The 144,179-nt window shown below is 36.2% G+C and overlaps 2 protein-coding genes across 8 annotated transcripts; both read left to right on the plus strand.

Moving 5' to 3' along the window:
- Positions 1–21,482: 21,482 nt before the first annotated feature.
- LOC149573203 (uncharacterized) lies at positions 21,483–22,298 on the plus strand. The gene has a single exon (XM_089815926.1). It carries the CDS (start codon positions 21,483–21,485, stop codon positions 22,296–22,298), a length of 816 nt encoding a protein of 271 aa, XP_089672052.1.
- Positions 22,299–24,579: 2,281 nt separating this feature from the next.
- On the plus strand, positions 24,580–102,341 carry LOC149573204 (uncharacterized). Of its 7 annotated transcripts, none has more exons than XM_089814382.1 (5): positions 24,580–27,661; positions 27,804–27,860; positions 101,093–101,256; positions 101,414–101,649; positions 101,755–102,341. In XM_089814382.1, exon 1 carries the CDS (start codon positions 24,946–24,948, stop codon positions 27,595–27,597), a length of 2,652 nt encoding a protein of 883 aa, XP_089670508.1. In that variant the 5' UTR covers positions 24,580–24,945; the 3' UTR covers positions 27,598–27,661; positions 27,804–27,860; positions 101,093–101,256; positions 101,414–101,649; positions 101,755–102,341. The 7 variants fall into 7 exon arrangements, with proteins under 7 accessions (XP_089670508.1, XP_089670506.1, XP_089670505.1 ...); XM_089814380.1 differs by having other exon boundaries at positions 101,460–101,649; positions 101,752–102,341; XM_089814379.1 differs by having other exon boundaries at positions 101,460–101,649.
- Positions 102,342–144,179: the final 41,838 nt, after the last annotated feature.

Consider the following 144,179-nt stretch of genomic DNA (forward strand, 5'->3'; position numbering starts at 1 on the left):
GGGTTGTGGTATGACAAGTCAAACGACCTTACTGTATGTGCATTTACTAATGTGAACTAGATAGGCAGTATGGATGACAAAAAGAGTACAAGTGGTGGATCATTTTTCCTTGGAGGAAGATTGGTTTCTTGGCTAAGCAAGAAACAAGATTGTATTTCACAGAGTACAGTAGAAGCAAAGTATGTAGCAACAACAAACAATTACAATCAAATCATGTGGATGAAACAAAAGTTGAAGGATACTAGGATAGAGTTTTTACAACCTATTAGCATACATCATGATAACAAAAGTATAGTAAGTATGTCTAAGAATCCTATGTTACATTCTAAGACAAAACACATATCTATTAAATATCATGTTTTGAGAATGAAAGTGACAGAGAAAGAGATCATATTGGAGTATGTTAATACAAAGGAGTAGATTGCATATATATTTATGAAGCCTTTTCCTAAGGATACATTTGAGTATTTGCAAGGTATGCTTGGGGTTATACCCCTGCCTACTTCTGATTAGATGATGCAGAAATTGCATTAGTCTAGTTGTACAAAACATTATTGTTTACTTGGACTGAATGTTGATGCTTCCTTTATGGGAGAGTATTTGTGATTGATCAAAGTCATGAAGGAATCTTGGTAGCTAGTATTGAACAATGTCTTTGGATACTTGAGCTAGTTTAAGACATTTGAGTGGCATATTGACATAATGATGCCTTTGTCATTGATGTCAATGGGGGAGAAGTAGCACATGAAAAACATCTCCTATGAATGGAGGAGATGTGAGTACATATGATAAAATATCTTGTGAATGGGGGATAGTTATGAATAAAACATAAATTAATGTCAATGCAAGAGAGATATGTCAATAAGAGAAGTATATCAATGGAGGAGCAACAGATATTTCTAAGAGTTCAAATTTGATTGATGAGGATAATCTGAAAAGATGAGAGTAGCAATAGAAGAGTTGTATGTTTGGTATTATTGGAACTTAGATTTTTTTCATCTGTGTTGCCATAAATTCCAAAGGGGGAGATGGTTAGCATGAATATTGATGATATTCCTATGGGGGAGTATTCTAGCATTTTTGGAGCATCGGAGAGACAATTAGCATGACTGTGTGTTGCATTCATGACTATGTTTGTCATTGACATCAACATACTGAGAAGATTGGCAAAGTAATAGATAGAGATTGAGGTCGTATGAATTTATTATCAAAGATGAGAACAAGTGTAGTTGGGGACATGCTCTATAGTATGTCATGATTTAGTGGTCAAGTGTGCGTACAAAAAGTCAAAGACATGTAAGACTTAGTTGTGATTTACAGAAGACAGTTTGTAGATAGAGGTGATTTTTGGTGATCGATCATATCTCCCTAACAAGGATAGAACCAAGATGAAAAAAGTTAGACATAGATAGAAGACAATCTATTGATGATGTTAGTGATGTGCAAAGTCCAAGCTTGCACATGTAAGAAGTTGTAATTACTGTGAGCGAACAATGTTATGTAATTATGAAAAGATGTAATGTAGTGTGTTATCTTCATGAGATCCTATTGTAATTAATTGGGAAAGCCTCAAGGATAACTCAATGAATTATTTTGAGGACATGGCATAAAAGAAATTTATTTTCCTTATGATGATGTTATGGTTGATGAATTGATCAAGTGTGTGTGATAAGTAAAGAAGATTGGTAAATGCAAGTAATCAATCAAAGGGATCATTGTGATGCAAGTTTGCAGATGTGGTATTGAGATTTGAGAAGTGTTTTTATGCAGTAGAGGCGTGGCAAAAGAATGGGAAAAAGAGTTTGAGTTACTAAAATGAGTTGCATTTCTATTATTCTTAAAGGAATAATATAGAGATTAGTTGCATAATGAGTTTGGTGGTCTCGCCACTGAAGTTGTTTAGATAGTGGGTCCATCTGCTTTCTACAACATCTAATAGGGTTTGAATCCCCTCATAGGGATTCAAAGTCTCCTAACATGAACTAATATGTATTGAATGTATTTCATTGGCTCTTAACAAAGTTCATTCTCTTACAAGGAACATATATATTAGTAGATCATTTTGTGGGTACTATCCTCACTGAGGTTTTTGTTAGAAATAGGGAATAGTAAGAGGGGGGGTTGAATCAGTATTCTACAAACTTCTGTCACCAAATGGATATTATTAAATACTTTGAACCATGCATAAGAAAATAAACAAGTAATACTGAACAATAATAGTAACCATGCATAAAGAGAACTCATAACACCATATTTTGTTAACTAGAGAAACCCTAACCAAGGGAAAACCCCGGTGGAGATGATACCCACTAGATAATAGACTGATATATATGCTTCTTGTTAGAGGATGGACCTTGTTAGGAGTCAATGAGAAAATTTTGTATAGAGAGTTCTTGTTAGGAGACTTTAAATCCCTATTAGGAGATTCCAACCCTATTAGGAGTTGTAGTACAATAGGTGCAAGAAGAGCTCACTGCCCAAACATGCACTTCTAATTACAAGAAGAGCTCATTGCCCAAACAAGTAATTAGTCTTTAGGTATATAGCTGTTGTATCTTCTTTCTTGACTAATCTCTGTCCTCAGCTCGATCTCAGATCACGAAATCAGGTTCTTAAAACTTCACATATATTGCTTCACAAAAAGATTGCATATCACTTATTACAATACAATTGCACACTACTTCTCCTAATGAATTTGCAAGTTGCCTTTGCATAAATACCATGCATTTTCACAAATTGTTGCTAGGTCAGCTAAGACAATAATATACTTTTCCAAGTTAGAGTAAACATCTAGGATGTCAACCCTAATTGGTCAAGTAATTATTTTGTAAACAAAATTATTCCTCTTCCTTAATTTTGTTGTTCTACTTCACTGGAAAATCATGAATATCTCTTTTTTGTATTGTTCGTACTAATGTTCGAGGTTATATATGTCATCATCAACATGTACACTATCTCCATTTAACTTTGCTAGTCATAATATGATATCAGAAATATTTTACATATAAAACAATGTGTTGTTGTAAACCAATTTCATGCTTAGACAATTTTATGAGTACCAAAAGCTAAGTATCTTTATTACCAAGGTTTTTTGCAATTAAGTATATCATGTGTTTCCATTAATGACAATAATTACATCACTATGTAAAGCCAATTGTCAACAGTTTTCCCTCTGATCAAGAGTTTCCCTAGTTAAAATATCTGGTGTTATTGTGTATGTTTATCTTCTTATGGTTGTTGTTTATATTTATCACATGTTTGAATTTTAATAAGGTTGATAAAAGTTATATTGATTAGATATCTGATTCAACCCCCCCCCCCCCACTTTCAACTATCTTGGTGGACTTTACTTTCTAACAAAAACATTATAAGCTTAAATGATTAACTTACTAAAAATCGTAAGCTTCAGAACTAAAAACTCTACATTAAGATAACTCTTATTCAAAAATATAGACCGTAAATATTTTTGGGTGATGCAAGATTTCCCTTACACCCAAGATGCTCCTCCATCACCTTCACCATCCTTATCCCAAGTGAGCTCCTTTTTATCCCTATTAACCATCTTCTCATTATAGATGAGCATCCATATTCTACATCATAAATGTTTGATCTTCAAAAGTATTTGCTTCTAAACCCTTCCCTTTTTGGTTAGCAATGCATTCCTCTTGGCTATGACCCCATTACCTACATTTTGTGCAATGTTCTATCACTTCTTCAATCTCAATCTCTCTCTACCACGCAATTTTTGATAGAAAAAGTGATTGATCAATGCAAAAGATATAGAGAATATCTATGAATATCTTCATTTTTATTATTTTGCGATACCACCCATGCCCTATCTCACGATCGCAGTCCTTGCATGGAAAACAATCCTCCTTGAAGCCATTACAACTTGTGATATTGTTATTAGGATTTAACTGTGTAGTTTTTGAGTCAAACTCATTGACCCATATTTCATGAGTAGTGACTCAATAGAAATCCATCTCTCATGAGAATAAATGGAACACTTAGAACTCATTGGATATAGGTGATTCTCATTGAGGTGAAGCATCGAGACTTCTCGGGAAGGTCATCCATCCCAATACTACTCCAGCTTGAGCGCACTTAACTATGAAGTTTCCTCCAAGGTTAAACCCACTTTGATTGCAACCCAATTTGCAAAACCTTCACCAAGTGTTGTGCCTTATGAACCATTCATTAGAAAGCCCCTTAAGCTCATCAATTGATAAGTAGGAGATAATTTCCATAGCAAGTCAAATTGTGATATTGCTATCAGGATTTAACTATTTAGTTTTTGAGTTGAACTCATTGACCCATATTTCATGAGTAATGATTCAACACAAATCCATATCTCATGAGAAAAATTGGAATACTTAGCACTCATTGGATCTAGGTGATCCTCACAAAGGTGAAGCACTAGGACTTCCCAAGAGGTCACCCATCTTAGTACTATTCCAACTTGAGCACACTTAACTACGAAGTTTCCTTCATGGTTAATCTCACCCTAATTGCAACCCCATTTGAAAAACCTTCACCAAGTGTTGTACCTTACGAACCACTCATTAGAAATTCCCTTAAGCTCATCAATTAATAAGTAGGAGATAATTTCCACATCAAGTTAATTTGTGATATTGCTATCAGGATTTAACTGTATAGTTTTTCAGTCAAACTCATTGACCTATATTCATGAGTAATGATTCAACATGAATCTATCTCTCATGAGAATAAATGGAACACTTAGCACTCATTGGATCTAGGTGACGCTCACAAAGGTGAAGCACCAAAACTTCCCAAGAGATCGCCCATCTCGGTGCTACTCTAGCTTGGGTGCACTTAACTAAGGAGTTTCCTCCATGGTTAAACCCACTTTTCTTGCAACCCCATTTGCAAAACCTTCACAAAGTGTTGTGCCTTATAAACCATTCATAAGAAAGCCCCGTAAGCTCATCAATTGATAAGTAGGAGATAATTTCCACAGCAAGTCAAACTATGATATTGCTATCAGGGTTTAACTGTGTAGTTTTTGAGTCAAACTCATTAATCCTTATTTTATGAGTAGTTATTTAACATGAATCCATCTCTTATGAAAATAAATGGAATACTTAGCACTCATTAGATCAGGTGATGCTCATAGAGGTGAAGCACCAGGATTTCTTAGGAGGTCACCCATCCTAGTACTACTCTAGCATGTGCACACTTAACTACAAAGTTTCCTCTATGGTTAAACCCACTCTACTTGCAACCCCATTTACAAAACCTTCACCAAATGTTGTGTCTTGTGAACCATTAATTAGAAATCCCCTTAACCTCATCAATTGATAAGTAGGAGATAGTTCCATAGCAAGTCAATTTGTGATATTGTTATTAGGATTTAACTGTGTAGTTTTTGAGTCAAACTCATAGACCCATATTTCATGAGTAGTGATTCAACACAAATAAATCTCTCATGAGAATGAATGGAACACTTAGCACTCATTGGATCTAGGTGTTGCTCATAGAAGTGAAGCATTGAGACTTCCCAAGAGGGCACCCATCCTAGTACTACTCCAACTTGAGCATACTTAACCATAGTGTTTCATCCATGGTTAAACCCACTCTTCTTGATACCCATTTGCAAAACCTTCACCAAGTGTTGTGCCTTATGAACCATTCATTGAAAATCCCGTTAAGCTCATCAATTGATAAGTAGGAGATAATTTCTATAACAAGTCAAATTGTGATATTGCTCTCAGGATTTAATTGTGTAGTTTTTTAGTCAAACTCATTGACCCATATTTCATGAGTAGCGATTCAACATGAATCCATCTCTCATGAGAATGAATGGAACACTTAGTACACATTAAATCTAGGTGAATATCACAAAGGTGAAACATTGAGACTTCTTAGGAGGTCCACCATCCCAGTACTACTCCACCTTGAGAACTACATAGTTTCCTCCATGGTTAAACCCACTCAGCTTGTAACCCCATTTACAAAACCTTCACCAAGTGGTGTGCCTTATGAACCATTTTTTAGAAAGGCCATTAAGCTCATCAATTGATAAGTTAAAGATAATTTCCACAAGAAGTCAAATTGTGATATTGCTATCAGGACTTAATTATGTAGTTTTTGAGTCAAACTCATTGACCCATATTTCATGAGTAGTGATTCAACATGAATCCATCTCTCATGAGAATAAATGGAACACTTAGCACTCATTAGATCTAGGTGATGCTCATAGAGGTGAAGCATCGAGACTTCCTAGGAGATCACCCATCCTAGTACTACTCCAGCTAGAGCATGCTTAACTACAAAGTTTCCTCCATCATTAAACCCACTTTGCTCACAACCCCATTTGCAAAAACTTCACCAAGTGTTGTGCCTTATGAACCATTTATTAGAAATCCCCTTAAGTTCATCAATTGATAAGTAGAGGATAATTTCCACATCAAGTCAAATTGTGATATTGTTATCAGGATTTAACTGTGTAGTTTTTGAGTTAAACTCCTTGACCCATGTTACATGAGTAGTGATTAAACATGAATCCATCTCTCATGAGAATAAATGGAACAATTAGCACTTATTGTATCTAGGTGATTCTCATAGAGGTGAAGCACCGAGACTTCTCTAGAGATCACCCATCCTAATACTACTCCAGCTTAAGTGTGCTTAACTACAAAGTTTCCTCCATGGTTAATGTTACCAATTTAACATGCCTCTTAAATTGTTATGTTTTATGCTAAACTAAATATGTTCTATCTGTTGACTAAGTGTGTTTAGTTGCTGAGAATGTACAGTACAGAACGAAAAGAACGCAGTAAGCAAAAGATAGGAATCATACAAGTACTGGAATAATATTTTTTATTCAAGTATTCAAAAGATATTTTACAAAGTGTTCATGTTTACACAGTAATTGAATACAAAGCATTCAAATATTACTAATGCTCTCAGCTCCTAGCATAAATATTTGAATTAAATGCATTGTACAAACAGAAAAGTACTAAAAAAGGAAGATAAGAGAAAAGGCATCCATTGCCTGAATAGAAGGTTGTTGCGCTGAACGTTGAAGGGTTGATCCTGCATCTCCATTTAAGAGTAAACTTGCAAAAAATGAATGAAGAAATGGGTTAGTTCATATGAACTGAGCAATGGAAAACTTTCCTATCATCTATACTCTGCTATTTATACAACATGCTTATCCAGATAACTATGGTAAAAGGCAAGAAGGCAAGAAAATCTGAAGAAAATAAAACATGTTTTCACTAATGAGTTTGTTCCATGTGTAGATATAGGTATGAATACTTGAGGCTATAGAAGGATCATGTGTAAGTTATATGCATAAAGCCTTTTGGCTGAGTTTGTTTGGGCAAAGACAGAAGATATTGGGGAGACTGTTGAGGGGGCATACATAAGTTCCAGGTATGGGACCTTTCGGTTAAACCAATGTAGTTGATTGAAGACATTGAGGAGATCATTGAAAGGATGTGCATAAGTTACAAGCATGAAACTTTTTGGTCAAATCAAGGAGGGGCGAAGACCAAAGATTTGAGGAGATCATTTAAGGGACACACATACACTACAAGTGTGGAACCTTTTTGGTTGAATCATGTAGCGGCAATGGCAAAGGACAAGAGGAGACTATCGAGGGGGCATACATAAGTTTCAGGTATGGGACCTTCCGATCAAATCATGGAGGACATGTAAAGTTGGAACTCTTAGGCATACATAAGGTTCAATTATTTTTGCAAGGATATTTCAGCGTATATCAAGAAAGTACAAATGCAATCAGTCACAAGGATAGTCAAAACTAAGGATCAAGTGCCAAATCAATAGAGGAAAAGAGAAATCTATTGCAAGAAAATATAATAAGCTAAATAGGGGCATTAACATCAAGGAAAAACATTAATGTATACTGTTTAACAATGTGAAAGACATACAGAAATAACAGGAAAGGTAAAGGGACTGGTACTAAAACATGTGTTAACATCCAAGGTCAAATCAAGGGACTATTATCAAGTTGTAAACAAATAGGAACAGAATGAGCATCATCTTGTTGTTACGAAAACAAAAGGTTTTGTGGAATACATAACCAGTTCAGGATCCCTTAAAGATGAGATGCGAATATCAAATGTTTATGTTTAAAAGATTTTGACATTACTTTAGAGATTTTGCTTATGTAATCAATCATGGTATTTACAATAATAATCAAGCTAACAACAAGTAAGTTGATATTGATATATGCCAAGGAAGCATACATTACATTTGCCCCTTCAAGTACAATGGTAAAAGCAATAAATATTCATGCATAACAGTATATGAAGGGAGAATTATATTCAGAGATACTACAATAACAGGGTTCAAATCTTTAAAGAACAAGCCACATTGAGGTTTGAAAGAATCAATAGTAGGTGCAAGGTTACTAGTTGAAACAACGGTAATGCAACATCTTGAAACTAGAAAAAGAAAGATGCCAAAGAAGATGCGTATGATAGTATAGAAGGAGTATTAAAATCTGCAACAATAAGAGTATTCAAGCCCATATAAAAATTTGAGAATATTATTTCACTTCTCTTCATATTCATAATATACACGAAATAAGGTTCTTATAGATTGCATTCAACAAGCAAACAATCTCAGGGAAAATGTTGTGCAGATTCATTAGGATTGAGAGCCATTATTTAAAACCATTATCAGTCAAAGAGATGCAAAACCCAAGTGCAGATTTTAATGATGTTATCTCTTATTTTTATCAAGTAAATGAAGCAATCTATGAAAATAAAGTATAGCCATTATTTAATGGTTCATATATCAGAGGTGCAAGAAATAAAACCCATAGCTAGAATCTAATAGCAGGTCATTTATTTTCAAGAAGAACAGTTGCTCACATCAGGGTTCAATTTTTCTTCTTAAAGAAAAAGAAGCTAGTAAATGTACCCTTCACAGCATGTTTGAGGTAGCAGTAAAATAAGCTCTTATACAACATCAAGTGTATTTTATGAGAAAAGACTAAAAGAAAATATGCAGACCCATATGTAACAATGGAGATTTTTAAGCTTACAACTGAAAAATCCGTAGTAAAGATCCAAGAAAAAGGCTCATACCAGTGAGAATGGCACCCAGCACTAAATAGCAACATGAGCTCGCAAATGGAGAAAAACCCATGAAATTTCAAATATAATATGCCTAGATTTGCGAGTTACTCACAGTAAAGATGGTATCAAAAATAAACTGGTGAGCATGGCATCTCATACCAGCAAGAGAGCTCAGTATGTTTGAGCTACAGCAGCAAGTAACTCACGGCTGCCCCAAAATAGAACCCATTAAACACTTCCAGTAAAATCAAACGCATGGAGAGAACCCAAAAAAGATGGCATCTCAATTTTGTCTACTATCAAAGTAACCCGCGTGCCAAAGGATCAATAAAAATGGCGTCCATGACTGTAGAAAAATCCACATGGTGAATATACGACAGCAAGAATATGGCTGCGATAAGGTTTGAAGGAAACCCTTCATCATACCTCACGTAAATGAGCATAAACACAACACAAATGATGTTGTTGTTTATCGCTTTTTGTTTTTTATAAGCAAAATATGCCACATTTAAATGCATTTCGGGTCCATGCAAAATCAAGTGCATGAGACTCAATATATTAAGTCCATATGCATAACTTTTAATGCTAAAAATAAAATATGCTATGGACTTAGTATAATAAATAAAGCACAAAGAATGTTAATCTTATATATATTAAATGTTTTATATCCATTATAATCATTTGATATATATAAAAACTTATATTCCCCTTTAAATATATTTAATAATAATGTGCTATAAATGAAATATTATATGAAACACATTAATATTATTAAATATGTATAAAAAGAAGATTTATAATTGTAAAATTAATAAATTAAATGGCTATCATTATAAGGCCTTTAATTTTTATTAATTACATAAAAAGGGGATTAAGTGGAGTTAACATTTTTTATATGCCTAAATGCAAGGAGAGTTATATTAGGAGGGGAAAGAAGACATTCAGTTAACGCTTGGATATAGGGATATTTTTGAGGCCAAGTTCAGTTCCAGTTTCACATGCAGATTTGTGAGTTATTTGATGATATTTTTAGCAGTCCATGGAGCAGATATGATCAGTTATGCATGCAGTTCAGATTATGGGCTTATTTTATGCACATATTGTATAATTAGGAGCAGTTTCATATGCTATTCTTGTGGGTTACTTAGTGCATCCGAGTTTGATCATTTTGTGCATGATTTTGGAAAGCCAGAGTCAATTTTGAGTTATCCATCAGTTGGGCAGGTGGTTGAGTGCAGTTTTCACACGCTCCATTTTTTTTTATCATTTTTTGGTGATTCTTTCTAAGCATGATTTTGGAATCCGAGTTAGGGTTATTTTTCTATATATTGTACTTTCACCTCATTATGAGGGACCTTCTTTCAGATTTAGATTTTTGCACATTGTAGATTTGGAGTTGATTGTAAGGGCATTTGTAGCAAAGATTATTTTTCCAGCATTGATTATAGAGATTCAGCAGTTCCTTCTCATAGATTCTTGTGCAATTTTGTGAATTTATTACTTTAATGTTGTGTTCACCTTCATTTTAGTTACGTTCCTAGTTGCATATTTGAATCATGATACATATGATTGCAGGTCTATGTTTGTGATTATTATTTTCTTGCAAAAAATTGGTGAAACTTAGGTATCCCTTTCAAAGCAGGAGATCCCAGTCCTTGCATAGAAACACTTTTGTGATTACGTGTTTGTCTGAGTGTTGTGAATCAATTGTCTTTTGTAGTTCGTGCTAAAGTGGTCAAAGTTACATTCAAAACCATTAGTGTATCACCTCATTTAGATTAGTTTTTCATTATTCATTCGTTCATTTCTTACCCTTATCTCGAGTACAATTTAGGATTAGGTGATCACAATTTAGGAACCGGCCTAGCTTTCGGAGATTCTTCTCTCATTTTAGGACAACCCACCACCCGAGAGAGTTTCCATTATTTTAGCAGGATAGCTAGATTATACATCTTGCTACAGGTGCAATCCTGATTGACAATAATTAAACCCACTCTTCTTGCAACCCCATTTGCAAAAACTTCACCAAGTGTTGTGCCTTATGAACCATTCATTAGAAAACCCCTTAAGCTCATTCATTGATAAATAGGAGATAATTTCCACAAGTAGTCAAATTATGATATTGCTATCATGATTTAGCTATGTAGTTTTTGTGTCAAACTCATTGACCCATATTTCATGAGTAGTGATTCAACATGAATCCATCTCTCATGGGAATAAATGGAACACTTAGAACTCATTGGATCTAGGTAATGCTCATAGAGGTGAAGCACTAGGACTTCCCGAGTCACCCATCTCAGTACTATTCTAGCTTGAACACACTTAACTACGAAGTTTCCTCCATGGTTAAACCCACTCTTCTTGCAACCCATTTGCAAAGCCTTCACCAAGTGTCATGCATTATGAATCATTCATTAGAAAGTCCCTTAAGCTCATCAATTGATAAGTAGGAGATAATTTCCACAACAAGTCAAATTATGATATTGCTATCAAAATTTAACTATGTAATTTCTGAGTCAAAGTCATTGACCCGTATTTCATGAGTAGCAATTCAACATGAATCCATCTCCCATGAGAATAAATTGATCACCTAGTACTTATTGGATCCAAGTGATACTCATAGAGGTGAAGCACTGAGGCTTCCTGATAAGTCACTCATCCTAGTACTACTCCAACTTGAGCACGCTTAACTACGAAATTTCCTTCATGGTTAAACCCACTCTGCTTGCAACCTCATTTGGAAAACCTTCACCTAGTGTTGTGCCTTATGAACCATTCATTAGGAAGCCCCTTAAGCTCGTCAATTGATAAGTAAGAGATAATTTCCATAGCAAGTCAAATTGTGATATTGCTATTAGGATTTAACTGTGTAGTTTTTTAGTCAAACTCATAACCTCTATAACTTGCTTACCTAGTTTGAAACACTAGTTGTTCTTGTCCACGTTTTGTAACCTAATTATTTTACAAATTAATAATATTTTGAATACTATTAAATTAAACATTTAGATTGTTATGAGATGTTAAGTACTAAAAATATGAGTGGCCACAATTTGTTAGGGTGGGGTTAGTATCATGGTTAGAGATAATGTGTGTCATATTAGTGTTTGGATCTAATTTAGGTTATAATTTTATTTGTAGATCTTATTATGATCATAATATTTTTTTGAAAAATTACAATTTATTTTTTGAGAAAATAGGCTTGGAATAAAGAAAATGTATTATATCAATCTCACATATGATAAAGTTTACAAGTGGCCACATTTTTGAGAGAGATAAAATTCTTGTTGCTTGATTGAGAACCAATTCTCATCAACTATGTTCTAGATATTATATCAGATAACATTACCAAAAGATAAAATATAATGTATACAATGACAACATCAACAAATTGTAGATATTATATCAAATTACTCTATAACTTATTGAAAACACCATGTTTAAGGAGAAAAGATGGCGAGCAGGAGTGCATGTGGGAGTGGGGAGAAGTGTTTGGGCGGGAATCTGAATTTGAATTCCTCTGTATCGAGTGAGCGATCTATGTCAGCTAGAGATTCCTTTGTTGAATCTAGGGATCCTGATGATGGTAGGCTTTTGGAGGACTTGGGAGGGGGGCCCAAGTAGATTAAAAAATGGTTCAACTTATTTGGGGTACGCCCTACTAGCAAGTCTGCTTTCCTACTAGTTAGGGATATATCTGTGAGGGATAAAGGTATGTACTCAATCAAAATCCTTGATCAGATTATTGACAAAAATATTTCCTATATGGACACGACTCTAGTTGAGCGATTCATTAGGGCTATTAGACCCAATATTGAAGATGTGTGGGCCTTTGTTCATTAAAAATGTATTTTAAAAGGTCAAGTTGACATTTCAACGATGGCTAAAGGGTGTCTCTCCTTCTTATTTTTTTTTCTTGTGAGGAGGATAAGCGGGATATCCTCTGTAGCAGTCCTTGGGTTATGGGAAGGCATACCCTGCTGTTACAAAAATGGACCCCCAACCTTTACTCTTTGGATGATATTGCTATTCAAGCCCCTATTTGGGTTAGACTACCTGGTCTCCCTCTTGAGTTCTGGGTGGAATATGTGATCAAGGGCATTGCTAATAATTTTGGGGAGCTCCTCTCTTTAGATCCTGTGACTGTTTCTAGGAGGAGATTGAACTTTGCCAGATTTTGTGTTGGAGTTTCAAGAGGTGTGGATTTGTCTGAATCTATCTCTTTAAAATCTAAACTTGGTATTTGAGACCAATGGATTAAGTTTGAGTCTATTCCTTTTGCCTGCTTTCACTGCAAGAAAGCTGGTCATTGGGCTAAGAAATGTCCTTCTCTAAAAGGAAAGGCTAAGAAGGTCGAGAAAGTGTGGGTGAGAAAAGAACTCTCTAAGGGTGGATTTAGATGAGTTTGTCTCCCCAAATGAATAGTCTAAGTGTTCAAGTGGTGGTGTGGTGGGTAGTGTGACTGGGGGTGTGGAGGTTCCCCCAAAACCTTGCAAGGATGGTGCTCCTCCTCAAGAACAGTTAGATAGCTCAAGCTATGATGTGGGGGCTCCCCATCCTAGTTTGGATTCACCTTTGGAGATGGAGAGTGGTTTGAATGCCTCTGCCCAGGTCCTTTCAGAGATCCCTAATAGTGACAGCTTGAAGAGGAACCAAGAAGATAAGGTGATCATGACCAAGGAGGGGAGGGATATTGTCAAAGAGGGGACCTAAAAGGATACAGTTTTGCCTACAAAACATAGGGTCCAAGAGCCTGTGAAGGCTGGAAACTTTGTTAGAGGTGAAGTTGAGGACCTTCTAACTATCTCTCATGATGAGGAAGTAGTGTGGGTAGAGGATAGTTTTGATGCCAATTGGATTTCGGTTGGTATACAGTCTAAAGGTAGGAAGAAGGTGGTAAAAAAGATGAGGAGACTGCTCCATTGAAAAACAATAAGAAAGGTCCCAAAGCAGAATCTAAAAATGGGGAATCTAAAACTTTTAAGGGTAGACATGGAAGTTCTTCTTCTAAGAATGTTGGTTCAATCCTCAAGAATGGTGATGTTGGGTCTTCTCCATCATCGATTGGAAGACCATCCAATTTGCAGAAAAGAACAACTGAGGCAAATAGAGGCATTGTTGATGGTAGTTAGAGAACCATCCTTGAATTAAAAAAAATTCATAAATTATGAAGATTATCTCTTGGAATATCAGAGGGTTAAATAACCCTCATAAACATGACATTTTGAAAAATATGATTAGGGACAATAGGCCAAACATTTTTGTTATTCAAGAAACCAAGATGTTGAAGGACAAGGTGGAATGCCTTCCTATTTTCAAGGGAGGAAGGATTATTGGTAATGATTCTGAAGGAGCGTCAGGCGGGATGGCAGTTTTTTGGATTAATTGATGGATTCAAGGGGAGCTCATCTCTCAAAACAAAAATATGATGAATGTTAGATTCTTTAATTCAAAAGATGATTTTAGCTGGGTCCTTACTAATGTTTATGCCCCCAACTCCAAATGGGGTTGTGTCATGCCCAAACTATGAGGACAAAAAAAAACACACACAAATTTATTTTTATTTTTTTAATGATAATAATTAAACATGCTCTAAGTTGAAAAGATTGACAATAGTTTTAGCACAGGTACTCTTCATAACGTCTTAAGATTATAAACATGAAGACGATTACATTATTTAAAATTTGAAACTTTTGTCATAAGATTGATATCGATGAACTTATAACAATATTAAACCATTTCGACTAACTTAACATAAAAATTAACTATCTAATCAAATAAAATCTACATTCTAAATTTTATATAGTCAATTAACCTTTATATTTAAAACTAACTAATAAAAAAAAAAAACTTAGAACTAATTTCCAACTAATCTATAATTAAAACTTTCTAAAATTTATTAAATAACTAAATTAATTTAAAACTAAAACTAGTTAATCTAAAACGTACTGACTAAATATAAATCAATAATACATTAAAACTAGTTAAAAGAAAATGTTAGAAGAGAATTATAGCTAAACTAAACTAGAATATACATATATCTACAATTACCAACTAATTAAAATCTAAACTATATTACATTAAACAATATACTAGTAAGCTAACTTAATTTTCTACTAACTTTAAAATAACACAACATCTAACCTAAACTAACACAACTTATTACTTAACAATTTAGATTATATTTTAAACTAACTATTAGAAAATATTAATAAAGAAACTAAAATTAAATAAATAAATAACTAACTAAATCTAAAACTAAACTTAAAGTTTAAAATTGACTAAACTTTAAAAAAATACTAACTAAAACTTAATATAAACTAACAACAAAACAAAAAGAAAACTAAACAACAAAAAGGAAACTTAACTAAATTAACACTTAAACTAATAAAGACCTATCTACCAAATCCTACATACTTCCCCCAAAATCTACGCGCATTCCCACACCCACAAGCCTATGCGCTAAACCAAGCGCTAGCCATGGATAGCACTCTGCCCCAACACATGCTAGCGTAGACCCAAACCAATAACAATGCATTTTTCTTTATGAAACAACAACATTGACAAGATTTGACATTAAGGTCAGTACGAACTTGCGCATCCTTTCCACCTTTCTGACCGCGCAAGTACCACTGGCAAGGGGAACATAGGACCACGTGGGTGAGAGGGCAAGTTGATAAAGGAAACATGAAAATCTTGCTTACGCCTAAACAAGAGGAAAAGGAAATGGAGTTGGCTTAATAATTTAGTTGACTTGGTTTAAAAACAATCACGTCCCTCTCAAAAAGCTGTGAGTACTTCAGGGGGGTACAGGGTGACATCACCCTAAGTCATTTGCTTGATTGGACTTTGTTTTTAAAATAAAAAAACTCTACAAGCCTTTCCTAAAAAAGCTGGCGCAAGGAGTAACAAGGAGTTAATGCAAAAGTTATGTTGGTAGAAGATAGATATTTGCTAGTGCATATGTTAAATATTTGTTTTGATTGATTGTATTTATTTAATATTTATTTATTCATTTGTTAATTTATTAAAATTATTAGAACAAGGATATTTTAAGAGAATTTTTTTGATTCTCTGTTGCTAGAGACATTAAAATGCTACTCCCATACAAAAGGCAGAGAGTTTTTACTCTCTTGGGCCACTTTTTTTTTTTTGATGAAATTTTCTAAGTGTAGATTTAAAGTCATGTATTTTTTTTTTTAAGGTGTATAATTGGAATAGAATTAAAACATAGATTTAGCCATTGACACAATAATGCAAGTTTGATTAATATCCAATAATCATAAAAACTAAATCTACATGAATGGACATAAATTTCCATTTTCAACATATATGAACAACTTGATATATTGCCAAACTGAACATCATCATTATTTCCATCCTATTTTGAGATTCGACCATCTAAATTTAAAATTTACAATTAAATCCCATAACAAGCAATTATTCTCAACACCAATTTTATTGGCAAATCTGATTCAAAGGCTCACCCGGAAAAGAATCGGGAAGAAAACTCGGCTTCGTTGCCATTTACAATAAGGTTTAAAATACAATTTACAATAGGATCTCAATCCCAAATTTCAACAATTAAATCAAATTTTTCCTCATGATCAAAATCAAGGAATTTGTAATGTTTTCTGAATCTCATTTCAAGAACCATGGAGGAAACCAATATCTGATCGGGTGACAACCAAGCAGAACCAAAAGAAAATCAAACATGCATAATCATACATGGTTTACACAATAGGATTCACAATGAATCAAGACTAGGGAAAGGTGGATTCTTCCAACAGGAGAAGTCAAGCACAACACCAATTTAGATGCCCAATCGAGGCTAATAACCAAGAACTCCCGTTCTTTCATTTAAACATGTCATACTCATACCAGGTTTGTGCTGACGGGTAGGGGCCCATAACACCCTACCCTTTATCCCTCTTCTCATCTTGAGAAGAGACTCTACACTGGTTGGAGTCCAACTAAATAGACCTCTCCCAACATTGGTCACTTCTGCCCTCTCCAAGGGTGAGTAATACCAAAACACCCATGCAAGGAAAAACTCAAAATTGCAAACATAAACAAGAAAGAAAAACAACCAAAATGACATGGTTTTCAAATCTTCCCAACATACCCACAACCATACAACAGTGAAACAACAACAAGGTAACATGAACATGAAACAAAACATAAAAAACTGAATAAGGGAGATGAGAATTTCCTACCTTCACAAAGAGGTAATGGCAATGAACAAGTTTGAGTAGAGTATCCCTTTCCTTCCTTCAACCTTCAAGAATTCCTCTCTAAAATGTAGAGATTGGGTAACAACCTCCACAAGTCCAAGAAAGGCCTCTAAATAAGCCTCTAACTCAATCACCCAAAAGGAGCAATAACTATTTCCACCCACTAGCAATTCTAGAAACTCCTAACTCAACCTACACTATGGTTAAACCCTAAGTGGAGATGAGGTGAGGTAACTCAAGATAACCATGGTCAATTTTCGCACAAAGGCAAAAAGGGACTTTTTGAGTGACCTCAAAAGTCAAAAAAAGGGGCTTAGGGGTTGGAAAAGACCCCTAACCCATACCCATACCCTTTGGTTAGAATAATAACATGTTTAAAAGCCTTAAGAAAGAGGTTTAGAGTCAAATAAAATCTAGGAATAAAATAGGTCCATCTAACTACTCTAACTTGCAAATTAAGCACTAATCCGGATTAGGGATGACTAACCTTAATTAAGAACCTAATAGAAAACTGACACTAACTTAAACCAACTTGGTCCAAAGGTTAAACAATTAACCCTAAATAGCACACCGAAGCACATAAACATTTTACGAGTGTCAAGCGACACTGAAAGAACATAATTATGAACATTAACATTCACTGAACAAAGAAGATACATACATATATCTCACAATACAATACGTGAATTACAAACAACAAGACTTCCAAAAATTAGCACAAAGAGATCGATTATGTTCCTCCGTAGGATTTCTTGGCTAAATATCTGCACACTCATTGCACACATCAGTAGTCCCGTAAAATCACATGTACATAAATGTATACGTATTCAGAAATTCACATAAATTAAAACATACATCAATAAGGGTTTCTTTATCCTACTTAATTCTTAATCATTTAAAATCTCTTAAATCAAAGTCTTAATCCTACATTTACTGATTTCATCAACATACATATACGTGAAACATTAAATGACAATCATCAAATATATCTGAAAATAACATCACACAACATGAAATAATAAAATATGTTCTAAGCATCAGATAATGTCTCGACATCTCGAGTCGTGAATATCAAAAAATAATAGTAATGCATCATTATGCTACGATGGGTCGGGGCGAGGCCTCATAGGTTGGAAGGCCTTGTGGGAAGAAATTTATAATCAAAGAAAGCTTTTTGCTGAGGAGAACTGGTTGGTGATGGGGGACTTCAATACCCCTTTAAAAGATTTTGAAAAATAGGGAGGCAATCAGACCAATCTGGATAATAGATCAGATTTAATGAGCTTTATTGATCTTCATCTTCTCCATGATCTTGACTTGCATGGGATTGAGTACACCTAGACTAATAGAAGAGCCAGAAAGGATCTTATTCAGGTCAGGTTGCATCGTGCTCTTATTAGTAATGATTAGTTCCTGAATTATAAATGTGCACTTAATGCTCAAGTTCATGTGGGATCGGATCATTACCCTATTTTCCTAGTTGTTGATAAGCTCAACTTTCATAAGAATTTCCCCTTCAGATTTGAGATAATGTGGACTCTTCATCCGAAGTTGGAGAACCTCATTAAGGAGTGGTGGGGTATCAAAGTGGAAGGTACAACAATGTTTAGAGTGGCAACCAAATTGAAAAATGTAAAGAATAATTTTAAGAAATGGAATAAACATAACGTTGGCAACACTTTTTAGAACAAAAAAATATTTTAGAGGAACTTAAAGATATTCAAGATAGGATTCAGACTGATGTTTATGAGGTGGTCTCAAGGGAGGAGGAAAGCAACAAACTGGTTAAACTTCATGACCTTATTACCAAGGAGGAGATGTTCTAGAGACAATGTTCTAGAAAGGTCTTTTTGGAGGAAGGTGACCAAAATACTAAGTTCTTTCATTTGACTACTTTAAAGCATAGGATGGCTAATATAATTTCCAGAGTTAATACGTATGAAGGTTTGACTGATAATGAAGAGATTATCAAAAGGGAGGCTAGGGAGTTCTTTAGTAAACTGCTTCAAGGTGACCCCAATTTGAATTTGGATAAGCATAATATGTTTCTGGAGTGCATTCCAACTTGTATTTCTGAGGCCCAAAATTTGTCCCTCACTTCCATTCCTTCTACAGATGAGATTTCTAAAAATTGTTTTCTCTTTTTAGGGTGGCAAAGCCCTTGGTCTTGATGGGTTTCCTCTTTTGCTCTTTCATAAATATTGGAATATCATTAGTGTTGATATTTGTAATGGTGTGAAGGAATTTTTTGTTTCTAGAAACATCCTTAGAGTGTTAAATGGCACCTTTATTGCCCTTATTCTGAAGAAGTCGAGTGCTGATAGATTAAATCAATTTAGGCCTATTAGCTTGTGTAATTCTTTTTATAAGATTATTTCTAAATTTCTTACTCTCAAAATTTTATCCCTTCTTCCAACTATCATCTCAAGGCAGCAAAATGGATTTGTTCCTGGTAAACAGATCTTGGATTCCATTATTTCAGTTCATGAAAATATCCATTCTCTTGCGGTATCAAAGAAGGAAGGGTTTCTTCTTAAGTTTGATCTCTCAAAAGCTTATGACAGAGTGGATTGGAATTTCCTCCTCCGTGGTTTGGAAGCGTTTGGCTTTAATAAGAGATTTCAAGACCTTATCTTCATGTTAGTTTCATCGGCCTCCTTCTCCATGCTTGTTAATGGTTCCCCTACCTCTTTCTTTAAGGCTTCTAGGGGTCTTAGACAAGGGGACTCGATCTCTCCTATTCTTTTTGTTATTTTGGCTGAATGTTTGGAGAGATTTGTGAATAATATGGTGGTGAAAGGGGACTTTGTGGGCCTTAACCCCTCATCTTTTGCTCTAGTGTGCTCTCATCAACAATTCATAGATGATTCTATTGTTATGGGGGAGGCTTCAGTGAGAAATGCTAGGAACATTAAGAGGGCTTTGGGTGACTATGGGATGGCCATTGGTCAAATCATTAATTGGAGCAAAAGTGTGATCTACTTTATTAATGTTAGTGAGGCAAAACAAAATAAGATCAAAAAGATTATTGGCTATGAGAGCGGTTCTCTACCTGAAACCTATGTGGGTTTACCTTTGGGTTTAGCCCCTCTTGACAGCTTTTGGAACTCACTGATTGATAAAATCCACTTGAAACTTGCTGGTTGTAAAGACTCTCTCCTCAGTTAGGCTGGTAAGGTTATTGTTTTGAAGTCTATCCTACAAAGTGTTCCGCTTTATGCTTTGAGTGTTTTCAAAATTCCAAGAAAGTTTGCTCTTGCTATTGAGAAAATTTAGAAGACTTTCTTGTGGACTGGAACAAAGACTAAAAAAAGACTCTTTTTGATTGCTTGGGAAAATGTTTGTATACCCCGGGGGAAGGGAAGGATTGGCTTGTGAAGGATTACTACAACGAATGAATTCTTATTGGCTAAATTATTATGAAGATGGCACAAGGAAGAGGGGGAATGGAAGAATATTTGGGTTGATAAATATAATAGGGACCATTTTGATTTTCATCATTTCCTTAATAGTGATTTAGAACAAGGGGGATCCCTGATTTGGAAGAATGCTTAGAAATTCAAATATATTTTAGGGAAAGGGGTTAAATGGAAGGTGGGAAATGGTATAAAAGTTCTTTTTTGGGAAGACATTTGGATCTTGGACCAGCCTCTTTGTGATGATCTAAGGTGGAATAGTATATGGAGCAATGCAAGAATCAATTTGGTTCTTTTGTGGGTGATTATTGGAAGGATGATATGTGGGTGGATCTTCATAGTGTGGACCATAACTTGGTTGAGCTTGGCAAGTGTTTGAATGCATTCTTTTTAAACCATGAAGAGGATGTTTTGATATGGAAAATTGACCCTAGTGGTATCTATTCTATTGCCTCAGCCTATGCTAACTCTTTCGATGATCATTATGAACCCTACTGGGCTAAGGCTTGGGTGAAAGGCATGACACCCAAAGTTAATATCTTCTTTGGATTCTTCTGCAGAATAAAATTCTAACTCTTGATAATCTTGAGAAGAGAGGTTTCATCATTCTTAATTGATGTATTCTTTGCAAGAATGATGAGGAATTGGTGGATCGTATTATGCTGCATTGTCCCTTTACCAAGAAGCTTTGGGATAAAGTTTGTAGCTTACTAAAAGTGGATTGGGTTTTCCATGCTACCATCCAATTGTTCTTTACTAGTTGGATGGCTCCTTCCAAAAATGCTTTGATTGTCAAATCGTGGGACTTCATTCCTCCTTATTTGTGTTGGGGCATTTGGAAGGAGCGCAATGATAGGATCTTTAGAGGAGTGGAATCTAGTCCTAATCAGGTGTTCTATAAAATTAAGGTCCTTATGATTGAAAATATTAAAATTATTGGTTCTGGACAACAACCTTGTAATGAGTGGGAAGAAGGGGTGCTTAATAGTTGGAATATAAGGAGTTTGGGAATGAATATTAAGGATCTTAATCCAAGGGATAATGCTAGATGGGACTGTTCTCTGGTGAATTGGTTTAAGATAAACTTTGACGGGGCCTCAAAAGGGAACCCGGGTAAAGCAGGATGTGGAGTTGTTATTAAAAACTCTAATGGTGACTATGTGGGTTGTATGGCTATTCCAATAGGGGATCAAACTAATCATGTTGCAGAAGCCTCTGTTGCTCTTCATGGTCTTATCTATGCCAAAAGTATGAATTTGAGGAACATATGGGTGGAAGGCGACTCCTTAAACATAATTGATTGTTTAAATAAAATTACTGAACCATCGTGGACTATCAACAATATTATCTTCAAGGCTATTAGCATTATAAATTCTTTTCAAACTTGCATTATAACTCATAATTTTAGAGAAGCCAACCGTACTGTTGATTGGGCTGCGAATGTGGCTTGTTTCAGTGATCATAAAATCATTTGGGATTTTTATGAGTCCTTACCTCCAGATGGCCGCCAACTTATCGAGTATGATAAATGGAGATCTAAGCAAAAATATTTTAATTATGATGGTGTCAGTGATTTGTAATTATGAGCTGAACTTGTTTGGAGTGTGGTGGGTTATGATTTTTAGAAAGTCGAGCATTTCACACGGATTCTAGGTAGTTTTTGCCATTCCTCTTTTCGTCTGTGGTGTGGCATTTACTTATAGAGTGATTTGGGGTTTTTAGAGAACGAAAATTAGTGAATTTGGTGCAAAGAATATGAGGGGAAAAAGGAAAAGGGTGGAGTTGGCTAGCCTGCTCAGAGTGGAGGAACAAGACGAAGGTGTGGGATATTCTGAGTTGAGGCAATTTCATAGGGTATATGGAAAGGCTTAGTAGTAAAAATTCGGCTATTACGCACCAATTTATCAAATCATGGAAGGATGGCTCTGTGATGGTTGGTAACCAACAAATGGATGTTACCGAAGAAGTAATTGTGTAGGCCACGGGGCTGGACATGGACGAGATTAATTTTTATCAGGAGAGGAAGCTCTCAGACAGGGCCATTGATGATGTTGTGGAGACAGAGCAGGAGAAAAGTCACTTGGTTAAAATAGGTAACTCATATTACAACTTGACCTCTGTTTCTCGACCATGGCGATTTGTGTTTTTTGTGATAATGGAATATCTAACTTTAGATGGGAGATTCACTAAGCTGTATGGGTATCATTTCATGTTGGCAAATCACTTTCGACATGATGTTAGGATCAATTTTTCATTTTATTTATTGCAGTCTCTTAGTATTTTCACTCAGGCTATCCAGAAAGACCTGAATGGTGAGCATGTTTGCCATGAGGGTCTTATGGTCCTAATAATGAATGTGTTAAAGTCCAAAAAGATTGTGAAACCTAGGGGTAGTTTGAAAGGGGCAGACCAGGATACGAAAGGGAGTCTCCCAGATAAGGGCTATGATTTTGATACCCAAGATGAAGCTGAAGGGGGTTTGGGTAGTTTGAAAAAGGGCTCGGTGGCAGTTCCAAAAAGAAGAAAAAGATTGTTGAGGAAGGTGATTCTGATCGAGAGAGCAACTTCATGGAGGAATTACTGAGAGACCACTATAATAAGAGGAGTGGAGGTAAAGGAAAGAGTAGTAAGGGCTTTCAAGATGATCGGGTTTCTCCTCCTTCTGATGATGAGCCTTTGGCTCACTAATTGGAAAGGAAAAGAAAATCTTTAAGGCGACAAAAGGATAGGTTACAGACTAGGAAGAAAGGGGACTTAGACAATGAGGATGTTGGAGAACAGGGGCACATTTCAGATTTGGATGATAATATTGAAGGTGGGTTCAGGTCATCCAAGGGTCTTTTTGGTAACCCGGGTTCAATTTTGAAGGAGATTGGCTTCCTTAAGCAACAAATGTAGTTGCTGGGCAAAGAAATGGAGCAAGTCAGCAAAACTGCTAGAGGTGAGCGTACATTGGGCCAACATATAGACAAACTTTCAGAGGTTATTGAGAATGTAGAAGAAGTTAAAAACCTCATGCATAAGATACCATTGCTTGAGGCCAAACAAAGGGTGATGGATAAAGAAATTAGTGGTATTTAGTAGAAGGTGTCAAAAATGGATACTAAACTGGGCAATTTGGAAAAATTGTTCAAATAGATGGTGGACAATGTGGGTAACCTCTTGAAGATGAATGAGAATGACAAAGGGCAGGATTCCCCTTTGGTGGCAGAGACTCAAGGACCAAGCAAACACACCCATGCTCATTCTAAGAAGAATGAGGATGTCAGTAAGAAGGATGAGGTGAAGGCCGATGCTGATAATATGCATACTTTGGTGGATCAATTTGTTGACCTGATAAATACTTCTTAGCTGGTCGGTTGCTGTTCTTTTACTGTCTTTTCCAGCTCTGTCTTGAGTGACCTCATAGTTGTTCTTATTGGAAGTTTGTTTCGTGTTGTCCTGTGCTACTTTTCTCTGATGTTTACATCTCTTGTTTATCTCTAGACTTTTATTTTTTTGTAAAGGTTTCGGATCCTTTAAAACCTGTTTTTACTTAATCAAAACTCTGTAACTTATTGAAGAAGAGCTACTTTGAATTCCTAAATGTACTTAAAAAACCAAGTTTACTTAAATCAGTTTAATTTGACCAGCTAAAGGTTTCGGATCCTTTAAAACTTGTTTTTACTTAATCAAAACTCTGTAACTTATTAAAGAAGACCTACTTTGAATTCCTAAATGTACTTAAAAAACCAAGTTTACTTAAATCAGTTTAATTTGACCAGCTATATTCAACCTCATAAACATTAAAAATCATCCATCTAGTTTTTGTTTTATTAGTACTCTATTTATATTACTTCCTTTGCACCTGATCATGGCATCTTTATTTTATGCAATTGGTAGTATATCTATGGGAGGAGTAAAGGATCGTTACTGAGAGGCGGTCACATGGCGAATAACGCAGTCGAACCATGTCCTCCAAGATATTGACGATTCAGATTAAGCGTACAAATTGCAAAGAATATCACTCTTTACAAAATGTTAGAATGATATATGAACCTGTCCCATTCGGGAAACGAAAACGAGTACATTTCACCCTGAATGCAGATCGCAGAGCATGAAGGGAGAAAAGGTTTAGCCAGCCCCAATCCCATCTAATGACAAGAGGCCATCAAATCCAGAACCCCCAAGAAGAACTGAAATTTTTTAAAAAATGAAGAAAAATGAAAGAAGAGTTGTTCAGATCCCATGGCAGCAAACATCAGATGGGGGAGGCATATACAGGTATCTCACACACACCTCCACACTTATCTCTTTAGAACATTTTTTCACAATAGTCGAACAATTCAATCCGACAATTCCTTTATGAGGGTTTCCAGCGTTTGCGCTCACAACCCACCTCCAACTTGTTCTATTTCGGGGCTAAAAAATTCAGGTCAAAATCTGGAATTGTTGAACAGAGTTTTCGAGACATTAAAGCAAGGGCATTGGGGTGCTATCGAAGAACTAATGCAAGAGCCGACTGCATTTCAGTTAGTACAGATCATGAAATTAGTACGAGACCCAACTATAGCCTTCAGACTTTTCAGACTGAGGTCTTCACAAGAAAAAAATGAGGAATGTTTTATTACATTCTGTTGCAATGTTACTCACATGCTTTTGAAGGAAAACATGTGTGGTATTGCACAAGATGTGCTACGTTATTTGGTGCAGGGAAACTTAGGAGTTTTGGTGATTTTTGAGACCTTGTGGAATAGTTTTAATGGTGGGTATCATTCCCATTGTATAGTTTTTGATTTCCTGTTCAGGGCCCTTGTGAGAGCCAAAATGCTTCGCGATGCAGTGAATGTATTTTATAGAATGAAGAGTCTTGGTATAAGACCTTGTATTTACTCTTTCAATATCTTTTTAAATATTTTGATTCAACAGAACAGGGCACATATAGCCATGGAAGCATTGACAGTTTTAATAGTCAATAAGATTGTGCCTAATGTGAGAACTTTCAATACAATCATTAATGCTTCTTGTAAGATAGGAGATCTTCAGAAGGGGACTAAGTTCATGCAAAGGATGGACAAGTATGGGTGTGAGCCCAGTGTATACACTTACAACACACTTATTAATGCGTATTGCAAAGTGGGCAGGTTTCAAGAAGCGTGGAAGCTGTTGTGCATCATGATGGACAGGGGTTGTGGCCCTGATATCACTACTTACAATACTCTTATTAACGGAGCTTGTAAGTTGGGGAATTTGGATGCGGCATGCAGGCTTTTGAATCAAATGTTAGAAAAGGATATCATTCCGGATGTGATAACGTATAATACCATCATCTCCGGGCATTGCAAGGCTGGCCACACAGAGCAGGTGAACCATCTCTTGAACGAAATGCTCCAGAAGGGTTTAGTTCCCAACCTTTCCACATTCAACACACTCATTGCTTGTTATTTCAAGTTTGGCAGAGAAAAGGAGGGCAATCAAATATTAGATTACATGCTTGAAAGGAACATACCTCCTGATATATGCACTTACAATGTGCTTATTTCAGGACATTGTAGAGCTGGCAGGCTAGAAGAAGCAATCAGGCTCTTAAACCAACTAATTCTAAATGGTCTGGCTCCAAACAACTTTACGTATAATACCATTATTGCTGGGCACTGCAGGGTTGCCTGCACAAGTGTTGCATTCAAACTATTTGATAATATGGTAAAGAGTGGTCTTTTGCCTGATGTGATTACTTATACTACTCTTATAATGGGGTTATGCAAGGAAGGTAATATACAGGAGGCACATTTGCTTTTGAGGGAAATGTTTGGAGAAGGTTTGGTTCCTGACAAAATTGTATACACTGTATTGATTGATGAACATCTCAAGAATGGTAATGTAGAGCAAGCTTTTAAGCTGTGGGTAGAAATGGACAAAAAAGAAATTCCGCCTGATGTTATTGCTTACACTGCTTTTATCAACGGGCTTTGCAAGATAAGCTACACAAAGTGGGCACATAAATTCCTTAGGGAAATGGTAAAACGACACATTTTTCCTAACAATTTCACTTATAACTCATTGATCGATGGACATTGCAAGGAAGGAAATTTATCCTCAGCTTTTGGGATAGAAAAGGAAATGGTTAAAAATGGGCTTGCGCCTAATGTTGTTATTTTTAATACTCTCATGAATGGACTTTGTAAACAAGAAATGATAAGTACAGCAAATCAGCTTTTTACCCTCATGCCAAACAATGGCTTGTCCCCTGATATTTTTACCTACAATATTTTAATTAATGCTTACTGTAAGGCAGCTGATATGAAGCGAGCTTTGGAGATCATGAACATGATATCATGCAGTGGTTGTGCTCCTGATGTTATTACCTACAATACTTTGATAAATGGTCTTTGCATTACAAATATGACTCAACTAGCTTTTAATCTCCTTGAGAGCTTTGTTTCCACAGGATTTTCTCCAGACACATTCACTTTCAATACAATTTTGGATGGGCTCTGCAAGGATTCGCTCGGTCTGGTTGTTACTTTGTTAGATAAACTTTTTAAAATGGGTTTCATCCCTGATACGGTGTCCTATAATACACTGCTTAGTCATTTTTGTAGCCTTGGAATGCTGAATCAGGCTATGATGTGGTTGGGTAAACTTATGAAAACATTTTTTATTCCCAATGCTGTTACATATGAGATATTGGACAATGTTCACTTTGGTGGGAAATGGTCTACCAATAATCCAAAAAATGTCACTAGAGAAGGATATCTTTTGCATTGTGTAATGCAGTCAATGATTAACAGGTCACAGAGGCAAGAAGGCACTCAGATGCCATTTGTAAATTTTAATGAGAATCTGGACAGTGTAATAAGCTTAACTGATATTTATTCTAAGGTTATACAAGACAGATGAAAAGGGTCATCAAGGTGTTTTAAAGAGCGACGACTGAGATGCTTCGACTTGTAACAGGCCGATGGTAAGCTCTAGAAGTGGTCCCTTTTGAAAAGGAAAGTCAGAGGCAGATGAACTCTTCAATAGTTGGTCAGCTGTAAATTAGAAAACATTAGAGCCCCATTGAACAGTTAAAATTAATTATCAAACTTGCTTTTTGCTCACAGATTCAAGACACAAATATAATCTTGAAGAGATGATGAAGCATAGTACCAAAATTATGGGTAAGTCCTCTCAGTCTGTTGTTCAAATGTTAGATTTCAGAGTCCAGACAAAACCTTGTCTTCCTTTAAGAAAAGTTCAAATTTCAGCTCCACAATTTTATGCTTATTTTAGTGCACTGTTTTGTACAAAATTTACCACAAAGATATACCAAATTAAATAATACCAAAAAGCATTAAAGTCAAGAAGAAAGTATCCCTTCTTAAACAATAGGGTGTTGGTAAAATTTTTCCTAAAAACAAGAACGCTGTTGTTTCCTCTGGAACCATAAGTTGAGCAGTGCACAAAGGCGAGTTTTAAAAAATTAATTGTTTATCTCTTCTAAATCCATTAAGTTGGATGCTTGTGAAGTAATATTTGTCTGTTTAAGCATTACATGCATATGGGGCATTAGTGTCTCTCAGGTCATCAGATAACCTGATAATTGAAGTGAGCCAATATTAAACCATATTTAGTTGAACTTGCTTCAGAATTATGTTAATCTATCCTAATACTACTGGAACGGAACAATGAAGATCCAAAAAAGTTGAATCATCACATGTAGGACAGTTCTCAATTTCAATGCATTTACTGAAAGGGTCTTGTTTGAGACTGATAAACTTTCCAAGCAGTCTCTGGTAAGTTGATTGGTTGGACTCCAGATGGCTTCTTGATTATCCCTGCCAACTTGCACTTTGCTTTTGGTAATATATAGTGTTCAGGACCCATCAATCAAAAGGAAGGTGGCTCACCTTGCAAACTTTTTATAAACAGTCCGAGCCTTGGAGGCCTGACAGATTTTAACATATTGAAGCACTTTTTTCTTTATTTTAGTTGATATACCCAACCTACATTCTTAGCTTCAAGTCCTCAGTGTACTAGTTACTAACGTTTATTTGAGTGCATGCTGAAACAATTGCTTGTTCTCATGACTTTCGTAAAAAAGCAAAAAATGACAATCTAGATTTTCTTCTTCATGCCCAATTCTGATCTCTTTTTATTTCTTTATCATTCCCGAATAAGTGAAATGACATGATTGCCTATGTCAAGTGTTTATGGTACTTAGATTCCCTTCTAAATGTGAAAGGAACAAGTTTTGAAATTGAACACATATAATTTTGAATTGATCTATACTTGTTTGGACATGCTCTGTTCCTGAACAAATTGATTAATGCCTTCCATAATTTCAGTATGGACTTTTGAATTTGTTGTCTGTAGCTTCAGAAAGAGTTTAAAATGCAGCATTTGGTTGTCCTTTTCTATGTTTCCATTCTGTTACTTCCTATGATAGTTTGTGGTTGATATTTTATAGAACTCTTTTTGATTGTCAATAATCATGATCCACAGCCATCAAAACTAAATGATGGTATACACTAGGCTGTATTATATGATTAGATAAATGCCTTTTGGTTTGTTGGTCACCCCAGTGATCCTCTATGGATGTGATAGATCAAAGGAACAAGTTTTGAAATTGAACACATATAATTTTGAAGTGATCTATACTTGTTTGGACATTCTCTGTTCCTGAACAAAATGATTAATGCCTTCCATAATTTCAGTATGTACTTTTGAATTTGTTGTCTGTAGCTTCAGAAAGAGTTTAAAATGCAGCATTTGGTTTCCTTTTCTATGTTTCCATTCTGTTACTTCCTATGATAGTTTGTGGTTGATATTTTATAGAACTCTTTTTGATTGTCAATAATCATGATCCACAGCCATCAAAACTAAATGATGGTATACACTAGGCTGTATTATATGATTAGATAAATGCCTTTTGGTTTGTTGGTCACCCCAGTGATCCTCTACGGATGTGATAGATCAGAAATGGAAGCAAGTAGAAAGAATCCAAAAACATCCAATCATCAACAGCCTGAAAATTTAAACTGCTTTTGCTTATGAGATCTTATTGGCAGAAACAAGTATCTTTCCTTTAGAGGCCTCGACAATGGTCCGGTTGTTGAGCTACCTAAAGAAAACTCAATAATGGAAAATTACTGTTGGCCTAAGTTGATTATGGAGAAAATACCAGACAGAAGAAAGAACATGTGGATGAAGCAAACCAACCAATGGGTAAAAAATTGGGATGTTAACATACAAGAATGCCCAGATAACAATGAAGAAATAAAATATTTGTGTGGGAAAAATGCAAGAGTAACACATGGTGGTCCAAGTAAAATGGTCATAAAAAAACCTTTTATATCAAAGAATTTAATCTCATGGGAGACCATTAGGAAATAGCATGTATGAGAGCGAATTTTAAATGGAGAGCAAAATGCTAATAGCGCAGCTTAGGACTAGCTCTCATCATTTAAGGTGCAAACAAGGTAGATGGATGATACCTAAGGAAGAATGGGAAAAAAGGATAGGCCTATTCCGCAACATGAGAGTGGTAGAGACAAAGTGACATTTTATCATGGAATGCCTAGCATACAATGGCATCCATTCTGCATATGTGGATGTTTTGAAAGTAGAGAACTTAAGTCATTTATTTGAAGAAACCTAGCCAGATAGATCAACGAATCTATTGATCAAAATTTGTCGAAGAGCAGATTTGAATAAGAAGTTACAAATTGCTTAAGGTTCTTGTCACCCTATTCTGGGGTGTGATATTTTGGAGGTCCCATAGGCTGCTTTGACCTCGTGGACATTATTAAAATCATTCATTCATTCATTATGATAGTCAAATTTGACAAGGAGGTCAAGCAGGGCTTATGTCGCATGAGCATACCACAAGATGAGTAGACACATCATAAGGAAAATCATCTTGAACCAAGACTTCATAATTTTCCAATTGAAGTCTGCACCAATAATTAACCATGACCTATCACATAACAAATGAATGAAGGATTAACAAGTTTGAGGGAGATTAGCTAAGACAAGAATAAGTTCCAATAGGTGCAATTAGTGAAGGGTCAAAAGACACGAAGACAAGGGAAATCATTGGAAGCAATTGGCAATTGGAAGAGACAGGGCTCTTCAAAGCCGTGAGAAGGTATAAATGACAAGTTCAGCCTCTAAGAAGATGATGATAGAATAGAAGCAGTTATAGCTATCGATCAAGAAGATAACATGCAAATCATGAATAGGTAAGCAACAAACTTCTAATCATTTTAGAGCTATTATTACAAGCATCTAGCAATCTTAATAATTGCTCTTTTGGTATACATATTGCCTATGCATTATTTGTAAACATTTGCCTCTTATATACATCTATCTATGACTGGATCTAAAATGCATATATCTGTTAATAGACTTGTTTTTAAACCCTCATCATGTAGGGAAGGTGTAAGGAAAAGGGGACAATATGAGTGATAGGGAGATCTTTCATCTTGAGCCCTACCCTCTTGAGGACTCCTACAAGGTCCTTATCCTGACCTTTTTAGGGTTCTTTCTATAACCCTACACTAGAGGAATTCTTACTCCAACTCTTCTTCTCCTAAAGATCTCTCTACCAAGTGGATTCTCCAAACTGTTCACTCTCCTTGGACTCAACTCACTAAGTCTACCTCCAACCCACCATGGCCTTGCTTATTACTAACTTGGATGGTAAGGCGTCCAAACTACATGTTCAACTATGCTTGATGGCAATTTGTTCCCATCTTTCATGGATTTGCTATCAATCTCTTGGAACCCTTGAAAATAGGGTTAGTAGCCTTTTAGGTCTAATTAGGCCTCCTAATTGAGTTTTTGAGTAATAACTATCAGACTTGCCAAACAAGGCCCCGAATAAACTACCATGCTTGATACCCTTTTCAAAGGACTCAAAGATTTCTAAGGTTTTAGGGTCCCAACCTGTGCGTACAACCCCTTCCTAGAAATAAGCCTAAAAGGGGTTTCCAACTTGTTTGTGCGGTATGGAATTCAAAAGAGTCAAACACCTCTCAAATGGATTCACCGTGTCTTCCCCTCTTGCACACTGGTTCTTTACACATCCATCTACACCTCTTGATCTTAGATTGTTCATGTTGATCCATTAAGCCTTCCATCCTTGCTCTGCAACTTCCAAAACTCCTAGTCGGGTACACCTTGTCTCACTTAGGGCTTGGCATTAAAAATAGAAAACCTGCAAATTATGACTCCAAACTCTATATGAACAAAGTATATACAGTGCCCTAGTATATTCCAAGAGGTTGCACAGTTCCCACCATTGGAATCTAAGTAGGTCACCCCTAGGGCATGTCCATGTTGCTTGCCAGTGGGAACTTGAGGCCAAAGATCCACTCTTGGGCTTAGATAGGATAATCAAGAAGCTTCCCATTCCGATCTCCTTTTTGACTCCACTATGGTGGATTATTGACCTTAGGGGATGAGGCATGGATACAGAAAGTAGGTACAAGCTCTCTACTAGGTAGTTCACCCCATGTAGATAGTCATGTTGGTTGTCATTGGGGCCAAGAGGGGGAGTGTCAACTCTTTTCCTTAGTGGAGGATGGCTTCAAGTCGACCTATCTTACTTCTTCCTCCAAACCCTAGTGTGTTTAAATAGGAGTGACAAAAATAGTTAAATTCTTGATATAAATATTATTACATGTTATTATCTAACCCTAATAATTGAAAGTATATAAGTATATGTATCCTTGGTTATGGTTGTAGGGTCTAAATCTAGACTTCTATTGTTTAAAGTAGATATTTTACTTGGTAAAGATATAGCCTAACCCTAACTCATTGCAATTGTGATTATAGGGCCAATTTGGAAGGGGACATTACAATTGGTATTAGAGCATTATACTTGCCAGCCTAAGGGGTGGATAATAGTTAATGCCAACTAGCCAAAGGGCTCAGAGCGATTTGGGAAGAGAAAGGAGAAGCTTACATCAACTATGAGAAACAAATGACTATGAATTTAGGGCTTTCATGGAGTAACCTATCAAAATCACATGGAGCAAAATGAAAAAATTGAAAGAATCCAACTTTTCCTTCAAGTGATCCAAAACCTAAATAACAAAAGTTTGAGATCCCACTAGAAAATTGGGAGGGGAACTGACTCCAAGCACTTAAAAATAACTACCCAACAAGGGTGTTAAGCCCTAGATCAACAAGACCTTTCTTACCTAGGGAAGAATACATGGTAGAAGATGAAGTAAATAATCTAATCCTTTATAATGTGGAGCAACTTGTAGAAGTATTCTTAAGATTTGATCTCAAAGTTAAGAGGGATGTCTCCTTTAGAGACTATTGTGATGTCAAAACACAAATTGGACCTAATAGAAGAGGTCATGCCAACATAGATTAAAAGAATAGGGTTAGTAGGATGGCCCTCCCCAATTTTGACAGATTCTAGAAATTTACAACATGTTCATGTGTCCAAAAATTAGACACCTACCTTTCAGTTGGCTCCACGATAGAAGAAATCACCATAAAATTAATCATGCTCCCCATAACAAGAACAATCCATGATTGGTGGCACCATGGCTTTATAACCCAAGGGCACCAACATATAACCACTTATGATGAATTTACCTAGAAAATCATCACAAAATTTGATCATAACATCTTGGTTGGTATTTTAAAGAACTAACTCAACTAAATCGACATGGAACAATTGAGGGTTTTGTTGTCGAATTCTAAATGCTAGCCATCATGGCACCAACATTCCTTGAAGGAGACTGATGAGGAGAAAACAAGAATAAAGTTTGTAATAGCTTCACTATGAGATGGAAAGAAGAAATTGGAGAAAACTACGACAATGTCATGAGATGAATGACAGAAACATCGAACACAAACAACACCTTACAGGTTGCATCCATTCATTTACGACAAGCACACAGAGATGCTGCCCTTTCACCACACATGTGCCACCTCTATTTGCGGCCAATTCCTGCACTCGACCAAAAGCAAATTACGGTACAATCTTCCTACCTATTCTTCAACATGTGCTGTTCTGTTCACATGAAGATTACACAAGCAAGGGACATGATGTCTCAAAATATTCTCTAGGCGGCTGTTCAACAACCTGTGCCCTAGCTGCAAAGATCTCATTACAATATAAAATTTAAAACATTGGGACTCCACACATAGAGATTAAACAAAAATAAATAATAAAAGCAATTGCAGGAAAACCAGAGTTTTTTTTATCTCTTATTCCATTCCACAGAACATGAACAATATCATTCAACTTCTTTCTCAGTCTTCTTCCCACTAGAAAAGAAAAAAATCATACTCTCCCAGAGGTTTTGGAGAGAATATATAAACATAGGTAAACAGTTAAAAATTGTTTTTGGCAACCACTAGACCCGTAAAGGTTTTATTTAATCCTTTACTAGACCCGTAAAGGTTTTATTTAATCCTTTACTAAAGTGATAACAAAACATTAAAAAATATGCCCTAAAATTTAATAATAACAAAACATTAAAATACCCCCCAAAAACAATACGTAAACATTATTCCTGTGCCCAACACCTGTCTTTGCTCCTGTAGCAGAGACATACTCATTTGTGGAAGTATTTAAGGAGCGAATCAAGGGTAGGGAAAGTGTCCTTGATCCAACAAATTCTAAATGTTCACTCCAAAAGGCAATGAAGTTGGAAATTACCTCATCAAAAGACAAGCCCAACCCAAAAAACTTTACAGCAAACACACTCCAAGCATCCCCATAAAGAAGATAATCATAAGAAGAAATTCCAAAAAGAAAGAACATGTTTTCATTGTAATGAGAAGTAGGAGTTTTTTTCATTGTAATGAGAAATGTGATTGCAAACTTTTGTGCCAAGGAGGTAACCTCAAGAAGCAACAAGAGGACACAAGAAAGAGAAAATTGTGTTTTGTGTAAAGAACAATGTGAACTTGGGCAAATATGTGGAAAAGGATGATGAACACATATTATAGAAAGCAACATTTTATGAAGGAACAAAGGAAGGCCCTAACAAGAAGGTAAGATGTGATGATGAGCATGGAACGCTATCTACCATCTCACAAACCTCCAAACACCACTCTTTACAAATCAAATGTGCGCAAAAGGGGCACAAGGTAATCACCCTCATGGATAGTAGGGCATCCCACAACTTTATTGATGGGAAAATAGCTACAAAAAGGAAGCCAAAAGCTTCAAGGGTTTTACAGGATCTTTCGCTAATTAAGTGATGACTCAGTGTACTAAGATAATTTCGATAATTCCTTGGTAGGAAATCAACTTGGGGAAGCACACCTTCAAAGAGGATTTATAAGTGGCAACACTAGATGTCGACGTAATGTCAAGAACTCCTCGGGACGTGTCATTATGGACCTCTCGTAGTTAGAAATTTGCTCCCAACATAATGGACAATAAGTCACTTTGAGAGTCACTTGACGGATCCCGAAGAATGGTCTCATCCAAAAGAGTGGAGAGGATCTTTAGACATGGACAAGGGGAGTTGGCCGCATAATGTATATGCTTCTCAAGAGAACTACCCCCAAAAGAAAAGTAGTCCCCATCAATATCCAACCCATTTTGAATAAATGCAAGAATTTGCTTGGTGATATTCCCCTAGGACTATGCCTAAAGAGAGGGTTTGAACATACAACAAAATTAGAAGGGGCTTAACTTGTAATCTCTACCTCTTATCGACAACGCGGTAAGGTCAAAGAAGAGATTGAGAAAACCATCAGATAACCAGTAGAAATGGCCACATGCAACCTAGTTCTAGTCCCCTTCACATCCTCCATAGTACTAGTCAAGAAAAAATATGGTATCGTGAGAATGTGTAGAAATTATTGGGATTTGAACAAAAAGACAATAAAAAATTGTCACCCTATCCTAAGAATGGACAAGTTAATTGATGAACTTCATGCAAAAAGATGCTTTTCCAAGATTGATCGGTAGTTAGGCTACCATTAATCAAGATTGAGGAAAGAAGTTATCCCAAGACGAATTTAAGGTGTCACTAAGGACACTTCAAATTTTTGATCCTATCCTTTTTCTTGACAAATGACCTCATTGTGTTTCAATCATGCATGGAACATATATGTAGAAAACAACTAAGGAGGTTCCTACTCATCTTCTTGGATGACATCCTTATCTATAACAAGGCATGAGACAAACATCTTAAACATATTATGTCCTAAACATTTTGGACCAAGAATCACTATATGCTAGAGTCTCCAAATGTGAATTTGGCCTAGAAGAGGTCTAATACCTTGGCCACAAAATCTATGCACAATAGGTGAGTGTGGACGAAGAAAAAATTAAATTCACTAAGGAATAGCCACAACCAAGAATTCTAGCATAGTTAGGGGGCTTTGTGGGTTTATGAAGTTAGTACCAACTATTTGTCAAAGATTAGCTCGCGACCCCACTCACCGACTTAACCAAAAAGGCAGTCTTTGCATGCAGTGAAGTGAAAAAGAAAGCTTTCGAGAACTTGAAAGAGTTAATGCGCTCATGCCCTATCTTAGCCATTCTTGACTTCTCATTGCCTTTTGAATTAGAGTGTGATATTTTCGTGGAAGCCTTCAAAGCAATCCTTATGCAAAACAAACATCCAATAGAATTTGTAGTTGTAAGCTCACTAAAGCCAAGAAATCTTACTCGATCCATGATATGGAGATGTTAGCCGTCATGCACGTACTTGGTTTGTGTAAGGTTCAATGCTAAGACCAATCATAATAGCTTGAGAATCTTTAAGAATGAAAAGTATCTAAACGACAAGCAATAGAAATGGGTAAGATACATGGCTACAACTTTGATATTGGGCATATGAAAGGGACAAACAACATTGTAGCAAATGCCCTATCATGATGAGCCCACTTGAATTCCATGACAAGCATCACAATAGATTAGAAGCATGAAATTATTGCCAAACACATCAAGGATCCACAAGATAAAATTAAATTCACTAAGGAATAGCCACAACCAAGAACTCTAGCATATTTAGGGGGCTTTGTGGGTTTGTGTAGTTAGTACCGACAATTTGTCGAAGGTTAGCTTACCACCCCCCCTCACAAACTTAACCAGAAAGGAAGTCTTTGCATGAAGTAAAGTGAAAAATAAAGCTTTCGAGAAATTGAAAGAGATAAGGAGCTCATGTCCTATATTAGGCATTCTTGACTTCTCATTACCTTTTGAATTAGAGTGATATTTTCGGGGAAGCCTTCAAAGCAATCCTTATACAAAACAATCATCTAATAGAATTTGAAAGTTGTAACCTCACTAAAGCCAATAAACCTTGCTTCATTCATGATATGGAGATGTTAGCCATCATGCCGGTTCTAGTCAAGTTCAGATAATATTTGGTTTGTGGAAGGTTCAATGCTAAGACCAATCATAATAGCTTGAGATTCTAAGAATCAAAAGGATCTAAACGGCAAGCAATAGAAAGGGTAAGTAAGATACATGGCTACAACTTTGATATTGGGCATATGAAAGGGACAAATAACTTTGTAGCAAACGCCCTATCATGATGATCCCACTTGAATTCCATGACAAGCATCACAACGGATTGGAAGTATGAAATTATTGCCGAACACATCAAGGATCCACATGAAATTATTGCCGAACACATCAAGGATCCTCATGAAATTATTGCCGAACACATCAAGGATCCACAAGCTAATGATATCCTAGAGGGAAACATACCCAAGGAAGAGTACAAGTTGTTGAAGAGTGTATCATTTATAAGAATAATATATTCCTTGTACCTAACTCAAAAAAGAAAGACAAGATCCTCAATGAGCACCATAACTATCCCAGGGGTACTAATAAACCTATAAACAAACAAGGAAAAGTTACTCTTGGAAGGGACTTAAGAAGGATGTTGTTAGCCATGTACAAGAATGTATAACCTGTTAAAGAAACAAAACTGAGCAAAACCACCTAGTAAGACTCCTATAGCCTTTACCCATTTGAAATAAAAAAATGGGAAAATATTTCTATGGACTTTATAACTCTGTCACCCAAAGTTCAAGGGAAGGATTCCATAGATGCAATTGTGTATTGTCTTACCAAGTATGCTGATTTCATGGCAACGACTTCTCATTACTAAGCTCCACAAGTAGTTGAGGTCTTCTTTAAGGTAATCTTTAGACTCCATGGCCTCTTGAGGAATGTTGTCAGTGATAGAGATAGTTGGTTCCATAGCTTATTTTGGCAAGAACTCTTTCATCTAGCCGAGTCTGAGCTCACGCCAATATGGGTTATCATCTACAAACAAAAAAGCAAACATAAATGTAAACAAGTAGGTAGAATGATACTTGAGAAACTATGTCACATGACAACATAACAAATGGATAAAATGTTGCACCTTGTCGAGTATTGTTTCAATGCCACCCACTACATGTCAATTGGGATGGAGCCCATTCAAGGCCTTATACGACTATGAGGGGACCTCTTTTAAAAGCTTGGTTCTCCAAGAAAGCCAAGTACTAGGGGCCAAGGATTTTGTATAGAAAGGTACGGAAACACACTCAAGGACAATTTACACCATCCCCAAAACTAGCTAAAGATCTATGTTGACCGAATTTGCACATAAATAATGCTTGAAGTTGGAGACTTGGTCTTTTTAAGTCTACTGAACAAACAATTTCTCGATCAAGGTCAACAGAGTGAAAAATCTAAAACCCTAGTTTATGGATGATATAAGATCTTGAGAAGGATAGGTGAAGTAGCTTACAAATTGGTATTGCCTAAAAACAACATAACTCCCAATTTCTTTCTTGTGTCCAAACTCAAAGAAGTGCTAGGGTTACATGTCACTCCTTGTTTGGAATTACCCTCGATGATGAAGGCTAATTATTCTTGGAAACTGAAATCATCCTCAATGTGCAAGAGAAGAGGTTGAGGAAAGACATTTTGAATTCTTGGTTGAGTGAAAAGGTCTACCCATAGAAGATGCTATTTGGGAAGGAGAAATCTTCCCAACATGAAATTGTTTGAGGACAAGCAATCTCGGGAAGGGTGGACTATTATGACCCTACCATAGGAAGAGCAAGTGTAGCATAAGAGAAATCATCTTGATTTAAGGATTCGCGATTTTCAAATTGGATGTCTACCGAGGCAACCAATCACATCCTATCATGTAACAAATGAATGAAGGATCAACAAGTTCGAGGGAGATTAGTTGAGGCAAGAATTAGGTCCAAGAGGTGTGATTGGTGAAGGGTCAAGAGGCATGAAGAAATGGACAATCATTGCAACAATTGCCTATTGGAAGAAACATGCCTCTTTAAAGTTGCGAGAACATATAAATGAGATGTTTAGCTTCCAAGAAGATGACGATTGAATAGAAGTAGTTACAACAATCAATCAAGAAGATAACCTATTGGAAGATACATGCCTCTTTAAAGTTGCGAGAACATATAAATGAGATGTTTAGCTTCCAAGAAGATGATGATCGAATAGAAGTAGTTACAACAATCAATCAAGAAGATAACATTTATAGTGGGCATGGTAAAGCAAAACATCGCTGATCATTTCAGAATTGTTGTAACAAGCATGTCGCAATCTTAATAATTTCATGTGTGGTATACATATTGCCTATGCATTATTTGTCATCATTTATCTCTTATATGCATATACGTATGATTGTTTATAAAATGCACATGTCTATCAATAAACCTGTTAGTAAATCCCCACCACATAGGGAAGGAAGGAGGTGTAAGGAAGAGGGGAAAACATGAGATTGCCAGCTTAGTAGGTCACCTCTTGGGGATGTCCATGTTGGTTGCCATTGGGGCCAAGAGGGAAATTTTTTTCTCTTGGGCTTAGATAGGATGATCAAAGAAGCCCCCCATTACAATCTCCTCCATGACTCTACTGCGATGGACTAATGACCTTAGGGGATAAGGCAACGAGGCATGCATAGGGGAAGTAGGTACAAGCACCGCACTAGGTAGACCACCTTGAGTGGATGTTAATGTTGCTTGCCACTTTGTCCAAGAGGGTGAGTGTCTGCTCTTGGGGTTAGTTTGAGATGCTTTGGGCAAACCTGTTATGCTTATTCCAACAACCCCAATGTGTTTGAATAGTGGGGATATATATATATATATAGTTAGAGTGGGGTTGCTCTTGTGCGAAAGACTGATCTATTAGTGGCCGATACAACCACTCAACTTATAGTACACAGGAGGCGGTTAAGCCCTTGTCATAAATCCCAAGGGGAGCATTGAACATTTTGTCAATAATATATATATATATATATATTAAGATGATTACATGTCAAGTTTTCCAGTGGCATGGCTTGGGGTCATTCTAGTTTGTGTTGGGTATTGGTTTTGACTTGGTCTGCTTGTGGCTCTGGTTAGAGTCCACTCTCTAGCTAGCTGGTTTGTCTGGGATGAACTTGGGTAGACCCATGGCAAACTAGGACACTTGAACGTGAATATATGTATATATATGTGTGTGTGTGTGTGTGTGTGTGTGTGTGTGTGTATAGGAGCATCTTGTGTCTTTGAGAAATCTTGCATTAACCAAAAATATTTCTTGTTTTTTGAACTAGTTTGCTATTCACAAAGTAGTTGTTGCTGCTTTTGTTTTCATGTTGTGCGTAGTTGTCATCATGTGAAGGACCTATCCTACGTCCTTGTCCTAAGTGAGCAAGTTCTAATGTTCCTTATTTCTCGAGTTCTGTGTCATTCTTTGTGGCCCTTGTTTTCTTTTGTTTTCATCTAGCGAAGTGTGTTGTTTCGATTGGCGCGGTTTCTTTTGATTACGTGGTGTCTTGCGTAGTTGGGAGCCAACTCCTAACACACGTGTGGACCTACCTTTTAGTGCGCATGATTTCATATTGTCCTTTGTGTGGATTTTGGTTTACTTTTCCAAGTCTAGACCGATATTGTCATTAAATGCTTGACTAGTCGACTTGTGGCTTAGCTAGCTATAAAAGAAGCTTGGTTAGATGTAGGAAAGCATGATTGGAAGAGGATAGAAGATAGAGGATGCGAGCTAAGGCTCTGAGGTTGTAAAATCTTATTTTGTATAACGCCACAACCCATAAGGCCTCACAACTAAGGATGTTTTGGTTTCTTTTTATGTGAAGTGAAATAATTACACCTACAAATATGCTGCATCTAGCCTTGTGTTCTTTGTGATTTCATTGAGTTATGTGCATCTCTGAGCAGTGGAGTGTTGCAAGGTTAAGTTGAGTTTATTCCACATGTTTTCACATGGTTTCTTGGGTTCTATTATTATCTTGCATCATATATATATATATATATATATATATATATATATATATATATATGTTTATGTATGTATTTATTGATTTAAAGATTATTACATGGTATTATCTAACCCTTATCTAGGCTCTATCAAGTTCTCTCGTCTCAGGGCTTGGTATCATTCTAGTTTGTATTGGGTATTGGTCTTGGTCGAGTCTGCTTGAGTTGGCTAGTTTTTTTGGACAAACTTGGGCAAATCTGGGCAGACCCATGGCGAACTAGGATGCTTGAACATGGATGTGTGTGTATATTGATCTTCAAATTATTACATGGTATTATCCAACCTTATCTAGGTTACCAAGTTTGCCAGTCTTAGGGCTTGGTACCATTCCAATTTGTTTCAGGTACTGGTCTTGGTCTAGTTTGCTATTGAGTGGGTTGGTTCGTGTAGGATGAACCTGGTGAATATGGGCAGGCCCATGACTACTTGGGATGCTTGAATGTGAAAGTTGGTTTTTCCAGGTGATAAGAGGTCAAAACAGTTGAGATGATGAGTCTGAGGAAGAGAATAAGATGGGTCATGAGGAGGTTTGTATTTATTGTGTTTGTAGAATGAAATTGGGATAACAGCTATGGGATGTGGAGATTCCCGTTGAAGATAGAGAGTTGCAATGCTAAGGTGAAGGTTGTGAGAGCAACCCACTCACATAAGGAGAAAAAAGAGGAAATGGTCACAAAAGAATATTTGTTGGTATTTGAATGTCCTTTGGAGGATATGAAGGTAGTAGATGACCACAAGATTGATTTAAGGGAGGATGAATAATAGTGGAGACAATTTTCTGCAAAAGAACACAATTGGATGAAAAAACTAGAAGATATGAAGGCAGAGGAGACAACAATGGAGGCAAAGATCAAGGTTGCAGGTGATAAAGATGAGAACAAAGAGGATTTTTGGGTAGTGAAAGAGAATGAGGTAAAATCTGAATGTTGATTTCAGTTTGCCTTTACATGCAAGGCTGAAAGTAAGAGAAAATGCAATTCTAGATTTGCATATGGATGTTGAGTGTTTGTGTGTACTGTGTAGAGCATGTTGAGTATGCTGCAGGGGATTCGTGGAGGTGCTTGGTTGGTGGTAGCTTGAATCCCACTAAAGAGAAGTGAAGAAGAATAGTTTGGTGGAGGATGGTGTCACATGGTGGATGTACATCCACGAGGAGAGAAGAGTGTTGACCAGAGCTATAAGAAGAGGGTGATGGTTGTTTTGGTGAGATGCTAGGAGAGATTTCACCTCCTCGATCCAATGATGGAGTTCACTGCAGTTTGCCAGCGACCTGGAAGCGTAGTCCGACTACCTAACTTCACTTTGTGAGCCTATGCTTACAAATTTTCTTGCCTGATGTGTTTGGTACAGGAGCACCCAGGCGCATCTGCAGTCTGCATCACCCAAAAGGATTTTCAAATTCTTTTGTTTCAATTTTGATTTTGTTCTTAGTTTTGAAGTAGAAGTCGGTAGAAAGGAATTTGCTTGAATTTATCTTCTTTATAGCACTGTTGGTTGATAGCAATTAATGGGAACTCTATGTACCATGGCTGACCTTCAAATTCTATAGCTGAATTCCACAACCTTTACCAGCATCCTTCAAGCTCATGCCAAATGGGAGCATTGAGACATCTCTCAAGCTCATGCCAAATGGGAGCTTTGTGACAAAGTATGTCAATCCTTCTGAATGTAACAGAGAACAATTTATTCCACATTGCTGGACTGCGAAGATATACATATGGCGAATGCAGAAGCACTTGCATGGCACATGGACTGATTGACAGAATGCCTGAAAGAAGATGTTGGTTTATGGCAGGTGTAACAAAAATTTAAAAAATCTTTGGCAGTATTCAAAAGAATGCATTTTTCTTGATGGTAGCAATTAGATGGAACCAATGTGGTGAAAGAAGACAAACAAGTCAGAAACCACAAAGTCGCAGCTCAATCTCCTTCATTTGCTCTAAGCATTATGTGCAGCAGAACAGTGAAGAGATAGGGAGGGAGTCCGAAAAGTCAGAATCGTGTAAACTAAGAGGAATAGACAGAACAACGAATATGAAGAGGCATCAATTATTTTTAAAGGGGGCTTCAAAGTAGTAAAGAATTATTACTGAAAAATGTAAGATAAGAAGACAATCGGCCTGGTATTAAAAAAGGTCTGGTATCAAAAAGGGGAGGTGAAATTGTGGGGTTTTAAAGATAACCCAAGGGGCAAAGGTGTATTGTTTCAGTTTGAGAAAATGCATATTGTCTGTGAATTTGAGCAGATTTTAAGAACTTGAGCAGATTTTATTTAGCAATATAATGTTATGTGAATAACAAATGCTAAATCCTCTGTTGCTTTTGTTTTTCAATATGACACCGCCAAGTAGAAGGTTCATTATACAATTACTCAGCTTTATGGGGACACACCTACCATTGACAATGGACATATCTACGCTTCCATCTACACAGTCAGCCTTTAGCTTCTATCCCACAGATCAAATCAAACTCAATTATCTTATATAAATTGCAGCATTAGCGTTCAGATGGTTAAGTGCGACAGTATGCATTCAATTAGTCTCGGTAGCTATGGAATCTATGCTGTTATATTTCTCTCTCATCTGTGCCTCTTGAAACTGGTGAAAGAGCTCCATAAAATCCCCAAATATATTTATTCATTTGATTAAATTTATCTCTCTCAAGGGAAATAGGAACTATTCTATTTTTGGGTTAGCCAGAATACTGGTTGAACTTGAACTGGAGGTCTAACCCAAGTTTGGCCAGAGCTATGCCCTGGGTGTCTAGGTTTGCCTTGGGTATATTCAAAGACCAGATTTACTGGGGCTAAGTCGATAGGCGCAGTGCAGAACCCTGGCCAAAACCTGGAAGAAATCACCTAACAAAAATAAAAGCCAAAGGTTAGTTTTTGGTCAAGAAAGCCAAAAAATAAAACCAAACTGTAAAAAGCAATTTATAAGTCAATAGCAACACATAAAATACACAAAACATAAGCAACCAAGGGGAGTGGCAACAACACTGCTTGTGGTTCTGATCATTGTTTTAAAACTCAGTTAGCAGTTGCCAAATTCTTGATTAGTTGTGAGTTTCTACAGTAGATGATCAATTCATCCACATTCTGTGAGAAGAGCTTTCTGTAAAAACTCGCGAATATTTCACAAGTTGTAGTCAGTTTCTGTCATGACTTTCTCGGACTATGTGAATCTTATAGTAGAACTCAAATGCTGCAGAAGCAACCAAAAATTCTGAATAAAATCCTTATTATTTTGCCATTAATGTCTTCAGCAATTTGGATCTCAGTAGCATGAATTGATTATCAGGTGTTTGGAAGAATTTATCAATGGTCAGTTAAAAGCTATAAAACATTGAAAACCAACATATGTTATGAAGGTCCCTGTTGTCTTGAAGGCCTTAATTTGCACTTAGTGGCAAAGGCTATGCCCCTTGACCCAATCCTATGTCACAATGGATCCCATTGGGGGTGCTGCTGCTCCTAAACACTCTCTCTGGTTTGGAAAAACAAAAAACAATTCTATTGGTTTGCATTAGATTAAAGGATGATACTTGCTCTTTTTAAACTTTATTTGACTTGAAATAACAAAAACAATTGTGTTTTTTCTGTTTTTATTAACAATTCAGTATTTTGATTTTCCATTTTTTAAAATTAAATTAAATCATTTGAACTTCATTTATATCTTTGGTTTGTTGAACTTGAGTAAATGTTGATTCCAAATACTATGATCTAAATCAACTTAGTTGCTCTCTGAATTCACTCTTCATGCATCTGATACATTTATTGAGTTTCTTTTGTTTATTTATAGATCAGTTTTATTTGCCCAGTTTTAGTCCAAGTCAATTATTTGGGCTGCTGAGTTTTTGAATTATGGTTCTAATGAACTAGCTTATGGCATTGATGCTCTTCATGAAGAGCAATATGATGATTTCTATTGATATTCCGTGTGCAGTTTCACTTATATAAAGCATTTTGATTTGTCTTTAGCTTATTTGACATTTAATATGAATTATCAAGTATCAGCTGTGTTCTTTATAATTTTGTAGATTTGTGCACTATATGTATGTGTGTATAAATATGTGTATATAAATATATATGTATATATATGTGTGTGTGTATATATATATGCACACACACACATATATATATATATATATGTATGTCATAGTTTCTAGACTCAAACACGATATAGGACTCAGCAAGGCCGACTCGACTTGTGACTTGACAAAGTGGAAAAACCCTTGAAATGTAGAGATTTTTAAGGATTTAAAAGTTGTTTCATGCACCCATTATTGAATAAAGCTTAAAGACACAATAAAATCATCAAATGGAAGCTAATTAGAATAAAAACATAAATATACATCGATCACATAAGTACAAACGCAAATTAATACATTTACGACAATTAATACACTGACAGATAACAATCTTATCAAACACAAAAATAGGCATGTTATGTTGATTGCATCATCCCCCCTAAAAGAAAAAGCCGTCTTCTAGACGATAAGTATAAATCAAGTAATATCTAGAAAGACTAATGACAAGATTGTAGATAATGACTCATATTGTGTAAATTCAATGTTGTAGTATACTTCAAAAGCAAAATTGGGGTTTGGGGGCAACTCTCCTAATGAGGTTAAGGGGTAGCGGGTGTTGCAGTGGCTTGGGGGCAATGTCCCTTGTGGGGTCTAGGGGCAGAGCCCCTTTTAGGGATTTGGGATCAACATCCCTCATGGGGTCCGAGAGTAGCACCCTAGGCGTGCTCCCTGTTGTGGTATAGGGCAGGGTCGAGCGACAAGGCTCTTGTTAGCAAGATTGAATTAGCAACTTGAGAACCACAAAAAACTCCATAGTGTGCATCATTGTCTTGAATTCTTAAGATGTCGAAAACTGTATTAATAAAGCCCAAAAATGCAAATTCCAAATGTCTTCCTGCCAAATCTCGTACTTAATGAACAAAGCACAAGAACGCAAGAAATAACTATTGTCGTAGGGAAGGGTGATGCTCATTTTGCTCCTATTTGATGAAGTTATTGAAACTTAGTGACCCACTTAGATTCTAGATGTGACTTTTGAATCTCAAGTTGAAATTTTTTTGGGTTGCTAAGAAGAAATGAGTAAAAAATTAAATTTTTAATGTATTTTAAATGCCAACTTTATATTGACCTTGTCGAGTCACATGGCTTTGATTCGGTGAGCCAACCATGTGACTTGCGACTCAACGAGTCATGTGCCTAACTCGGTCGAGTCATTTTGACTCATTTGAGTCAACTCGACCCACATCTTGCTAGACTCGCCAGACTCAGCGGGAGTTAGGCGACTCTGACATATATATAGACAAGAAGACAAACATATGGTAGCTAGAGAGACATATACATTGTTAGAAGCATATACATAGACAAATAGATCGATAGAATGATAGATCGAAGCAACAACTTTGGGAGGCTTTAATATCATTAAACTCGATGTTTTCCATGAAGCTTTAGTTATAAAAGCGGCATGGGAATTATACCAAGGAACTATCTTCCTTGGGGGTCACTTATTAACTTTACGCCTCAATTGCATTCTAAGCTGGGTTGGTCATTTAGAAATACACAAAAAACCATAGTTAAAAATATCTTAGGTCATTTAGAAATACACAAAAAACCATAGTTAAAAATATCTCAGATATATTTGAGATAAGTCTACTTATCGTGATAGTTATTGGCTCTCGAGAAGTAATGTCAACTTATCTTAGATTAGTTATTGCAAAGATATTTCAAAATATCATAGAGAATTTGGTAAAATATCGGCGACATTTCTTCGTTTTATCGCAATAAATAAAAAACTTATCTCCCATAGGACTATTATAGGTAGGGATGGCCCCAAAAAACATTTTTTCATTGGAAAAACATATTTGGAAAGGAGAGAAAGGGCAAAGAGGGGAAAGAAGGTTACATCAAGATTAGAAAAGAGATATTTGTGTCTAGAAAAGCAGATTTTAAGTTCTTGATATTTTCCCAAGAAGTTTTTGACATATCTCATTTTTCCCAATTTTTTCTTGTTTATTTTGCCTTCGGCGATAAGCTGCCAATAACAATATTTTGAATTATGCAAAAAATAATCATTTGTCTACTGCAATCTCATCTTAGATGTACCAAAATAGCGAAGCAAACCATATAACCTAAACCCGAACTTGCAACAACTTGGAGACTTTAATTTTATTAAACTTTGTGTATTTCATCAACCTCGTCCTATAAAAGTGGCATGGGAATAAAAAGAGATACATTGTGAAATGGGAGTGGTGTTGTTACCCTAAGGATCTGGGGGTTTTGGGCATGATAGATATTAAGAAACAAGGTATTCCTCTTGCTTCCAAATGGATTCTCAATTCTCTTGTTGGCAATGAGCCTTGGAAAGTCTTGGTTAGAAATAATCTGGTCAGGTTTGTTATTAAGAAAGGTAAACATTAGGGTAATGTTCCTTTGATAGACATTATTCTAGGGGATTTTGAGGTAAGAGCGGGTGGCTCAAAATTTCTCCAATCTATTTGGAAAGCTTGGACCTAGGTGAGACATTTGATTTATCCAAGGTATGCTGTAGGCAAGAATCCATACTACTATTCTATCAAGGACATATCTAGATCTATTTGGTGGGTTGTTTATCTTAATGATAAACCATTAGCTTTAACACAATGTTGTTCAACTAAAATTAGGAACATAAAAGGCATTTCTCTACTTCAAGATGTTATTATTAACAACCGAATGGGTTCTTGGGAGGAGATTAAGAGAAAATTCAATTTTCCTGACTCTCAAAAGAAGACCGATACTTTAGTTAGTAAAGCTCTTGGCTCTCTTTTTCCTGGTAAAAGCTTCAATACTCATCAATTTTTGGAACAAGTTTGTTGGCAAGATGGTAAACTTCTCGGTGAATTTTCTAGTAGGCAGATCTACAAGCTTCTAAATCGTAGTTTCGATATTATTGATAGAATCAATCAGGTTTGGGGTATTGATTGGTCATGTTCTAGGTGACAATTTATTTTTGAACTTTGTGGCACTCACACGTTGAACCAAAAAAAGTATGTTTCAAATGGTTTCTCATTCTTAAAAACTTCTTGTGGCAGATCAAGTGAAGTAATTTGGCTGGTACATTGATTTAGGTGCCTCTCGTCATTTCACTCCCTGCAAAGATTGGTTCACTGACTATCGACCCTTTCCAGATTCAATTATTTTTGGTGGAGGGGAAGAGTACATTGTTGTCAGTGAAGGCAACATTTAGATTTAGTCTACTGAGAGGAATCTCATTTTCCTTTATGTGTACTATGTTCTAGGGATGAAACTCAATTTACTCTTAGTCAGTCAGATGTTGTGACACTCACGGTTGGATATCACCTTCAGTTCACATCAGTTACCATCACTATTAGGGATACTCAGTTTGTTGTTGCAGTTGGCCTTGAGGATCATGGTCTCTTCAGACTTGTTGATTCTGGTGATTCTTAGGACCTAGCTATGGTTGCTCGACGGTTGTCTATCACCTCACTTTGGCATCAAGGATATGGGTACTTAAATGTGCATTATCTCTCTTAGCTTGCTCGGGAGGAGCTTGTCCTTGGTTTGCCAAAGATTCAAACTCAGCTTGGAGTTTGTGATGCACGTTAGGCTAAGAATCAACATCGCACACCTTTTCCTGTTGGAGATTCATGGCGCGCTTCTCAGGTACTTCAGCTTGTTCATGCCGATATCTATGGCCCTATGGCTACTCCTGTTCTTGGGTCCAGGTATTTTCTGTTGGTTGATGATTTTAGAAAGATGTGGGTATAATTTTTTAAAAAGAAATCAGATGTGTTTATAATATTTCATAAGTTAAAACCTCTAGTTGAAAAAGAGTCTGGGAAATCTATTATTGCTCTTAGGACAGAGAATGGTGGGGAATTTTGTTCTACTGAATTCTCTAGCTTCTGTGATATTCATGACATCAAGCGTCAGTTAACCACACCCCACACACCACAACAAAATAGTGTAGTTGAACGTTGGAATAGAACAATCATCGAGATGGCTTGATTTATGCTCGAATACAGACATGTTCCGAAGAAGTTTTGGGAAGAAGCAGCCAATAGTGCAATCTATCTTTTGAACCAGTCATCCATTGTGGCGGTCAAAGGTAAGACTCCGTGAGAGGCCTGGCTAGGTTGCCAACCCAAAATCAGTTCGTGTTCGAGATGGATTGAGCCATCTCGGTGATTGTTTTATTCCGATGCTCAACTACATTGCTCTATTTGGATCCCTAATGAGTCACACACCAAGTTGGATGCCAAGGGTCAGAAAATCACACTTACTGGATACAATAGTCTTCACAAAGCTTACTGCTTGCTTGACACTAAGACATCTTGTCTTCTATACAATCATGATGCAGTCTTTGATGAACAATGGGGACCATTCATGCTTGTTTCTCCTGTTCCTAATTAAGTAAATCAGCCTATGAAGGCTCATAATTTGAGAGTTTGGCTTCCATTAGGTCCACTTGATGGGTGAGCTCCAACAGCTCCAGTTCTACCATTTTTTTTATACAGACACCTTTGACTTTTCTTGTAGGATCATCCTGATTTGTAGATGCTTCACCTGTGTTTAATCTAGGTTCTTTTGATGAGGAACCTGATCATAGAGCATCTCATGATGCTAATGTTGGTCCTTCTATCCGGCCTAAGTGGTGAGCTAAGACCCTTACTGATCTTCGAGATAATGAGCTCATTAATGGGAGAATTGCTCGGAAAAAGTGAAAACATGCAGAGTCAGCTAATTTTTCTCTTATGGCCAACATTCACAGTGTGTTTGAACCTCAACCATACTCAAAGGCTAAAGAAATTCTAGAGTGGGAACATGCCATGCAATATGAACACCAAAGCCTATTGAAGAATCACACTTGGGTCCTTGTTGATCTTCCACTAGGGAAGAAATCCATTGGTTGCAAATGGGTTTACAAAATAAAATACAAGTTTGATGGTACTTTGGATAAGTACAAAGCTTGTTTAGTTGCAAAGGGCTTTTCTTAGTGCCAGAGCATTGATTATGAGGAGACCTTTGCTCCTACATCAAAGATGAGTACTATTAGATTAGTCTTAGCCATGGCAGTTCAATATGGTTGGAAGGTCCATCAGATGGACATCAAGGGTGCTTTCCCATGGTGACCTACAAGAAGACGTCTACATGACAAAGCCTCTTGGTTTCAAGGTTGTTGGCAAAGAAGATCAGGCTCTTAGGTTAGTGAAAGCTCTTTATGGTTTGAAGTAGGCCCCTGGGGCATTGTACATGAAAATTGATAAGTACCTCAATGATCAAGACTTCTAGAGGAGTTCTTTAGACTGAAATTTGTACATCAAGACTAGTGACTGTGACATCATCCTTCTTGTCATTTATGTGGATGATTTGATCATCAGTGGCAGTTTGACATCTTTGATTCAGGGAATCAAATAGAGTTTATGCCAGTCTTTTGATATGACTGATCTCGAGCTCATGCATTATTGCCTAGGTGTTGAGGTTTGGCAATAGTCTTCTGGTATATTCATTCTCAGTCCAAATAAGCCAAAGCTCTGTTAGACAAATTCTATATGTAGGATTGCAAGCTTGCATACACACCCATGGAAAAAGGTTTGAAGTTATCAACGAACTCTGATTCTCCTCCAGTTGATGATACTACATATAGGCAATTAGTAGGCAACCTCATCTACCTCTTTGCTACTAGACCTAATATCAATTTCATAGTCAACTACATCTCACATTTTGTGACAACTCCTAAGGCTGATCATTGGATGGGAGCAAAGCGTGTGCTTCGTTATGTGAAGGGCACTATAGTTTATGGACTTTACTCATGGAGTTCTAATCCTAAACTTAGTGGGTTCACAGATTCAAATTGGGTAGGTTCTGTTGACGATAAAAAGTCAACTTCTGAATGTGTGTTCAATTTGGGATCTGGTGCCATTACATGGACCAGTAAGGAGGAGTAGATAGTTTCCCTCTCCTCCACAGAGGTTGAATACAAAGGGACAACTAAGCTAGGTTGTGAAGTTGTTTGGCTTCCTCAGATGCTTGGGGATATACAGATGTCATTAGCAGGATCAACCACTTTGTTTGTTGATAACTTGATAATGAAGGCTTTATCAAGTTAGCATGGAATCCAATCTTCTTTGAATGAACCAAACATGTGGATCTTCATTGTCACTACATACGACGGTTGTTTGAAGACAGGGAAATAGACTTTCAGTATGTTCCTACAACAGATCAGACTGCAGACATTCTCACCAAGCCTCTTGGTCCAAATAAGTTTGTCAAATTCAAAGGACAACTTGGTGTCGTGGATAGATTAACCATTAAGGGAGGGTATTATAATAATAGTTAGCTTAAATTATTATCTATTATTATTTAATGGTTATCTATTTGTAATCTAGTATAAATGTTAGAATGTTTCTAATATTTAGTTAGCTGTTAGCTAGAATAGAAAGTTTCTATTCTTTATGATCATTTCCTAAGGAAACATTGTTTATTCATTTGTATATATTAATTCATTGATCACTGATAATAACAAGTATTTTACCAATTACTTTGTAATACTCTTTGGTTGAGGCGTATTCATTTCCTAGCATATCGAGTAATGGGTAGTGATCGACTTCTATGAGGTTCATGTGATTTTAAGGCTTTTTGTGGCCTTGCGGAATCTTCTTGGATCACATGTGTAATTATCTTGGTGCCTGTTGGTGTTTTGAAATGTTACAGGTTTCAAATTATCCCAATGAGAACAAGACACATCTAGGGGCAGCTAACTCCCATCCTTAACACATCTTTTCAGACACGGGGCCAACTATAAGGCTAGACCCTTCTTCTACTTCAGGCTCTGAAAAACCTAGGTGGGTGGACCTCAGATTAAATTAATATGGTACAAGTGCAAAAACATATTCCTGAATCTATTAAGTAGATTTAACCTTTATATCTCCTAATAACTCATACAAAGACATAGATCTGTAGTAGTTAAATGCAAGATAATGCAATGCATAAGCTGAGTGAGGGCATTCTATTTTGGCTCTTCAACATAAAATATAAAGATGATTTGAATTTGATTTGATTTTATGTGGGTGGGGAAAGTGGATGAAAACCAAGTATAGACAACAAGCTAATGATCCTATAGCTGATCAGTGCCTGATCCATTGGGCAAATTCATAAATCTCTCTTATGCACTTTGGATATTCTAGACACATATCCTATGCCAAGACTCCAGATCTATCCATTTACCTTGTAAATTGGATATCAATGTTCGATCTAAATCTCATTCTTACGTGATATCCTCCTCAATAAACCTGCAATCCTATTGATTTCTCTGAAGCATTTACATAATTCCTTAAATTACAAGCAACAATGAAACAACATACAACCTTAAGGGACTGCAACTATGATTTAGGCTCTTTGTTCAAAGATCATAAAACATTACACATCATTGAGAAAGGAGACAAGATTTAACATGAAACTCAACACTTGCTGTTCTTTGTATCGATTTCCTTGAAATAATACTTGAAAATGCATAAAATTGACTCACAAGATACCTAATAAACTAGATTGTACAATAATATATGCTGTCATGCAAGAGAGAAAATGATTGAAATGAGAAACTGATGGGATGGGAAGGGGGTATCACAGCCAAAGCTAAGCTTCATGGTTTGGAACCAACACATCCTAGATCTTTCCATTCAGACTTCATCAATTCTAGAGCCAATTCTACTAAATGATTTCATTTTAGAATTTCCAATATTTTCCAACCACCTGCAATGGATGAGAAAGAAGAAGATATAGACAAGGAGTGAATTCTTGGATCTGATATGAAGATGACATGTATCCACTTGAAATTCCATCTCCTAGCAGTGAAAAGAATCTCTCTAGTCTCTCTCTACAACTGCATAGCAAATCTTCAATCATTTTGGCCTCCAAAAGCAAGAAATATTTGAGATATTTGATGGAAATCATAACTGATTGCAAAAGACAAAGAACTCTGAGAAATTCCATCAAAATCAAGCAAATTGTGAAATACTTGCAGCAAAACACATCATTATGCATCAAATTTTGAACAAACTGAGCCAACAAAGCATATCAAATGCATCCCAACTGAGTTCTGTAATTGTATTGATGAAATCATTGCTTGGAACTGAGCATCCCATTGAAAACACAAAACCCCTTGTAGCATGCATCGGTGACCATCTGTGTTAAAGTAGCTTCATAAATGGATAACTTATCTCCTCCCGGTTCCAACGATATGCTATACTGTATATTTCGGACAAAAATCATGCCCTTGAGATGAGTTCAAAATTCTGGCTCCCAAGCCATGAACGGAGCTAAAATAAAAATTTAAATGATTATATAGTCAAAACTATATAGAAACATTAAAATCATTAAAATCTTTAAACCATTTGAAATATTGCGTTGAAATCTCTGAATTGATTTTTACATTCATTTCTCCCAATTAACCACTGCCACCTATCCATCCTCCATTTGCTGATTGTACCCAGGTGGGCCCTGCATCACATTATTATTTAAAACATTATGCATTCATGATATTACGATGATACGATAAATCGTATCATCGTAAGCCTTACCCATCACCTTTTCGATCACTCAACTTGTAGTGTCGGGGCCCTTTCAAATCTAGCTCCCAATCTCTCGACCACATTCTAATTGTGGCATCGTAAAGATCCACCTTTAGCTCCCCGATCATACGATGTCAGCGTAACATCGCTGAACTCATTCGTTTGGCTTGCCGCCTTTACGATCTATTGTGAGATTGTGTCCTTGAACTCTACCTCTTCTGATTCTATGACGGCGTTGTGAGATCGCAAACCTCGTAACATCGCAAGCCTCTGATTTTTGCACCCCGATCTTACGACGAGGGGCCCATCGTAGCATCGGAGCTCTGTGGGGTGATCGTAATATCGCAACCCGTGGAAATTGCCCCCCGATCTCATGACATATTGTAACATCGGAGTCCTTCCGAATCCGGCTTACGGCCACACGATTGTCGTCACATCGTAGAGCTTCAACTTTTAACTTACGATCTCACACCATGTCGTAGGATCGGAGCCCTTCCAAATCCGGCTTTCGACCACACAACGGCTTGCTACGTGTCAACATTTGATTTGCTCTCAGGTCCACGTCTTCTGCCACCTCATTTCTTGATCATTGCCACGTCACCCGCCACATGGGTTGGTGGCTATGTCGCCATGCATATCGATCGAGCAACTTCCCTTAGCGATGTAGCGAACTGCTGCAAGATCATCCACGTGCCGCAATTTCCTTCCTCGGATTCCATGTCGTCACACATCATCGCTTTGTCAAAATTTTTCTCATAGTGTCCTCTAGCTGGCCGACCACGGTGGGCCCCTTCTTCATGCCTGCGGCTTACAAAAGCCTCATGTCTTAAAGACACTTACAATCTGCATGCTTTTGTATTTAAAAGACAACATTACCTACCTCAGCATGAATGTGGGATTAAATGTTTTTCAAAGATATGCCTCTGCTCTGTGCTCGGCCCCTTTTACCCATGTTCTTCTCTACCTACGCCTTCATCTTTCCTTGATGTCATCCTCCACTATGCTCCAAACTGCGGTTCTGATGGCGTCTTCTTGCTCTATGCCATTAGTGCTCTCTCTTTGGTGTAGATGCCTAAATACTTGTGGATGTCACCTGGGCATTTTTTCTTGCGTGGGGTGTTTGATTTTATCAATAGTACTCAAAATCAGGGCTTCGATTTTGAGTCTCAACAGTGGCTCTGTCTGGGGATGCATGTCCCTTGCGGGCATGGCAAGGATTTAGATTTCTGGAAGAAGCAGACCATTTCCAAAACAATAAAACTTTTCTCTTAAACAGCTTTATTGAAAACAGGGAAACAAGTACTCCTACTATGTACACATGATGGCCCCGGGCCACCAAACTTCAACAAAAACTTTTACCTCAGTCAAAAACCTGATTTTCATTGACATTCTCATGAGGTAAGCTGAAAACATCTCTTCTATCAGTTTCACCAATTAGATCAGCATCTTGAAACAAATTACTTGGCAAAACAAAACAATTTCTTTCATTCTCATAATGCATACATGCATCGGCATTAACCTCTATCTTATGCTCACTATGAGAAAACAAATCAGCATGCTCATGTAAATTAGAATCATTCTGAAAACCGTCATCCACATATGACTGATGCATGCTCTCCACCGGAAACACAAATGATTCATATTCTACCTTGTTCAAAAAGTTGCATATGTCAAAACTTTGCAACTCACCTTGTGTAACCGGATGTGAAGAATATGTAGAATCTGATCGTTGCCTACTTGCAACCATGTTACTCATCAAATCAGATTTTCCTTTCGCTGAAATCTTTTCACACTCAAACAACTAATTAGTTACCATGTCTGAAAAACTATCATGAAAGTGCTGACATAAATCATGCTGATTGTAATCTTCATCAAACAATTCATTAGAATGAACTTTGAACTTATCATCAGCATATAGTGCAAACTCAGAATCAGATTTATCACTTCTAGCCTTTGCTTCTTTGTTATATTCGAAACCAATTTCAGTATAATCAGCATGATAAGAATTTGAAACAAAATGAAACTTCTCCCTATTGGTACTCTACTTAATAGAAAAGTCGTCATGTGTATTGATACTTGATCTATTACTACGTACACTTCCAAAACTTGACAGTAGATATTCTGATTTTATATCAAATTCAACATCAAACCTTGGGGAAATGACCTCACCTTGAGAAGAAATACCACAAGGGACAACATGAGCATCCAGAGAAACATTTGCATATCTTTCAAGATCATGAGCTAGCAGTTCTGAAATTTCATCATCACTCAACAAGACTTCATCACAAGTCTCTTCTCCTAGGTTCTGATCATAAACCGGCTGATCTGAAAAACATATAGCAGCAGTACCATTAATATGACAATCTGAAAAACCAAAATCCATACTACAACATATTACCTCTTCTTTGCACAATACCTCTTTACTAGGTGTGTCATTCTCATTTTCACCAAAAGAAGAATTATCTGTACTACTGTTAAAACTTTCCACACTCTCATGCATACTGTTACACGATTCATTTTCAGTCACATAACCATCTTCATCTTGCTGACTAAAATCATCTAATTCAGTAGATCTAGAATCCATCTCTTCAGAATCACAAGAAATGTTGTCATTATCTATGGATTCACTAGACTGACTATTACTTTCAATACATTCACATTGGCTATTTAAATCATTCTCAAATTTCTTGAAAAGATTATCAACATGAAAAATCTTTTGTAGCCTTAAATGTGATGGCCAGTTAACTGAATTAGGCATAAAGACATCTAAGAAAGCAAGAGGCCATGAAGATTCCTTGGGTCTTAGAGACACATGCAACTCCATAAGTGCTGATTTAAACCTTTCATAAACCTCATCATCTTCTAGACCTTGAACACTTCCTAACACATTTCTTAGAACTTTGACAGTCTGATTGCGAAGGTCTTTCTTAATTTCTACCATATCTTTCAACACATCTTCATGTCTTGGTAAACTAATTTCAGATCTGAGATCTGATTCCATTTTAAAATAAACCACCTACTTCTTTGTCCTAGTGCTGAAATCACTAAATAGAGGCTCTGATTTTAAACACTTGACTTCCATGAAAGAGAAACATGAAAACCAAATTACCTCAAGTGCTGATGCTAAATTTTGATTTGCTGATTTGGCACAGGTGCAAGACCGAAAATCTGTCACACCACTGGTCAAAACTTTGTAGAGCCACCACCTGCTTGAGAGAGGATAAATAAATCATTGCTGTGATCTACTTTTTACAATTCACTTTCTTATAACAGCAAATTGCACCACACTTCAAAAAACCTATCAAGAATTTAAAACTTCCTTTTCAAGAGACTATCAAAAGCATCAGATCTGCCTATACAACTGAAAATCCTTCAAAATATTACAATAAGATCAACTAGGAACAAATTGGTACAGAGATTTGAGAGTTGCCACTCACACTTTGTGAGAAATAAAACATAGTTCATCACTTGACAAATCTGAACCAGACCTTCAAATGTAGGAGAAATGCAAACTATCAAACTACTCTTGTAGATTTACAAACTTGGAAAAAGGAATACAAATTTATGTTGATTCTTGACTCTGATTTTACAACAACACTTTTGAGAACAAAATCCGGCTGAATTGACTGAAGATAAACACTCTTAACAACACAATTTACACTCAACCTCAAAGTTATTGCTGCAAATGGATAAAAACTTATTGGGGTGCATGAATATTCAGCAAAGAGATGGAAAGCACTTCATGACCTTGCTGCTGTAGCAAACTTTGCACATGCCTTCCTTTCAATCGTATTGAATTTCTATTTCAGATTCAATACTTCCCCAGTAGAGTTGCCATTTTGTTGGTGTTTTGAAACGTTACAGGTTTCAAATTACCTCGATGAGAACAAGACACATCTAGGGGCAGCTAACTCCCATCCTTAACACATTTTTTCAGACGCCGGGCCAACTATAAGGCTAGACCCTTCTTCTACTTCAGGCTCTGCAAAACCTAGGTGGGTGGACCTCAGATTCAATTAATATGGTACCAATGCAAAAACATATTCCTGAATCTATTAAGCAGATTTAGCCCTTATATCTCCTAATAACTCATACAATGACATAGATCTGCAGTAGCTAAATGCAAGATAATGCAATGCATAAGCTGAGTGAGGGCATTCTATTTTGGCTCATCAACATAAAATATAAAGATGATTTGAATTTGATTTGATTTTATGTGGGTGCGGAAAGTGGATGAAAACCAAGTATAGACAAAAAGCTAATGCTCTTGTAGCTGATCAGTGCCTGATTCATTGGGCAAATTCATAAATCTCTCTTATGCATTTTGGATATCCTAGGCACATATTCTATGTCAAGGCTCCAGATCTATCCATTTACCTTGTAAAATGGATATCAATATTCAATCTAAATCTCATTCTTAACTGATATCCTCCTCAATAAACCTGCAATTCTATTGATTTCTCTGAAGGATTTACATAATTCCTTAAATTACAAGCAACAATGAAACAACATACAGCCTTAAGGGACTGCAACTATGATTTATGCTCTTTGTTCAAAGATCATAAAGCATTACACATCGCTGAGAAAGGAGACAAGATTTAACATGAAACTCAACATTTGCTGTTCTTTGTATTGATTTCCTTGAAATAATACATGAAAATGCATAAAATTGACCCACAAGATACCTAATAAACCAGACTGTACAATAACATATGCTGTCATACAAGAGAGAAAATGGTTGAAATGAGAAACTGATGGGATGGGAAGGGGGTATCACAACCAAAGCAAAGCTTCATGGTTTGGAACCAGCACATCCCAGATCTTTCCATTCAGACTTCATCAATTCCAGAGCCAATTTTGCTAAATGTTTTCATTCCAGAATTTTCAATATTTTCCAACCCCCTACAATGGATGAGAAAGAAGAAGATAGACAAGGAGTGAATTCCTGGATTTGATCTGAAGATGACATGTGTCCACTTGAAATTCCATCTCCTAGCAATGAAAAGAATCTCTCTAATCTCTCTTTGCAACTGCATATCAAATCTTCAATCATTTTGGCCTCCAAAAGCAAGAAATATTTGAGATATTTGATGGAAATCATAACTGATTGCAAAAGACAGAATTCTGAGAAACTCTATCAAAATCAAGCAAATTGTGAAATACTTGCAGCAAAACACATCATTATGCATCAAATTTCGAACAAACTGAGCCAACAAAGCATATCAAATGCATCCCAACTGAATTCTGTAACTGCATTGATGAAATCATTGCCTGGGACTAAGCATCCCACTGAAAACACAAAACCCCCTGTAGCACGCACCGATGACCATCTGTGTTAAAAGTAGCTCCATAAATGGATAGCTTATCTCCTCCCAGTTCCAATGGTATGCTATACTACGTATTTTGGACAAAAATTGTGCCCTTGAGATGAGTTCAAAATTCTGGCTCCCAAGCCATGAACGGAGCTAAAATAAAAATTTAAATGATTATATAGTCAAAACTATATAGAAACATTAAAATCATTAAAATCTTTAAACCATTTGAAATACTGTGTTGAAATCTCTGCATTGATTTTTATATTCATTTCTCCCAATTAACCACTGCCACCTGTCCATCCTCCATTTGCTGATTGTATCCAGGTGGGCCCTGCATCACATTATTATTAAAAACATTATGCATTCATGATATTAGGATGATACGATAAATCATATCATCGTAAGCCTTACCCATCACTTTCCTGATCACTCGACTTGTCGTAGCGTCAAGGCTCTTTCAAATCCAGCTCCCGATCTCCCGACCACATTCTAATTGTGGCATCGTAAAGATCCACCTTTAGCTCCCCGATCATATGATGTTAGCGTAACATCGCTGAACTCATTCGTTTGGCTTGCCGCCTTTATTATCTGTCGTGAGTTTGTGGCCTTGAACTTTGCCTCTTCCGATCCTATGCCGGCGTCGTGAGATTGCAAACCTCGTAACATCGCAAGCCTCTGATTTTTGCACCCCGATCTTACGACGAGGGGCCCATCGTAGCATCGGAACTCTATGGGGTGATCGTAATATCGCAGCCCGTGGAAATTGCCCCCCAATCTCACGACATATCGTAACATCGGAGTCCTTTCGAATCCGGTTTATGACCACACGATTGTTGTCGCATCCTAGAGCTTCAACTTTTAACTTATGATCTCATGCCATGTCGTAAGATTAGAGCCCTTCCAAATCTGGCTTTCGACCACACGACGGCTTGCCACGTGTCAACATTTGATTTGCTCTCAGGTCCACGTCTTCTGCCACCTCATTTCCTGATCATCGCCATGTCACTTGCCACCTGGGTTGGTCGCTATGTCGCCATGCATATTAATCGAGCAACTTCCCTTGGCAATGTAGCGAACCGCCGTAGGATCATCCACGTGTTGCAATGTCCTTCCTCGGAGTCCATGTCATCACACATCATCGCTTGGTCAAAATTTTGCTCATAGTTTCCTCCAGCTGGTCAACAACGGTGGGCCCCTCCTTCATGCCTGCGGCTTACAAAAGCCTCTCGTCTTAAAGACACTTACAATCTGCATTCTTTTGTATTTAAAAAACAACATTACCCACCTTGGCATGAATGTGGGATTAAACGTTTTTCAAAGATATGCCTTTGCTTTGCGCTCGGCCCCTTTTACCCACGTTCTTCTCTGCTTGTGGCTTCATCTTTGCTTGATGCCGTCCTCCACTATGCTCCAAACTGCGGTTCTGATGTCATCTTCTTGCTCTACTCCATTAGTGCTCTCTCTCTTTGGTGTAGATGCCTAGATACCTGTGGATGCCACCTGGGCATTTTTTCTTGCGTGGGGTGTTTGATTTTATCAATAGTACTTAAAATCAGGGCTTCGATTTTGAGTCCCAACAGTGCCCACAGACGTTAGTTTGTTTAATTGTTCAGTCTCTGATTTCCCCTTTGGGCAGGACCTATATTTTGTAATAATTGTAACTATCAGGCCAACTTGTGGTCTTGATGGGCATATATTTGAGATCTAGGACGAGGCTATGTAGAATGAGGATAGTAAGAAGAAAGATAGAAACATTTTGGCTTTATAAGCCCGAGTTTCTAAGCTCATTGATTGTAATTCTATTGAATATGGTTGCAACTAGGTAGGCCTTATGCCTAACACATTGTAAGAAGATTGTCTCATCATATCTGCATTGGAATTAATATAAGTTCTTGTTCTTCCATATTTTTGTTGGCTTCCATGTGTATACTCTAGCAGGGTGGTTGGTGAGTGTTCTCTTGGTTCGCTTTTCCCTTCCCACCTTGTGTCAGGTGGAAGTTCTTTTGATCATCAGGTTATCTCCATTTTCATGCTCATTAGGCGGATCAATAACTTCTTGAATTAAGATATTTCTACTACTGCTTCGAATCTTTTTGCTAGAAAAGCTACATTCAAAGGCTCTATGTCCTTCTCCACACTTAAAACAAGTGCCCTTAAACCAAGATCTATCTTCTCTTTTGCCATTACTATTATTCCTAAAGTAACCAGAATAATTTCCTCTAGTGTAGTTACCTCTTCTTCTGATAGCATTATCTTCTTTCCATTCTGATTTACCCTTGTTGTGAGATTCATTAGCAAATCTGCTACTTTCTTCATAAGATCTACCCCTACTTCGCTGAAATCTTCCACCTCTTGTTCTTTGTCTATGTTCTTGTTACTTTACCAGTATCTCCTCAAGGCATACAAATTACTTCTTCCACACTTTCCATCTTTACAAAATTGATCTCATCTTGAATTGAAGTTCAAAGTTCATTAAGGTATCTAGCAACCTTTTCAACCTCATCATCAATATGTTCAAATCTTATGTCCAACTTATAAAATTCCTCAGTGTAATCCTTCAGTATCATATCTTTTTGTCTCAAATTTTGTATCCTCTAAACAAATTAACTTGGTAATCAGCAGAAAGAAATTTCTTTTTCAACTTACCACTTATGTTTACCCAAGTTTTGATATTTTCCTTTCCTCTTCTTTGTCCATCAGTTTGTTAATGTTCCCAGCAAAGAGAAACATGTCCTCTCAATTTAGTGGCTGCTATCCTCACTTTTCTATCATCAGGGGTACTTCCATAATCAAAGTACTTATCTATCTCAGAGATCCAATCCAACAAAGCATCTGTATCAAGCTTATTATTGCAACTTGACAGTTCAAAAGAAGGTTCGGAATTTTCTCTAGACAAAGCTCTCAAATGTCTTTCTTCATCTTGTTCCACTCTAGGTTGAGGATTAGGTGCAACTGCTTCTTCCTCATCACTAACGTCATCAAGATGTACTCTTATTTGGGCTGTCTCAACAACTTCAACCCTTGCGACATTCTATCTCAACATGTCCATGATAGCATTATTTGTATTTCCTCTACCTTGAACCATCTTGACAATAGTTCATGCAAGAATTGTAACCCTATGCTAGTTATAGGTCAGAAACCAAGTTTGCCACTCTACAACCACCTTCAAGCACGGTTCTCCACGATCCCAAAGCTTCGCCAGGAAAGACACCTTTGCTCAGATACCACTTGATGCAAGGTAGGAAGGGAAAAGTGAATAAATACTTTACCAAAATTGATTTGAATTATGGATATCATTAGATTAAAATCAGAGAAGGGGATGAATGGAAGCTCACTTTTAAGACTAATGAAGGATTGTACGAATGGTTGGTTATGCCTTTTGATTTAACTGATGCACCTAACACTTTCATGAGGTTGATGAATGAGATTTTGAAGAAATTCATGGTAAATTTGTTACGGTGTATCTTGATGACATATTGATATAGAATAAGATAAAAAAAAGAACACTTAATACCTATCAGACAAGTGTTGCAAAGGCTGAAAGAGGAAAAGTTGCTGATAAATCTAAAGAAATGTTCTTTCATGAAGGAGGAGATTGTATACCTTGGTTTTGTGATCTTTGTTGATGGCCTAAAGATGGATCCATTCAAGTAAAAACCATACTTGATTGGCCTACACCTGAGCATGTTGGGGAAATTAGATCATTTCATGGTTTGGCAAGTTTCTATTGGAAGTTTATTAGAAATTTTAGTTTAGTATGTAATGTTATGACAAAGACAATGACAATGAGAGGTGATAAAGGGAAATTCAGATGGACACATGGATCAAATAAATTTTTTGAAACATTGAAGCAAAAGGTAGCAAAATTGCCTGTACTCGCTTTGTCTGATTTTACTAAAGTTTTTCAAGTTGATTTTGATGCTAGTGGTAATGCAATTGGAGCTGTTTTGAGTCAAGAAGGTAAGCTTATAGCTTTCTATAATGAAAAGTTGAATGATGCTAAGAGGAAATATTTTGTCTATGATCAAGAGTTTCATGCAATTATTCAAGCTTTGTCAAAGTGGAGATATTATTTGATGTCTAGAGAGCTTGTGTTGTATACTGATCGTAAAGCTTTATAGTACTTGGATAGTCAAAATAAGTTGAATCAGAGACACATGAAATGGGTTGAGTATATGCAAAACTTTTCTTTTGTGTTGAATCATAGAAGTGAACAATCAAATAAGGTAGCATATGCTTTGAGTAGAAGAACTTGGTTGACAGTTATGAGGGTTGAAGTGCTTGGATTTGATGATTTGAAGAACTTGTATGAAACTGATTTTGATTTTGCAAAACCTTTGAAAGCTTGTAAGAATCACATAACAAATGAGCAGAATAAAAGGGTTGACTATTTCATTTAGGAAGACATGTTGTTTAAGGGAATTCAGTTGTGCATACCAAGAGGATCTATGAGAGATAACATCATGAAGGAGAAACATAGTGGTGGACTTGCAGGACATTTTGGGATTGATAAGACAATAAAATTGATCTCTAAAAGATACTTTGGGCCACGGTTGTATAAGGATGTTCAGAGGATGGTGAAGAGTTGCAGAATTTGTCAAATAGTTAAAGAGACTAGTTAGAATGTGGGTTTGTATACACCTTTACCTGTTCCTAGTAAACCCTGGGAAGACATCAATATGGATATTGTTCTTGGATTACCTAGAACTCAAAGAGGTAATGATTCTATTTTTGTGATAGTTAATAGATTTTTCAAAATGACACATTTCATACGTTATAAGAAAACGTCAAATGCAGTACACATAGCAGATCTATTTTTTCAGAGAAATTGTGAGATTATATGGATTACCAAAGACTATTGTTATAGATAGAGATACCAAATCTACTGGTTACTTTTGGAAGACACTTTGGAAGAAGTTGAATACTGAACTTAAGTTTAGTTCTACATTTCATCCACAGACAGATGGACAAATTGAAGTTGTAAACAAGAGTCTGGGTAACTTGTTAAGATATTTGATTGGAGATAAACCTACTAATTGGGATTCGATTTTGGCACAAGTAGAGTTTGCATACAATAATTCAGTGAACAAAAGTACTAAGAAGACTCCTTTTGAGATAGTAAATGGCATGCATCCTAGAGATACTACAAAGTTAAGGAACTTGGATATTGAAGTGAAGAACAATGCTGAAGTAGAAGAATTTGCATGAAGTAAAAAGTAATTTGGATAGTAGTAATCCGGGATATAAGGAGAGAGCAAATAAGAAAAGAAGATATAAAACTTTTGAAGTTGGAGATGAAGTAATGGTACACCCGAAGAAAAATAGATTTCTAGTTGGTACATATAGCAAGCTGAAGATGAGGAAATTTGGACCTTGTAAGATCTTGAGGAAGCATGACAGTGGAAATACTTTTGAAGTTGAGTTACCCAAAGACATGGATATTTCACTTGTATTCAATATTTCTTTTATCTTTGAGTATTTTGAATCTGATGAAGAGACAACTGATAATCCTAAGAAGAAGACAAAAGGAATTGAACAAATCTTGGATACAAGAGTAAGCAAGAGCACCAGAGGAAAATACTTCAAAGATATCTAGTTCAATGGCAAAATAAACTAGTTGAAGACAATTGTTGAATATCTCAAGATGAGTTTATCTTTATGGTTCTCAGAATATGAGGGCTTCCTGATGTGGACATTAGTCCTTATTTACCCCAAGTGTCTGATGCAGGAGCATCTTGTGTTCTTGGGCAATCTTGCATCAACTAAAACATTTCCTGTTTTATTTACCAGTTTGTTGTTCTGGGAACAGTCCTTGCCGTTCGTGTTCTTTCTTTCCGTGCAATTAGTTATTCATTGTGGACGTATTGCTAAACCATCTCCTATGTTTGCGAAACTTAATTTTATCTCGATGAATATTTATCCTTCTCTTTGCTCGAGGTGTATTAATTTTTTTGGCATATCAAGTAACATGCGATAATCGGCTTTTGCAAGGTTCGTGTGATTTCAAGGCTTTTCGTAGCCTTGGGGACATCTTCTTGGATCACGTGTGGACCTATCTTGGTGCCCGTAGATGTTAATTTGCTTACTTGTTTGGTCTCTGATTTCCTCTTTGGGACAAGACCTATATTTTGTAATAATTGTAACTATTAGGCTGACTTGTGGTCTTGATGGGTATATATTTGAGATCTAGGATGAGGATATGTAGAATGAGGATAGTAAGAAGAAAGATACATACATTTTGTCTCTGTAAACTTGAGCTTCTGAGCTTGTTGATTGTAATTCTGTTGTAAATGGTTGCAACCAGGTAGGCCCTATGCCTGGCACATTGTAAGAAGATTGTCTCATCTGCATTGGAATCAATATAAGCTATTGTTCATCCATATTTGTGTTGGCTTTCGTGTGTATACTCTGTAGGGTGGTTGGTGAGTGTTCTCTTGGTTCACTTTTCCCTTCCTACCTTGCGTGAAAGCTAGTAGCAAATTTCATTATGCTAGGTGGAGCCAACTCCTACCTTGTGTATCACCTCATTAGGCAAGGACCCTTGTGATTGTATATAAATTTACAAATATTATTTGCTGAATCCATACTTGCTTTTATTGATGTTTGGTAGCTTTAGTTGGATAATCTATGAGACTAAATTATACATATTTGTGTGTGTGTTTGTGTTTGTGTGTGTGTGTGTGAGAGAGAGAGAGAGAGAGAGAGAGAGAGAGAGAGAGAGAGAGAGATTAATTAAATATATATTATTATGTGAGATATTATATGGTAAAATAATCATTTGTTATTATATTAATTAGATAATAATGGATAGATAGGTCCCATGAGGGGACATGTCTCACCATGTCTCATCCATATTATAAATTAGAGTGAAATCATTGCCATTGGAATACACATACCAAAAATCAGGTAGTGCTTAGTACATTTGCAACAATCCTCCAAAACCAACATGGCATCAGAGCCAAGTTGCAGCTATAAGATATTAGATTGCTTTTGCATAAAATGGACGCAAAGAAAACTCATACCAAAATTTGAGTCTACTCCACGTGGCATGTACCCCCTGCTAACCCTCGTATTGGACTTTCAGGGCACTCAGACGCCAAACCCAGTCTCTTACTTAGGTTGATTCATCACAATGGATATAGATTGAAGTGGTGATAGGAAAAATTCATCAATCACCATAAATCTTGTTGCATGTCCTAGATGAAAGCAAGCCTTATTGGTGTATGAGGCTGAAGATTTGTTGCATCGGTGAAAGAAGTTGGGTATCAAAGCAACATGTTACTAAAGTCAAAAGCAATCTGATATTGCATATAAAATACAAAGAAGACACCAACACATACTCAAAGCTCTGTTTCATAGAGTCCAGTTCTATCAATAGACTTGTCATAAATATATCTGATTAAAATCTTGCTTGGTAATTAATAAACAATACCTACAAGAGGTTGCATCAGGGGTTGATGTTGTTCTTTGACATGTATCCCACTTCACAAATTGCAGTTGATTGGCAAAAGACTGAATGGGAAAAGTATAATAAAGGGTGACACCTACTTGGTAAGTCGACCTGTTATTGCACAGTTTATTGCACCACTTGAGGGAGATAGGGACCTACACAGCCTTGGAGAGAGGAAGTGGCTCCTGCGTGATCTAATGGTACCAAATCCTAATGCCAAGGTAAGAGACTAAGACACTATATAGAAATTTTATATCAAATTAAGTGGCATCATCTTTGGAATGAAAGGTAAGAATTTAATTAACTAGAAAAGAAGTTTTATTTGTTAAAGATGTTTATTATATTATTTTTATTTCATATATATATATATATATGGGAATTTATTTAAGTTCTGAGCTTAATAATATTGGAAAATATTTTTGAAATTCAAGAATGATAATTAAGATTTGATACTATAAAAGTATTTTATGGTTATAAGATACTAATATAATTCTTTATTGAGAATAATCATTAAAGGTGCTTTTTATTACAATAAGAGTTATTTGCCTTGATCTTTTCTGAGAATGTTATTGAAGGAAAAGGGAGATTAATTTCAGACTCAAAGGGAGTTTGACACTTCTTCAAAGGCAACTTTGGATGAGGAGCTTAGATGATTTATATTCAGAGGGAGTTTGAAAGTCCCAGTGTGTGGCTATATAATTTAATGGGGCTACCCCCTGTGTACATCATGAGGAAGTAATGACTTCCAAATGATTATCACTTGTATCTATAGAAGTTATTGGAAGGTAACGATCTTTCAATAACTCAACCTTCTATTGTGATAAGACATTTATGATGTCTGAAATAGATCATAATAGATTGTGAATTTGCGTGGTGGATTAAGTTCCTTAAATAGACCATGGCCTTCTATTGTGATGGACATCTTATGATGTCTAAGCAGATCACTATAGATGATAACTTGCATGGTTGTCATATCCCCATTTTAAGATAGAATATTAATAATAATTAGATAATACAATGTTTAATAAATAATGATTATAAAGTTATATTTAAACTAATACTAAAATATAAAAATAGGAAATAATAATTATTTAATCTATATTATCAATTAAATAATATTTAGTATGATATTTTAAATAATTGTGTTGATGTTTTATAGCTTTACTTGAATAAATCACATCAAGATATGAATATATATGATATATGTGTGTGTGTACAATATTATATTAGAAGACATTATATATAATTATAAGAGTTAATTATGATAATGAGCAGACATGTCCCTTGAAGGGACATGTCTATCCTCTCACTCTTATAAATATAAGATAAGGCTGCAATTGGAAAGCACATACCACATACATGTCAATGTTTACTACGTTTGCAGCGATCCTAGAAAACCACATGGTATTAGAGCATAGGTTGTAAATGTAAGATAAGAGTATAAAGGAGTATTGGAAAGGGGCTATCAAAATAACTATAACTCTATAGGAATTATTGATTGCTATATGCATAGCTTAAGGAATGGATGGTCTTGGCGTGCACAATGTCTGCGATGCCAAATCAGAATCATGATGGGCTTGTGCATGCACATTGCTTTGTCACAAATCAGAAAAGAATGAAATGCTCATGCTTGTTTGGCACTTTCACTCTAGACGTCAAACGCTTGTGCACACACAAAACTCGCTAGCACAATAGTGAATATATATTCAACATAATCCTATTTAGGATTGGTGAAGTTTGTGTTGGGTTTGAGCGGGACTCTTATGCCTGTGAGGATTTGTCCTTAGGCCTACTGGAATTTAGAGCGTGGAGAGGAATAGTGTTGACTTTTCTCACATATTGCCATCCTTCATTTCACTCAGTGCCTATTCTTATTGTTAACTTGATCATTCATACCCTCTTCGCATTGGCAATATTCCAAGACATTCGTTTGACGTCACTTCTCTGGGGGTGGTATTTTTGGAGGATGAGTACCTTATGTGGTGGTGGAATACGAAGTGTTGAGAGGATAAAATCTTTTCCATCCATTGAGAAATCCACACGTTGGATAAACGTTCACCCTCCACACATATATATTGTTTTTCTACTTCATTTACAGATAAGAGATTATACATTGATTGATTATTCCACCTGCAAGCCATTCTTTATGGATTTGTTCCTTATCATGCTCAATTCGATGATATTATCAAACAATAGCATCAATTCATTGGAAAGATCTCTTGATGATAATCACTTTGGGAACAATATCGACATATTGATTTAAAGATTGTAACCTGCACAGGATTAGAAGACTTGTGATGTTGATCGGCTCTAGTTGTGGAGTGAGCTTTGTTCAGATGGGGAGAAAATCTAGTGTTCAAGGGTCTCACTAAGTTTAGGAAGTGTGATAGTAATGATCTCATTGCAAGTCAAATTAGAATGTTGATCAATTGTCTCCAATGCGAGCTTGGATGACTACAGAGAATCCAAATTGGACTTGACTCAGGGTGGATGTGCTTGATGGATCACGTGCTTGTGGACTGATGGATCATCATTTCCAAGTCAAATGCCAGTTCCAGTGTCACAATGAGGTGCTGACCAGGCTACACTGGAAGATATGGCGTGTTTAGTGACTTGTTGGTGGAGAAGAGGCAGGGTGTATACAATGTGCAAGTTGGACTACTCAAGAGTGTGACTCGTTCTCATGCTCAAATAGAACAAAACTGGTGGGCAAGCAAGAAGGGAGTCATCGTTAATAATGTCCACCGTGTCAAATTAACTCAAAAGAAGGTAACTCATGTAGCATAAAGGTGGGACATAGAGAAACATCGAGACATATTAAATACGAATAAGAAGTGGAGTAGTCTATTGTTATAAGGTATTGGAGGTATAACGCACTACTGTATAAAGAAGGGTAAAGGTGAGTTTAATGCATGTCTTATTGATAATGAATTTTTAATATAATATGAATATTATAATCGGTGGTACATTTGGTAACTATATATATACATATATGAATGCACATATATAGAATATTCTAAATTTCTAAAAATAGATAATTTATATAAATAATGTTTATTTGAGAAATCATTGACATTTTATGAGATTAATATAATATTTTGGAAGAAGGATGACAAAAATTTAGTGAACTTACATGTATAATTATCACATCAGTGATGACGAGGAAAATCAAGGATGTTGATGTACTGATAAGTTTTTAATAATTAATGAGCATTTTATTTATCTAATCAACTATAGTCTCTCTTATTTCTATATGAACTATTTGCCTTGATCTTTTCTCTCCAAAGATGTGATGTAAGCTGGATTGCTTACTAGTCCTTTCCTTCTCTAAGGTCTCACCTAGGCTCTCTTCTTGCCTATTAGGGCTCCCCTTTGTCACCCTAACCTCAAGAGGATATCCATCCTACCCTTCACACTTCACCATCCAGCTACACCAATGATTTTACAAATTGCACTCATCCTAAAGGACATTTCCTCCTATTCCTCAAGATCACAACTATACCAAAAATGAACATTTTGCCTTAAACATGGAGTGAGGAATGCAACTTGGTGGTTTTTAGTCCTCCCCTAACCTCTTGGACTCAAAATCCATAGGTCTTCTTATCAATTCCCTCAAACTTGACAAAACTGTCCTCCAAAGTTGGTTTTTGGGCCACAACTCCAAATTTCTCTTATCAAGGTGTCAAACTAACCTCCATTGTGGATACCCTTTTGGGAAAGCTTCAAGATTTTGTGGGTCTCAGGTCCTCAACCTGTCCATACACCTCATTCGTATATAGGTGCCTAAAAGCAAGGGTTTTGGATCTTTCTTGTCAGCATCAACAAGGGTTTCATGAATACCCTAACAAATCTTGTCATGGGAATGTCTCCTCTCACATGTGGCTTCCTCACACATCCCTCCTCCTTCTCCAACACTCAGATTGAACTGCCAACACATTCAATCCATCCAATTAACTTGTTAGCATTGTTAAGTAACATGGATCAGTTTTGCGAATGTAATTATATTGCCATTGTTATAGATATGTTCCAAATGCAGATTTGGATCTCATATAAATATGAGAGGAGACATGTCTCTTGAAGAGACATGTCTCTAAGGTTTAAACATCATTAATTAGTATATTAATAATATAAATAACCATATGTATAATATATACATTATTATATATATAATATATATTATATATTATACATAATAATAAATGTATATAAAAGAATATTTTTCTAATGATAATTTACCATCAATAATAAAACTCATGATCATATCAATCTTACTGTAACTACAAACTTAACACTCCCTCTTAGTAAGGAAGGATTTATATAGAACATATTATGTTCTTGAGTATATGAAGAGATATCATCTCGGTATGATATTCCTAGAATGACAGATTTAGGGATATCAACAAAATCTATCAACACACACACATATATATAATAACATATATTACATATGGAATTGGCTTCACTTCACAATGAGGCTAAATTTCTCAACACTTTTTCTTTAGCAAAGAGGGAATTGAAGCAAATTCTATAATATAAGTTTAAACACCACTTTATGTGTGGTTTATAATAAATTTATGTTATGGTGTTTGGCAAGATCTGGCCCGAAGAACCATAATAGTTTAATTTCATGGTTTCTTGCAAAATCTGGCCCTAAGAACCATGATAACACTCGCTCCAACACATTTTGGTGTTAGGAGATAGGTCTACTATTGATAAGATCGTCACTTTTCAATAGTTACCTTTTGTTCGTTATCATAATTTTCGGTACTCCGGGACAACAACTTAATGTAGTTTGTTATGATAACAGGTCCAGCTATTGATAAGATCGTCACCTTTCAATAGCTCCCCTCTAAATATATACATCAATGAAAAATTATCACCTTTCATGACATAAGCACAACAACATCATGTAGTAACTCACATGATATCCACCATGAACCAAGTTAGAGGGTGGACCCACCATAGCTACTACTAGAGGGTGGAACAAGGGTTTTCACCTCGAAGAGAAGATATCATCCACAAATGATTGCATCTCAAAACTTTTCCCTCTGAACATCGATCTTGGGAAATCAGGTCCTCTAATTACTTCCTCAGAAACTCTCTTCACCCAAAGATGCCTATCGAACTCACTCTGAATCTGATATCAATTTTCTGGTGATAAGTCATCACTTCTTGATGATATACATAGGAGTAGGCCCATCAACATCATGCAGTCACCCACATGTATTTCTAGACTCCCTCTGAGTATCAATCTTCTAAGCTCCTGCATTGCCTTAGAAAAAGTGTCATACTCCCTCTTAATGTAGAAGTATCTCATAATTTCAATCATCAAAGAGGTTTGCTTCAAGAGCCTCACTTAATCCATCTTGATCATCAGGGTCTTTGGAGCTACTATCATTAGATTGAGTCTACAAAACATTTGGTAAAGTACCAACCTTCTTTTCCTACAAGAACATCCTCAACCATAAAGGAAAAGTTCAAGGCAAATAACTCTTATGGTATGTACAGAATTACAAATAAGAGAGAAACTCCAATGAGTAGATAAATGCAAAAGATGAGAACACTTATCTTCACACGAGAGTCCACAAACATTAAATCAGACATTTCCTTAGATTATATGAGAATAGAACATCTCCCCTCTAAGTATGGTTCAAGTAAGAATGAAACATTGATTATTATTCCCCCCCACAATGTAAAATTCCCATTCTTATATCGTTGACCCATAAGCTTACAATTGATGACCCCTTCATCATAGGAATATGGAGATTCAACCATGATAGATAGCAGCATTAGAATTCCTTCTACAACAATTTGTCAACAACACGGCCCAAGTTCTCTTACCCAAGTTCTCTTACCAACTGATATGAATAAACTGATATGAATAGTGATCATGTGTAGTGTTTCTCGCCGCATGAGTATGGAATTCGCAACAGAAACAATTCACAAAAATAAAACTAAAGATTCTGTGAAAAATGTCCAACAAAAGTATCTCTGAATTTTATTTACTGTGGTACTCCTTACATAGGACACGATAATCTTGTTTCTCCAAAGGTTTCAATACTAATAGTAACTTCTATACACCGAAGACTCCGGAATCCTTCTTCCATGCATGTATGAAACTCCAGCGCTCTAACTCTTTGAGTAGTTGATAAATATATTCAGTACTCTGTATCTCTTAGCCGGCCAACAACACCCATACTCGCAGAGGATCTGCACATTCACATGGGTGAATCAGGTCAACAATACTCCCTTGCTTATGGTGGCTTGTTTCTTTCTAATTTTCAGCGATGATGATACCCAATTCTTGTGCTGGTTGCACTCAGACTGCTCACTGTTCGGTTAAATAAGAATGTTGTTTTCTGATGATTATTAGCAGACCACTCATTGAAGATGAAGGCTGTTGTTAGCCAAAGAGTTACCACTTGATTCAGATATTGCCACCCTCTGTCGCCTTTGTCATTTGAAGCCTATTGGGTATCTCACATATGATTATTTGTATTTTCCTTTAATTCCAATCCATCAATACCTAATGGAACACCACAGTCTGATGTCACAAAGTGAACAAAAGCGCAAATGAAAACATTTATAAGAATACTTTCAATGTTCAAATTGGAATTTTGTTCTTAAGGATTATGTCTGATGATAAGAGGAACATTCCCATAGAAGGTTCAACTTGTTAAATATGGGGTATGAATCATTCTCTTTACTCAAAACATTAAGAATTAAGGAATGTAGAGAACATAGAATATTAATACAAACTTTAGAGACATTAAACAGCAATGGATCTTCTCAGGAGATGTGATTGCTTTGGAATGTGCAGAAACACTTTTCACTATTGTAGATTGGTGAACGCGGTTACTCGTCATAATTCATTGATCACGCTCCTTGTATTTTGATGTAGTGTCAAATATGCTCTAGAGCTAGCATGTGCCCTTGGATGTAGACTTCATTTGATGAGCTGTTGATGACTCTTTAATCCAAAGTAATGTTTGAGCCCAACGAAGCTATTGTAGTGAATCAAGCGTGACAAACTTGTTTACTGGTGACTATATTTGTACCACTCCACCCAGAGTTTCTCTTTGTTCTTTGTATGTATTGTGTTGACCCTACCACTGGCAATTGATCTGATTCTCAGACGATTACAAGAATCTTGACAAAACTAGTTAAACAGTTGATGGAGATCGAATATGGTTCATAATTATAGATTTCTGATTATTCAGTGATATTGTTAAGTATATTTGTATTTCTTCATTGATGATAATTTACCTCTTTTTGCACTTGATTTGCTATAAAACTTACCTCAGATCGATGACATATGTCTGATGCCTTATCTCTTTTCCTACCAATGACCCGTATTGTATTCAGTGAAATGGAAAATTCTGAATATAGTTTGGATCAAGACATACACCCTCATTAAGTGTGCATGCTTACAATATCTTGTCATTGTCTCTATGAACTTATTTTACTCTTACACTGATTCTCTTGTAATTGAATGCTAACATGTGATGGTTATATCATTCCCCTTATCATTGTTTCTGCAGTGTCTTGTCGCTACTCTTCTGTGACCAGCTCTGCTTTTTCTTAAGCCACCAATTTATGTTTGTTTACATTGTCAATTCCTCTGATCTCCTTACATTCATTTCTGCTTGGTTTTTTTGACGACTTTGTTTTCCTTTCCTGCAAATTGGTTATCTTTTCTGTGTTCTTTATATTATTCGAATCCTCTTTATCTTCCTCCGGCTGTATTTTCTTATAGTTGACTCCCTGTTCCTCTGTTCATATTCCTATCTGTGCCCAGTTTTAAGAACCATTGGTTTCTTCTTAGTATATTTCGCATCTCATTCTAAAATTATTGATAGACTTCATAAGCTATATGAATTGGAAATATCTTTCCCGATTAGAGAGATTTCATTCCATAAGTGTAAATTAAGCATCAGTCGCAAAGAAAGGAACAATGGATCTCAAAAATACCAAGGCAATGGTGATGCTCTCAAAAATCTGAGTCTCTTGCTTTATTACATTTGTGACATTTGTTATAGATATGTCCCAAATGCAGATTTGGATTTCATATAAATATGAGAGGAGAAGAGACATGTCTCCAAGGTTTAAACATCATTAGTTAGTAAATTAATAATATAAATAACCATATGTATAATATATACATTATTATGTGTGTGTGTGTGTGTAATATATATAATATATATATTATATATAATATATATATTATATATATAATAATATATGTATATAAAAGAATATTTATTTAATGATGATTTACCATTAATAATGAAACTAATGATCATATCAATTTGACTGTAACTACAAACTTAGCAAGCACTGTGATTACCTAGCCATTAACCGAAGGCTAGCCTAGGGTATCACATCAAAAATAGCAGCCATGCTTTTCCAGATCTCTCCCTTGCTATGTACATTGGACAAGGGCTCATCTCCCATATCCCCAAGAACCATGATGATTCCACAGTGAGGATTTATGGGGGAGCCATTCTTCCAAAAGTTGTCAAAACTGAACCAGCGAATAGTCTGATAACCAAAGATTTAAAAACTATGAACAAATGAACTCTAAACGATTTGCAGTCTAAATCAAAAAGTACTGTAATAACATGGATTCAAAAATTCAAAGCAAAACTGAGACTTTCAATCCATCAATGCATTCTTGCAATCAAGAAAACACAAAACTGTAACTCTGTAACTGTATTTCGTGGCTTTATTATCAAAACTTCACTTCCCACAAAACTGTAAATTTGTAACTGCATTTCGTGGCTTTATTATCAAAACTTCGCTTCCCACAAAACTCCAACCCTTGCTATGGGTTTACTTCATGGTTTTATATGTTTCTCAAGAGGTTTCAGACCGTAGAGTAACCATCAACCTCAGATTCACGACATGTCCAATTCTTGCCTAAATGTTGTCATGCAACTTTTCAAAGTTACTGACAACTTTTGCATTTTTGCAATTTTTGAACATTTATCACTTGGAACTTTCCAAGTAGGTCCAACATGATCCATTAATGATGTCTAGGCATGATTTAGCCTTCAGAGCATCAATTCACATGTTTTTGACCGTTTTGACCTATTTGACAACTTGTGCAACAATTGACATCTTTTTGACATCTTTCTCAACTTTTTGCCAAATGACAATGTATGCTCTCCAACCTATGCAAAAGGATGTAAAAACATCATGGAGAACAAGATAGGTTCAAAACCATACCTTCTTGAGGCTTCGATTGATCCTAGTCAAATCCACCTACGAGTAGACACACATTACCTTCTAAGGTCCAGACACAACCAACTGACTTGGCTAAGGTTACTACAAGCCAAAAACCCAAAATGTTGAGCTAGGACTAGGAGTTAGCCTAGGTGCTATTGCACCAAGATGGTCTTGCATGAAAAGGATGACTAGTATCAGATTCAGAGGGAGTTTGACATTGGATTAGAGGCAACATTGGATGAGGAGCTTTGAAGATTGATATTTAGAGGGAGTTCAAAAGTTCATATGCGACTATGTTTTTAATGGGCCTGCCCCCTGTATACATGATGAGGAATGATGACTTCCAAATGACGTCACTTGTATTTGTAGAAGTTACTGTAAGGTGATGATCTTACAATAACTTGTATCATGAGATCAAATTTGCATCTCAACATTCTGGAAGGCCATTACTTAGAGTATCTAGTGAATATCATTTTATATTGTGGGAGACCAATACTCTTAATATCAGATGTGATATCAAACCCTTTTGAGTACATGGTGAATATCATTGATATTCTGGGAGGCCAATACTCTTGATATCAGGTGTGATATCAAACCCTTTTGAGTACTTGCTGAATATCATTGATAATGAATAGACATGTTCCTTTGAAAGGACATGTCTATTTCTCTCTCTCTCTCTCTCTCATAAATATAAGAGAAGGCTGCAATTGGAAAACACATACCACATACATGACAATGTTTACTACATTTGCAGCGATTCCAAGAAATCAACAAATTAAAAAATAATAAAATTCCAATCAGTAAATAAAGAAATAAAATTAAATACAAGAGACAATATTGTAGAAAGTATGTTAACTTTCTAAATAAAATTTAATAAGAAATAATAATAAATACAAATAAGTATGTAAATAAATAATAGAATATAGAATAATATAAATTAACTAAATCTAATGAAAAGTCAAGAGATGTTTTAACAAATAGACATGATTCCTTAAAATTAAGATATAAAAGGGAGGAGAGTTTATTTTAGAGAGGGAAAAAAGAAGAGGAGAAGATAGGAGTTCAAAAAGGAAAAATGGAAGAGGAAAGTAATAGAAGAAAATAAGAAAGTGAATTTTTGAAAAGGTAAAGGAAGTGAATTTTTGAAAAGGTACCAATGATATTGAAAGGATGTAAACCTTTGAAAGGATCATAATTATGAATAGTTGCGACTCTTAAAAAATATTGTTATTATAAAGTATTGAGACTTTTCCAAAGGATTTTGGTTATGAATTGTTGTAACTTTTCAAAAGGATTATAACTATGAAGTGTTGTGACTTTTCAAAGGATTTGTATTATGAAAGGTTGTGACTCTTGGAAAAAAAGAAGGTAAGAAAGGTACGTTTATGGATATATTTATTTAATTATGTTTATTAATTAATTTATATTAATGAATCATACTTGTAGATAATATTGTGTTAGCTTATGGGGTTAACACCATGGATATAAACGGGACTCGAAGCATGGAGCATGTGAGATATTAAGATCTCCATTGTTCGCCATGGCCGAGAATCAATGTGTCAGAATATTTTGATGATGTCAACATATGCATATGTGATTGGCCTTGGATAGAGGATGCCCGTCTAAGAAGAATCTTAAGGGGTGCGCTCCCGAGAACACGACGAGATAGCTATGAGTTAGGAAGTCCAATCTGGAGACGTCCTTAAGATTGGGGATAAATTAGAGGGTAGAATAATATAGTTAGTTTTGTTAGTGTTTTAATTCTAACCATTATTTTGCAGGTATCACTTGTCCCAAATTAACCCTAATAGTGGGGACATTAAAGTGGTATCAGAGCATGATCTTGCCATCCTATAGGGTTAAAGGGGATCTAGAAAAATAATTTATATGAAAGACTAATGTAGAAAGTTAATGACTATTAGAAAGGATTCAAACATATCCATGATAGCAACCTAAAAATTTGGACTAAAAGAAATATATATTTCAATGTAACATAAGAAATTATTTAATTGCTTGAGGACAAGCAATTTAAGCAAGGACAGACTGTCATATCCCCATTTTAAGATAGAATTTTAATAATTATCAGATGTTACAATGTTAAATAAATAATGATAATAAAGTCATAAAAACTAATACTAAAATATAAAAATAGGAAATAATAATTATTTAATCTATATTATCTATGAAATAATATTTAGTACGATATTTTAAATAATAATAAATAATAAAATTCCAATAAGTAAATATAAATAAATTAAATACAAGAGACAATATTGTATAAAGTATGTTAATTTTCTAAATAAAATTTAATAACAAATAATAATTAACACATTATGTAAGTAAATAAATAATATAATATAGAATAACATAAATTGGTTATGGGTTCCAGTTTCAAGGCTCTCCATTGATTCCCAACTAAATCTAATGAAAAGTCAAGATGTTTTAACAAATAGACATGACTCCTTAAAATTAAGATATAAAAGGGAGGAGAGTTTATTTTGGAGAGATGGAAAAAAGAAGAGGAGAAGATAAGAGTTCAAAAAAGAAAAATGGAAGAGAAAAGTAATATGAAGAAAATAAAGAAGTGACTTTTTCAAAAGGTATCAATGATATTGAAAGGATGTGAACCTTCAAAAGGGTCATAATTATGAATAGTTGCGAGTTTTCAAAAATATTGTGATTATAAAGTGTGGAGACTTTTCCAAATGATTTTAGTTATTGAGCATTGTGACTTTTTGAAAGCATTATAACTATGAAATTTTGTGACTTTTCAAAGGATTTGTATTATGCAAAGTTGTGACTCTTGGAAAAGAAGAAGGTAAGAAAGGTATGTTTATGGATTATATTTGTTTAATTATGTTTATGAATTTATTTATATTAATGAATCATACTTGTGGATAATATTGTATTAGCTCATGGGGTTAACACCATGGATATTAATGGGACTCGAAGCATGGAGCATGTGAGTTATTAAGATCTCTATTGTTTGCCATGGCCGAGAATCAATGTGCCAGAATATTTTGATGATGTCAACATATGCGTATGTGATTGGCCTTGGATAGAGGATTCCCATCCAAGAATAATCTTAAGAATAATCTTAAGGGTTGTGCTCTCGAGAAGCTGGCAAGGTAGCTATGAGCTAGGAAGCCCGATCTAGAGACGTCTTTAAGATTGAGGTTAAATTAGAGGGTAGAATAATATAGTTAGTTTTGTTATTGTTGTGATTCTAACCATTATTTTGTAGGTATTACTTGTCCCAAACTAACCGTAATAGTGGGGACATTACAATGGTGGATTAACTTCCTTAAATAGACCATGGTTGTTCATATGGTAAGCATTTTGAGAATGCGTGTGCACATACTTAATGAATATTTTGAGTACATGGTGAATGTTATGCAAATTGATGTTCATGAGGCCATTATACAGAGTACTTGGTGAATATCATGTGACTTGATGTTCAAGAGGCCATTACTCACAATACTTGGTGAATATCTTGCAACTCGACATTCAGGAGGCCATTGCTCAAAGAGTACTTGGTGAATGTCATACGAGTTGACATTCAGGAGTCTATTACTCTTAATAACATTACTCAAGAGTATTTGGTGAATATTAAATGTTGATATTCCAGAGGCCAATACTCATGATCATAGTAACGAGAGTCGCCATGAGTCACCTGGGTCGGCGAGTCGAGTTACCCTTGTCGGGTCAAAATGACTCGTGACTCTAACCCGCCGAGTCATCAAATATTTTATATTTTCTAAGGTATTTCTATTAATATATCCTGACTCACCAAGTCATGACCGAGTCCAAGTTGGGTCACGAGTCGAATTGCCCTTGCCGAGTCAGAGCCGGGTCCGAGTCTGGTTACTTTGCTCATGATTTCAAATGTGATATCAAAATGTTGAATATCTTCTGATCAAAGATATTCTTATATTACATTGAGGTAATAGATGCTCATGTGTTTATATTTCCTAGCTAAGAGGGAGTGTTGATGTTTGGTAGCTTCAGTTGGATAAACTATGAGACTAAAGTAGATGTATGTGTGTGTGTGCACGTGCGTGTGCGAGATATAATATATATTCGTTAATTAAATATATATAATAATGTGAGATATTATATAGTTAAATAATTATTTGTTATTATATTAATTAGATAATAATGGATAGACATGTCCCCTCATGGGACATGTCTCTCCATTTCTTACCCATAATATAAATAAGAGTGAAATTGCTGCCATTGGAATACACATACCAAAAATCAGGCAGTGCTTAGTGCATTTGCAGCAATCCTCCAAAACCAACAGTTTTTAACAATAGAAGCTTGCCAAAATGCTCCAATATGGCCAAGGAAATGGGCAACGCATGGAGTCCAAAATAAAGTTGGGTGCTTCTATCAATAGTCTACCTCGAATAACAAAATTTTCTGCATTATATGTCATCACTAACACCACATTCTCTCGCCCACCTCAATTGGATTTCCTTTAAAGACTCCTAAAGGTATGTTCCAGTTTTTGCATATTCTGGAGTATCAATTGTTTTCATGAACACGGTGCCACCTGAAAAAGAAGCAATCAATGATTCAACAGAGCATAAATTAAAAATTTTAATCAGTAAATCAATGCATTGAGGGAAGTAAAATTAGTAGATAAGATAAGATAAGATAATGATATTAATGTCCAACAAAAGACCAAAAAGAGGTCTATGGGACTGAAAGATTACAACAAAGCAGGGCTGAAGCCAGTAGGAGCACACAAAGGTGTCTGAAGAAAAGAAACAATAACAAACAAATACAAGCAACAGAAAGCACTAGGAGGCTTTCTTGGGTGAGAAGAAATCAGCCACAGAATAATACACATGTCAATGCGTAGAGGTACTACACTGTCTCCGACCTGCCCCAGAAGAGTGTCGCTGGTGCCTATAAGCAGAACGGGATCTGACGCATCTAGAAAGCTTAGTAGGCCGAATAGAGCTAGAGGGCCTTTTCACACCACGCAAGGGGGATAAAGGTGTAAAAAAGGCAGTAATGAGCTGAGTAGATGAGTGCCAGTGTGGAAGTAGAGTTTGAATCATGCTATCTCGGAGCATAGTGGCCTCATGTAGATATAGTGCAAGGCATCTCTGATCATAATAGCTGAAGAAATCATAGAGAGAGAAGCACTCTTTGAACAAACAAAAGAACCTTCCTCTGATCTCATAATAAATAGGGCATCGAAAAAGAAAGTGAGCCTCATCCTCCACCTCCCCTAAAGAACAGAACAAACAGGTCCGCTCCTCCTTGTCAATATGAAAATCCGACTGAGCCCGAAGATGGTGGGAACCAACTCTGAAAGAACCTAAAGAGATCTACAGGGCATGAGACCAACGCCGTGAAAGATAGCTAGGCCGGGCAATAATCCCATCTGAGATCTCTAAAAAGTGTGTCGCATAAAATGACATCCGTGGGCGTAATCCACCAGGAGGGTTAACCCAGGTAGCAGTAATGTAACATCTATAAATATCAAGACGAACATACTCATTCAATTCCTGCCGAGAAGGGAGAAGATGAGTAGGGGCATCCAAAGAAAACTGAAAAGGGGGGAGACGATCAATATCAATCCCAATCGAACTCAACAAAGAAGAGACTTATGCATACAAACACCGTGCACGAGCACCAGACTCAGTAACTGCCATGGAAACTGAGGAGCAATAAGCTAAATAGGAGTAACGATCACGGCCTCTAGCCATATCAGCAAACCCATGAAGGCGATGAAGAAACCAAACTAAGTAAAAAATGGCCGCAAGTCTAAAAGGATGAGCCTTGAACTCAGCAAGAATGATACCGTGAGGAGTAGATCTATGACATCTAATAATGCGTTGCAAGAACAAAGTTTGGACTTGCTCAATCGAGGCCCAATCAAAGCTAAGGAGAGGACCCCAAACCACAGAACCATAAAGAACAGTCGGTCGAACAAGAGCATCTAGGAGAGATAGCTTAGACGAGGTATCCTGAAAGTGATGTCTGAAGCACTATTTCTCAAGCAAAGCAACATAACCCATGCCCTTATTAACTTTGGGCTGAATAGCAGGTCTCATGCTAAAACGCGGTCCGGAAAACAAAACACCTAGATACAAATAGGATGAAGTAATCTCAATCTTTTGGGCCCGAAATGTGAAGTGAAGATGAGAGGTCTTTAGACAATTAAAGACCATGATCCGAGTCTTACCCAAGTTAACCAACAGCTGTCTCTGATCACAAAATAAAGCCAATCTATCAAGAAGTCTCTATAACCTATTAGGAGAGGAAGCAAGGAGAACAATATCATCCGCAAAGAGAGGATCCAGATCAGAACCTGATGAAGATAACAAACATCACCCGGGAGCAAAGACTCCAAGAGGAAGTCCTCCAGCTCATCAATATATAACCCAAATAAAGTAGTAGAGAGAGGACAACCTTGCTTAACCCCAATAGTACAATGGATCGGATCCGAGAAGCTAGCAGGAGTTCGGAATCCACCGACCACAGTCTCATATAATCTCATAATAGCAATACGTAGTATCTCGGAAATACTAATCTCCCTAAGTCTGTCAAACAAAGCCACCCTAGGAATAGAATCAAAAGCTTTGCGAAAATCAACAAAGCAACAGTATACCTTTTTCGATTTGTGTCTGGCCTCCTCAATAATAACCCGTAGTCTGAAGATGTGGTCCATAGTCTGATAATCCGTCCTCTAGCCCGCCTGTCCTCTAGCCCTACAACCAATCCTGTCGAGCTCCACTGATAGCATAGTATTAAGAGTAGTAGCATACAGTTTGGCAAAAGTGTGCCCAATCATGATGGTTCTGTAGTTCCTCGGGTCAGAGATAGGCCCAATCTTGTGAATGGGATGAATCAAGTGCCTAGACCAGGAAGCTAGAAACCCAGTGTGAATCACTCTATTAAAAATAATAGAGAGATAGGGACTCAGAATTGAGCACCGAACTTGAAAAGCTCAGCTTGAAAACCTTCCTCATCAGTAGCTCTACTACATTTCATGGATCTCATAGCCTCATAAATGTGGGAAGGGGTGAAAAGGCGAATGAAAGGAGGCGAGGGGGGGTGAATGGAAGGCTGCCCAAGAATATCATAAAGAGCCATGGTATGTGACGCAAGGGAGTGAAAGTCAAGGGTGGAAGGCGGAGGGGGATGACGGGGGAAAAGAGTACGCCAAAAGAGTTGGGGATTACTAACCAGTGTGGAGCAAAGTGACTTACACTTTGAGGCAGTGAAGTTACGCTTCTTACTTCGAAGCAAGCGGAGATAAGACGAGCGAATACTGGCCAAGTCAGTGGAGTGAGCCTCAAAAGCAGAGCGCATAGCACGATGAAAGGATTTGCAGTCTAAATCAAACCACTGGTTCATGTGGCAAGTATTACGACGCTTGTAGCGAAGGAGCAAGGGAGGGCGGTGAGGGATGGAAAGGGTGGCAGACTTAAGAATAGACGATGCGAATAAGTCAAACATGGAGGTGGCCTCAAACGAGTCAGAGAACCCCGAAGGGCTGAGGAGTTTGGAAAGATGAGCGGAGAAGAGCTTACGGTCACCATCAATGAAATGGAAGCGAATGGGCAAGTGAGCGGTAATAGAAGAATGATGAGGTGACATGAGTGAGGGCGCAGAAAAAGGGGAGAGGCTACAATGAATGCTGAGGAGAGAGTGATCCGCAAGAGGAAGGCGCAAGATGGTGAAACTGCGAAAACACGAGATGAAGGAGGGGTAGGCAAGAACATAATCCACGACACTAGCACCACCACCATGAGGCCAACAAGTGAAGATCTCAGAACCAGGGAAGCAAGAGAGCCCATTCAGGATCACTAAACCAGAAGACTCACAAAACCGCAACAAATGTCTACCATACACGGATAACGGCCCAAGAGCATCCTCAGAAAGTCTATGAAGCCCTAAAGAGGTAGGATCAATCTTGGTGGAGCACATGGGGTCAGAGCGACGATCATAAAGTGGAGTCTGTAGTGCTTTGGTTCTCACATTGAAATCCCCGAGAATAATAATGTCCCCTAAAGCAGTTTACTGAGAGAGTCTCGCAAAGATCAATAAAAGGATCACCGTCATCGGTACCATGAAAAGCATAGTGAGATACAGCCGGTGGAAAGTAGCAAGCAGCCAAGTAGATATCCCTCCGACGATAACACTTAAAAAAAATACGGACCCACATAAATCTGGCAAACAAATCCGAGTGTACGATAGAAGTGCTACTGAAAATATCATCCTTAATCAAACAGGGCACACCCCCAGAACCCCGCACACCACCCGAAACGCGAACAATCTCCCTAAAAACGGATAACCACTAGAAACCTGTGACACTTGGCAGAGGACACACAGGACTCTCGTGAGTCTCTGATATGACAAGAATATCGGCGGAACCCACAACATCAAGAAGAAGACTAGGTAAGGACCATAAAGATCCATTACCATTCCAACAGTTAACAAGAAGGGAGCAAGTGGGGGCCTCCCTCTTGTCCGACTACTGGTGGGACCGTCATTTGGCCTTGGGGGCCTGCCTCTTTTCCCAACCACTTGGGGGAGAATCTCTAATAACAGCTCTTAGATTTTTGATAACAACCCATTTACCATCCTGCCTAGCTTTAGCAACAATACCACGAGCATGTTTGAGCTCTGCAACTTGGGACTTCGTGAGATCTTCGTCCAAGAAGATCTTCGAAGGAAACAACTTCCTCTTAGCACAGAGAGCTTGAAGCCTGTCTGCAAGTGAAAAGAATCTAATAAAAAGGACATCCCCATGTCCAAACCAACACCTATCCAACGTAATCTCGGTAAGACCAAGTTGATCACAGAGGAAAGAGCATTCTGTTGCGAGAGGATCATGGGTAGAGGGGAGTCTATGAACCCGCAGATTGAGCTCACGGACCCGCTTCACACGCTCATCCTCAATCTTACCTTGCACCATTTTATCAATATTGGCCAGAGGTTGAGAATCTGTGTTACTACAAAGACAGGCCCATGTCTTGACTTTCTGTTCCGTATCAGAAATAAGAGAGGAGTGTTTAACTGCTATGATGGACTGTTGTTCTTTAATGGCATCAAGACCCTCCAATTGTGTCATGATAGAACTAATATTAGTTTGCAAACCTGCTGTCTCCTTGTTACATCCCAATTTTCGCCTTAATTTCTCTTAGTTAAAATTAGCCATTGAACCAGAATAAATTTTCAAGTTCAAGTGAAGTTAGTCGTTGTTCCATCATGGTAGTTATAGCCGTTGTTTTATTTATTCATGTTCATGTGAAATTGAAGCAGTTATCTTAAGGCGTTGTATCGTTTTAAAGAACTAAATGAATATATAGTTTTTAGCTGTTGTGTTCATGTGAAGTGAATATAGTTTCTAGCCGTTGTGATCATGAAAATATATATATTTTTAGTCGATGTTCAGTCAGTTATTATTTACGATGAAATTCCTAACGATATTATTTAACAAATTAGGAATTATGAAATTGATGTTTTGGCGAGAATGATTGTTTTGAAGGTTGCAGGATAAAGACTCGAGGAGGGGAAGCATTACGAAATGAGGTCATACGGAAATGAAATGATCATATGACCTAGTTATCAGGAATATCAGGTTTGATCAAAAGTCGCCATGGTAGGATTGTTAAAGCTTGACAACAAATAACAAAGTGGGAAGTTACATGAGGTAGAAATAATATAAGATTTTAAAAACTAAATAAGAAAATTCTTACCTTTATTTAATAGTAATATCATTTAATAATATATCATTATTTTGATTAAAATCATAATTAGATATTTGTAAAGTGGCACTATTTTATTAGATCTATAATACAATAATGTCACCTTATATATACTTAATTATAATTTAACCAAAATAATAATGCAACATTAAATTATATTATTAAAACCTTTTTCCACCTTTTGTTCCAACGATTCATATTCCAATCGATGGAAATTCAAATCGCATTGTAGTCTTGTAACGGCAGAAGATGTAAAGCCGCGCAATATCAATTTATATGTGGTCTTTGTTGTTTTCGGGGGAGTAACAACAAGAAATCCATGTATTCGTGCTCCTGCCATGGTCTGAGGTATCGTTTTCCTGTAACCCGAGCTAGTGCATAATGAAAGTTTCTCTGCTGTGAGTAATCGGTCTTAAGTCTTCCTTCTAAATATCCTTCGACCTCTCTGCTCAGCTTCCAACGTTTGCCTTAATATCTGGTTCCACCATGAAATCATTCATCTGAAATTACGTGAAGCCATCCTTGCATACTTTCTGAGCTATGGACTTTAGTGTAGGCTGAAGACTTCTCCAAGCAGGGCGCACAGTATACTGCAGACAAGTAAGGGTGAACTGAAAATGTTTATATCTCCTTTGCATACGTTTCTTTTCCATCTCTTTTTTTGTCTTCTTTTTTGAGTCGGGTTGAATCACTGTGAAGAGGATGAATGTACAGATTGAGTCATAATTCCACACTTGTACTTATCACATTAGTATAATATCAACTGAGTTTTGCAAACGTTGTTTAGCAATAACAGTAAGTAATGTCTAAGATAGTGTCGATAAAGAAATTAATAAGACCTCTGATCTCTTTTTATTGTCTGATTTTACCTCAATGTTATTTTTTTGTGTAAAACTATACCAATATCAACCCATGTCATAAATCTGTGGAGTTATGTTATGAACTGTTCTGTATCAATCCATCAAACCAGTAGTAAAGATCAAGTCTGAGTACTAAGGAAGATTTGAGAAGGCAGAACCAAAATCTTATGATTAAGTATAAGATGTAATGGATTTAGGCACCAAGGAATCACCAATCTAAAGATCTGCTGATGGTGAAAGTTGTAGATGAATCTGACACAAGAAAAATAAGAAAGATTATGAGTAATTGTTAATAAATAAATAATCTGATTAGCTCATGTAAATCCACTTTGAAGAATTAATTGTCAAGCTGAGTGGTGGAGATCGGGTTATAAAAACCCACCTCTGAAATCCCTGGCCAGGGCAATAAAAGGGCGAACATGCCACAACAAAATGATCGCGTTGTTGTCCTGATACCTCAGCTATTCAATCGAATAGTTGTTGGGACCTCAAGCCACCTGAGTACTCCGATGACTAGATTGATGAACATCCCAAGCCTGACCTCAGGGTAGGGAGGGCCGTTCTATTTATTTAGAACTTGTGGGGATAAGTAAAAAGGTCCGCAGTTGGGAGGTTAAGCCTACGTTAATGCTTCTCTCACCAAAGTCAGAGCTTGGTCAATTAATTGGAAAAGTCTTTCAAGTAAATCAGTGCGAATCTTTGTTTTATTTAAGTTTCTTTATTTCTATATGTATATAACTGAAAGATTCTTTCCCTGTAATTAGATGTATCATAAATTGATTCTTTAAGTATATTAGATGCAGTTTTCTGACAATAATTTAGATTAGAGTTAAAATTCAGTATTCTCAAACATTAGAATAAATTTGATAATCAGTAATAAAAATAAATTTAGAGTTTTAGATTAACTTCAGTATTAGTTTAGATATATCTCATCAGATAATTAGAATATTAAATTCAGCTGATTTGTAGTTGTAAAATATTCTGATGTTACATAAAGATGTAGAATATCCTGATGTTACATATGGTATCAGAGCGCTGGGTTCAACACTGAACCTGGGCTCATCACGTCCATGAAATCTAATAAAGATGAATACAAATACAGGATGCTAGTACGTAGAACACCCCACAAGAAAACCCGACACCCTATATTTCCTTACCTCCTATAAAATATGACTAAGTATGACTATTCTTGCTGCTCTAAACCTTGAGATGATGAAACAATGTATGAAGCCATACAACGGATGAAGAAGGAAAGGATTCGATGGACCCCGGCCAAGAAAGCAGCGTACAGGAACAAATTGATTCAAATTTGGTACGCTCAACAGAACAATCCCTTTTTTCATTTTCACAGATCTTGGATGGTATGGGACATGTACCAAATTAAGCCAAAAGTTGCAAAACAAAAGTAAAACATATTCTATGAATGTAGGCAACCTCATTAGAGGAATTTTTTGTAATAAAGGATTGCTTTGTCGAGCAATGTTAAAGAAGATTTTTTGCTTTGTTGAGCAATGTTTTAAAAATTTTTGCTTTGTCGAGCAATAGATATGTTTTTGCAATTATGCTTTGTCGAGCAATAAGATATAATTTATTTTTTGCAAAATTTGCTTTGTCGAGCAATGGATATGATTTATAATTAAAGATTTGCATAGATGTGCAATAAAATAAAATAAATAAATATCTTGGCAAACAATGGGGATTAAACTTTTGAGCAACAAAAGCTAAACTTTAAACTTAATTGTGTAAACTAACAGGTGCAACTCCTGAAAATACAACATGAATAACAATAAGGATGTGGAAAACCGAGAAATAGTCCGAGAGAATCAACAAGCCTCTAACGAATTATTACTTCAAATTCTTCAAGAAACACAATTAAAATTAGAAGCAATGGATAAAAGAATGAGTGAGATGGCAGCCCAGATGGGGCAACAACGTGAGGAAATGCAAGAGACACCCAGAGTTGAGACTGAAGTCTCAGAACATAATAGGACTCCCTCCCCTAAGCAAACTGATAAACAAAAGAAAAAGTAGATTGCAGCTGATTTATCAGCTGATATTAAGAAAATTAAACCTCCAAAATTCAGTGGTACTGAATCTGGGGAAGAAGCCGAGGCATGGCTGACGGAGATGGAACAATACTTTGAGATTCAGAATTTTTCAGAGACTTCTAAGGCTGTTTGGGGTACATACCAATTCATTGGGGAAGCAACAACTTGGTGGGGAAACACTAAGGTAGAGTTGAACATTAGATCTACGGACATAACTTGGGAAAAGTTTGTCAACATATTTAAAACATGGTGGCTATCTCAAACCTTCTATGATCAGAAACTCATGGAGTTTCAGAATCTGAAACAGGGGGAAATGACAGTTCATAAATACTGGGAGAAATTTACCAGATTACTTAAGTACGTACCCCCTTACCAGCAGGATACCAATCTAAAAGTAAGAAAGTTCATCATGGGATTGAATAATAGAATAGGGGGAGCCGTAGATGTTTTAGCACCACGAACCATGGAAGAAGCCTTGGAAAAAGTTGTGCGTCAAGAGTATAAAGTCAAGAAGGATGATTCTATTAGGGACAGCAAGAGAAAAACCAATTGGAATTCAGAAGGTGCCGAATCTGGACCACCAAGGAAACAGTTTAAGGACTTTAAGAGTAACAAACCTGATAATAGAAGTAGTGGAACTAGAGATAATCAGGAAAACGTTTATGTAAACAAAAATGACAGGAACAATGAAAAAAGAGGACCACCAGGAGGTTGTTTCATTTGTAAAGGAAATCATTTTAAAAGACAATGCCCTAACCTCAATCAGCAACAACGCCCATCCTTGCCGCAGCAACAACAGGAGTTTCAACAAAGAATTCATGCAGCCTTGGATAATCAACAGGCAGAGCAACAAATAGGCCCCATTGAAACACCGGGTAAGATTTATGGTAACCCCGCAACTATTCTTATTGATACTGGAGCAATAGAATGTTTTATTTCACCTAAATTATTAAAAAAATTTCCAAAAAGATTTGGCTTTATGGAAAAACCGTGGATAGTCGAATATGCAAATCAGACAAGGGATAAGGTAGAGCAATGCTTGTTCGAAGCCCAGGTTGACTTTCCAAACTTCTCTACAGAACTAAATTTATACGTAGCACCCTTAGGATCTTATGACATTATTATAGGAATAAATTGGCTCAACGAGCACAAAGCTAAGGTAGATTGTCTTGCCAAAACAATAAGTTGTGTGGATGACCGAGGTAGGCCTACAAATGTTTCAGGAGTCAAACATAAAATAAGAGCCCAACAGATTTCAGCAATGCAGCTTAAGAGGAATGGAAGAAAAGGTTGTGAGATATTCGCAGTAAAAATTGAAGATTTAAGGAAAACTACACTCAGAGATGACTATATTTATGAAGATGGGGAAATTAAACAAAAACTAAAGGAATCTTTTGAAGAAAAATATCCCTATCTAAAGAACTATCAAGATGTATTTCCTGAGGAACTTCCTGGATTACCCCCTTCCCGGATATTTGACTTATCCATAGATTTAGTACTCGGAGCAGAACCTATATCCAGAGCCTCGTATAGGATGACCACCACAGAACTTATGGAATTACAGATTCAATTACAGGATATGTTGGATAAGAAAATGATTCGACCCAGTGTCTCACCATGGGGAGCCCCTGTATTGTTCGTAAGAAAGAAGGATGGAACCATGAGGCTATGTATAGATTATCGGATGCTTAATAAAGTCACCATCAAAAATCGGTATCTGTCACCCAGAATAGATGATCTATTTGATCAAATGAAGGGTGCGACTGTGTTTTCAAAAATCGATCTGAGATCAGGATATCATCAGCTGCAAATTAAGGAAGTAGACATACATAAAACTGCCTTCAGGACCAGATATGGACATTATGAGTTTATAGTCTTACCATTTGGATTAACTAATGCCCCTGCAGCCTTCATGAATTTAATGAACAGTATATTTCACGATTGCTAGACAAATTTGTGTTGGTATTCATAGATGATATTCTTATTTATTCTAGAAATGAAGAAGAACATCATAAGCATTTAGAGATAGTACTACAGAGACTTAGAGAACATAAATTATATGGGAAATTATCAAAGTGTGCTTTCTACTAGAAGGAAATTCAGTATCTAGGGCATATAATTTCAGCACAAGGCATAGTAGTAGATCCATCTAAGATTAAGACGATCAAAGAATGGCCAATCCTCAAAAACATGTCCGAAGTCAGGAGTTTTATGGGGTTAGTTGGATTTTACAGGAAATTTGTCAAAGACTTTTCAAGAATAGCTTATCCAATCACAACACTTCAAAGAAAGGGAAAGAAATTTATTTGGACAGAAAGATGTCAATCAGCTTTTGAGTTTCTAAAGGAAAAATTGACTATTGCACCTATTTTAAGAGTACTCGATCCACAGAAACCATTCATGGTAATCACTGATGCTTCAGGTGAAGGATTAGGGGGTGTGTTAATGCAAGAGGGACAAGTCATTGCCTATGAGTCTAGAAAATTGAAGAATTATGAACAAAACTATGCACCACACGATCTGGAATTAGCAGCCATAGTCCACACTTTACAAATGTGGAGGCATTATCTAATTGGAAAACCCTTTGAACTTCGATTTGATCATCAAAGCTTAAAATATATTTTTACTCAGCAAAATTTGAATGCTAAACAAAGGAGATGGTTAGAGTTCTTAGCAGATTATGAATTTGACATAAACTACATTAAGGGAAAAGAAAACAAGGTTGCCGATGCCTTAAGTCGAAGGAGACACATTTCAGCAATGACCAAGGTAAAATTTCAATTGAGAGATCAGATTTTACAGCATTTGCAGAATGATGATTTTTATGCAGAAATCAGTTTGGCACTTATTAGAGATCCACAGGACCCCAAATATTCAGATTTTAAGTTAGAGAAGGATGGACTATTGACATATCACCACAGGATTTATGTGCCCAATCAATCTGAGTTACGTAGATTAATTCTAGGGGAGTATCATTCAGCTCCATATTCAGGACACCCAGGAGTCACGAAAATGTTATCAGATATAAAACCTTCATACTTTTGGAAGGGAATGAAAAAGAGATAATTGAGTTTGTAGCAAGTTGCTTAGAGTGTCAAAAGGTGAAAGCAGAACAAAGATACCCAGTAGGACTATTACATCCAAATGAAGTACCTGAATGGAAATGACAAATAATATCTATGGACTTTGTACAAGGGTTGCCTATGACTCAGAATCGACATAATACTATTTTGGTCGTGGTTGATAGATTGACTAAGGTAGCACATTTTATTCCAGGAAATCTAACTGATGGAGCATTTGAGATAGCCCATAAATTTATAAAAGAAATTTTCAGATTACATGGGGTACCAAAGAAAATTATTTCAGATCGTGATACAAGAATAACTTCCAGATTCTGGCAGACATTATTCTCAGCCTTGGGCACTAAATTGAATATAAGTTCAGCATATCATCTTGAGATAGATGGTCAAACAGAGCGAGTTAATCAGGTATTAGAGGATCTTCTAAGGGTTTATTGCATGGATCGACAGTATCAATGGGAAATGTATCTGCCACTGGTTGAATTTGCATACAATAACTCCTATCAGTCTTCGATTAAAATGGCACCTTTTGAAGCCTTGTATGGCCGTAAGTGCAGAACCCCAGTAAGTTGGAATCGATTAGAAGACAGAGTTATAGTTGGCTCGGAGATGCTTCTAGAAATGGAAGAACAAGTACTTTAGATCCGCCAGAGATTAAAGGAAGCTAATGATAGGCAAAAAAGTTATGCTGATGCTAAAAGAACACCTAGAGAATTTACTATAGGAGACAAGGTGTTATTAAGAAATAAGCCCCAGAAAAGTACTATTAAATTCGGCAAAAATGCTAAATTGGCCCCTAGATATGTGGGACCCTTTGAAGTTTTGGAGGTAGTTAACCCAGTAGCCTACAAGATTGCTTTACCTCCAGCCCTTGCCAAGATGCATAACGTTTTTCATGTGTCCTACCTTAAAAAGTTTGTTAGTCATCATGAACACATGATTGATTGGAAGTTGTTGCAGGTACGAGAGCCAGGGGTGGTAGAGGTAAAGCCAACCAGAATAGTCGAGGTGCGTAAGCTGCGCTTACGAAATCGAGAAGTAACTCAGTGCAAGGTTCAGTGGGACCAGTATTTAGAGGATAATGCTACGTGGGAAGACTATCATGATATCTTTCAAAGATACCCTTATCTATTTTCAGAAATTGGGAACTGAATATTCCTCATTTTTTTTTTAAAAATTTTATTTATTAGTTTTCTTTGATGCTATTTCATCGTGGACGATGAAAAACCTAAGGGGGTGGGTATGTTACATCCCAAAATTTGCCCTAATTTCTCTTAGTTAAAATTAGTCGTTGAACCAGAATAAATTTTCAAATTCAAGTGAAGTTAGTCGTTGTTCCATCATGGTAGTTATAGCCGTTTTATTTATTCATGTTCATGTGAAATTGAAGCAGTTATCTTAAGGCGTTGCATCGTTTTAAAGAACTAAATGAATATATAGTTTTTAGCCGTTGTGTTCATGTGAAGTGAATATAGTTTCTAGCCGTTGTGATCATGAAAAAATATATTTTTTTTAGTTGATGTTCAGTCAGTTATTATTTACGATGAAATTTCTAATGATATTATTTAACAAATTAGGAATTATGAAATTTGATGTTTTGGCGAGAATGATTGTTTTGAAGGTTGCAGGATAAAGACTCGAGGAGGGGAAGCATTACGAAATGAGGTCATACGGAAATGGAATGATCATATGACCTAGTTATCAGGAATATCAGGTTTGATCAAAAGTCGCCATGGCAGCATTGTTAAAGCTTGACAACAAATAACAAAGTGGGAAGTTACATGAGCTAGAAATAATATAAGATTTTAAAAACTAAATAAGAAAATTCTTACCTTTATTTAATAGTAATATCATTTAATAATATATCATTATTTTGATTAAAATCATAATTAGATATTTGTAAAGTGGCACTATTATATTAGATCTATAATACAATAATGTCACCTTATATATACTTAATTATAATTTAACCAAAATAATAATACAACATTAAATTATATTATTAAAACCTTTTTCCACCTTTTGTTCCAACGATTCATATTCCAATCGATGGAAATGCAAATCGCATTGTAGTCTTGTAATGGCAGAAGATGTAAAGCCGCGCAATATCAATTTATATGTGGTCTTTGTCGTTTTTGGGGGAGTAACAACAAGAAATCTGTCTATTCGTGCTTCCGCCATGGTCTGAGGTATCGTTTTCCTGTAACCCGAGCTAGTGCATAATGAAAGTCTCTTTGCTGTGAGTAATCGGTCCTAAGTCTTCCTTCTAAATATCCTTCGACCTCTCTGCTCAGCTTCCAACGTTTGCCTTAATATCTGGTTCCACCACGAAATCATTCATCTGAAATTACGTGAAGCCATCCTTGCATACTTTCTGAGCTACGGACTTCAGTGTAGGTTGAAGACTTCTCCAAGCAGGGCGCATAGTATACTGTAGACAAGTAAGGGTGAACTGAAAATGTTTATATCTCCTTTGCATACGTTTCTTTTCCATCTCTTTTTTTGTCTTCTTTTTTGAGTCGGGTTGAATCATTGTGAAGAATCACAATCTGCTATAATAGACAGGGAGCAGAATCACAGCCAAAATAGCAGAAATCACCCTATGAGAGAAAAGTATTCCCTGTCTATACAGTAGTAACCCAGCGCGGGGGTTACAGTCGGGCGCGTAGGGATCCTAGCCATGCGTGGAAAATAGTCATAGTCGTGGGGATAGGAGGATGATTGGCTGTTAATGGTCGCAATCGCAAGTGGAAAACAAATGGTAGCCACGCAGGTTCCAATCGTAGGCCCAGTCACAGTCGCAATCGCAGAAAAAGTCGGCATGAAGCTGAGAAACGAAGCGCGGGCATGAAGCTGAGAAGACGCCCAAACACACGCGGGCATGAATTAGAAACGACGCCCAAACAGTCGTGCAGGGGTTACAGTCGGGCACGGGTTACAGTTGCGCGGGTTACAGTCTCGTGTGGGATACAGTTGCGCGCGAGAAGAAGATACAGTTGAGTGCGGGGTATAGTCGCGTGGATTAAATTCTCATCTCAGTATGCCATGCTACAGTCGCCATGCTACAGTCGCGTAGAGGAACACATGCGGGCATGAATCAAAAATGACGCCCAAACAGTCACGTGGGGGTTACAGTCGGGCATGGGTTACAGTCTAGATGAAAGCCAAGAAAATTGAGCTGTGTTCTCTTTATTCTACAGGTCCTACCATTGGCCAATATGGTGCAGCCCTTATTCCTACGTGACAACTGGTGCTCTATTGTGGCTTGTACATGAGCCACCTTATAGCAAAGTTGGGCCCTTTAAGTCATCTTTACTGAGGTCTTTGAACTACATTTTACAAATAGATATAGTATTACTATTTACCATATTTTGCCAATAATGAGGCCTAAATCATGCCACAATTAAATAAAATAAGTATTGCAAAATGGAGAGTTTAAATTTGAATTCAACATACCTCTAAATATAAAAATTCAAGAGAAAGAATAAAACTATAAATTTTAAAACAATCAAACAAAAAAAAATCACTTGGCTGGAAGAACATAGTGGTGCAATAGTACTATAGTCTCCAATTGAATGTCTCGTTGCATCATGTATGCTGCTCAAGCCACAGTTGGAATTAGGAATGGTGTGTGGCCCTTTAAGTCATCTTTACTGAGGTCTTTGAACTACATTTTACAAATAGATATAGTATTACTATTTACCATATTTTGCCAATAATGAGACCTAAATCATGCCACAATTAAATTAAATAAGTATTGCAAAATGGAGAGTTTAAATTTGAATTCAACATACCTCTAAATATAAAAATTCAAGAGAAAGAATAAAACTATAAATTTTAAAACAATCAAACAAAAAAAAATCACTTGGCTGGAAGAACATAATGGTGCAATAGTACTATAGTCTCCAATTGAATGTCTCGTTGCATCATGTATGCTGCTCAAGCCACAGTTGGGATTAGGAATGGTGTGTGGCAAAGAAAAGAATCTATCCTAGATTTACGAGTCTAAAACCCAAGGCTAATACTGTCACTACCACTAGCACTAGCACAAGCAACAACACCAACACCAACACCAACACCAACAATACTACGAACATTAGCACTAGCATTTCATGAACAACCTTAGGAGGTGCACATGTACATGGTTGTGCATCATGGGCAGGTATGTGTAAAAGATGATATTTCAATCTATTAATACCTTCCCCATGATAAATTGTTTTGCAAAAAAACATTTTACCTCTCCTCTTTTTTGCCTAGAGAAGAGTTCAACACTTTTCCAACATGGGTCCCTTCTAATTGGGGTTCCGGACACCATGAAAAAGATGATTTGAAAAGCACAAGGCAGCTGCAATAATATATAAATACAAAAATTTAGCATTTGTGAATTGAGATTTATAAATTATAATCATTAAACTAATACAAAAATTGTAACGTTTGTTCAAAAGAAAAAACCAAACACATCTAGGGTTCTTTCTTTGATCTAGTAAAATAAAATAAAAAATAAATGAAATGCAAAGAAAAATGCAATTTTTGGTTAAAAAATATTGAACACCATAAGAGTTCAAGCTCACCTTTTAAATCAAACTTGAAATGAAAAGTCCTTCCAAACATTGGTAGACATCTCATGATGCACTAAACTTATTTATGAAGCTGCCCAAATGCAATTTATTAATGGATTTTTGCTCTTACATCCTTGTCAGTTGCCCTACAATGCACTCTTTGCTCACAGCTCTCTTTTCTCCTATTTTTCTGACAAAATGAAAGGACGATACTTTTAGGGTAGAGGAGCAAATATTCATGAAATAAAAGCAAGTTGAAAGCATTATTTTTATTTTGTTATTTCACTTAAAAAAAATTCAACCAGGCGGCAGAGTTTTTCCATTGGGACTCACCAGACTCAGTGAGTCCCAAGACAATGCAAGTCTGGGAAAAACTTGGCTTTGTCTGATTCTGAGTGCTAGAGACTTGCGAGCCTTGCCTTTCCTTGCAACTTGCTGAGTACTCATGGTAAATCTCATTTAAATCATGCTAGCGAAACTTTTTCTTTGGGGAGAATTTGCAAACAAACAAAAAGGGATTTTTATAATTAGTTAGGAAAAAACTGGATTTGGTTTAGCAAATAAATTCCCGCCAAAATCAGTAAAAACCGGAATCTTAACATAGACACCGATTTGTTGAGCAAAACCTGCAATTTTCTGGTCAAAATTATGTTTTGCTGAATTCTTTGGATAAAACTATGATTTTTCAAAAAGTCTAGTGTAGTGTCCTCATGGTATTTCTAGCAATATTTCACGGGCAAGATTTGACGATTACATTTTGACATGGTTCATACATAGAAGGTGAAGAGTCACCAATGGAAGAGCAAATGCTTCATCTTTCACAACTGTTACTAATTGGATGATTATAAAGATTGAAAAACTTTGCAAATACTTGTGTCGAGAAGCTCAATAAGTACTTGTAGGCACAGTTCAAGATATCGTTATCTCCAACTTATCGCCAAGGGAAGTACAAGATATCGGGAAATATTGGAGATAAATTGGAAGCTTTGGGAAAATATTGAGAACTTAAAAAATTGCTTAAATTTAATTAGAAATGCATCTGTTCATGCAAAATTCAATAAGGAGATGTATCTTATGAGTCAGTAAATGAGTAAACAAACGAAACAAGCTGATCTAGATATATATAAATGCAAATAGATAACAAAATCACAACCTCATGTCGAATGCTGATGGCTGGTAGCCAAAGTCTGATACCCTGAGCTCTGAAGCAAGCTTAAAGCAATAAATTGTCTTTGGAAAACTACAAGCAAATACAAGTACAATATCAAAGCAGTCTACCCTTTTTCTCTTGCTTAAATTTAATTAGAAATGCATTTGTTCTTGCAAAATTCAATAAGGAGATGTATCTAATGAGTCAGTAAATGAGTAAACAAACCGAACAAGCTGATCTAGATATATATAAATGCAAATAAATAACAAAATGACATCCTCATGTGGAATGCAGATGGCTGGTAGCCATAGTCTGATAGCCTGAACTCTGAAGCAAACTTAAAGCAACAAATTGTCTTTGAAAAACTATAAGCAAATACAAGTACAATATCAAAGCAGTCTACCCTTTTTCTCCTCTCCAAACCTGTATTTGCAATAAAAATAATAATGTTTTACCCTTTTTTAGGTCGTTGCTGTATATATGCATCTGCAGGGGTTAACTTTCCAGCTTATTGTGATAAAAGTTAAAACATTAAGCTATCACCAATATTTTGCCAGTTCCTTTGTGATATTTTGGAAATTTTCTGCGATATTTTCCTCCCAGAAAGCTACATAACTTCTCGTGCCACAGATCTTCTCGTGATAAGCGAACTTATCACAAAGATATCTTCAATATTTTAATCTATGCTTGTAGTTATTACAAGCTCCTGAGTTATTGAAAAAACTTCCACAATTTTTCATGGAAAACTCACCTTGTAGGCAAACTATGAGTCCATGCAACTCAGAAAAAGTTGGCTGGTAAAGAAAAGTTTGTAAAGTTAATTACACAATTACACAACAAATCTTTTAGCAAATCTGGGGCTTAAATTTATGTGTCCAGAGCGAACCTGCTGCAAAAATCAAAAGGCCTCTTTGGAATTGAAAGGTCTCTGCAAAATCCAAAAGTCTCGGAGATGGCACTGTAATCAAAATCAATGAGTGGAAGAACTAGTGGAGGATGAGAATCAGAGTGCCACTGTGGAAGAACTTTGTTCATAAGAGCACTTGGAACCGAGTATCAGAAAACACACAACATTTGTTTGTATCCTGTTCCTTTAGTTTAGCTTTAACTCTGAATCCTATGGCTTATTATATTAATATATAATCTGAACATCATATTTGTAAATAAAGTTTGAAGATATTTCTAATTCGCTGTTTATGCATAGTTCTCTGTTCAGATATTTCTTTCAATCAGATATTTTGAAATTCTTGGTTAATAAATTCAAAGACAATATTACAATATTTCTATGCTATTTTTAAAAGTATGGTTTGTTTTTCCTAGAGGATTTGTTTTTTGCAAAGATATGTATTAATATATTTTATGGCTACATTTTGTTAACTGTATAATTAATCGATGCTTTATGCTATTCCCAATACTTTGGCTTTCATTTATTATTTGTAATTTTTAATGACATTGGAAATTCAAGTTCGTAAGTATTGAAAACATGAACTCTTTTAGGGCTGTGCTGTGATTGAATACCAATCTTTATCTGTATAGAAATCAGTAATATGTTCAATAATTTTTATTTTCTTTTGCATGTTTTTGAACATCATTAAAAAACTATGTATGTATTTTTAAATGTTTTTCAACTGTGTGAACTTGTATGTACATCTATATGTAGATAGAAAGCAAGAGATGGACTGATAATAAATTATTGCACTTATAGATTTTGAAATTCCTAAGCCTCATTTCTAAAAGTCGTTCCTATATTCTTGTTTAATATCTGCTTTTGCAAATAAGACATCCAAGTTCTAAGTAATTTAGATTTATCTTGGATATTTCCTAGGACTGGTATCACTTGTTGATGTACAAACTTTTTTGGCAAACCCCCTCTACTGCATGGGAAATCGATAGAAAGGTACAGATCCATTTTCAGAAACACATCCAATTAATCACTAGTGGCCAAAGATAAGTTAGGTGTAATCTATTTGTGGTAGATGACAAGTTCACCACCTTATAAAACATGCGAGGACTCATCACACCTCACACAAGGGTTTTCAATGTTTTTTGTTGTGTGCCATCCCTGCTATTCATCTCCAATAAGACACTCTAAAGGAAGTCAAAGCACACCCCAATGATTGCCATATGGCCTTATTTGTCATCTCTCCTTTTTTCCCATGGCTATAAAGTTGTCTGAAAAGCTATGAACCTCAACTTTTGTGACTGTGTGTGTGTGTGTGTGTCTCTCTCTCTCTCTCTCTCTCTATATATATATATATATATATATATATATATATATATATATATGACCACGAAGTTAAAAATTCTAATAACTGCTAAAAATACACATTGGACCTATACTGGTCAAATAACACCCTCCTTTCTTTGGGATGCACGACTTGATGTTTAACTTTAAACCTGCTCTATATCCCAGATTCATATCATGTATTTTTCTGTCTGACATAACCAAATAAACTTTTTATCTACTAATCAACCCCCTTCCTCCTCTCTCCCCATAAATTTGACTAAAAGTTCCCAACAAATTAATTGGTTAGAGATTGAACAATTTGGCATTGGTATTTGGCACCAACTTAACTCTTATAATTGAAGTTGCCGTGAGAACAAAATTCAAATTTGAATGTTTTATTTTCTCACTCTTTAAGCTGTACTTGACTGAAGGTCTGAGCTCTTAGTAGTCATGGAATTGAGTTTTTCCCCCCAAAAGATGAGGGATTTTTATTTTATGAGACATCATTTAGCAGTCTTCATTATCCCCATTATAGGAGAATGCAAAGTCATGTAGTGAAGGAATGATTTAGTGCTTGGTTAAAAGCTAAGAGACTGGTGTGACATGTCAACTATCAGGCTAGTCGATCCCCTGTGCCTTCATTGTGCACCATGGAAGCTGAAGGGTCATCATAGAATTTGAACCAAGTGGGTGCCCTACCACATGGGTAGTTGAAATAAATATCATGTCTTGGCAACAAGATGGCTCAATAGTTGGGCAGGTTTTTTGAACCTAACATTGAGAGGGAGGACAATTAGAGCCGGATAGACATCTCTTGATAAATAGCATTTGAAGCAAGAAGAAACCCACTAAAATGAGGGTACCTATTAATCACGAGACAGCTACTGTAAGCAAAAAGCCCCATAATGATGCTTAAAAAGAAAATTAATACTAACATTATTGACAACTTCTGATGAGTCCAAGCAATTATCAAGTCTTATTTTAAAGTTCTTAGCTAAATTTCTCCACAAATGCAATGGCCACTTATTCATGTGTAATGAATCTGTTCTGAGCATCAACAAATGAAGAAAACAAAGTCAAATTAAATAATGATGTTTGTGTATCCCACTTCTCTTTCTTTATAGTCGAGCAGGGTCCCATCGTCCTTTTCTGGTCAAGGTTTTCCAGTCAGTCTTTGATTCTTTGTGAAAGACAACAACCAAACTTAAATAATTTTTTGTAGTATTATTTATTTACCGCCTTCTAGATATTAATCATTTCTTTACATTTGGTTCATAGTGATATAGTTCATTATCCTTTTCCTTCGTATTGGTTATTTGAAGTTACTTTGTAATAAAAGCTGGAATCACTGTTGAGATAATGCATGTTGTAGTTTTTTTCTTTTCAATGGGCAGTTGTTTGTAACTCATGACTGGATGGCATGGTTGGCTTATCCACATTTTTTTTCGGTTTTCATCTTGCTAGGATTTTTCAGCTCCAAAAATTGCCCGCGTTAAGTAAAACTTTTCTCATAGTGTGATTAATGTTCCTATGGTGTTTTTTGACTTGAATTATTTTTTTCTATACATGCCTCATTGTTTTTGTTTCTGTAATTAATCATGTAAGCATTTCAATTAATGTATAGGAACAGATTAATGTTTTCTGAATGCATTTTAAACTAAAATTCTACATGAACACAAATTTGTAGTTCTGGAGAATGCTTCTGTTCATGGGCCTCAAACTCCATTTTCCAAAATTGAAAACTTTTGTAAGGTTGTTGGTTTATAGTACAAGCAACTAATTGAAAATGTGATGGGTTCTCTTTGAATCTTGAAAGTGCTATTTTACTGACATGGTATTGTATTTACTATTTATTAAACTTTTGGAGGTTCGAAACTTGCAGAAAGGAGTTCTTAGTCGATTTTGCTGAATAATATGCTTACAAATGAATACACTGATCTACCATTGAGGAAAGCTTGCAAGATGACTTCCTGGAATTTTCTGTCACTTGGCATCAGGTTCCATGAACAGTGTTGGTGGTGTAAAAGATTTATATGCTAGGAAGAGGTGAGTTTCATGAACATTCTTTATCATGAAAATATGAGGGATATACTGTATTTCTTGGGAAAAGTTATATGGCAGATTCTGATAGATTGTTAAGAAATATTTACATACCTGTTTGTTTTTTAAAAGACTTTTGGATTGGTGAAACTTACCTGTACAGTTTAAGATGGAAATGACTGGAATTTTTGTGATTTCAAATGCCATAGAAATGGCAGATTTCTCTCTTTAGACTTGTTGCCACTACAATGCAGATCCACAATCACTTTTCGAGATACAATACAAGGAGGACCAAACGTTGTGGATCTCTCATGATCCAAAAGCTCTCTTTTGTTGCTGAAGATTTTATCCAGTGTTAACGTGTAATGAGGTCAAGTGGAGGGATTATAAAGCCACCAGGTATGAAGTATATTCTACAGAGTACCTTTGAAATACATATTTAAATCAGCCAATTCTTCTCATACAAGTTTCATTAAAATTCTCATCATCCATCTTTGTCAGCAGTCTGAAGCCCCCTGTCACCAACAGAAAAATCACTACCTAATTGGTAGATAGTTTGGAGTACACGTTGCAGTACAACATCAACTTGACCAACAGAACTGAAGGTTTGGAGAATATCCTAACCTCTTAGCATCAAAAAAGGCCTCTCCAAGAAGAAATTTAGATGTTGATTTAGATAAGGTACACAGGCTAGTGCTTCTGGTGAGAATAGCTCTCTACCATTCCACTTATCAAAAACTTTGTTTAGACCCACTCCATAGAGTTCCAACACAAGCTGGAATTGAACAAACTAGCAATGCTGCAGACAAGTTCCAACTTCCTTTTAATTATGTTTTGATGTTTATTGTCCACTGCTGTCTTATTGCTCTACATAATCTTATGAGATGATTTCTTAAAATACTAAAATTCTGGAGGTCTATAATGTTACCTTTGATGCTGTCATGTTATTTCTGCTCTCATACTACTTTTACTTTTGATTTACTCGCCATTATGGTTCACACTTGTTTCCTTGCCCCTTAACTCCCGATGGGCTATGTTATTTTGTACAAGCAACTCTGTTTTTAATCAATAAATATCAATCTTTGTCAAAACCATCTAAAATCAACTATTTATTAGTCTGGACTTGTGATGGTAAAAAATTTCGATATTGCTCATAGGTATTCCTCCTGACAAGGGGTGAACTCATATTGAATAAAAATGTTTTGAATTTTTTTGGAGCTCTCAATGAATACTAAAAAATTCAGAACCTGATGCATTTGAGGAGCAGCCTTAACTTTCTTCATATCTTACTCATGTTTTCTCATCTCTCTTTACATTTCAATACAGATATATGTAGGATATGTTTTCAAAATTGAGGGAAAATGTCCTGCTGCCCTGCATAAGGTACATGCTGTTCATCTTAGTTCCTTAAGGTAGGAGAAAGCGAAAACTAAATATATCTGGCCTATGGATGCTATTTCTAATTCACTATTGCCTACGGAATATGGACTTCCAACATTTTAGATGGTCTGAATAGTGACCTAACTTCAGATATTAAATACTTTTGTTATTGGAAACCATATAATTGCCCGAACCTAGAAAATCTTCTCAAAGAGCTTAATTAATTCTGGTGTTTGTTGAACTAATCAAATCACAAATGAGTTTATACTATTTATTAGGATGTTTGTTTTGCTTACACAAAAATGAATTGATATTGTTTATTAAGATGTTCGTTTCTAGTCATTAACTTGTTAAAGTTCTACCGAGTTTTGAGAATGGTAATAGGGAAATACTTTAAGGGATGATTGGAGAGTAGGTTGAAAAGTTGTTGGGCTTGATGTAAGGGACAAGAAAGAGGTGGATGCTAAAGAATAACAAGAAATGCACAAAAGACAATAATTTATAACTCTCTCCCAAAGAAAAATTAAAGAAGAAAAAGGAAACTAAAAAAGATCGTTTGTCTACTAGTACTAAAGAAAATAAGAAATAAAGCTCCCTTAAAATCAAATAAATTACTAGCATGCACATTCAAAACTCAAATTTGTTGGCATAATAATGATGTGTGACAAGGTTACCAGTATCAGAGTGGATGGATCATCATTTTAGTGTTGTCATTGTTGGCAACAATATGTTCTACTTTTGTTGGATTAGCTATACCGACAAAGAAATTGATCAGATAGCCAAAATTGTGAAGTGTGTAGTATACCAATGAATAGACAAACATATTCAGTATTTTCATTGTGCAGTAATCAGATTTATGTTTTTGAGTGCATGGTTGATAGGGACGATTCATCAAAGGTTTATCTACCTAATTCTAGAGTTTCGTCTATCAGAGTGAAGTATAGATGAAGATTTGTTTTGTTGAATCGGTTACAGTGTGAAGAACAAAGCAACCAAAAATGTTAGTTCTTGTGAATCGGTAATTGGGTGATGTTAAAGTTAAAAGAAGGATTAATTACTTAGTAAATTGTGTTGAGCTAACATCATGGGACAAAATTCAATGCATTGGCACTCGCGCATGAAAGTTGAATTGCATGTTAAGATGATTCAAGATAAACCATTTTAGCATTTTTCATTGCCGTAAAAAAGTATAAAAGGAGATGAAAGATTGATTTGTGACAACTATTGGTGGGATCATTGATGATGCAGTGATAGTTCAAAGATTGAGAAGTGTGTTAGAAGCAATTGAGAGTAGAGCATTGATTAGAGTTACATTGGATTTGTCATGCATTGAGTGCAACTATCATATCACTCTTTACTTGTTGATTCTAATAGAGTGGCTATCAAAATCTATTAAGCGGGTCACTCATAATAGGGTGAGTAGTATTTTAACAGGTTTGAAGCACAAATCCTCTAACAAGGCGGCTCTCAAAAGAAGTTTGAAATCCCTCTACCGAGTAGATCTATAATGGGTCTTCGTAATCACTCTTAACTAGGTTGAAATGCTCTTAACCAAGTATGGCCTTAATTGGGTATACCTTTAATCAGGTGGATGCAATTGCTCATAATAGGGGAAACTTGTTATTGTAGTAGTGAGATTTGTGGGTACTAATTCCCACTAGTTTTTTCCCTTTGACCAAGGATTTTCACGTGAAAAATATTAGTCTTATTTTGTCTCTTGTGTGGATGCTTGATCTACTTTACTCCAATGCATTACTTTCTTGCATATTTAGTATTGTGGAAGATAATAGTTAAAGAATTTGATTTTGTGATTGCACTGATTTACTGCACCCTTGCCCCCACCACCCTCTCTTAGTGTCGTCTAGCATTAACAATTGGTATTAGATCCAAGTTATTTTGTAGAAGCCTAACAACTTGGGGAAGATCCTTAACACAAAAATGGAGCAAGCTAGATATGTGAGACAACTTGAGGACGAACTTGCCGAGGTTGAAGATGCAAGTTAAAAGTTGAGAGAACAATTGAAGAAGTCAAGAGAGAAGATGAAAGAATTATGTGATCAATTGGAAGCCTATCCCAATAGTGAATTAGAGGAAGTTTAAGTTAGATCTTTTATCACAAGAGAATGAGCAACTATATGAGGATAAGGAGAATGTCAAAAGGGAATTGGAAGCATTGCCCATCAAGATGGTTTTAGAGATGGAAGCAAGGAAAGTAACAAAGGGCACAAAGGAAGTAGCAGGGGATGTCCTAAAAGCTAAAGATCAAGCCCTAAAGGATAACGAACATCAACTCTTCAAGTTTGAACCAGAGGTTGGAGTGTTGTGTGGTCATCTCCATGAGACTAATGAGGAGAAACAAGAACTTGAAGACGAGCTTACCAATGAGTTGATGAGTAATGCAATTTTGGGAAGGGAGAATGAGAGATTGCAAGAACTGAAAGTTACGAATGATTTGTTGAAGAAGTTCAATGAAAGTTATGCAAAGGTGGATGTGAATAGATCAAGAATGAATGGATATTTGGTGAAACACGTGGGCTAGGTTATACCGATTATGAATTTGGGGGGACTTCTGGAACTTGAAAGGCCAAGCAAGATCTCGAGTCTCCACCAGAGGGGAACAAGAAAAGTACTAGTAAGGAAGTTAATAAACATGTTTGTTTCAATTGTCACAAAGCAAGACATACTACACATGTATGTAGGAAAAGACCTAGTACTCCTACATGTTCAATTTTTCATGAATGGGTTATACTGTTAGGTTTGTAGAAATAGACCTAATATGTTTAATAGTCACTATTACAATTGAAACAAATTTGATCATAGAGCCAATCAGTATAGAACTAGGATAAACAATCAAGGAACATTTGTGAACAAAAATGAGAGCTAGTGGAATGTAACATGCTTACATTGCCACAACTTTGGTCACATGACAATTAATTGTAGATCAAGGACAAACGAAGGTAATGCTGGACCTTGGAGATCTATTGGGATGATTTCTTTCCATTGCTATAAGATTGGACATATTGCAAGGTTTTGCAGATCAAGGAATAATCAAGGAAAGCAATCGGTGAACAAGGTGAATGATCAATGTTGGCTAATTTTTTTGAAGTCACTATGACCACACCTTACAAAATTGTGACTTTAGGCAATGTCTCATAGATTTCTCTCCTCTCAACAATATGGGAGGCCCCACTCTTACTGTAGGTGACTTCAATAGGAATTTAACTGAAACTACAAAAATGGTGGTTCTCTTAATAGTTTATCTTTTTTTCTTTCAGGAATGATTTGCATTAAACTATAATTTTCCAGCTTAACAAAAAGTTCCTTATTGCTATGATACTATCGGTGACCCTAGAATTGATGTAAGATTAATACCAAGGGTAAAAATTTACTTTTTATACATTGTGGAATTAGTGCAAGAACTCAAAGTCTCTTGTAATTATCTCGAATTAGGATTCAAGCATAATAACTAGCAAGGCACAATCTCTTACTAGATACTCTCAAACTTAATAAAAATACCTACGTGAAGTCTAAAGTCTTCAGTCCTAAGTAACTGCAACCACTATCTAAAAATACATACAACCTAAGCCTTACATCTCTTGTTCTAAGTAATTGGAAACTCTACTATCTATAACAATTTTTCCTATTGGAAAAAAGTATTCAAAAGTTCAATTTGGCTTTGAATGCAATAGGCAACTCAAAGTTTGCACAATTGAATCCAAATCTCTCTTTGAATCAAAGCATTAAAACTCACAATCAACTCAAGAAAATGTCATCACATAATAAGTTAGATTGGAACAAAGTCTGAAAACAATCTGCCTCTCTTATTGAAAGCAATTCATATTTACATCTCGACAACATACAATCCAGGAATGGAGTGGGAAACCAATGGGCTTTGAGGAAGTACAACCTTAGTTGTGACAACAAACTTGGGATTACAATAGATAATAAGACTTGAGATAAGATAGATAAGATAAGATAAGACAAGATAAGATAATTTTATTAATGTTCAACAAAAGACCACAACGTGGTTCTATGGGATTCGAAACTTGCACCAAGAAGATAGCAGAAAAACGAGGTCCACAAAAGAACAAGTACAACAAATGAAGAAGAAAGCAAGAGACATTATGAAAAAGATTAGGTATTCGTCCTCACAAGGAAAAAATCCAATGACGATTTATTTGGGCGGCTACCAGAGGCCTTGTGATGAGGCTAAGTGCTACGAGAGGAGTGTCGCTGGCGAAGAGGTCCCCTGTGAGGTCTCACAGATCTGGAATAGCCCATGTTAGGGACACTGTACGGTTGCTTCACACCTCGAGCTAGAGCTAAGGACGAGAAGAAGGTTGTAATAAACGGTGCTTGAGTCTGACTCCAAGGAGATGATAGCTATAAAGTATGGTCGTGAAGCTGTAAGGACCCACAAAGATAAAAAACAATGCAACACTAATCTGTGTACATGAGGAAATCCGAGAGGGATCTACAATCTCTAAACAGACAATAAAATCTCCCTCTAATCTCATAGTATATGGGGCATCTGAAAAGGAAATGGATCTCAGATTCTGCCTCTACTAAGGTAAAAAGTCTACACACTCGATCCTCTTTAGCAATATGGTGATCGACTTGGATCTGGAGTCTGTGTGAGCCCACCCTAAAGGAGCCAAGGAAGATGAGTAGGGCGTGTGTCCAATATCTGTGTAAGTAGTCAGGGTGTACAATAACCCCATCCTGAATATCTAAGAAGTGCTTGGCGTAGAAAGCCATCCTCAGACATAGTCCCCCTGGAGGATCAACCTAGGTCTGTATAATATACTGCCTGTAGATGTCGAGTTTGACATGCCCGTTCAATCCTGCTGAGAGGGGAGTAGATGAGTAGGAGCATCCAATGATTTAAGAGTTCTGTAACATGATTGGAAGAAGGACAACACCATTGGTACAAGAAGTCTTGGATATCCTCTCAAGAAGACCTAGCTCAAGTTCCATTTTTGAAGAGTATTGAACCATATTTCCTTGGAATAATTATACTAGAGTAGGATGTAGGAGACAAATTCTTCCTCTTCCATACTTTAGTAGCACCTATTAGGAAAATAGAATCCTCTTTGCATATATTGTCAATAATAAGAACTCTTGTTTGAAGGCTAAGCCAAAAAATAAAATAGAAATGAGATTCTTCACCCAAGATTTCACCCAAAAAGGGGAAGGAGTAGTGGAATGCATCTTTTTTGTTTATTATTATCTAAAAATCTACTATTTATATATCAATTATTATCAAATCTTATTTCAAAATAGTGACATCACAATCTCCCCTTCCAAAAAATTGTTTGTTCTCAAGTAATGCTAGTTCAACACGAGTGGTTTTTTTTCAACTCTGGCATAATATTTCCTTATAATAAACATTAATGCATGCATCTCCACATTAGTTAGAAAAAAATCTCATACAAAGCATGTGTATAAAACATAGAAGTTGTACAAGAGTTTTTAGTTTCTTCACACAATGAAGGTAAGTGCAAAAGGAAGCCTTGTCTTGAGCTCTTTCTACAACAACTCCAAAATAAGTTATTATACACAGTGTTCTAACTCAACTTGGTGGCTCATGAATACTCCTTTCCAATCCCAATTTCCTCCTAAACTTTGTAAAGAGATTGTAACCAGGTTCTTAGCTCTTTGGAGAGGACATCCAAGAGCTCCAGTTGCCTTTATGGTCATCCTAGAATAGTGCTTGAGCTATTTCACTATCTAATTATGTTTTATTTCATCCAGAGGCCTTATGAGTCTCTATACTTTGGTGTATTCATCCTTACAATCATAGGGAAAGGCTTTATCTCAAGTTATAGATACTCTATACTTTGGTGTATCCATCCTTTTAATCCTTGGGTGACTATCTCTCTTCCCCAAGCCTTATGGATACTCATGCAAGGTGTGTCCATCCTTATAATCCTCGGGAGAGACTTTATCTCTTCTCAGGCTTTATAGATACCCACACAAGGCATATCCATCCTTGGGAGAGACTTAATCTCTTCTTAGGCCTTATGGACACCTACACAAGTGTAGTCATTTGTATAATCCTTGGAAGAGACTTTATCTCTTCCTAGACCTTATGAATACCCACACAAGACATATCCATTTTGATAATCCTTGAGAGAGACTTTATCTCTTCTCAGGCCTTTACCAATGTGTGTCTCTACCTTAGATCCACACAAGGAATTGAGGATATTTTGAGAGTGAATAATAACTACAAAATAAATATTTATATCAATATATTTTGTGGTAGCTTTATCTGACAAACTTTCATTTTTTTTCTTTTCAAATATTCAAATTTAACATGTTGGCCTCAATTTCAAGTTCTACTAGACCATTCTAATATAAACTCTTATTTAATAATGATGATTTCCCAACCTAGATGTTAATGAATGAGCTCTAATCTCCGACTCCAATATGTTTATTTTCTTCTCATCTTATCTTACTCTAATCTTATCTTATCTTATCTATGTTCCCTCATTGGTCCACTTGTGATCTCGGGAATATGGAAATAGTGAAATAATATAATTTTTAAGAAGACTACGTTGCCCCTTGATTTGATGTCTGAGAGTGTCTTTAGAGCTGTGGCTGAGAATATTAATGTTCATGATGATGATTTGAGTAAGAAACCTAATGCCTCTTGTAAGGAGCAAGATATTAGAATATCAACAGAGTGGAAGCTCAAAATCAATATATCAAAGCCCTTGTAAAGGACCAAGAAGAGAAGGTAGGCTTATTTTGGCTTTATCCTCCTAGTGGTTGGGTGAAAATTAATTTTGATGGGATGACTGAGGGGAATCCTAGATCGATAGGGTCTTGGATGAGAATGCTACGTGTATTTTTGCGGTGGCAAAGTCCCTTGAGAATTCAGTCAAAACGCATAGTAGAAACCATGGGCACCTTAAAACTTTGGAAATTGCCAAGCGCCTAAGTTATAGAAAAATTTGGATTGAAGCAAATTTGAATACTATTATCAAGTCTTTGAAGGGAGAACATAAGCCCTTGTGGGCTATTGCCAATATTATTAAAGCCTCTACTAATATTATCCAAACATTTGAAGAATGCTATATGCCCCATGCATATCAAGAAATCAATATTGTGGTTGATGGTCTTACCAATTTGGGAGTTTATTATAAGACTAAGAAGACTTGGAATGGGGAAAATATCATGGATAATAACATCTCTCTTAGATTTGATTGACTAATGGTGAAGTTAGGAATTTACCCACTACTAATGGAAATGATACTTGTTTATTTTATTATTAGTGCTAGAAGTGATGATTGTCCAAATCTTTAGAAGACAATTATTATTACTCCTTTTTTACACAGTTTGTTAGTAGATTTTTTATTAATTTGTGTTGCGACCTATTGTTTGGCATTAGACAGTGATTTCATTTGATCATGCTTTGCTCTACTAGGTAGAAGATGAGCGGTGATTTGAGAAGGGTGGAATAGGTTAGATGTGCACGATGGAAAAATAATGACACCATTTGGTATCAACTAAGGAAAGGAGGTATTACTCCTACCTAGAAAAGATTCATGGCCATGACTAAAAGGTTACCAAGATTTTTGGTCAAGAGTGGACTAATGACACAACTAACCTGTCTGGTAAAACGGTGGCGGTTGTTGAGAATATGGTGGTAGATGTTATTGACCTATTCATGAAAGGTACCATGTTTTTAATGATGGGAAATTATTATAGGGATTAGTTAAGTTCCCTAAAATTGAGGAGGGGGATAATGTGGTGAAAGGAAATAACAACTACTTTGTTCCAGAGTAGACAATACTTATTTATAGAGAGCTCTTGAAGCCAATAATGGAGTATTTCACCCTGGATTGAAGATTCTCTAGGGTGTATAATTATCATCTTATTATGCTTGACCATGTTAGGCATAAGGCATCAATTTCATTTTTCTACTACTTGTTTACTACACTTAATGCTAGCATTAATGACCATAGGGAGTATCTAGAAATTGTGTTTTACACCAAGGCCTTATTCTTATTATCTTTGAGTACTTTGGAGAATAGGGTGTTTGAGATGCCTTCTATATTTCTCTTTGTTTCTAAAGATGAAGGGGTTGATAGGTCTAGTGGGGTTGATGATGTTTGGGAGTGTAGGATGATGAGGAGGCCCCTCCCCCTCAAGCCAAAAAGCCTAAGATTACCCATAAGAAGAAGGTTGTTGGTTCTTGTAAAAGTTTGGAGAAGGAAGAGGGGTGGGAGATGGAGGAGGATGAATATGAGGCCCATCCCCCTTTGGCCAAAAAGATTTAAGTCTATCCCAAAGAAGAAGATTGTGGTTTACATTAAGGGAAAAAAGTTGAAGAAAGGTCATGTAGCTTTTCCATCCCCTACTAAAAATAGAGTGGTTAAAGACACTAACAAAGGAAAAGATTTGTCTGTGAATGATGGAAACAAGGTTGGAAAGAGTGATAAAGGGAAAGGTAAATTCCTTGTTTTAGTTGATTATTAAAGTTCCATTGACCCATGTGCATGCTTCTCCTTCTAGGTCTGAGGAGTCTAGGTCAATTCATGAGAAGGGAGAAGCCCAATCTTCCTCTATGCAATTGAGTTTCAACAATTTTGAACCAAAGAGGGAAATTACATTTGGTGTGTTGCAAATCACTAAATGCAATTCTTAAAAAGAAAAAGATTTATTAGATGGCATTCCATGAAATTGAGAGCCTCCACTTAAATTATCATTCTTTGTTCTCCGAGTTTGAGGAAATACAACTGAAGGAGGGAAATAAAGTTTCTTTGTAAGCGGCTCCTAATGGTCTTTCCCTTGTTAGGCAAAAACCTTATGTTTGTGCTCTTTGGACCCATGATGAGAAAAATGTGATGCTATCATAAAGATTGATTCCACTCTCATGAAGATCATGGATCGGGGCCACAAGATGTCAAATCCTCTATGAACATGAAAGATTCGGTGGCTAATCCAAAAAATTTACATTAGGAAAAGTCCATTGTTTACCTAGAGCAAGAGAAATAGGTGATTGTTGGTAAGACTATGGGATAAGGCAAAAGAACTAGAGCTAATAAGAAGAGGAAATCCTATTTTGTTCTTGAGGACATCATGGAATTGAAGACTATTGCATAGAGGATGAATTGACTTGAGGAGGAAGTCATTCAGACCTTGAAAAAATTGGGTTAATCTTATCTACGTTTTTTTGTAAGTTGTATTTTGCCACCTTTATTTTAGTATTTTTTGTTAAGGGGGGATTGACTATGTCTTATTTTTTATGCTTGTTGTATGTCCTATTTTTTATCTGTTTTTTTTGTGTTCAAGATCTTTATTGATATATCTTTTGTAATGGCTATGTAAAGGGACTCGAGTCCCTTAAAACCTTGTTTTTGGCTTAATAAAAAAACAACAATGAAAGAAGATTTAATAAATAAATAATAATATTTAAATTTAAAGATAAATAAATAAATAGACAATACAATACAATATATTAATATAAAATTATTATATTATAGTACTGAAATAAATAATAGTAATTCAACTATATAAATATATTTAATTTCTTATATATATATATGCAAGAGCCTACAACACAATGGTAAATTGTGAGCCTCTTATCAAAGAGGTCTTGGGTTCAAATCTACTCATGCTTAACAAATAATTATAATAAACATAATAATTAATCTTGGCTTTGTCCTCTTAGCGATTTAAAAAAAAAAAAAGAAAAACAAATCTATATATATATAAAACAACCAAGAGCAAGGGTGTTTTCCCTTACATAAACAAGGCCTGAAGGTGGAGAAACAAAGCATTTACAACTCATAGGCAACACAATAGGTGCTGACTAGAAAGACATAAAATACAACATTATGGCTAAATCCCTTCAAAGGAAAGGCCAGACTCACACTAGAGAAGATGAGAGAGTATGAAGAATGGTTGTCCCTACATTGTCAGACTACTATCCAATTGATGTTATCCCTAGGTTCACCAACAAAGGAGACCCTGCTAGGACACCCATCAACGTAGAGGCCAAAGTGCTGACAAGATAGAGCATTATCAATATATCTATGCTGCAAAAGATGAGCAGAAGTAGGATCAATTTGGGACACAGGGCTAGAAAGAGTTGTACTTGAAGTGGAAGGGGAAATATCTAGGGATGCAACTGAAGTAAGAGTCAAACGAGAAGTAAAGGTATGAATATGATCAACATCTAGATTTTCGATTGGAGTTTCATCTTCATCAGCAAACTGAGAGTCTTTTGAGGAAGAATCAAAAGAATGAACTATCAAATGAACATCACTTGCATCTCAACACCAAGTAGATACACCTTTTCTATGCATAAGAACATAATCAATAGCCATGTGTCCTGTTGGGACTCAAAATTGAAGCTCCGATTTTGCGTACCATCCTAAAAATTGAGCCCTTTTAATCACATTTAATGCATGTGTACCCAGCTGTCCTTTTGAGGCCTAAGAGGTGTTTAATATTTCCAACACCTTGAATTCAGTATAGCCATACATCAAGTGAAGATAAATTATCATTCTGAGTCATTTTGTGAAGTTTTGTTTTGAGCAATGCTCAATTCTACATTTTTGCCCAAGTGTCAAACACTGACAAGAAGCCTAGTTTGAATTTGAATAGCTTGCACCCAGTAATGTTTCATTACTTGCCACTTTGGGAATGTTTAGTATCCATATCAAAGAACCTATATTTCAATTTTCAAGTCGTTTCGATATGTTTTGACTAGGTTTTGAATCCCTAAAGTCTGTTGTTTATTGTTGTCATGTTGATGTAAATTGTTTAGAATTTTGGGAGGCCTTGTTTGATCAGTTATAATTTTGACCCAGTTGAATGAAACGAGAAAATTCCTTTTGTATTGCATTTTAGAGGTCAGAGACTTGTTATGTTTTAGATTTGGGCTTATGATGAATCCATTTGACTTGTTTTCAAATGTGATTCCAAATGCAATTTGTAAAGTTTCGCTGGTGTCAAAGTACAAATTGATCAATACCCTTGTTTGGGATGTCATAACTCTGAATATGTGATAGGTGAGATCAAATGGATTGTACCACTGTAATCTACTTTGAAAATTCTTTAACTGTGCTGGTTTGCAAGTCTTGACAAATCTGTCTGCACACTTTCCTAGGTCCATTCCATTTGAAAAAATCACTTTTCTACCACTGTTCCCAGTTTTGCAAATCCAAGTACCCCACTTTGCCCGCTCACCAAATTCGCCTAGTTATTCGTTATGAGTCCAAATCACAAATTTATATTCTCCTCGTGATAGTGAATTAATGCCCCAGTTTTTGTGCCCTCAAGTATCAATTTGACCTGTTTCCGAAGCCAAAACTAAATGCACTTTCTTGTTTTCTGACATGTTTGCTTGTAGGTAGTTCTGAGAAGGCAACTTTGACGGTCAATATCTTTTGACTCAAGTGCCATCATGACACGAGATATGACAGGGTAAGAGATTATCGAATAGAGAATCTGTATGTTAGAGCTTAGGGCCCACTTATCTATTTTAGTCAGCTTTTAAGGCCAGTCAGAGGACCTCTTGGCAGGAAAATCACAATTTGCATGAACATGGTGAATTGAGTTTTAATTGATCAATTGACGATGAATTTCAATCCAAATCGAATCTGATCAGTTCAAAGGGTCAAATTAGTAGATTCTAAAGGTCAAGTGTTTTGGTTCGATTTTTTTTTGCTAAGCCCACTTTAGGGTTTGATTGATATCATCCAACTGCTGTGATTATACAAGTGGCAAACTAAAAAGGAGTGAATTGAGTATCCAAGGAGAGATATTGTTTTGACTCTTGTCTCAAAGAAGGAACTAGAATGGACAAGGTGGTTGCTTATTTTCATGTTTTAGGTAGGAGTGCCATCATTGAATTAGCCTTTTTGATTTGCTAGCATATTAAAGCAAATGGATTGTTTTGATATTCCCAAATTACTCTCCACAACATTGTAGAAAATGCGTGTGTTAAGAAATTTTAATGAGGTGGTGAGCCTTTTCAATCCAAAGATCAAAGTATTAATGGGGAAAATAAGACCCAATTCTCCTAGTTTTCTCATTGCTTATTAAAGGGAGATTCTTATACAAGTTGTAGCTGCCTCCATTATCATTGGGAGATATGGTGAGTTGAAAAATTTAAACAACCAACATACCACTAGTGGAAGAGGATTGCCCCAATTTTCAATCTGTTGAGCTTGAATCCATGGAGATTCTGATTAAAGTTAAATTAGGGGGAGAGTTTTCAACTTTTGAATTAAAGATAATCTCATAGTGGCTTGATCTGAGGGAGATTTTAAAAAAGGGTCTGCAAGCACATAGAGGTAAAAATCAAATTTGCATGATTTAAGAGGTAGAGTTTCATACTTAGTTTTCCTTTGCTAGAAAGTGTGGTGGTTGGGATATGGTAATAATGCTTCAAGCTAAGATGGAAAGCTTCTGTATTGTTTTGTTGACCACATCTACAAATTCCAATTTGAAGGACAACATTTGGGAGGTTTCCACGGGCTTGTTCACATACTTCACATTGACGATGGTTCCATGTTTTGAGATTAGACATACTCTTTATCTTAGACCTGCAATCACATTGAGTGCAAAACATGAAAGAAAAAAATGAATCTCTCTAATGCGGTGGTTGTTCAAGTGAAGAGGCCTCCTTGTAAATGTTAGAGATCAGATGGATTGCTTCATTGCTTGACGTTTGCATTTTAACCGCCCACCCTTGTGTAAACTACCACCTGTCAAATGTATTCTGCTGTTAAGCTACTAACGACAGTAGAGAGCATGATAAAGAAGAGGAGAGCAGTCTGCTGCCTGCTATGGGATAGTAGTCTGTTGTTCAAGCCAAGGAATCACCTTTAGAAATTGAGAGGCACTAGTGCGATCAATGAAAAGGAAGGGTGCGATCAAGAAGTTGTAGAATGTAGAGCAATCCTTCCTTGCATAGAATTTAGTTTCGCCCTTCACAATAGGTCTCTCACACACTTGTAAAGTCTTCTTTATGTCCATAGCTGCAACTGCGATTGAATTAGGCGCAATGTTCAGCTCCTTCAATGAAACCAAAATAACAATATTTTTAAAAATTTAAGGCCTAAGATGTTAAAAAGAAAAGGGCATTGCTATTGTCCCACATTGAGTGGGTAGTGGGTTATTTTACTTTTTAAATACCAAGCCACTCATATACTTAAGTGTCTTGAAGACACATGCCTTTTAAAGGCAAGCCTTCTTGCGTGGGGCCAGGGCTGTTGGAGACTTAACAAAATTTTGAACCTTATGTGCAAAATGAGGATGATGACTAGACCAGTACGGATAAATCAGAAGCAAACAAGTGGTAGTAGGTGGATGATTCACAAAGTGACACATGGCGAATGAGATTAGAGCCTAGTGCAAATTTTGAGGTGGTGACATGGCAAGGGGCGATACGTGGCGCAATATCATTTAGTAGCTAGAATTGTGGTAGTTGCTGATTGTGATAGTGACATAGCTGTTGGTCTTAGAATGGTTTTGACAATTGAGTGTCAACACACTTAATCACTTTTTATATAGAAGCCGAGTACACTATATATGTCGAGCTATAGTATGTGCCGAGTAAAAATTCCAATAGGTACCGAGTGACTTTAGGTGTCGAGCATTATACAGGTACCGAGTGATATATAGGTTCCAAGTCACAGTTGATGCCGAGTAAGTCAAAATGCTTCATGAGTTGAGTGAGCTAGAACTATATATGTGCCGAGCAAGACAAAATGTAATAGGTGCCGATCAAACCAAGATCAAACATGTGCTGAGCCTCAGTAATCTAGTATGTGTCGAGTTACACAGAATCAACATATGAGTTTGTGGCTTCACAAACTCAGATGTAAACCCATTTTTTGAGACGACATAGAAGGATTTCAAAGGATAATAAGGATAAGAACGAATCTTTTATATTTCCTATGAAATCAACATGCAGCCAATAAGAAAAATGGAGAAGGCACACAACCAATGAAAAAAGTGCAAGAAATGAGTGAGAATTAAAGATTCAATATGGATCGTAGATCCATACCTAACCCTAAGTCTACAAAGCCTTTATAAAAAGGCTTAGACCTCACGATTTTATGTTGCTGAATAGGAGTTAAGGAAGTTGCTAAGCAGATAGCAAAAATTGCAAAATAGGGCAAACAACAGGTGCATCAAAAACTTAGTGAATTGAGCAACAATTACATATCTTGTTGATCAAAACAAAGCAAGGGATACAAACAAATATCAGATCAAGCAAGGATCACATCACAATGAATAGATAAAGTGCCTAAATTCAACAATTGAAGGTTGTAAGCAATTAGGTCAAAAGATTTCTAATACTTTCTAGCAATTGTATTAGATAGTGGTAAATCCTATGTTGATAGGTTAGCTTAATAGCTATTTTGTAGATCCTTTGAAGAGGTGACTAAATCCTTTAACAGGGTGACACTTCATGTAAGGTGTTTTAAATCCTTTAACCAGGTCACTATTGACACAGTGTAAAGCCTTTAACAGGGCAAACCATCAGAAGTGGTCAAACATTTATTATTGCAATGATTTTTATGGCTATCATCCCCACCCCAATTTTACCTTCTTATTCCTGGAGGGTTTCTGGGTTACCAAAATTTTGGTGTTATGTGTGTTGATGCATGTGTTTACTTTATGCTTATTTAATATGTTTACATGCATGCAGTCTACTTTCAGTTATTTGTTTTAAAGGTTTTGAAAATACTAAGGTGTGGTACTTCTGATTCACCCCCCCTCTCAGAAGTACTCTTCCCATTTGAATATTCCAACAATTGGTATCAAAGCAAGGTTCTCACAAGGAAAAGCCTAACAACTTAGAGAAAAGATCTAAAGATGGAAGTCTTCAAACTTGGGAAGATCATAGACAATCATGTGATTGATGTGCACCTCACTCTACACAAATTGGAGGAAGCCAGAGAGGAATTGAGAAAGTCCTTGAAAAGAAGGATATAGCCATAGCTGAAAATGACACACACTACAAGGAGATTGACACCATACAAGTGTTTTCCAATGGAGATTCCAAGGAATTTGATGCAGCAATAGAAAAATTGATGGAGAAGAATAGAGCTCAAGTAGAAGAAATTAGAATACTCAAGCTTGAACAAGAATCACAAGCCATAATACTTTGTGAAGTAACTGAACATAAGAAGAAATCCATTTAAGACAAGGCTATGATAGAAGATGAAAAAATAAATCTTACCAATAGATTGGAGGAGAAGACAATTTAGTTTGAAAGAACCTCAAACATGCAGCTTGACACCTTAAGCCAGATGATGAATGCACATCATGAGCTGAATATGAAAGACATTGAGATCTCCACCTTGAGAATGCAAAATGACCAATTGTAGAATGAATTGAGGAGAGAGAAGGAGATAGCAGAAAGCTTCAACAAACCCAATGAGGCTATCAAGTACTTTGACCAATTACTGAAATCACCAAGGGCTGGTAATAATACTTTAGGACTTGGTTAAACCAGCACTGAACAAGGAGAATCATCCAAGACTGTAGAAGAAAGGAGTAACAAAGGTAAGAACACTAAACCTACTTGTAGTTTCTGTGGTAAAAAGGGACATACTTCTAATGTGTGCAGGAGCAAGGACGACCATCAGCATGATAAGCCTAAAATGCAAGCTTTTGTCACAAGTGCAAAATGCAAGGACATCAAGCACATGAATGCATGACTAGGACTATAAGAATATCAAGATTTGAGGGTCACTACTACAATTGCAAGAAATATGGACATAGAGCTTTTGAGTGCAGATCAAAGCCTATGTGGACACCTAATCAGCCTGCAAGAAGAAAGAACCATGCACACCACTACAACTGGGATTACAATACCAGGCAAAATTGTCAGGAATATGGGCACATTCCTAAAAATTGCATAAGGACACATTTTAGAGGGAACTACAGTAGGTGGCTAAGCCAAACCACATGTTTTAGTTGCTTGAAGACTGGTCATATCAGTAGGTATTGCCCAACAAGGTCCAAGGCACCCATGTCAGAAGTCAACAAAGGACAAGAGAAAGTAGATGTTGAACAAATTAGAGGAGAAATGAATAAGACATGGAAGAGAAAGGATGGAGCCAACACATCAAATGAAGGGATCAATTCACCCAAGAGGTCAAGTGATCACACCTCATCCAACTAAGCATGAATAGGTGTATGAGACTGATATACATAGTTATATCATGCATCAGTCCCAAGAAATAGAAGTACTGCAAAGAAGAAATCAGCACGAGCAAAGATGCCAAGTCAAAATTTGAAGATGTCGAGTAAAGCTCCAGTGCATGCCCAGTTGCTAGTAGTGACTGAGTTGATGATTGATGCCAAGTTGAGAAATGTCAATGGAAACCGAGTGAAGTGGAAATCAAGTGGAAGCCAAGTGAATGAAATCCAATGGAAGCTGAGTCATGTTGAAACCTTCAAGTGCCAAGTTTATAGCTGTATGCACTAAGCATTTAATGCTAAGTTTTGAAAGGTATAAGGATGAATTTTGACCATTTTTATGTCGAGAAGAGTGCAGAAGTGACCAAAGAACAACCTTAAAGCCATTTGTATCAATTTCAACAACGATTCAACATAAATTTCGTCGATCTAAGGTATTTATCAAGTGCCGAGTTACACAGTGTTAAAGTTTTAATATATTGAAACCCTAGTTTGGTATAATGGCTTCTAGTTCTAAGAACCCCAAGGGAAAGGAAATTCATGAGGTCCAGCTGGCTAGTAATGAAGTAAAGCAACTTGAGTTTAGACCCATTCTCGAGGTAGCCTACAAGAACGACCCTATCGACGCATTGTCCATAATTCCACCCAAGGTTGTCATGGTGCAGGATGTAAGGAAGTGTTACAATTGCAAAATAGGATCAGTAGGAGACCTTGAAATTTTTCAAGCCTATGACAAGCTGTGTGATAAAAAATACTCAAGGATGAATTTCAAATAGTCGAGAAAAAGGGTTTAACCCATGCCCTAGTTTACCTATAGGTTTTAAAACAGAGTGGATAAGAATTGTTTTAAGCAGGATACACAATGGCTGTCTGTAGCTAGAAACAAGACTAGTTAAGATTACCAAGAAGATAATGCATAGGGTTATGAGTTTCCCAACCCTAGATTGGCCTAAGACCCTAAAAAGTGATTCAAAAGAGGTCATTGAAAGGAATACAAGGGCTAAGTGGAATAAGAGGGTATGACAATTGATACTATAACAGATCCTCTTCTAGATTTTGCAGTGAGAGTGATATCTCACAAATTTTACCAATCCAACAGATTAAATAGTGTACCATGTATTGCTTTTGATGTAGCCTATAAGCTTGTAAAGAAAGATCATACATATGATCTAGTAGAACTGATGCTTCAACAGATAAATGAGAACCTAGGAGCAGTAAGAAGGTCAAAAGGTGCTCAATGCAAGTTTGGTTCAATTTTTGTCTGCATATTTTTCTATGTCATGGAAGAGTTTCCATCAATAGGAAAGGTGAACTAGAATCCAAACAAAACTACAATCACTCAAATCAATGAGTACATTGACCAGATGGGTGACAACTTTGAAGCCCAAATGACAAGTTATTTTGAGGATTTTAAGAAATCCATGAAACAAAGAGTGAGAATACCAGTTTCCTTAGTGGAAAAACATATCAATGGCATATTCTTCCTGGTAGACATTAACTACACTTACATTCAAGCAACAGTTCCAAGGGTGAGATGGCTAAGGCCATTAGGATATGAATTTGATGTAGATGAAGCCTCAACAACAATCACAACATTGCTTGCAGAAGAGATTAATAAAGAGGCACCCTATTTTGGAACATATGATGTTGTACGTTCCAAGGTAGATATGGAACTAAAAACAAACTACACCCTAAAGAAGAAGGATAAACTAGTGAAGAAAATAAAGAAGAAATTTGGTGCAGATATTGGAGGGGCAGTACATGCATAAGAGGAGGAGGAAGAAGAAGTTGATAGTGAAGAAGAAGAACAAGGGAAAGGCCCAATGGAGTTAACCCAAGGCTTAGGAGAAGACAAGGAGGAAGGTGCCGAGGAAGAAGAAGCCAAGGAAGCACCTACACAAGTCGAGTCAAAGAAGAGAAAGGCTAAAACTCAGCCTCCAGCCCAGCCAAAAAAGAAAAAGAAGGCTATAGAAAAAACTCAAGCCAAACTAGCACCAGTAACAAGAGCTACTACAAGAGCCTCTACTCAAAAGGCCAAGGAGCAAGTAAACGAGAAGAAAAAGGCCATTGAACAGACTGGTGAAGTGCAAAAGAAAAGAAGAAAGTACATTGCACAGCCAGATTCTAATGATGAGGAGAGAACAGAGTCAGAGGATATTAGCCAATTCAGAGTGGTAAGCCATCCTCTCAAATCTACCATAGATAAAATTTGTGAAAATATTAAGAATGCAAATTTGACTAATTTGAAAAGCTTGGAATTTAACAAGTTAAGTAGAGAAGAACAAAATAAAATAGAGGAATCTGTATATGCCACGATGGCTGAATTTAAGAACACACCTCTAGAGCTAAACAATACCATGCCTAGGCAGTTATATGAGATAGTTGAAAACAAATGGCATTATTGTCTCAAAATGGAGAAGGAGATCAAAGAATCAACACTGGCACAAGTGACGCTTGATCTGACAAGAGGTCAAATTGCCAAGGCTACTAAGAAACATGGTGGCAAATTTACACCAAAATATAGAGCATTTAGTATTATGCAAAATAAAATTGAGGATGTAGTGAATAAATCCACACAATTTTGGAAGTCAATATACAAATTGACTGATGACAAGAATGCAGAAGCAGATAAGGCTAAAGCCAATGAGAAAGAAAAGAAAGGCAAAGCAGTGGAGGAGGAAAAGAAAATAGAAGAGAAGACAAAAGAGGAGAAAACAACAAAAGGAGAAGAAGAGAAGAAAAGAGAGGAAGAGAAGCAAGAAGAAGAGAAGAAAGAGGAAGAGGATAAAGAAACAAGAAAAGGACAAGAAGAGAAAAGAGAAGAAGAAAAGAAAAGGAAGATGAGGAGGATAAAGAAAAAGGAGAGGAGGAAATACAAAAGGGAAAGACATGGCAATAGTTGAGCAGCAACAACAAGAGGAACAGAGTGTGCAAGACACACAAATGCCACCCCCAGCCCTCCTCATGTAACCATCACACCTGCATACACTATAACAATCAAGGATGTTCTTGATAATTCTTCTTAGAACATCAATCCCCTAACTGTAGAGGATCTCTCCAAGATCCTTCACTAATCAACTTTACAGGCACAATTATGCCCAAATCCTACATTGGTGAGTGTAGATGAGTTACAAAAGGCAGTAGCAAAACCAAAAAGAGACAAGGTGAAACCACAAGAACCACCTTTCATCTATATAGCTACTAGTACTCAAATTTTAATGCTTCCACCACCATCTCCAACAATTGCAATAGCAGCAGGTGACACCATTTAGAAGCCGAGTGCAAGAGAAGGGAAGTCTGATGAGGAGAAGGAGGATACATCAAAGGAAGAGGAGCAAGCCGCTATTTAGACATTGGTAGAGCTACCAAAAATAGGCACTCCTACAAAAACTCTTCAAAAGCTGATCATTGAAGCCATACCTTTGCAAATCTCCACGCTAGGCTCAAGTTCTACAAAGGTTACCAGGGTACTTCAGTATGGAGACCCCGAGTTAGATGAAGAGATAGATAGTCATACCTTCCTATGACTCTAAGACTGTCACAATTGAGAAAATTACAGAAATGCAGGATGCATTAAATAGAAGGAGAAGACAAGAAATACTCAGAAAGGATTATAAACATAAGCAAGCAGTACTTGAGATAAAGGACATCTTTTCCTTCAGCTTGTAGTCACCAGATGAGTCAAAGTCTATACTGGAACAATTATCAGATATAGTTGATTAGGTGACAAGTGAAGACCAGGACACCAACGTCAAACTTATGGAGTGGTCTGAGAGGAAGTTTTAGGGAAAGGTAAATGAGAGAATATCAAGTGAAATAAGACTTGCATGGGTAGAATTGGTCAGGAAAATTGAAAAGGTCAAAACTATACTTGAGAACATTTTCTCATTGTACAAAAAGCTGTGTGATTTTTCCAATTTCACACAAGAGATAGGCCAGAGGATATTGAGCTTGGAGAGAAATCTTAAGATTTCTAGCATGCAATTACCAAGAGATCTAGCTCAAAGTGAGAAGCATTTTTTCCAATTGCTTCACACTCAAAGAGAGTTAGCTACACTCACAAGTGAAGAGGCCAATATAAAGGCCAAATTGATGCAGATTCAGTCCTCCATTACCCCACATCTGGAGGTCCTCCACAAAGAGCAAGTCTATGCTGAAACTATTTTAAAGAAAGATCCTAATCTTTCTACACTTGATGGGCTTGTACATCTTGCTGTAGAGATTTCCATCCAACATAAGTCACTAGAAATTGCTTTGGAGAATTGGGATGCAACTCTCAAGATGATAATGGAGGTAAACAACACATTTTTGGCAAAATATGGTATTACTCCTTAGCACCCTTTGACATAAGTATCAAAAAGGGGGAGATATATATAATGTTTAAGGGGGAGAATACTAAGTAATCTAGTAATTACATTCTTTTGGAGAATAAAAGGGAAAAGATTGTAGATAGCCAAAAAGGGGGAGATAAGACTTAATGTGTAAATAATGTGGAGGATAAATAATGTTTTGGGGGAGATATGAATAAAACTTGCAAGTGTAGACAAAGCAGACAGAATAGATAGAAAATTCACACACAGGTACAGATTACAGAAATAGGGCAAAGGCAAAGAATATTAGGTACATTCAGCATAGAATTTTGGTCACAAGAATAGAGAAGGCACAATCAGCTCAGGGGGAGTTATAAGGTATTTTGAATTTTTTTTTGAAATTTTGTACATAGTAGAGAAGAATGATTAATGTACTCATAAGGTCAAACCAATAATGTTTAGTTAAGTGTTTTTGACACTCATGTTAAAGGGGGAGATTGTTGGTCTCAGAATGGTTTTGACAATTGAGTGTCAACACACTTAATCACTTTTCATATAGAAATTGAGCACACTATATATGCTGAGCTATAGTATGTGCCGAGCCAAAATTCCAATAGGTGTCAAGTGACTTCAAGTGCCCAGCATTATACAAGTGCCGAGTGATATATAGGTGCCGAGTCATAGTTGATGTCGAGCAAGCCAGAACGCTTCATGTGTCGAGTGAGCCAGAACTATACATGTGCCAAGAAAGACAAAATGTAATAGCTGCCAAGCAAACCAGGATCAAACATGTGCTGAACACCAGTAATCCAGTATGTATCGAGTTACACAGAATCAACATATGAGTTTGTGGCTTCACAAACTCAGATGTAAACCCTTTTTTTGAGCCGACATAGAAGGATTTTGAAGGATAATAAGGATAAGAACAAATCTTTTATATTTCCTATGAAATGAACATGTAGCCAATAAGAAAAATGGAGAAGGCATGTAACCAATGAGAAAAGTACAAGGAATTAGCGGGAATAAAGATTCAATATGGATCGTAGATCCATACCTAACCCTAAGTCTACGAAGCCTTTTTAAGAAGGCTTAGACCCCACAATTTTATGTTGCCGAATAGGAGTTCAGGAAGTTGCTAAGCAGATAGCAAAAATTGCAGAATAGGGCAAACAATAGGGGCATCAAAGACTTCGTAAATTGAGCAACAATTACATATCTAGTTGATTAGAACAAAACAAGGGATATGAACAGATATTAGATCAAGCAAGGATCACATGAGAATGAATAGATCAAGTGCCTGAATTCAACAATTGAAGATTGTAAGCAATCAGGTCAAAAGATTTTGAATATTTTTCAGCAATTGTATTGGATAGTGGTAAATCCTATGTTGATAGGTTAGCTTAATAGCTATTTTGTAGATCCTTTGAAAAGGTGACTAAATCCTTTAACAGGGTGACACTTCATGTAAAGTGTTTTAAATCCTTTAACCAGGTCACTATTGACACAGTGTAAAGCCTTTAATAGGGTAGGCCTTTAACATGGAAGACCATCAGAAGTGGTCAAACATTTATTGCTGCAGTGATTTTTTGGGTATCATCCCCACCCTAGTTTTACCTTCTTATTCCTAGAGGGTTTCTGGGTTACCAAAATTCTGGTTTTATGTGTGTTGATGCATGTGTTTACTTTATGTTTATTTAATATGTTTACATGCATGTAGTCTACTTTCAGTTATTTGTTTTAAAGGTTTTGAAAAGATTAAGGTGTGGTACTTTTGATTCACCCCTCCTCTCAGAAGTACTCTTCCCATTTGAATATTCCAACAATAGTGATAGGTCATCACGTGGTAGGCATGCTAAGGTGGCAGTTACTAGCCAGACGCACATGATTTTGCCACATGGCACGAAATCGATGACTGTCGCTATGTCACCATGAGAAGTTGCAAGGAAGATAGCCATAGTGACATAGTGACTCACTAACACATGGAAGCGGGTCCACTCAGAGGTGTGACAGATTTGATGAATCAAGAAGTGCCATGTGGCAGGGTGCCCAACAATCGAATGACATGGCATTGATCATACAAGAGGAGATCCAATGAGAAGCTGCCACATGGAAGTGTGTAAGATGATAGGTGGAAATTCGAGGGTGTCATGTGGCGCCCAAGTGGTAGATGACGGTACAAAATTGGATGAATCATAGGATGACATGTGTCAAGTCTGGTCAAAGGAGTTTGACTCGGATGCATAAATGGAGGGAAAAATCAAAGTGTAGAAAACATTAATTTTTTATTGTTTTTTCTAATTTTGAGTGTGTAGAATGTTTTAAATAAACAAGGGTTATATTCTAAAGTTTTAACTTTAGAATCAAGTTAAATTTTTGCATAAAAATACAGTCCTGAGGGTCATGCCAAGAACCTAATTTTCAAATGGAGATTCTAGGCATTTTTGGTAAGTGGGTATAGGACTATCATATACCGTTAGAATTTCGATATTTGAGGTTTATTTTTACACAGGAAGCCATGTATTTGATTTATTTAGGTTTTTGTACCAAGTGCCTATTTTTCAACCACTTTCTGTTATGGCAGTTCAGATCTAATTTTTGGCAAAATGGTGAACTGGGTGAACGCCAAAGGTAGTAAGGATACAATTAGTGATGGTTTATTCACTTCCAAATCATTTTAGTAGAAGATTTTATCAGCATTTTAGATGCATACTTGATATTTTATTAGAACAAGGGTTTCCCATTAGTAGGTAGAGATATTTTGAGTTTGTTGAGATATAATGATGAGATTCTTTTTAGATTTTGTTGTAGAGAGAAGAGAGAAGCTTTGCAGCAAAAGAGAATGATGATTCAAGTGGATATGCGTCACTTCCAGATCAGATCCGAAATTTCATTCCTCTTCTATATCTTTCTCTTTCTCTCTCATTGTAAGGGTTGGTTCTAGTTCTTAGATGTTTTTCACTGCTGTGATACCACAAGGATGGATCCACCTAGATTGAAATCTCTGTCATGACTGTGATTCCACCATTTTCTTCAGCATTTATCTCTATTATGAACAACAATGTTGTAGTTTCTTGTAAGCAACTAGTTAACACAGTCGTTTGTTGTGTATATTCTAAGTTTTGGCATATACCATGATGTATTGATTTGAAGGAAATTAATAAGAAAGCCTCATTGAAAGTTTTAGTCTAAAATTTGTCTCCATCTTCATGGGCTGGTAATTTTCTATTGACATATGCATAAGGTGCTTTTTGTCTAGTTGCAGCTTGGCTTTGAAGTTGTGTGGCGTAGTATGTTTTTCTATTGGGTCAAGCACCTGAGTAAATTGCTTGATATACATTGAAAAAATGGATCATTGGAGGATATGATAAGCATGAATTTCATTTTGAAGATAGATGTCTATTTACAAGGTAGATAGATAGATCTGATATCTGAATATATGGGTATATCTCAGATATTTATGTGTATTTTATGACTTAGTTAATGCCCAATGGATAAGGGACTAATCAACTGAGGGAATGCATGTTTGTATTGTTCATACCTAGTTTATGCTGATATTCAACATTATTTATCAAATCTTTTCCATTTCATGTTGAAAGAGCTAAAAGAGTTACCCTCACTTGTCTTATCTAGTTCATAGGTCATGTTACTATCTATTCCATGTCTATGTTGTCTGTATAAACATTAGAAGAAATAAGAGTTTTATCTACTTTGTTTATATTTAGTTGTATTCTTTTAACAGTGGTACCATATCAAGAATCTATAGGTCCACCTGCCTAGGTTTTGCAGAGCCTAAAGTAGAAGAAGGGTCTAGCCTTATAGTTGTCCCAGTGTCTAAAAGGGTATGTTGTAGATGGGAAATAACTACCCCTAGATGTATTCTATTCTCATTGGGATATTTAAAACATAATATTTTAACACCAACATGTCCCATAGAGAAGAAACATTTACACCAAAAGTGAAGGCCCTCATAAGCTAGTGCTTGAGGCCATGACCTCTCACCAAGTATGAGTACTACATCCCTCAGAAGAGAAGTAGAGATATCCATATCAACCAATCTATATACTAAAGTAGAATGACTCAAAGTTGCAATAGCTTTATCCACTTTCAACAAATGGCCAAGGAAGTTTTTAATGGTCTCAAAGTAGACCATCTCCTAGAATTAAAGAGAGAGATTAGGAACACAAACCCATAATAAGCACACATTGAGTGGTTTAGTAATGGGGTTGAATGTTACTATCCATGATTTGGTAGAAAAGGGAATGATTTCTCCAAAACCAAACCTTGTTCAAGATTAAATCATGGTGTTTAAAAGAGGAAATTGAAGCAATAAAAAACCCTTTGTGCAAGGATATAACTCAATGTCATTGGAAAATAGAGGTTGCGAAGAACTAGTTACCAAATAGTGTAAATCTAGAAGAGAGAGCTAGAGATTTGCAAAATTCCAAACTAAATTGCATCGTTGGTAGAAATCCACATTGTCCATTACCCTCAGACCAAAAACCACCACAAGGGAGGCTTCAACACAAGCAACGAGACATGATTCAAACTTAAGCGGGATGGTAGGACCACAATCATAGCTCCTCTTGGAAACAACAATAGGTTTTGTGGGGATACTACCCTCTGTAATAACAAGGCCAACACCCCCAAAATAGGTTGGGCCAACACCCCTAGGACAAGAAGCACCAAGGGTGTTTGACATAGTATTTATAGAGATGCCCATAACCCCCCAAAAATGGTAGCATCCAATGAGGGAAGGAGGCCATAGGCAATGACTACACGTCAACACTCAATGTAACAACACTAATTCGCATTCTTTGACACAAACTACTAGCAATAGTATTTCCATTACCAATTGGGACTCCAGGAAAAAGTGCACTTAGAAAACTCCCATCTATTGTGCGGGCCAGTGGAAAGACCCCAATACTAGCCATAGACCCAAAAACCAACTTGAGAAAATTTGAAATCATAGAGTGGGAACTAGGTTTATTAGCTTAGATAGAAAAAAATCATAGTCTCTCTCTCTCTCTCTCTCTCTCTCTCTCTCTCTCTCAGTATTAAATTTTTTAACCAACATAATTTTTAATAAAAAACATGATAGATGTGAACTGAAATTAAGACCAAAGAAACATATGTTAAACATTAAGAAACCATCTAAATAGATATTATCAATAAGACATGTCTTTCTAAAGAGTTCTCACTTGGGTATAAACTCTCATTCCAAATGTCATTGATCACAAGATCACTTATATATCATCTCTATTTGGTGGCTAGTACCAAGACAGAATACATGTTGCAACATTACATGGAAAAAAAATATAAATTCATATATGTGATATCATATCAAACCAATCTAATTGATACCTAAGCAACTGAATAATACAAGTCACGGATTGGAGTTATAGGATTGGAAGATAAGGATTGATGATGATGATGGGAACTTGATTAGTACTAGAGAGAAAGGAAGAGGTAATTTATTTTACCTGGATCCTACTATTAGTACATGTCTATTTTTGTGATGTGGAGCCTAATCAGATTTAGAGGTTTATTTGGCACAATTTCCCCTTAGATTACTTCTATGGGGGTTTAGGGGTAGTGCTCCCAAGATGGGGTCAAGGGGCAACGCCCTAGGTGCACTCCTTATCGCAGTACAGGGTGGGGTTGAGGGGAAATGCTCCCGTGGCACTTTTCGGGGGTAGCGCCCCGAAAGCCAAAAAATATCTCACTAATGTAAAAGGCATTGACTGCTATTTTTTTCTATTGGACAACTTATTTTAGCCCTAATTTTGTAAGTAGAATTTTTTTGTATAAAATGGCTTAGGGTTAGGGATTTCACAATGTATGTTGATATTGTAGCTTTTGCGGTAGTATTGAGCTGCAAGAGATTATAGATTGTAATCACTAGATAATAATATTGGACTTCTTGTTGGTGGACATAGCCTAGGGATTGGGTGAACCACATTAAATCCTTGTATCTTGTGTTCTCTTTTGTGCAATTTAATATTTTATGATATTGGTTATATTTGTATGTAACTATTATTTATGTTTGTGGTTAATCCTAACAAGTGGTATTCTTAGCCTAGACTATCATCATTTCTTTTAGCCCAAACTATTGTTATTTTTTTAGCTATTCTCTCAAAAAAGGTCTAATGGTTGAGTGGGAGCGATGGAATACGAGGGTAAGATGAGGGTTGAGAAGTTGAATGGGAAGACCTTTCAATTATGGAAAATGCAAATGGAGGACTATCTTTATCAGAATGATTTATGGAAGCCATTGGAAGGAAAAGCCAAGAAATAGAGAACTATGATATACGAGGATCATGATATTTTAGACAAAAATTCATTTGGAAGTATTCGATTATGCTTAGCACCATCAATGACATTTAACATTACAAAAGTGAAAACAACGTAAGAGTCGATGCAAACCATAGTGAAACTGTATGAAAAGCCCTCTGCTTAAAACAAGGTATTTCTTATGGAGCATTTATTTAATATGAAGATGCTAGAAGGTGGCTCTATTGTAGATAATTTAAATGAGTTTAACATAGTTACTAGTCAATTATCTTATGTAAATGTCAATTTTGACGAAAAAATTAGGGCTCTCTTGATTTTGTGTTCTTTGCTTGAAAGTTGGAATGACTATGAGTAATTCTGCTTTTGGATCTAATACTCTAAAACTTGATGATGTGATTGGTGTTATTCTGAGCAAGGAAAATCGTAGGTAAAATTTTTTGGAAATTGTGAGAAATCAAGAGGAAAATCAAAGGGGAAGAGGTCACAATCTAGAGGACCAAGAGATTCTTGGTACTATGAGAAACCAAGGCATAAGAAGAAATATTCTTGGACTCAAAAGAAAAATGAAAGAGATAAACTAGAAGGGAGCAAGGAAGCAAATGTGGTAAGTAACAAATCCGAAGAGGATGCTTTTCTTCTTTCTTTAAAAAATGTTAATCATTGTTGGGTTTTAGATTTTGGGGCTTCATTTCATGCTACAACCCATAGAGGTTATTTTACTAATTATGTCCAAGGGGATTTTGGCCTTGTTTACTTGGGAGATAATGAGCACTGTCATATTGTTGGGAAGAGAAAACTTAAGATTAAGTTGCATAATGGGAATCATTGGCTACTACATGAGGTAAAACATGTTCCAAGGCTGAGTAGGAATTTAATTTCAATAGGGTAACTAGGTGATGAGGGTTGCACAATTACTTTTAATAATAAAAATTGGAAAGTTACAAAAGGTTCCTTTGTAGTAGCAAAAGGTGTGAAATTAGGCACCTTATATCTTTGTAGAGGTCATACTATTCAGGTTCTACTTTAATTGTTTCAGAGAAAATGAATGTTCAAGAACAATTACTGCAATTGAATAGGGAGAACAAACAATTGTTGCAGATTCTGATACAACACTATGGCACAAAAGACTTGGGCACATGAGTGAGAAAGATATGAAATTACTTCATTCAAAGAAATTTTTACTAGGTCTGAAATATGTCAATATGGATTTTTGTGAAAGTTATGTGTATGGAAAATAAAAGAGAGTGAGTTTTGTGAAGAGTGGGAAGAAAAAGAAAAATGAGAAATTAGAGCTTGTGCATACCGATGTATGGGGACTAGCTCAGGTATTTTTCTTTTGTGGCTCTCATTATTAAGTTATATTTATTGATGATGTAACTAGAAAAGTATGAGTTTATTTCTTTAGACAAAAATCTGGTGTATTTCAAACTTTTAAGAAATAGAAATGCTTAGTTGAAAATGAGACTGGTAAGAGATTAAAATGTCTCAGATTTAATAAAGGTGGTGAGTATTGCAGCAAATAATTTGAAGATTATTGTTCCTATAATGATATTTGTAGACAAAAAAATGTTCCAAGGACTCCACAAGAAAATGGAGTGGTTGAACTCATGAACATAACAATAATGGAGCATGCAAGGAGCATGAGGTTGCACACTAGGCTGCCCTTAAACATGCTGATAGAGGCTACCATTACTGCTATATATTTGATTAATAGAGGTCCCTCTACTCTTTTGGGTTGTGGTATTCTAGAGGAAGCATGGATTGGTAAGAAGATGAGTTATTCTTTTCTCAAGACCTTTGGTTGTGAAGCATTTGTATATATTGATTTTGAAAATAGAAACAAGATGGAAGCTAATTCAAAGAAATGTGTATTTTTTGGATATGACATTGATGAATTTGGTTATAGGCTTTCGGATTTTAAAAATCATAAAATTGTAAGAAGTAGGGATGTCATATTCAATAAGAATGTGTTGTATAAAGATCTGATGTAGCAACATGAGAAGAAAGAAAATGATTATGCAGTGCTAGATGATACTCTAAATGAAGATGTTCTATCAGTCCCTCATGCCCTGCAACAATCACAACAATAATTACCACACACCCTAGTGAATGTTAGATAGTCAACAAGACTAAGTAGACCTCCAGAAAGATTTTCTCTCTCTTTGTAATCTATTTTACTAAGTGATGCTAGTGAACCTGAATATTATGATGAATATCAGATTCAATGGGAGTCTTCAATGAAAGAATAAATAGACTCTTTGTTATAAAATAAGACTTGAGATATATTCAAGCTGCCTGCAGGTAAAAGGGCTTTACATAATAAATGGATTTATAGGTTGATAGAAGAGGAAGGAGGTAAGAAAATATTTAAATCTATGTTAGTTATAAAAGGATTTGCATAGAAAAAAGGCATTGATTTTGATGAGAAAATTTCTCCTATTGTTAAAATGACTTCTATTCATACTATTTTAAGTATTGTGGCTACTAAATATATTCATTTGGAGAAGTTTGATGTTAAAACAACCTTTCTTCATGGTGATTTGGATGAAGATATATATATATATATATATATATATATATATATATAGCACAACTACAGGGATTTGAGGTCAAAGGTAAGGAGAACTTAGTTTGCAAATTGCATAAAAGTTTATATGGCTTGAAGCAAGCACCTCGGCAGTGGTATCTAAAATTTGAAAGTTTTATGCATGAGCATGTATAAAATAGGTGTCATTCAGATCATTGTGTTTATTTTAAGAGGTTGGATGATGACAACTGCATTACTTTATGTTTATATGTTGATGATATGCTTGTAGCTGGGTCTAACATGGATCACATTAAGGGGTTAAAACAACAATTAGCACATTCATTTTCGACGAAGGATTTGGGGGTAGAAAAACAAATCCTTGGTATGAAGATTTGCATAGATAGTGCTTGGCCAAAGAAAGGGATTAAAATCCTACAATAATGGACTCATTTAATTTATCAACTAGGGATGTAAACTTGAAATGGTGTTTGCAAAATATATGCTTCAAACTTATCTTAACTTAAGAACTACTCTATTGAAATTCAAGTGCTTAAACTATAGGAAATTTATGCTAAAGCTGAGAATTAAATCTTTTTTTGATAAAGCATGAAAATACAACTGAGAAGTACTTCAACTGCCCATGCTATAGGAATAGTCCACTAATTTTGTTATTAGTGGCTATAGGAACAACAAAGTCTACTTGGGTTCTACGAATTGAATATAAATCCTATGCTAACTAATTAGTTCACTCCCTATGTGGGCCCCCGCAGAGAAGTGAAGTATAAAAAATTAGAGATGGAAACCTTAAATAATCTTTTTATTGATAACAACAAAACGTACATACTGATGAACAACAAGATTATATTCAGTACTTGAAAACTTAGAACCTTCTTCTTTCTAGTGAAAAATGATTGACTAAAACCTAGCACTTATGAAACACAAACTTCCAGTTATTTAAAACACAAACTAGGAACAAAATGCCTAAATTCAAGACTCATCAACTATTGAAACAAATGACGGCATTAATTATTACAATATTCACATTAATTCTGGCGCTAAATAGAATAGTGATTTAAGAGCTCACGACTCCTTAATTTTATTTTCTCAAGGCTGGTCTATTAATGCGAGCAATCGCTATGACTCTGGCTTGGTTGACTTGGCTTTGCATTTATATCTACAAAATATTAGTGCCTCCAAAACAATAACATACATCAAGACTTATTCAAAACATGTTATCTAAAATTAGTTTACCCTATGTCACATTGCTGCAGGAGAACTACCCAACCTAGCTAAGGAAGAAAAATCATCATTCTCACTATTTTGTAATTAAATGACATGTCTTTTCATAGATTACTCATTTCAATCCCAAAGAGTAATTATGGACACATTTGTCTGAAATCATCACAAACATCGTGTTCTTAAACATCAAAGTCTTTTAGAGAGTTTGCAAATTAAACTGAAAATGAAATGACAAAATAGACCATATTCTAGTCTCATCATTCCCACCAACTAAAACTTTGACTTGTCCTCAAGAAAACATGAAAATTTCACCCTTGCAGCCATCCTAAAGTCTGAGGCAACACTTTGTCCTTTACCCCCTGTAGCAATATTCCAATAAAAACCTTTGCTCCCCCTGTACCTTTCCCATCTATGGAGCTCTTTTATCATATCAAATTTCTCTAAATCCTATTGATTAGCAAGCAATGGAGACAACAATAGTGGAGGCTAACATGTTAAAGGAATCCAATCATTTTTGCTTTCTTCCCCTAGCTTGATATACCAGGGTGCCTGCCGAGTGGCCATGATAAAATTTAGCAGAGAATGAGGTTCCCTCTTTTGCAGGTCCTCACTCAACCCTATCTAGCACCACTAATCCACCTACTTTGCTGCAAGAAGATGTGTTTCTACCATAGCTTTATATCCCTGATAGACTGCTTCCCTTAAAGGAGGAATAATTTGAATTTTAAGTTTTGAGTAAGCAATTTTCAACCATTCATACTATAGATTTTTGGCATCCTTGGCCTTAGGCTTGAAAAAATGTGGCATCTCATACTCTAATTCCCTGTACTAATGGGCCTGGTTTTCCTTGCTAATTTCATTTTGAATCCAAGACATCAATACCTTAAGTTGAATATCACCCACATAAGGCAGAGGGTTCCACTCTCTGTTAGCAATGACTACTAAATTATGTAAAAAGAGTTCACATAGAAAATTTTGGATGGCTATAGGAGCAACATGAAAAGCTTGAAAGAATTCATGAGTGGTATTCAATGTTAAACTTTTACCCTGCATTACATAGGTCATTTGGTAATTGACAAACTATTCTTTCAAAAAGAGAGCATAAATAGGAGGAGAGCGACAAGACATTAGTTCAAGAATCATGGTAGTGACTTTGGTAAGTTTACCACTTAATTGCTCAATCTCCTCATCCTTCTTAGTTAATTCTTGAGTTGATTCAAGATGGTTCTCTAGGCTCTCTCTCTCTCTCTCTCTCTCTCTCTCTCTCTATTTTCCATTCTCCCCTCTCCTAGATTAACTGATTGGATAACTGTGAAATAATGCTTAATAATGAAATAGTGGAACCAAGATGAAAAGTAACATGTGTCTCAGATGAAGGATCAATAGGATCATTTTTTTGGGCTATGGATGCTAAAGCATCAAGTACTTGAGAAAGAATCTGTTCAAAAATAGTATTAACTACATCAAAATTTATTCCAACATCTTCTTCATGAATTTTTTCTCTTTGAGGTGGAGGAGAATCTAAAACTCCAACAGATACACTATCACCATGGTCTAGATCTATGGAAATGATAAGTGGTTGGACAGAGGATGTTCCTGCTGTTATAGGTACATATTCTACACTTTCACCCTCTTGAATGCTGATCTTTTCTTTGTTAGAAAAAAGAGAATTGCTCATTTTCACTATCTACATTTTTGGGCATAAGGGATTGATAAGACACACCCTCATCAAGTTTCACCATTGATTGGCATCTTTGAGTTTTACACCTAAAGGGTACTTCTTCTGCCTTTGATGCTGTAGGAGGTTCTGGAGATGTTTCCTGTACATTCCTTTTTCTTCTTCTTATAAATCCTAGGAAACTGTCGGAGAGCCAGTATTTGGGGAAATTCTAACTTTCCTTTTACCCTTATCAGATGTTGGTCCCAACCTAGAGGTAGAAGCTATGAGAGTGGAAATTGAGGTAATCTATGACCTCCTGGGTCTAGTTGACGAAGAACCATGGTTTATAGGGTTTTCCTAAGGTTCTCTTTCCTCTTCAACTTGCTCTGTAGGTTCCCTAATAGAGTTTTGCACTTTATTTTCAAAAAAATCATCCCAAGATATCCCATATTGTTCCCTAATGGCTTTTTCAATGATGAGCTTAAAAAAACAATGATGTGAAACATCCTTCAAGGTTCCTTTTTGTACTGCAACGACTCTTTTTAACAAAATGTGATACATAAAATGAGGAATATTCAAAGGCCAGTCATTATGTCTTAGGTAGCTCAAAAATTTGAAATGTGTCGCATGCAAATATGAATATCTCTCCTTACAAGTAAAATATCTCACAATATAAGTAGCATATTCATTCAATGGTGTTGGTAAAGATGTGTAGATTGTACCTTATTTCCAATCTATTTGAAGCCGTGGGTCTGTATGCACTATAAATTGGGCTCTAGCCAAAACTGTGTCTAATGCATTTGAAAATTGTTCTCCTTCCAGTGGCAATTCCATTATACCTGCTACAATTTTGAGTGAAAAATGGAACCCTTACTCCCCTGACTATAAAAAAACCATCCCTCAACATTTGCAAGAATTCTAAGGCAAGCTCCTCATTCCATGCATATAGTTTGAACATGTAATTTGTCCACCCCCTGGCTTGAAATAAAGATACGCAAACTGGGTCTCCCAATAATGTTGTATGGTCAGCTGGTTCTCTTCTCAAGAAACCAGCCCCCATTGTTCCTCCAAGGTGATTACATGAGTTTTTTTTTCAAAAAAATGGAGATACTTGCAACAAATGAGAAGACAAGTGATAGTACTTGTTTTAAGCAACTGACATTTTTATCATTTAAGATCACTTAATTGCTTATTAATTACCTTAGCTGGAACTCGTACTTACCAACTTGCAAAAGGTGTGTGACATAAAGGTGATTGTCACATCACATTATTCTCTTATGATGTTTTATGGAAAGGACACAATATGTGGCGGCACATAAAGAATAGCATAAACATTGACATATAATTATTACAAAAAAAAAGAAATATAATACCCCTCCCTCCAACTAAATTAGGCAACAACTCCTACAATTGCTAGTGACAAAGGTAACTAAAAATAGAACAACTTATTAAGAAAAAATTTAAACTTGAGTATGTGTATGGACCTATTAAGTCATGTTGTCATTTGATACTATCATGCAAGTTGATGAAGGGTGAGGTGAGGTGGAAGATGAGAAAAAGTGGAGTGAGGTGGAATTATTATAGAGAAAATACTTTCATAAAGAAAGTAGTTTATTATGATAAGTGAAATGTTTTAGAGAGAGGACGACAAATAAGTGGGAAACTCATCTACAATTGCTGCAGGAATTATGGGATTAATAGATGAGTGGAATTGTTGCAGGAACTCTTATTGACTAGATGATTTATGGTAGAGTTTTAAATGGTGTCCATTAACAAGGAGTTTGAAGCAAATAGGATCAATGGTAGAGAGCTACACTGCACCATTCTCAAAATAGAAATGATTTTGTACGGTTGAAGCCAACGCATTTGGAATTTGTCCAAATTTTGATGATAATGGGAATCATACAAGAGGGCCCAATCTCCAACAGAAAACTTCTTGTCACAGATGAACTTATCATGCCATTTCTTCTATTGCTGTTGGATTATCTCTATATTGTGTAGGGCAGATTTACAGTATTCATCAAGGGCATTCAACTGTAGTAACCTATCTTCTTGAGCCTTTGAAAGATCAACATCTAGTTGTAAAGCAATTTTTAGAGTCTTGTGTTCAAATTCTATAGGCATAGAAGCAAATTTACCATAAAGTAATTCAAATGGAGTAAATCCAGTGGTGCTCTTCCGTGTAGTCCTATAAGGCAAAATTGCTTCAAGAAGCTGGGTAACCCAGTTCTGTTTGTGAATAGCAACTATTTTGGTGAGGATGGTATGGGGAGGATGTACCATGATGGATCATGTACTTCTTTATGAGTTCTTCAATTAGATTTGATGTGAATTGAGTTCCTTGATCCGTGACAATTTCCTTAGGTACTCCAAATCTGGTGAAGATGCATAGAAAATCTGCTACCTTGTGATCTCATGCATGTGTCATAGCTTGTACTTCAACCCACTTAGTCGCATAATCAGTACATACTAAAATGTATGATTTTCCATGAGAAGAGGGTTCTATAGGACCGACAAAATTGATACCCCATTTGTCAAAAGGTGTGACTAGTACTTGAGGCTGCAGGGGCATTTCATCAAATTTAGTAGGCCTTCCCATGCGTTGACATTGATCACATTGCCTTGTATACTTTTTTGCATTTTTGTGTAGAGTAGGCTAGTAGTATCCAGTTGTTAAAATCTTATAGGATGTTCTTTTTGCTGCAAAATGACCCCCACATGGTTCATCATGGCATTCCCCTAGGATGTCATAAGTTTCATCTTCCCTTACACACCAACGAGCTACTTGATCTGGTCCACTGTAGAACATCAATCCAACTATCCATGAGAAATTAAAACTCTTCTCCACCAAGAGACGACACTGCTTAGGTGAAAAGCGTGGTGGTGTTTTTCCTGTAGCAAGGTAATTTGCTATATTTGCAAAGCATGGGTTATAACTTTCTATTGAAAACATATGCTCATTAGGAAAATTGTCATCTATGGCTATAGGATCATCAGGTACTTGAAGTCGTGACAAAAAATCTGCTACTACATTGGCTCAACCTAGTTTATCTATTATCTTTACATTGAACTCCTGCATGAGGAGTAGCCAATGTGTTAATCTACCAAAGATAGTAGATTTATTCATCAAGTATTTTATAGCAGAGTGGTCAGTGTATACAAAAACCTCATAGTTTGTGATATAATGCTGAAATTTATTAAGTGCATACACAACAACATGCAATTGTTTTTCAGTGACAATATAATTCATCTTAGCACCCTGTAAATTCTTACTAATATAATAAATGGCATGCTCAACAGTACCTTCTTTTTGTTTGAGAACTCCCCCTAAAGTAGTGTCAGATGCATCAATATGAATTTGGAAAGGTAGCTTCCAATCAAGTCCTCTAAGAATAAGTGTTGTTAGAAAAACATCCTTTAATTACTGGAATGTTGGTTCATAGTCTTTTGTCCACTCAAATTCAGCTTGCTTTTTAAGTAGATTATACAAAGGAGCAACAAGCTTACTGAAATCTTTGATGAATCTCCAATAGTATTTGGCATGTCCAAGAAAACTTCTAACATTTGTTTGCTTGGTTGGTGTTGGCAAATTAGTAATGAAAACAATCTTTGTAGGATCCACTTGAATTCCAAAAGAGGAAAGGTAGTGCCCAAGAACAACTCCTTTCATCATGAAATAACTTTTCTCACTATTAAGAGAAAGGTTGTATTCTTGACACCTCTTTAACACCTTCTCCAAGTTAGCATGAGCTTGTTCAAATGTGTCACCATAAGTTGTGAAATCATCCATATAATCTCAACACAATTAGTAGCTATGTCAAAAATATGCTAAGTACTGCTTGCTAAAAAGTTGCAAGTGTATTACATAATCCAAATGGTAAGATAGAGTAGACAAATGTTCCCCATGGACAGGTGAACATTGTCTTATCTTGATCTTCTAGAGAGATCTGGATTTGATTATAGCCAGTAAAACCATAGAAATGAGAAATTATTTTTCCTGCTAAGTTATCTAGTACTTGATCAATGAATGGTAGAGGGAAGTGATCCTTTTTAGTAGCTTTATTTAGCTCCATGTAGTCTACAAATACTCTTCATTTTCCTCCCTTTTTTGGAACAATAACTACCGGTGAAACCCATTGGCTATCATAAATAGGATAAATAAATCTAGCATTAAGAAGTTTTTGTAACTTTACTTTTACTATATCTTTCAATGTCGGGTTTACCCTCCTCTGGGGTTGTCTCATTGGCTTGCATTCTAATTTGGTAAATATTCTGTGTACAAAGACTAGGATATAAACCCTTCATATCAGTATAGTCCCATGCAAAGGCTTGTTGACTATCTTACAATAGTTTAATGGTACTTGTCATTTGAGATACAGTAAGGTCATTATTGATATTCAACTCTTTTCCTGTAGCAACTTCTGCTTTCTTTACCTTGTCCATCATTAAAATCTCTGCTATTGATGGAGATTTAATTTCATGGGGTAATAATGTATGAAGGTAATCGGGTGCTACATGAGATTGAGGTGCATCGCATTTAGGCAATACAGTTTGCAAGGAGTTGGTAGGATTTTCAAAAGTAGACTCCTTAGAATCATATTGATTAGTAAGGATTGCTGCCAATATATCATCTTCTTCTTGAGATACAAAAAATGGGTTTCTTTTTACCATCATGAGATGTTGAATAGAATTAACTTCTAGAGGATCATCACCAAGGTTTGGCCAAAAAACTTGGTGAAGATCTAGTTGAGGTTGTGCAAGAGAGTACAGAGTTACCTTTTTAGTGTTTGCACCATCTAATATTGTCATTTTTCCTGATCGACATGCAATGCATGCATCTGCAGTAGCCAACCATGGTCTTCCTAAGATTAATGGATATCCTCCAAGGGTGCCTCTTGGCAACAACACAACAAAGTGTGAATGAAAATCTAAGGAATCCAAGGTTACAATAATAACTTCTATCATACCATCAGGTTTGACAATTGAATTGTCTGCTAGCTGAAGTATTATAGGAGTATCTCTTAATCCAATAATGCTAAGTCTTAACAAGACTTCTCTATTCATGACATTAATTGATGTTCCTAAATCAATCAAACATTCTAAATTTGGATGCCATTTATATGTATGGTAACAATAGGACTTCCTGGATCAAAATATTTAGGCATAGGGATTTTGCTCAATATTAAATCAAGAAGTTGTCTTAACACATGGACAAAAGGAGGATCCTTTTTCTTTCTAGTAGACTACTTGGTACACACTTCCTTTAAAGTTTTATTGTAAAGGGGAATCTCCTAAGCACATCCATTAAGGGAATATATATAGTAATTTTCTTCAGTTGGTCTAGGAGATTTGTTGGTACAGGATTTGGCTTAGATGGAGCTACAGGCACTAACCTTTGTGGAAATGGAGGAATAAGTGCTTGTACAGATGAAGAAATTAGAAGATCAACTGATGGACTTGCTAGAACATTTTGAATATCAATGACCTCAGTTATTATAGGTCCTTTAGGTGTAGGCAACTTGGTTCCAGACCTAAGATGAATATCATTGATCTGCAAAGAATAAGCCTACTGCTTATTGTTTGGATTTGGTGTTGGTTGAGCAAGGAGTTGTAGTTTCTTCTATGGGCTAGCATTGGCTATAGGAGGTAGAGGCATCAAAGATTTCTGATGAGGTGGAGGCATTAAAGCTTGCTGCTGAGGTGATTGGTTAGGCCCCCACTGAGGTGGTTGTTGCCAATTCCCTTGATACAAAGGTTGCTGATTAAGGCCCCATTGAGGATATTGGTTATTTTGTTGAGGCCACTGAGTATTCTATTAGGGATACTAGGGTGGTTGATGGTAGGCTTGATTATACTGAGGTTGTTGGTTGGGCCAATTATTGCTCCAATTCTGTCCTTGAGGGACAAAATTTGGGGGAATATTTCCTTGCCATTGATTACTATTATAACCAAAATTATTTAGAGGATCTTGAGGCATACCTTGTCTCTGACCCCATGGTCATCTTTGAGCAACATAAATCACTTCTCTTGTATCCTCATCAAATCCTTTGAACTCAGTGGGCATTGGGTGTGCATTCACTGTTGTAATGGCCTTGCATGTGCAGTTCTTCTTCCTTTCTCTACATCAAGGGAAAAATTCAGTCAGCATAGCATCAACTTCATCCTTTTTCCTTAGGGCTTGCATGGTATCCAATTGAGTAGTGACATTGTTAATGATATCTTACTTGAGGTCAGACAGTAGATTAGATAACTCTATTTTTTATACTCCTAACCATTGATTTTATGTGGTAGGCTCCTTAGTCCTCTACCTTTCTTCATAGTAGCCCTTGAATAGTTTTGACATATCTTCTTAATGTCATTCCAAGTTTTTTGTGTAAGATCTCTGGTAGCCATTAAGTCCAAGGCTTCCATGCTTTCTTCTTGCACCCCTCTTAGAAAAAGATGCTTTTAAAATTCTTCATTTAGGTTATGCTATGTATTTCACTGCACATTAAATAAGAATTTGGAAACATAGTCTTCTAAGGTTTCACCTTCCTTTTATGACATTTTAAAAATGTCACCCCCCTTCATATATTGACCTTTACAATATTCTTTATATTTTTGAAGAAACAAACTCATTTCAGTCCAATTTGCTACAACATTTTCACACAACCCCATGAACCATTGAAGAGTAGCCTCCTTTAGAGTAGAGGGAAATAATTTTAACTTATGGGCATTAGTTGTGTAGTCATAGCCTCTATAAAGAATGTCAAATTCGAAGAGAAAGGTTTCAGGGTCTTCTATAATAAGGCCATAGAATTTTGGAAGTGCAACAACAGGTATGTTTTTCAAAATTTGGTTCCTTTACTGAGGTGGAATAGGAAAAGGAAAGGTAGGCATAGCCATTCTTGGAGGAAGAGGTGGTTCTTGATAGATAACAATGGCTAATGGATTATCTTGATATTCAGGCTCATCAAAAAGTTCATTCAAATAGAGTGATTCTTCTGATTCAACATCAATGTCAGCAAATGGATTTTCAAAGGCTTCATTTTCATCATTCTCTCCTTGGGGTTCATCTAGTTCAAGTTGAACATTATGGAATGGTTCTTCCTGCTTATCATGAGGAAGGAATCTCCCTAAGTGGTCTCTTCTTCTATGCATAACATGCTTCTTTACTACTAAACATTATTCTACAAGGAATAGAAATACAACTAGAAAGACTAGTTTGAATTAACACCATCCTTGGCAACGACGCGAAAAATGCTTGGCCAAAGAAAGGGATCAAAATCCAACAGCAATGGACTGCTTAACCCAAGATTGGACATCTCAAGTGGTTCTTATCTAACTCATTTAGACTCATTTAATTTATCAACTAGGGACATAAACTTGGAATGACATTCAAAAAATATATGCTTCAAACTTATCTCAACTTAAGAACTACTCCACTGAAATTCAAGTGCTTAAACTATAGAAAAATTATGCTAAAGTTGAGAACCAAATCAAATTTTGATAAAGCATGAAAATATAGCTGAGAATTACTTCAACTGCCTATGCTACAGGAACAATCCACTAATTCTATTATTAGTGGCTGTAGGAACAACAGAGTCTACTTAGGTTCTATGAACTAAATATAAATCCTATGCTAACTAATTAGTTCACTCCCTATGTGGGTCTCCACAGAGAAGTAAAGTATAACAACTCAAAGATGGAAACCTAAAATAATATTTTTATTCATAAAAACAAAATGTACATACTAATGGACAACAGGATTATATTTAGTACTTGAAAACTTAGCAACTTCTTCTTTCTATTGAAAAATGACTAACTAAAACCTAACACTTCTAGAACACAGACTTCCAATTATTTAAAACACAAACTAGGAACATAATTTGTAAATTCAAAACTCATCAACTACTAAAATAAATGACGACATTAATTATTACAATATGCAAATTAATTCTAGTGCTAAATAAAATAGTGATTTAGGAGCTCATGAACTCTTAACTTCCCCTGCTCAAGGCTGGTCTATTAACGTGAGCAACCGCTTTGACTCCCACTTGGTTGACTGGGCTTTATGTTTATATCTACAAAATATTAGCACCTCCAAAAGAATAACATACATCAAGACTATTTCAAAACATTTTATCTAAAATTATTTTACCTTATGTCACATTGCTATAAGAGAACTACCCAACCTAGCTAAGGAAGAAAAAACATCATTCTCACTATTTTGTAATTAAATGACATATCTTTTTACAGATTAATAATTTTAATCCTAAAGAGTAATTATGCACACATTTGTCTGAAATCATCACAAACATCATGTTCTTAAACATCAAAGTCTTTTAGAGGGTTTTCAAATTAAACTGAAAATTAAATGACAAGATAGACCATATTATGGTCTCATCAGATAGAAAAAATAGAAAATTGACTTTATCTTAGGCTGATTATATTGTGAATGTGTTGCAACATTTCTCTATGGAGAATGCTAAAGTTGTTAGCACACATTTACGTAGTCATATTAAATTGACTATGGAGATGTGTCCAAAGACACTAAAAGAGGAGGCTAAAATGTCCAAGGTACCTTATGCTTTAGCTACATGGAGCTTAGTGTATGCCATGGTATGTACTATGCTAGTTATTACACATGTAGTGGGAGTTGTTAATAGGTATATGTGTCATCTAAGGATTGAGCATTGGAATGCAGTCAAATGGATTCTCAGATTTTTGAGACCTGAACATCTAGCAAGTGTTTACATTTTGGAGTCTCTACTACTAATTTACAAGGATATGTTGACTCAAATTTGGTAAGGGATATTGATACTGGACAGAGTACTACAGGTTATGCATTTACTATTAGTTGAGCAACAGTGAGTTGGGTTTCTTGGTTACTGTTGGTAAGAAAATTTGTTCTTTAAAATTATTACTCTTAAATGCCCAACTTGAAACAATATCTAGTTACAAACAGTTTAAAAGCCACTTGTGGATAAATTGGCTTCTCTCTGAATTGGTAGGTACAACTCCCTAAAATAGGTTTGTAATGAATTATTTATTCCTCCTAAATTAATTCAGGGGTATGTTCTTGACCTAGGAACAGAAGAGGTATAACCAAGCTAGACCTAACTAGAATCTAACTCAGGCGAATATGAATTTTTGAATATCAAAACAAGTTTATGCATTCACACATCTCATGAATTCATAAAGCTTAATTGAATAATAGCTAATAGTAAACTAAGTTAATATGAATCTAAACTGTAACTAATAAACTGAAAATGCTGAAGGGATTTCCCTTTGAATGAACAATAACAACACTTATCACATTTGCTTCAAAATAGGGGAAGTGAAACTTTTTTCTTTCCTCATTTCA

Source organism: Cupressus sempervirens, chromosome 2 (assembly GCF_028749045.1).
Source record: "Cupressus sempervirens isolate cs-2001-9-10 chromosome 2, ASM2874904v1, whole genome shotgun sequence".
NCBI classification, from domain to species: domain Eukaryota; kingdom Viridiplantae; phylum Streptophyta; class Pinopsida; order Cupressales; family Cupressaceae; genus Cupressus; species Cupressus sempervirens.

What these genes read in the sequence shown, in the direction of transcription:
- LOC149573203 (XM_089815926.1), top strand. Translation starts at nt 21,483, where the DNA reads ATGGCTCCTTCCAAAAATGCTTTGATTGTCAAATCGTGGGACTTCATT.
- LOC149573204 (XM_089814382.1), top strand. Translation starts at nt 24,946, where the DNA reads ATGGCAGCAAACATCAGATGGGGGAGGCATATACAGGTATCTCACACA.